Source organism: Physella acuta, unplaced genomic scaffold (genome assembly GCF_028476545.2).
Source record: "Physella acuta isolate Inbredline_101_S28 unplaced genomic scaffold, ASM2847654v3 ptg001147l, whole genome shotgun sequence".
NCBI lineage: Eukaryota > Metazoa > Mollusca > Gastropoda > Physidae > Physella > Physella acuta.
Window position 1 is genome coordinate 1 of NW_026732664.1, and position 140635 is coordinate 140635.

Sequence of the window (140635 nt, forward strand, 5' to 3'; positions counted from 1 at the left end):
CCGATAATCCAAGCCGGTGGAGAGGGCAGCAACAACAGAATTATAATTCAACACAAACAAGGATTTATTCAGCTTTAATAGCTTGTCAATTTTTTTCTGCAGTTTATATTTAAAAAAATAAAGTACACATTGAAAGACTTCAAATACACAAGAGCTATAAATATCTGATTTCTTCTTCCGTCTTTTAATCATGACATCAATATATTATGCGCCATACGGTCCGTTGACTTCTTCTTCCCGAGCTTTTCTTTCTGGATTTTCTTCTCCACCCAAGAACAATCAGCAAGCAGTACTGGTCACAGGTTGGAGTTTTCTTTCCTAGATGAGTTGCCAACCACAGTCAATGATTTTCAAATACCTGGTGGTTAGAACTAACGACTACTGTTTTGGGTTAGGAGTCATATAGTCCCACGCCCTTCCCCCCACACACACATACACAAAACACGCATGCATATACACACATAATCATACACACAGCTATGTATATATATATATATATATATATATATACCCGTGCATACCCGTGCTCCACCATCACAGAGCCCACCATCACCATCACAGAGCCCACCATCACACAGCCCACCATCACCATCACAGAGCCCACCATCACCATCCCAGAGCCCACCATCACAGAGCCCACCATCACAGAGCCCACCATCACAGAGCCCACCATCACAGAGCCCACCATCACAGAGCCCACCATCACAGAGCCCACCATCACAGAGCCCACCATCACCATCACAGAGCCCATCATCACAGAGCCCACCATCACACAGCCCACCATCACCATCACAGAGCCCACCATCACCATCACAGAGCCCACCATCACAGAGCCCACCATCACAGAGCCCACTATCACCATCACAGAGCCCATCATCACAGAGCCCACCATCACAGAGCCCACCATCACCATCACAGAGCCCACCATCACAGAGCCCACCATCACCATCACAGAGCCCACCATCACAGAGCCCACCATCACCATCACAGAGCCCACCATCACATAGCCCACCATCACCATCACAGAGCCCACCATCACAGAGCCCACCATCACAGAGCCCACCATCACAGAGCCCACCATCACAGAGCCCACCATCACAGAGCCCACCATCACCATCACATAGCCCCCCATCACAGAGCCCACCATCACCATCACAGAGCCCACCATCACAGAGCCCACCATCACAGAGCCCACCATCACAGAGCCCACCATCACAGAGCCCACTATCACCATCACAGAGCCCATCATCACAGAGCCCACCATCACAGAGCCCACCATCACCATCACAGAGCCCACCATCACAGAGCCCACCATCACCATCACAGAGCCCACCATCACAGAGCCCACCATCACCATCACAGAGCCCACCATCACATAGCCCACCATCACCATCACAGAGCCCACCATCACAGAGCCCACCATCACAGAGCCCACCATCACAGAGCCCACCATCACAGAGCCCACCATCACAGAGCCCACCATCACCATCACATAGCCCCCCATCACAGAGCCCACCATCACCATCACAGAGCCCACCATCACAGAGCCCACCATCACAGAGCCCACCATCACAGAGCCCACTATCACCATCACAGAGCCCATCATCACCATCGCAGAGCCACAATCACAGAGCCCACCATCACCATCGCAGAGCCCACCATCACATAGCCCACCATCACAGAGCCCACCATCACCATCACAGAGCCCACCATCACCATCACAGAGCCCACTATCACCATCACAGAGCCCACCATCACAGAGCCCACCATCACCATCACAGAGCCCACCATCACATAGCCCACCATCACCATCACAGAGCCCACCATCACCATCACAGAGCCCACCATCACAGAGCCCACCATCACCATCACAGAGCCCACCATCACCATCACAGAGCCCATCATCACAGAGCCCACCATCACAGAGCCCACCATCACATAGCCCACCATCACCATCACAGAGCCCACCATCACCATCACAGAGCCCACCATCACAGAGCCCACCATCACCATCACAGAGCCCACCATCACCATCACATAGCCCACCATCACAATCACAGAGCCCACCATCACCATCACAGAGCCCACCATCACAGAGCCCACCATCACCGTCACAGAGCCCACCATCACAGAGCCCACTATCACCATCACAGAGCCCACCATCACATAGCCCACCATCACCATCACAGAGCCCACCATCACCATCACAGAGCCCACCATCACATAGCCCACCATCACAGAGCCCACCATCACATAGCCCACCATCACAGAGCCCACCATCACATAGCCCACCATCACAGAGCCCACCATCACCATCACAGAGCCCACCATCACCATCACAGAGCCCACTATCACCATCACAGAGCCCACCATCACATAGCCCACCATCACAGAGCCCACCATCACCATCACAGAGCCCACCATCACCATCACAGAGCCCACCATCACATAGCCCACCATCACAGAGCCCACCATCACAGAGCCCACCATCACAATCACAGAGCCCACCATCACCATCACAGAGCCCACCATCACAGAGCCCACCATCACATAGCCCACCATCACAGAGCCCACCATCACATAGCCCACCATCACAGAGCCCACCATCAGAGCCCACCATCACCATCACAGAGCCCACCATCACCATCACAGAGCCCACCATCACATAGCCCACCATCACAGAGCCCACCATCACAGAGCCCACCATCACAGAGCCCACCATCACAGAGCCCACCATCACAGAGCCCACCATCACCATCACAGAGCCCACCATCACAGAGCCCACCATCACAGAGCCCACCATCACAGAGCCCACCATCACAGAGCCCACCATCACCATCACAGAGCCCACCATCACAGAGCCCACCATCACAGAGCCCACCATCAGAGCCCACCATCACAGAGCCCATCATCACAGAGCCCACCATCACAGAGCCCACCATCAGAGCCCACCATCACCATCACAGACCCACCATCACCATCACAGAGCCCACCATCACCATCACAGAGCCCACCATCACAGAGCCCACCATCACAGAGCCCACCATCACAGAGCCCACCATCACCATCACAGAGCCCACCATCACCATCACAGAGCCCACCATCACAGAGCCCACCATCACAGAGCCCACCATCACAGAGCCCACCATCACAGAGCCCACCATCACCATCACAGAGCCCACCATCACACAGCCCACCATCACCATCACAGAGCCCACCATCACCATCACAGAGCCCACCATCACAGAGCCCACCATCACAGAGCCCACCATCACAGAGCCCACCATCACAGAGCCCACCATCACAGAGCCCACCATCACAGAGCCCACCATCACAGAGCCCACCATCACAGAGCCCACTATCACCATCACAGAGCCCATCATCACAGAGCCCACCATCACACAGCCCACCATCACCATCACAGAGCCCACCATCACCATCACAGAGCCCACCATCACAGAGCCCACCATCACAGAGCCCACCATCACAGAGCCCACTATCACCATCACAGAGCCCATCATCACAGAGCCCACCATCACAGAGCCCACCATCACCATCACAGAGCCCACCATCACAGAGCCCACCATCACCATCACAGAGCCCACCATCACAGAGCCCACCATCACCATCACAGAGCCCACCATCACATAGCCCACCATCACCATCACAGAGCCCACCATCACAGAGCCCACCATCACAGAGCCCACCATCACAGAGCCCACCATCACAGAGCCCACCATCACAGAGCCCACCATCACCATCACATAGCCCCCCATCACAGAGCCCACCATCACCATCACAGAGCCCACCATCACAGAGCCCACCATCACAGAGCCCACCATCACAGAGCCCACCATCACATAGCCCACCATCACAGAGCCCACCATCACAGAGCCCACCATCACATAGCCCATCATCACCATCGCAGAGCCACAATCACATAGCCCACCATCACAGAGCCCACCATCACCATCACAGAGCCCACCATCACAGAGCCCACCATCACAGAGCCCACCATCACATAGCCCATCATCACCATCGCAGAGCCACAATCACATAGCCCACCATCACCATCACAGAGCCCACCATCACAGAGCCCACCATCACAGAGCCCACCATCACAGAGCCCACCATCACCATCACAGAGCCCACCATCACAGAGCCCACCATCACCATCACAGAGCCCACCATCACCATCACAGAGCCCACCATCACCATCACAGAGCCCACCATCACAGAGCCCACCATCACAGAGCCCACCATCACATAGCCCACCATCACCATCGCAGAGCCACAATCACATAGCCCACCATCACAGAGCCCACCATCACCATCACAGAGCCCACCATCACAGAGCCCACCATCACAGAGCCCACCATCACAGAGCCCACCATCACATAGCCCACCATCACATAGCCCATCATCACCATCGCAGAGCCACAATCACATAGCCCACCATCACAGAGCCCACCATCACCATCACAGAGCCCACCATCACAGAGCCCACCATCACAGAGCCCACCATCACAGAGCCCACCATCACAGAGCCCACCATCACATAGCCCACCATCACCATCGCAGAGCCACAATCACAGAGCCCACCATCACCATCGCAGAGCCCACCATTACCATCACAGAGCCCACCATCACCTTTGCTACTACTGGATTGTTTTATCCGTCGGACGTCTGTAAGACGTCATCTGGTCTACATCATCTGCTTGATGTGACCTGGTCCTGCCCACCTCGTCCCCACCCTCCCACATGACCTGGTCCTGCCCACCTCGTCCCCACCCTCCCACATGACCTGGTCCTGCCCACCTCGTCCCCACCCTCCCACATGACCTGGTCCTGCCCACCTCGTCCCCACCCTCACCCTCCCACATGACCTGGTCCTGCCCACCTCGTCCCCACCCTCCCACATGACCTGGTCCTGCCGACCTCGTCCCCACCCTCACCCTCCCACATGACCTGGTCCTGCCCACCTCGTCCCCACCCTCCCACATGACCTGGTCCTGCCCACCTCGTCCCCACCCTCCCACATGACCTGGTCCTGCCCACCTCGTCCCCACCCTCCCACATGACCTGGTCCTGCCGACCTCGTCCCCACCCTCACCCTCCCACATGACCTGGTCCTGCCCACCTCGTCCCCACCCTCCCACATGACCTGGTCCTGCCCACCTCGTCCCCACCCTCCCACATGACCTGGTCCTGCCCACCTCGTCCCCACCCTCCCACATGACCTGGTCCTGCCGACCTCGTCCCCACCCTCACCCTCCCACATGACCTGGTCCTGCCCACCTCGTCCCCACCCTCCCACATGACCTGGTCCTGCCCACCTCGTCCCCACCCTCCCACATGACCTGGTCCTGCCGACCTCGTCCCCACCCTCACCCTCCCACATGACCTGGTCCTGCCCACCTCGTCCCCACCCTCCCACATGACCTGGTCCTGCCCACCTCGTCCCCACCCTCCCACATGACCTGGTCCTGCCCACCTCGTCCCCACCCTCCCACATGACCTGGTCCTGCCCACCTCGTCCCCACCCTCACCCTCCCACATGACCTGGTCCTGCCCACCTCGTCCCCACCCTCCCACATGACCTGGTCCTGCCGACCTGGTCCCCACCCTCACCCTCCCACGTGACCTGGAGATGTGCTTAAATCGGTGTGTGAATGTTGACTCACGAACTGAAGTGGTGGAGAATGGGGGGGGGGGGGGCGACAAACAGATGCTAGATCAAGTTGTCTGTTTTACAGAAGCTAGACAGCCACACAGCTGACCACACAGCCACACAACTGACCCCACAGCCACACAACTGACCACACATCTGACCACACATCTACACAACTGACCACACAACTGACCACACAGCCACACAACTGACCACACAACTGACCACACAGCCACACAACTGACCACACAACTGACCACACATCTACACAACTGACCACACAACTGACCACACAGCCACACAACTGACCACACAACTGACCACACAGCCACATAGCTGACCACACAGCCACACAACTGACCCCACAGCCACCCACACATCCACACAACTGACCACACATCTAAACAACTGAGCACACAACTGACCACACAGCCACACAACTGACCACACAACTGACCACACATCTACACAACTGACCACACAACTGACCACACATCTACACAACTGACCACACAACTGACCACACAGCCACACAACTGACCACACAGCCACACAACTGCCCACAGCCACACAACTGCCCACACATCTGACCACACATCCACACAACTGACCACACAGTCACACAACTGCCCAACAGCAGACCACATACACGTAGACCTATTACAGACGGCCAAAGCTAACGACTTAAGGGCTCAAAGGTCTCTGATAGTTGGATTAGATGACAGACACACAAAGGTACACACGATGGTAGGTTAGACCAGCTGAATGACAGCTAGATCAGTAGCTGAATGACAGCTAGATCAGTAGCTGAATGACAGCTAGATCAGTAGCTGAATGACAGCTAGACCAGTAGCTGAATGACAGCTAGACCAGTAGCTGAATGACAGCTAGACCAGTAGCTGAATGACAGCTAGACCAGTAGCTGAATGACAGCTAGACCAGTAGCTGAATGACAGCTAGACCAGTAGCTGAATGACAGCTAGACCAGTAGCTGAATGACAGCTAGACCAGTAGCTGAATGACAGCTAGACCAGTAGCTGAATGACAGCTAGACCAGTAGCTGAATGACAGCTAGACCAGTAGCTGAATGACAGCTAGACCAGTAGCTGAATGACAGCTAGACCAGTAGCTGAATGACAGCTAGACCAGTAGCTGAATGACAGCTAGACCAGTAGCTGAATGACAGCTAGATCAGTAGTTGAATGACAGCTAGACCAGTAGCTGAATGACAGCTAGACCAGTAGCTGAATGACAGCTAGACCAGTAGCTGAATGACAGCTAGACCAGTAGATGAATGACAGCTAGATCAGTAGCTGAATGACAGCTAGACCAGTAGCTGAATGACAGCTAGACCAGTAGCTGAATGACAGCTAGACCAGTAGCTGAATGACAGCTAGACCAGTAGCTGAATGACAGCTAGACCAGTAGCTGAATGACAGCTAGACCAGTAGCTGAATGACAGCTAGACCAGTAGCTGAATGACAGCTAGACCAGTAGCTGAATGACAGCTAGACCAGTAGCTGAATGACAGCTAGACCAGTAGATGAATGACAGCTAGACCAGTAGCTGAATGACAGCTAGACCAGTAGCTGAATGACAGCTATATGACTGGATTGCTGTTTCCGCCTGTGTAAGGTGTTTTAGACATTAAATATTGTATATTTTGACCGAAAATTGTTTGTCCTCGAGATATTTTGTCTGGGACCAATTTTCATGGAGCCCATTATGCTACACTTTACTTCTTAATCCAAGACTAGCATAATCGAACCGTATCAAACTTGATCTAACATCAGCAGCTAGCATAATCGAACCGTATCAACCTTGATCTAGCATCAGCAACTAGCATAATCGAACCGTATCAACCTTGATCTAGCATCAGCAACTAGCATAATCGAACCGTATCAACCTTGATCTAGCATCAGCAACTAGCATAATCGAACCGTATCAACCTTGATCTAGCATCAGCAACTAGCATAATCGAACCGTATCAAACTTGATCTAACATCAGCAGCTAGCATAATCGAACCGTATCAAACTTGATCTAACATCACCAGCTAACATAATCGAACCGTATCAAGCTTCCAGTGTCTACGGTGCTCAATAAATCAAGATTTTTCCACGGATTGAGAATCCAACATATAGGGTTGAGTATCCTACAACTAGGGTTGAGTATCCTGCAACTAGGGTTGGGTATCCTACAACTAGGGTTGGGTATCCTACAACTAGGGTTGAGTATCCTACAACTAGCGTTGAGTATCCTGCAACTAGGGTTGCCTGAAAAAGTTTGGAGACAAAAAGCGTCCTTGATTGTGTGGACTAGGCTGACACATGACCGGTTAATGCCGGCTAATGCCGGCTAAAAGGCGGACTGCTGGCGGATGTGTCTGACATAATTTCTGCTAGGCACGAAATGCCAGAAATTAATCTTTAGCCAAGCTAGCGAATGGCAAATACTTAACAAAATGCAAACCGGTATTTGTGGACCATAAACAACAGCGAGTGATTATAAAAGAAACCAAAACAAATGATCAGCTGAACCCAAGCCTAACACAGTACACGGTGTACACAGTACACACCGGTAGTTTGATGTGTACACATGTACCTGACTCGGTCAATGAACAGATACACAGGTAAGTGATCTCATCCCTTGTAACTTGGGGACAGTGCCACAAACCGGAAGTGACGACACTAAACTAGGTCATGATGTACTTTACGCTGGATGTCAATACAACTCAAGGGGAGGGGGGGGGGGGGCATGTAAAACCACAACAACAAAAAATTATGGTTTCTCTCTTTAAAATCTCAGATGGCTTTTTAATGGTGTCTGTTGAATGTCGCAAAAGTTTCTCACGTGCATCCAAAGGCGAGTCTAGAGACATAAAAGCACTTTTTAAATAAAATTGAATTTCGGGTAGGTGGGGGTGGGGAAGGTGGGGTGGGGAATACAAACTGGAATACAAACAGTTCATGCAAACAGCCCAGCACCCAGACAACACACAAGTCATTCGATCAGCTTAAGATAGTCGACCACAGGTCATCCACTGACCGTTCAAGTCATTCGATCACGTGATTGATGGATTGTCAGGTCTCGCTTAGTATGACAGACGTCATCCATGTATTGTATGACAGACGTCATCCATGTATTGTATGACAGACGTCATTCATCGACCACAATTTTACCCGGTTAAAAACACCCAGGTGTGTGTGTGTGTGGGCGCGTGTGTGTGTGTGTGTGTGTGTGTGTTGATCCTGCTTTAAAATGTAATAAACGCTGGATCCGTTACTTCAAGTGAAACTCTGTACACGACCCCCCCCCGCACACCCCCACTCCAAGCCCCCCCCCGCACACCCCCACTCCAAGCCAGCCCCCCCCCCCGACACAGCGAGCCGCCCAATGGAGGAAGACGTATAGAAAGCGATGCCCATGCAGGATCGAGAAATCCAATAAAAGTTAGCGAATAAAAATATTTCTCCGGTTGGCAGGCAGATCTATCTAAACAAATTACCCGCATGCCCCACTGGGACGTCGGTTTTTGGGGGTGGGGATGACGTATACGTCAGCTTAACGCGGGAAATATCAGAGACGTGTGGACGTCAGATGGACCATAAGGGACGTGTGGACATCACTTGGACCATAAGAGACTATTTTGGGATGTTGTTTTCCACGAACTGTTAAATCTGGTACTCTTATCACAAATTTCGCTCGTATGTCAAAGCTAATTATTGCTGGCTCGCATAAATATAAAAATAAATATTGGGTGTACATTTTTAAACTTTTCTGCGTATAATTTTTAACAGACAGCTTTTAACAGATGATTGTGAAAACATGTAAAAAACCAATTCACTTAAAGCTCCAAACACGGCAACCAAGATAAACCCTTAACATCGACAGAAATCGATACCGAGCAATTACATCTTTTCAAATGAAGTAGTCCCGACTAGCACACAATAAAAACGGCGACAAGAGACGTAACTCTGTTCTACGGGGAAAGGGCGGCAATCATTTCCAGACTCGTAAAAATACTGAGCCGTAGAAATAGTTGAATCAAGTGTAGAGGGCGACAACTTATTATTGTAATCACTTAGAGTTATTACCTTGTTTGATCAATCTACGAATTTTGACAGAAAACATTCACAGACTTTACACTCTGACAGACTTTACACTCTGACAGACTTTACACTCTGACAGACTTTACACTCTGACAGACTTTACACTCTGACAGACTTTACCCTCTGACCAACTTCCCAACGCTAAATTCACTTCTCAAACTATTGTTTATTCCGTGTTAAAACTCTCGAAACGAGCAAATTAAACCTCGTTTTGTATCGAACGACAAAATAAATCAAACTTTCATAGTTTAAAAAAAAATTACAGTTGAGGAAAAGGGTTTAAAATTTGGTTTCTGGTTATTAAATTGACGAGTGAAGAAAAACAATTTTAAAAAATATGTTTAGATTCAAATCAGCGCAGCAGTTCCATTTTTTCAGGGAAGATTCTAGAAATTAGAGGCTGGGGAAAAAACTATAATTACAATTTTTTTTAAATGTTTGAAGCAGAAAACAAGCAACGTAAAAAAAGTTTTGAATTCTATTTTTAAATTGTTCAAGTAGAAAAATGTAAATCCAAGATGGCGACACTCTAGCACTAAGTGTGACGTTTGTTTACTGGGAAGGTTGGCTGTCAATTCAAAATACAGGGATGGTGGTGTGTAGTAGTGCAAGATGTATAGATCTACGCCAATGGTGTTGTCAAGTAGTGCAAGATGTATAGATCTACGCCAATGGTGTTGTCAAGTAGTGCAAGATGTATAGATCGACGCCAATGGTGTTGTCAATTAGTGCAAGATGTATAGATCTACGCCAATGGTGTTGTCAAGTAGAGCAAGATGTATAGATCTACGCCAATGGTGTTGTCAAGTAGTGCAAGATGTATAGATCTACGCCAATGGTGTTGTCAAGTAGAGCAAGATGTATAGATCTACGCCAATGGTGTTGTCAAGTAGTGCAAGATGTATAGATCTACGCCAATGGTGTTGTCAAGTAGTGCAAGATGTATAGATCTACGCCAATGGTGTTGTCAAGTAGAGCAAGATGTATAGATCTACGCCAATGGTGTTGTCAAGTAGTGCAAGATGTATAGATCTACGCCAATGGTGTTGTCAATTAGTGCAAGATGTATAGATCTACGCCAATGGTGTTGTCAAGTAGTGCAAGATGTATAGATCGACGCCAATGGTGTTGTCAATTAGTACAAGATGTATAGATCTACGCCAATGGTGTTGTCAAATAGTGCAAGATGTATAGATCTACGCCAATGGTGTTGTCAAGTAGTGCAAATTGTATAGATCTACGCCAATGGTGTTGTCAAGTAGTGCAAGATGTATAGATCTACGCCAATGGTGTTGTCAAGTAGTGCAAGATGTATAGATCTACGCCAATGGTGTTGTCACGTAGTGCAAGATGTATAGATCTACGCCAATGGTGTTGTCAAGTAGTGCAAGATGTATAGATCTACGCCAATGGTGTTGTCAAGTAGTGCAAGATGTATAGATCTACGCCAATGGTGTTGTGTAGTAGTGCAAGATGTATAGATCTACGCCAATGGTGTTGTCAAGTAGAGCAAGATGTATAGATCTACGCCAATGGTGTTGTCAATTAGTGCAAGATGTATAGATCTACGCCAATGGTGTTGTCAATTAGTGCAAGATGTATAGATCTACGCCAGCTAAAATCAAAGATAATTCACTGCATATCTACAGCACGTCTTATAACAGCGGAGTGATCAGCCCATGACAACCGGCACTGTGTTTGTAAGACCGGCACTGTGTTTGTAAGACCGGCACTGTGTTTGTAAGACCGGCACTGTGTTGCTAAGACCGGCACTGTGTTGCTAAGACCGGCACTGTGTTGCTAAGACCGGCAATGTGTTGCCAAGACCGGCACTGTGTCGCTAAGACCGGCACTGTGTTTGTAAGACCGGCACTGTGTTGCTAAGACCGGCACTGTGTTGCTAAGACCGGCACTGTGTTTGTAAGACCGGCACTGTGTTCCTAAGACCGGCACTGTGTTTGTAAGACCGGCACTGTGTCGCTAAGACCGGCATTGTGTTGCTAAGACCGGCACTGTGTTGCTAAGACCGGCACTGTGCTGCTAAGACCGGCACTGTGCTGCTAAGACCGGCACTGTGTAGCTAAGACCGGCACTGTGTTGCTAAGACCGGCACTGTGTTGCTAAGGCCGGCACTGTGCTGCTAAGACCGGCACTGTGTTGCTAAGGCCGGCACTGTGTTGCTAAGACCGGCACTGTGCTGCTAAGACCGGCACTGTGTTACTAGTATATCAAATGGTGCATGTGTCTTCTAAATAGACGTCGGTAGTAAGTCTGGTCGAGTTCTTAACCAGAAAAATGTTGTGTCCGGCAAATATATAGAGCCATGGAAATGTGCGTTAGGCGAATGTATTTTAACCAAACATTTGAACCTTTCTTTAAAACATTATAGCACATTATTCCCCCCCCCCCCCCACCATCCAACCCCCGCCTCTCAACTTCGCCCCTTAAATTTGGCATCTGAAACCCAGAGAAACGAGAAAGCCCACGAGGCACTTCTTGAGGTCCATAAGGCTGTCAGTAGCAGGAATATCTTCGGGGTAGGGCCCTCACAACCCCCTCACAACACCCACACAACACCCACACAACCACCTCACACCATCAGACACTGCCGCACTGCCATTAGACACCCGTCATTATCTTGTGTCAAGTTTAAAAGTCAAGTTTGGTCATCAACATCACCAGACATCATCAACATCAACAGACATCATCAGACATCACCAGACATCATCAACATCACCAGACATCATCAACATCATCAGACACCATCAACATCACCAGACATCACCAGACATCATCAGACATCATCAACATCACCAGACATCATCAACATCACCAGACATCATCAACATCACCAGACATCATCAACATCACCAGACATCACCAGACATCATCAACATGACCAGACATCACCAGACATCATCAACATCACCAGACATCATCAACATCACCAGACATCATCAACATCACCAGACATCATCAACATCACCAGACATCATCAACATCACCAGACATCACCAGACATCATCAACATCACCAGACATCAACATCATTCAACATCACCAGACATCATCAGACATCATCAGACATCATCAACACTAACAGACATCATCAACACCACCAGACATCATCAGACATCACCAGACATCATCAACATCACCAGACATCATCAATATCACCAGACATCATCAATATCACCAGACATCATCAGACATCACCAGACATCATCAGACATCATCAACATCACCAGACATCATCAATATCACCAGACATCATCAATATCACCAGACATCATCAACATCACCAGACATCATCAACATCACCAGACATCATCAACATCACCAGATATCATCAATATCACCAGACATCATCAACATCACCAGACATCATCAACATCACCAGACATCATCAACATCCCCAGACATCATCAACATGACCAGACATCATCAATATCACCAGACATCATCAACATCACCAGATATCATCAATATCACCAGACATCACCAGACATCATCAACATCACCAGACATCATCAATATCACCAGACATCATCAACACCACCAGACATCATCAACACCGCCAGACATCATCAGACATCACCAGACATCATCAGACATCATCAACATCACCAGACATCATCAACATCACCAGACATCATCAATATCACCAGACAGCATCAATATCACCAGACATCATCAACATCACCAGACATCATCAACATCACCAGACACCATCAACATCACCAGACATCATCAATATCACCAGACATCATCAACATCACCAGATATCATCAATATCACCAGACATCACCAGACATCATCAACACCGCCAGACATCAACATCATTCAACATCACCAGACATCACCAGACATCATCAACATCACCAGACATCAACATCATTCAACATCACCAGACATCATCAGACATCACCAGACATCATCAACATCAACAGACATCATCAACATCACCAGACATCATCAACATCAACAGACATCATCAATATCACCAGACATCACCAGACATCATCAACATCACCAGACACCATCAACATCACCAGACACCATCAACATCACCAGACATCATCAGACATCATCAACATCACCAGACATCATCAACATCACCAGACATCATCAACATCACCAGACATCATCAACATCAACAGACATCATCAACATCACCAGACATCATCAACATCAACAGACATCATCAATATCACCAGACATCACCAGACATCATCAACATCACCAGACACCATCAACATCACCAGACACCATCAACATCACCAGACATCATCAGACATCATCAACATCACCAGACATCATCAACATCACCAGACACCATCAACATCACCAGACATCATCAGACATCATCAACATCACCAGACATCATCAACATCACCAGACATCATCAACATCACCAGATATCATCAACATCACCAGACATCATCAGACATCATCAACATCACCAGACATCAACATCATTCAACATCACCAGACATCATCAGACATCATCAACATCACCAGACATCAACATCATTCAACATCACCAGACATCATCAGACATCAACATCACCAGACATCAACATCATTCAACATCACCAGACATCATCAGACATCATCAACACTAACAGACATCATCAACACCACCAGACATCATCAACACCACCAGACATCATCAACATCACCAGACATCACCAGACATCAACATCATTCAACATCACCAGACATCATCAGACATCATCAACATCACCAGACATCAACATCATTCAACATCACCAGACATCATCAGACATCATCAACATCACCAGACATCAACATCATTCAACATCACCAGACATCATCAGACATCATCAACACCACCAGACATCATCAACACCACCAGACATCATCAGACATCATCAACATCACCAAACATCATCAACATCACCAGACATCATCAACATCACCAGACATCATCAATATCACCAGACATCATCAACATCACCAGACATCACCAGACATCATCAACATCACCAGACATCATCAACACTAACAGACATCATCAACACCACCAGACATCATCAACATCACCAGACATCATCAACATCACCAGACATCATCAACATCACCAGACATCATCAACACCACCAGACATCATCAGACATCATCAACATCACCAGACATCATCAACATCACCAGACATCATCAACATCACCAGACATCATCAACACCACCAGACATCATCAACATGACCAGACATCACCAGACATCATCAACATCACCAGACATCATCAATATCACCAGACATCATCAACATCACCAGACATCATCAACATCACCAGACATCATCAACACTAACAGACATCATCAACATCACCAGACATCATCAACATCACCAGACATCATCAACATCACCAGACATCATCAATATCACCAGACATCATCAACATCACCAGACATCATCAACATCACCAGACATCATCAATATCACCAGACATCATCAACATCACCAGACATCATCAATATCACCAGACATCATCAACATCACCAGACATCATCAACATCACCAGACATCATCAATATCACCAGACATCATCAACATCACCAGACATCATCAACATCACCAGACATCATCAGACATCACCAGACATCATCAACACTAACAGACATCATCAATATCACCAGACATCATCAACATCACCAGACATCACCAGACATCATCAACATCACCAGACATCATCAACATCACCAGACATCATCAGACATCACCAGACATCATCAGACATCACCAGACATCATCAACATCACCAGACATCACCAGACATCATCAACATCACCAGACATCATCAACATCACCAGACATCATCAACATCACCAGACATCATCAATATCACCAGACATCATCAACATCACCAGACATCATCAACATCACCAGACATCATCAACATCACCAGACATCATCAGACATCATCAACATCACCAGACATCACCAGACATCATCAACATCACCAGACATCATCAACATCACCAGACATCATCAACATCACCAGACATCATCAGACATCACCAGACATCATCAGACATCACCAGATATCATCAACATCACCAGACATCAATATCAACAGACATCAAAGGTGATCGCCTCCCGAAATCTAGGCTGCGGACAAATGAAACCGACAAACGGCGACATCAACCAAAAGTCAAGCTAGAATAGTTAGCCAAAAACCGTGAGCATCGCTTCGTTCTTTTGGAAGGGCTGTCACATTCTGTCACATACTGTCACATTTTGTCACATTCTGTCACATTCTATCAGTCTCTCTCTCTCTCTCTCTCTCTCTCTCTCTCTCTCTCTCTCTCTCTCTCTCTGGGGCTATATGATTAGTATGTTCAGCGATATATGGAGAACTTAAAGATACGGACTTTGGTTGAAAATAATATGGTGGATGTTTTAAATGTGTAAACTAAATATTATTTAAAGAAGAAAAATAAAAATAAAGGCATATTCGAATGTAGAAACACACTATTGATTTTGCAACAAGAAAAGTGTTTATGGTTGTGACAAGAACGCAAAAAAAAAAAAAAAATGACGTCACATGTTACATGTTTAAAATAAGGAAAGTACACAAAACTAATGACGTAATCTTCAAATTTTAAAATATGAAGAAATGACCTATTTTATTCAAATTTGATTTAGATCTATAGATCTACTTATGAAGACGTACGCTATGAAATGTATACAATTATCTCGGCCAAAAGTAATACAAATTACATAAATACCATTGAATAGCCGGGTTTTTAACGGAATCTGAATCAGTGTGTGCATTTAATATGGTGTGTTGGTAGCTTGTTCTTTTAAATGTGTGTCGGATTTTCAGCTATTTGGTTATTTCTTTGCTTTGTCACTAAAATCATATAACGTGTAGTAAAGCACATTGCGTTTTGACCAAAAACTATTTATTATATAAAATATTTTTCTCAAACAAGTATAACATTAAAATATATAGGCCTTTAATTCACGTGAAACGGGTACCGACGGCTAGTACATACATATGTGTTAAAATGTAAAGGTATATCTATAATATTTTTGTAATATATCTGAGTATATTTGTATGTTTATGTGTGTGTATAAGAGTATATCTGAATATATTTGTGTATGCTATGTATAATTATATATATATATATATATATATATATATATATATATATATATATATATATATGTGTGTGTGTGTGTGTGTCTGTCTGTATGTGTGTATAATTATGTGTACGGGCCCTATTGCGAAATTGACGAATCGACTTATGTTCAGGGCGGGGAGGTTTTACCACCGATTTGGTATCGATTACACGACAATGCTATATCGATTACACGACAATGCGATATTGATTTCACTGTAGGACCATGTTTTCTTGTCACCACCAATAATCGATACACAATTGTTTCTGATTTAGACTGACCCATGCATAGATTTGTAGATTTTTTTAATTTTTCATGCCGACACGCTGGTTTACGGCAGAATTGTGATATGTTTTAACATAGTGTGACATTCTGTGACATTTTGTGACATTGTGTGACATTCTGTGACGTTTTATGACATTGTGTGACATTCTGTGACGTTTTATGACATTGTGTGACATTCTGTGACGTTTTATGACATTGTGTGACATTCTGTGACGTTTTATGACATTGTGTGACATTCTGTGACAAACTGCGACAATGGCCATCAACCGGGAGACATTTCCTGGACAGGTCAGTCCTATGTGAAAGACTGACCTTCACCCAATGAACCCCAGCTCGTCTGTGACCTTGGTTGAATACACAAGGTCATCTGAATTCAAAAGGTCTTCACAGCTTTAAGGTCTTGCAAGTTTACTCATTTCATAAAATGACCTACAACTGACAATTGAAGCAAATGGTCCATACAGATAAAATAATATGACCACGAATAACCCATACACAAGAAAGAGCTAAAAATAACCGTTTGAAGAAAAACAGCGCCGTAGAGACCAAACTTTCCGGAAATTTAATTTTTTACAGAATGTGAAACGTTTTTCAACGCCGACATTTATTGTAATCAAGATAAATACTCGCCATTTTCTTCTTTAAAAGTTGTTGATGAACTCGGGTCGAAGACATTTTGCTTCAGGTACTAATCAATGTAAACAATATTATTATAGAAAAAAAAGGACTATAGAAAAGGATTGAAATGCTTTAACCATAAAAATTGAACAAAACATACATTTAGTTGATTACATCTTTAAACTCATTAAACTTAATGTGACAATTTACAAACATTCATCGATTTATGGACAAGTATCGTTACATGCGCAAGATGGAAAACAAAGAGCTGGTTAAATCTGAACAAAGAGTTGGTAAAATCTGAACAAAGAGCTGGTTAAATCTGAACAAAGAGCTGGTTAAATCTGAACAAAGAGTTAAATCTGAACAAAGAGCTGGTTAAATCTGAACAAAGAGTTGGTTACATCTGAACAAAGAGTTGGTTAAATCTTAACAAAGAGTTAAATCTGAACAAAGAGTTGGTTAAATCTTAACAAAGAGTTAAATCTAAACAAAGAGCTGGTTAAATCTGAACAAAGAGCTGGTTAAATCTGAACAAAGAGTTGGTTAAATCTTAACAAAGAGTTAAATCTGAACAAAGAGTTGGTTAAATCTTAACAAAGAGTTAAATCTGAACAAAGAGCTGGTTAAATCTGGTGTGAACTCAAACAGCAGACGCCATCTTGCACATACCACAGTAACAAGCCATTAGAATGTGTGGCCAGACCACACCGCTGTAGAATGTGTGACCACACCGCTGTAGAATGTGTGACCAGACCACACCGCTGTACAATGTGTGGCCACACCGCTGTAGAATGTGTGACCACACCGCTGTACAATGTGTGACCACACCGCTGTACAATGTGTGACCACACCGCTGTAGAATGTGTGGCCACACCGCTGTACAATGTGTGACCACACCGCTGTAGAATGTGTGGCCACACCGCTGTACAATGTGTGACCACACCGCTGTACAATGTGTGACCACACCGCTGTAGAATGTGTGGCCACACCGCTGTACAATGTGTGACCACACCGCTGTAGAATGTGTGGCCACACCGCTGTACAATGTGTGACCAGACCACACCGCTGTACAATGTGTGGCCAGACCACACCGCTGTACAATGTGTGACCAGACCACACCGCTGTACAATGTGTGGCCACACCGCTGTACAATGTGTGGCCACACCGCTGTACAATGTGTGACCACACCGCTGTAGAATGTGTGGCCACACCACTGTACAATGTGTGACCACACCGCTGTACAAGACCACACCGCTGTACAATGTGTGGCCACACCGCTGTACAATGTGTGGCCACACCGCTGTAGATTGTGTGACCACACCGCTGTACAATGTGTGGCCACACCGCTGTACAATGTGTGACCACACCGCTGTACAATGTGTGACCACACCGCTGTACAATGTGTGACCACACCGCTGTACAATGTGTGGCCAGACCACACCGCTGTACAATGTGTGACCACACCGCTGTACAATGTGTGACCACACCGCTGTACAATGTGTGACCACACCGCTGTACAATGTGTGGCCACACCGCTGTACAAGACCACACCGCTGTACAATGTGTGGCCACACCGCTGTACAATGTGTGGCCACACCGCTGTAGAATGTGTGACCACACCGCTGTACAATGTGTGACCACACCGCTGTACAATGTGTGGCCACACCGCTGTACAATGTGTGACCACACCGCTGTACAATGTGTGACCACACCGCTGTACAATGTGTGACCACACCGCTGTACAATGTATGGCCAGACCACACCGCTGTACAATGTGTGACCACACCGCTGTACAATGTGTGACCACACCGCTGTACAATGTGTGACCACACCGCTGTACAATGTGTGGCCACACCGCTGTACAATGTGTGACCAGACCACACCGCTGTACAATGTGTGGCCAGACCACACCACTGTACAATGTGTGGCCACACCGCTGTACAATGTGTGACCACACCGCTGTACAATGTGTGACCACACCGCTGTACAATGTGTGACCACACCGCTGTACAATGTGTGGCCACACCGCTGTACAATGTGTGGCCACACCGCTGTACAATGTGTGGCCACACCGCTGTACAATGTGTGGCCACACCGCTGTACAATGTGTGGCCACACCGCTGTACAATGTGTGGCCACACCGCTGTACAATGTGTGGCCACACCGCTGTACAATGTGTGGCCAGACCACACCGCTGTACAATGTGTGACCACACCGCTGTACAATGTGTGACCACACCGCTGTACAATGTGTGACCACACCGCTGTACAATGTGTGGCCACACCGCTGTACAATGTGTGGCCACACCGCTGTACAATGTGTGGCCACACCGCTGTACAATGTGTGGCCAGACCACACCGCTGTACAATGTGTGACCACACCGCTGTACAATGTGTGACCACACCGCTGTACAATGTGTGACCACACCGCTGTACAATGTGTGGCCACACCGCTGTACAATGTGTGGCCACACCGCTGTACAATGTGTGGCCACACCGCTGTACAATGTGTGGCCAGACCACACCACTGTACAATGTGTGGCCACACCGCTGTACAATGTGTGGCCACACCGCTGTACAATGTGTGGCCAGACCACACCGCTGTACAATGTGTGGCCACACCGCTGTACAATGTGTGGCCACACCGCTGTACAATGTGTGGCCACACCGCTGTACAATGTGTGGCTATACCACACCGCTGTACAATGTGTGACTATACCACACCACTGTACAATGTGTGGTTGTCCACACCGCTGTACAATGTGTGGCTACGCCACACCGCTGTACAATGTGTGACCACACCGCTGTACAAGACCACACCGCTGTACAATGTGTGGCCACACCGCTGTACAATGTGTGGCCACACCGCTGTACAATGTGTGACCACACCGCTGTAGAATGTGTGACCAGACCACACCGCTGTACAATGTGTGGCCACACCGCTGTACAATGTGTGACCACACCGCTGTACAATGTGTGACCACACCGCTGTACAATGTGTGGCCACACCGCTGTACAATGTGTGGCTATACCACACCGCTGTACAATGTGTGACTATACCACACCACTGTACAATGTGTGGTTGTCCACACCGCTGTACAATGTGTGACCACACCGCTGTACAATGTGTGACCACACCGCTGTACAAGACCACACCGCTGTACAATGTGTGGCCACACCGCTGTACAATGTGTGGCCACACCGCTGTACAATGTGTGACCAGACCACACCGCTGTACAATGTGTGGCCACACCGCTGTACAATGTGTGACCACACCGCTGTACAATGTGTGACCACACCGCTGTACAATGTGTGGCCACACCGCTGTACAATGTGTGGCTATACCACACCGCTGTACAATGTGTGACTATACCACACCACTGTACAATGTGTGGTTGTCCACACCGCTGTACAATGTGTGGCCACACCGCTGTACAATGTGTGACCACACCGCTGTACAATGTGTGGCCACACCGCTGTACAATGTGTGACCACACCGCTGTACAATGTGTGACCAGACCACACCGCTGTACAATGTGTGGCCACACCGCTGTACAATGTGTGGCCATACCGCTGTACAATGTGTGACCAGACCACACCGCTGTACAATGTGTGGCCACACCGCTGTACAATGTGTGGCCATACCACACCGCTGTACAATGTGTGGCCAGACCACACCGCTGTACAATGTGTGGTTGTCCACACCGCTGTACAATGTGTGGCCAGACCACACCGCTGTACAATGTGTGACCACACCGCTGTACAATGTGTGGTTGTCCACACCGCTGTACAATGTGTGGCCAGACCACACCGCTGTACAATGTGTGACCACACCGCTGTACAATGTGTGACCACACCGCTGTACAATGTGTGGCCACACCGCTGTACAATGTGTGGCTATACCACACCGCTGTACAATGTGTGACTATACCACACCACTGTACAATGTGTGGTTGTCCACACCGCTGTACAATGTGTGGCCACACCGCTGTACAATGTGTGACCACACCGCTGTACAATGTGTGGCCACACCGCTGTACAATGTGTGACCACACCGCTGTACAATGTGTGACCAGACCACACCGCTGTACAATGTGTGGCCACACCGCTGTACAATGTGTGGCCATACCGCTGTACAATGTGTGACCAGACCACACCGCTGTACAATGTGTGGCCACACCGCTGTACAATGTGTGGCCATACCACACCGCTGTACAATGTGTGGCCAGACCACACCGCTGTACAATGTGTGGTTGTCCACACCGCTGTACAATGTGTGGCCAGACCACACCGCTGTACAATGTGTGACCACACCGCTGTACAATGTGTGGTTGTCCACACCGCTGTACAATGTGTGGCCAGACCACACCGCTGTACAATGTGTGGCCAGACCACACCGCTGTACAATGTGTGACCACACCGCTGTACAATGTGTGACCACACCGCTGTAGAATGTGTGGTTGTCCACACCGCTGTACAATGTGTGGCCAGACCACACCGCTGTACAATGTGTGGCCAGACCACACCGCTGTACAATGTGTGGCCAGACCACACCGCTGTACAATGTGTGGCCAGACCACACCGCTGTACAATGTGTGGCCAGACCACACCGCTGTACAATGTGTGACCACACCGCTGTACAATGTGTGGCCACACCGCTGTACAATGTGTGGTTGTCCACACCGCTGTACAATGTGTGGCCAGACCACACCGCTGTACAATGTGTGGCCACACCGCTGTACAGTAGGCTTCTGAAGACCGGCAAACACTATTATGGAGATCTAATAGAAGTAAGGTTTATTTAGTATAGAGTTTTTGATAATTTAATCAAGAAACAAAAGAAGAAAAAAAAATACTTTAAAAAGTTTTAACAACAAGCTTTTTTTTATAACAATGCACTAAAATAGTAGAAAATAAATGATTCTCCTTAAATATATAGAATAATGCACAACTATTTAAATAAACGAAAAGCATGGTCGCGTCTCAGACTAGAAAAGGTATTTAATAGATAATATAGTGAACCAGTAGGGGGGGAGGGGTGGAACTACCATCAGACCAGACCCTGGGGGAGGGGAGGGGCGGCAGTTGATGGGACCCAAAATCCGACACACACACATGTTTCTTCCAACTTGATAGACTAGTGGTTTAAAAAAAAATAAACATCTACTGCAGCAGTGATTATTCTACAGTAACTAACACACATTGTTGCGTAAAAAAATCTACATCAGTAGTAGTGTGAAATATAGGCAAATTTTCATAACAATTCCATGAGTCATTGCTCATCATTTAAATAGTCTAATAGGGGTGACCGTAAATCTCATTTAAATAGTCTAATAGGGGTGACCGTAAATCCCATTTAAATAGTTCTGTACTACGCAAATTAAAATCAATCTCTTCCCTAAATTGTCACTAAAATAAGGTATACTAAGGAATGAAATAACTATAGCGGGTGGAGTGACCTTCCCTTAACTTTCTCGTATATTCTTATAGATACTAGCCGTCCCGGCCAGGCCCTGCATTCGCCTTCGTGACAAACCCTATCTGTTAAGGATTGTGACTTCTGTGTTTAGTAAGCATCTAATACCCGGGTTTCGGAAATGTATTAAATTTCCAATCAAATATTTATATGCCATTATTTTAAGAAGGCACACACAATACAATGTCATTACTAAAAACAATGGCGCACCTAATGAACACAGTGCATATAATATCGCGGCAAATAGTACTTTGTATAGGAAACTAATTAATGCATAAAAATTTAACAAAGCATGCAATTCAAATGTGTTGTAACATCGCATTGTCATCGGAATTTGACCCACGCGCCAAGTTTCAAAGTAATTGGTAAGTTAGAAGCGGTCAAAATTTCGCTCACCAGTTTCGATCTATGAAGAAGCACAACAGAAAGACAGACAAAAGAACAAGGAAGCAAGTAAATAAAAGCTTGTAAATACACTGAAAATCAATAAAAAAGCATTTTTAGTGTATGAAGTATAGATCTAGTCTAGTCTAGTAGACCTATACCCCCTATACTTATAGTGAAGTATAAATGTAATCTAGTCTAGTAGGCCTATAGTTAAGTATAGATCTAGTCTAGTAGGCCTATAGTAACTGAATTATAGATCTAGTCTAGGGGGTCATCCATAAATGACGTCCCGCTTTTTTGGACGATTTTTACCTCTCCCCCCCCCCCCTTCCCCTCCGTCACACATAGTCACAAAAAGCCAGACCCCCCCCCCTAAAATGACGTCACACCTCAACCTACAACCCCCTTCAAAATAGCAGTTGTATTTTTAAAAACATCGATATTTTTCTAAAATCTTGTCTAAACTATTACAATTTATTAAAACAGTTATCTAAAATGCGAAATAACGTCTAAAATTCGTTTTCTAACATTGCTTTTTTATAATGCAAAAATGTGACGTCGCAACATCTGAACCCCCCCCCCCCCTCTCCCTCATCACACATCGTCACAAAATTACGGACCACCCCCCCCCCCTCTCCCCCCTACGAGTGTGACGTCATTTATGGATGACTCCCTTGTCTAGTAGGCCTATACTTCCCTATAGTTAAGTATAGATCTTGTCTAGTCTAGGCCTATAGTTAAATATAGTGTAGATCTAGTGTAGGTCAAGTGCAGTAGGCATATAGTAAAGTATAGGCCGTTCTAGATCTTGAACGGTCTAGGTCTAGTTCTAGAACGGCCGATATAGAGAACGGTCTAGATCTAGATGTCTCTATATGACAAGAAAACTGAGCTACTGATCACAAGGCTTGAATTATAGGCGTGAAATTGTAGATCTAGAATCTACATGCAAACAGATGAATGGCGCGACCCATGTCCGGTGAACAGCTTTACAATCTTTACATTTTACAATTCTAGACGAGACAGTAAATATAAATTTTCAAAGGTCTAGAGTCTAGCTAGTGACTAGTTTAGTTACTAGTTAGTTTAGTTAGATCTAGACCTTTGATTTTTACTTAGATGTTAGCAAATATCAAACCGATTCCTAAGACCAAATTTATTAAGTAAGCTAATTTATCAACTCACCGTTACGTTAGAAAGATTTTCCCGTCAGAAATCACAAGGTTATCAATGAGACGAATTCACGTTGTTTTGTTTATATTTTGAAAACTAGCACAAACCGAAATTCATTGAGCACAGAGCAGACGGTACACATGCGCAGTAGAACGCCGCGTCGCGTGCGGCGGGGAGGAGAGGATTTTCGCGGGTTTTCAAACTTCGATTTGCAGATCGAAGGTCTGCTGCGCGCAGTGGAACGGTAAAAATGTAATGTGCTTCACGCCAATTTTATTTAGATGCAAGTTGATTTTTATCAGCTTTAATTTAAGTTTTCTTTACCTTCGATGTTTTTACCAAGGCCATTCCAATGAGATGTGTAGAGCTGGGCAGTTTTTGTTGGAAATGAGCTAGCAACAACACATGCACTCAAATAAATTAGACAATTGACACACATACTATTTAGGTAGCACATACATATTCGCTCATCAAGTGTTTCAGTACATTAGGCCCCAGATCTACATGTTGGCCCTCTGAAGAAAAATAAGCCTGTTTTTTTTTTCCCCTGATATCTTCACAGGCTATCGGAGAAAGCTGGTCGGTGGTTAAAAAAAATTAACCTCTAACTTGAAAATAAAATAGAACGTTAGCAAAAAAAATAAAATTTGTGGCCCAAAAGATTTAGACCTGAAGGATGGAGTCTTAAATAAGCGCCTATACGATCTTTTAAGCTCAGATCTTTTCAATACGATTTAGCTCAGTAAAAAAAAACTTTCAATGCATTTTAGCTTAAGAAATCTTATCAATACGTTTTAGTTTTAGCCACCAAAGTTTGTACTTACAATACATATCTAAGGAAAAATTAATGTTTTTTTTTTAAAGTTATTTACAATCGTGTTATTTTAAGGATTTTATAAACATTTTATTTACTACTTTAGTGATTTTAAAATATTGTTATCAGTTATGTGACAACTGAATGTTCTCTACATCAGTTATGTGACAACTGAATGTTCTCTACATCAGTTATGTGACAACTGAATGTTCTCTACATCAGTTATGTGACAACTGAATGTTCTTTACATCAGTTATGTGACAACTGAATGTTCTCTACATCAGTTATGTGACAACTGAATGTTCTCTACATCAGTTATGTAGTTATGTGACAACTGAATGTTCTCTACATCAGATATGTGACAACTGAATGTTCTCTACATCAGTTATGTGACAACTGAATGTTCTCTACATCAGTTATGTGACAACTGAATGTTCTCTACATCAGTTATGTGACAACTGAATGTTCTCTACATCAGTTATGTGACAACTGAATGTTCTCTACATCAGCTATGTGTCAACTGAATGTTCTCTACATCAGTTATGTGACAACTGAATGTTCTCTACATCAGTTATGTGACAACTGAATGTTCTCTACATCAGCTATGTGTCAACTGAATGTTCTCTACATCAGTTATGTGTCAACTGAATGTTCTCTACATCAGTTATGTAGTTATGTGACAACTGAATGTTCTCTACATCAGTTATGTAGTTATGTGACAACTGAATGTTCTCCACATCAGTTATGTGACAACTGAATGTTCTCCACATCAGTTATGTGACAACTGAATGTTCTCTACATCAGTTATGTAGTTATGTGACAACTGAATGTTCTCCACATCAGTTATGTGACAACTGAATGTTCTCTACATCAGTTATGTGACAACTGAATGTTCTCTACATTAGATATGTGACAACTGAATGTTCTCTACATCAGTTATGTGACAACTGAATGTTCTCTACATCAGTTATGTGACAACTGAATGTTCTCTACATTAGATATGTGACAACTGAATGTTCTCCACATCAGTTATGTGACAACTGAATGTTCTCTACATCAGTTATGTAGTTATGTGACAACTGAATGTTCTCCACATCAGTTATGTGACAACTGAATGTTCTCTACATCAGTTATGTGACAACTGAATGTTCTCTACATTAGATATGTGACAACTGAATGTTCTCTACATCAGTTATGTGACAACTGAATGTTCTCTACATCAGTTATGTGACAACTGAATGTTCTCTACATCAGTTATGTGACAACTGAATGTTCTCCACATCAGTTATGTGACAACTGAATGTTCTCTACATCAGTTATGTGACAACTGAATGTTCTCTACATCAGTTATGTGACAACTGAATGTTCTCTACATTAGATATGTGACAACTGAATGTTCTCCACATCAGTTATGTGACAACTGAATGTTCTCTACATCAGTTATGTAGTTATGTGACAACTGAATGTTCTCCACATCAGTTATGTGACAACTGAATGTTCTCTACATCAGTTATGTGACAACTGAATGTTCTCTACATTAGATATGTGACAACTGAATGTTCTCTACATCAGTTATGTGACAACTGAATGTTCTCTACATCAGTTATGTGACAACTGAATGTTCTCTACATCAGTTATGTGACAACTGAATGTTCTCTACATCAGTTATGTGACAACTGAATGTTCTCTACATCAGTTATGTGACAACTGAATGTTCTCTACAGACTCTGACTGGTAATTTGCGTCAGGTGCCGCCACTGCACACACGAGCCCTAAATTATTGGAACACAACCCGAATCATTTCCTTAGAGAATTTATTTCACATGTATGGGTACGTCACAGTCATTCATGTAGACAGGAGCGACAACATACATAAACATTATCATGGTAGTCTCCCTTAGACACATCATACAGCTGAGACTCACAATGTCAACAAGTTTATACATCTCCAGCTATTGCTTTATGTATCAATGTACGGTATATATTATATATATATATATATTGCTGACTATTGACGACATCATGTACAAGTAACAGTAGTGACAGACAATAATACATGCTTATAAAACAGCTAAAGTATTCAAACATCCCAAACCACATTTTCTAAAAATTGAATTATTTGCATGTCTTTACAGTGCATTAAAGGGAACATTGCAGGGAACATGTAGGTCTTACAGTGTATTGCAGGGAACATGTAGGTCTTACAGTGTATTGCAGGGAACATGTAGGGCTTACAGTGTATTGCAGGGAACATGTAGGTCTTACAGTGTATTGCAGGGAACATGTAGGGCTTACAGTGTATTGCAGGGAACATGTAGGTCTTAGTGTATTGAAGGGAACATTGCAGGAAACATGTAGGTCTTACAGTGTATTGCAGGGAACATGTAGGTCTTAGTGTATTGAAGGGAACATTGGGGGGAACATGTAGGTCTTACAGTGTATTGCAGGGAACATGTAGGTCTTACAGTGTATTGAAGGGAACATGTAGGTGTTACAGTTTATTGAAGGGACCATGTAGGTGTTACAGTTTATTGAAGGGAACATTGAAGGGAACATAGGTCTTACAGTGTATTGGAGGGAACATTGAAGGGAACATAGGTCTTACAGTGTATTGGAGGGAACATTGAAGGGAATATGCAAATCCTACATGCAGAGAGAGCAACACAGTTGTAGTTCAGAGGTCTTTAAATAGCATTATGAAACAACATAAACATGTATATAGTTATAGGCACTATGTTGAGACATTTTAATTTCACTTGGCCTACATGTGTGCATTTGTATGTATGTAAGTTTATCAGCACTTGTGCCATCTGCATGTATGTGTGTACATGGGTACATATTGGTGTGTGTACACATGGTTATAGGTGTGAGTCGGCCTACATTGTGTCTTCTGTATAAGGTAAGTGCAACCAATAGGTGTGAGTCGGCCTACATTGTGTCTTCTGTATAAGGTAAGTGCAACCAAATCTGTCTCCAAGTTGTGACAACAAACATTTAAGTGCATATGTCATATTTGTGTAATATCATAACAACATGGCATTAGAATGTCACAAGAACATGTCATTACAACATGGCATTAGAACATGTCAAGTAACCAACAAATGTCTACACTATGTAGACAACTAAACAAATATTATGCTCAATTGGCTTTGATATTGCAAGCTGATGAATAAATGACCCAAGGTAGCTTAGGATAATGTTGTTAGGATAATGTTGTTAGGATAATGTTGGACCTCAGCACATATGGCCTTACGCCATTTTAAAAATTTCTCATCAACAAATGTTGATCAAATCTTGGATACTATGTGCACTTTTTGTGGGGCACCTCTGTCATGCTATGTGACAGTAGTACATGTCATGTGACATTTGTACATGTCATGTGACAGTTGTACATGTCATGTGACAGTTGTACATGTCATGCAACAGATGTCATGTGACATTTGTACATGTCATGTGGCAGACATCGTGTGCCAGTTGTACATGTCATGTGACAGTTGTACATGTCATGTGGGCCACTGACAGTTATGTAGGACAGTGGTGGAGATGTTAGCATAGATTTCATTACATCTGTTTTGACATGGCAAACCTACAAGAACATTTCTTCTTCAGTCAGTGCAAATCATTCACAGCCAAAAAAATATATTACCCAGATGTCAACTTGTATGTTATATTGAGGTGTGTTTCTTATATGTGGGCTTATATTGTGGTGTTTCTTGTAGCGTGGGCTTATATTGAGTTGTGTTTCTTGTAGTGTGGGCTTATATTGAGGTGTGTTTCTTGTAGTGTGGGCTTATATTGTGGTGTATGTGTTTCTTGTAGTGTGGGCTTATATTGAGTTGTGTTTCTTGTAGTGTGGGCTTATATTGAGGTGTGTTTCTTGTAGTGTGGGCTTATATTGTGGTGTATGTGTTTCTTGTAGTGTGGGCTTATATTGAGGTGTGTTTCTTGTAGTGTGGGCTTATATTGAGGTGTGTTTCTTGTAGTGTGGGCTTATATTGTGTTCTTGTAGTGTGGGCTTATATTGAGGTGTATTTCTTGTAGTGTGGGCTTATATTGTGGTGTGTTTCTTGTATTTGAGCTTATATTCAATATTGTGTTCTTGTAGTGTGGGCTTATATTGAGGTGTGTATCTTGTATGTGTTCTTATATTGTGGTGTGTTCTTGTATGTGGGCTTATATTGTGGTGTGTTTCTTGTATGTGTTCTTATATTGTGGTGTGTTCTTGTAGTGTGGGCTTATATTGAGGTGTGTTTCTTGTAGCATGGGCTTATATTGAGGTGTGTTTCTTGTAGTGTGGGCTTATATCGTGGTGTGTTTCTTGTATTGTGGGCTTATATTGAGGTGTGTTTCTTGTAGTGTGGGCTTATATTGAGGTGTGTTTCTTGTAGTGTGGGCTTATATTGAGGTGTGTTTCTTGTAGTGTGGGCTTATATTGAGGTGTGTTTCTTGTAGTGTGGGTTTATATTGTGGTGTGTTTCTTGTAGTGTGGGCTTATATTGAGGTGTTTCTTGTAGTGTGGGCTTATATTGAGGTGTGTTTCTTGTAGTGTGGGCTTATATTGTGGTGTGTTTCTTGTAGTGTGGGCTTATATTGAGGTGTGTTTCTTGTAGCGTGGGCTTATATTGAGGTGTGTTTCTTGTAGCATGGGCTTATATTGAGGTGTATGTGTTTCTTGTAGTGTGGGCTTATATTGAGGTGTGTTTCTTGTAGTGTGGGCATATTGAGGTGTGTTTCTTGTAGTGTGGGCTTATATTGAGGTGTGTTTCTTGTAGTGTGGGCTTATATTGAGGTGTGTTTCTTGTAGTGTGGGCTTATATTGAGGTGTGTTTCTTGTAGTGTGGGCTTATATTGTGGTGTGTTTCTTGTAGTGTGGGCTTATATTGAGGGGTGTTTCTTGTAGCGTGGGCTTATATTGAGGTTTGTTTCTTGTAGCATGGGCTTATATTGAGGTGTATGTGTTTCTTGTAGTGTGGGCTTATATTGAGGGGTGTTTCTTGTAGCGTGGGCTTATATTGAGGTTTGTTTCTTGTAGCATGGGCTTATATTGAGGTGTATGTGTTTCTTGTAGCGTGGGCTTATATTGAGGTGTATGTGTTTCTTGTAGTGTGGGCTTATATTGAGGTGTGTTTCTTGTAGTGTGGGCTTATATTGAGGTGTGTTTCTTGTAGTGTGGGCTTATATTGAGGTGTGTTTCTTGTAGTGTGGGCTTATATTGTGGTGTGTTTCTTGTAGTGTGGGCTTATATTGAGGGGTGTTTCTTGTAGCGTGGGCTTATATTGAGGTTTGTTTCTTGTAGCATGGGCTTATATTGAGGTGTATGTGTTTCTTGTAGTGTGGGCTTATATTGAGGTGTGTTTCTTGTAGTGTGGGCATATTGAGGTGTGTTTCTTGTAGTGTGGGCTTATATTGAGGTGTATGTGTTTCTTGTAGTGTGGGCTTATATTGAGGTGTGTTTCTTGTAGTGTGGGCTTATATTGAGGTGTGTTTCTTGTAGTGTGGGCTTATATTGAGGTGTGTATCTTGTAGCGTGGGCTTATATTGAGGTGTGTTTCTTGTAGTGTGGGCTTATATTGAGGTGTGTTTCTTGTAGTGTGGGCTTATATCGAGGTGTATGTGTTTCTAGAAGAGGACTTCCTTGACTGGTTTTTAACTGTCATCTCAATGGTCCTCAAAGCTGCTTGAAATTGCTCCCCCAAAGATCGCTTCTGGGCAAAAGAGTTCATAATCTTAAAGGCCTCCATCACCTGCCTCTGTTGTTCTGGGTCTTCATCAAGGGCAGCTGGGGAGGGGGGAGGTGGAGGGTGAGAGATGAGAGTATGCTGAGGGTGGTGAGGGTGTGAGTGTGTGGGTACCATTTGCTGCTGGAGGTGTGTGTTCCCTGACAGCTGTGGGTGAGGGTGTGTGTGGTGTTGATGTGTGGGGTGGACGGAGTGTGGCACATGGCCACTGGGGCCACCCTGAGGCATATGGCCAGCAGTTAGGCCACTTTTATCATCATTGTTATCAACTTTCATGTACTCCCGTCCCAGCATGCCTGAGTCCATGGTGACTGGGTAGCCGACAGAAGAGAAGGAGGAGTCAAACATGTTGTGGAACACAGGCTTGCTCAGCCCATCGTTGTAGGCGTAGGACATCTGCAGGCCATTTTCTTCTGGCACACCTGATGGGCTCAGGAACTCTTTGGCCCACACGCAGGAGCCAGCCTGCTGTTGAGCCAACTCCCAGGGGGCTGAGAATCTTTGGTGGATGAAGACAGGTTGCTGGGTTGGCAGGGTTGGCATGGCTGGCTCCTGTTGGTCTATCAGGGCACTGGCTGAACTGTCCTGCTGTATATCTGATTGCATGGCCTGGAGATGGAGCATGGGCTCGTCTGACCTCAGTGGCACGTTCTTCCTTGCTCGTTTCTTCTTGGCCTGCCCCCTGTCCATCTTGTCAGGATGTTTGGCAGAGCTGACGATGTTGTACCTGTGCCTCCACCTCCCCAGCCAGCCACTGGAAGCCTTGAATTCCCTGCCCATCTCAGCAGCCATCTTCCTGGCTTTTTCCTTGAGTTTAGGCCCTGAGACATGCACGCCCTCGGCCTTCTTCTCCATGTACCAGGTGTAGAGCCTGTGGGCCACCTCTGGCTCCTTACAAAACCTGATCCTCTTCTGGCTGCTGTGGTCCAGGCAGTGGTTCAGGATGCGCTCTTTGTTGGCATTAATCCTGGACATGGAGGAGACAGAGACCCCAAAGATGCGAGCCACTGAGCTGAGAGTGGCCCCCGGCTCCTCCAGGGCTTTCAGCATCTGGGCTCGTGTCTCATACGTCAGCTCGTGTCTAGGCTTCATGTCCGGGCAGCCTTTGGCATGGCGCAGACTTTTGACACGGCTGTTCTTGATCCTGCTTGACACAAAGCCACACTTCTCACACATGACTGACCGGGGGATCCGTACCTTTCTCTCCCCTGGCACAACAGCTTTTTTACTTTGTTTCATTTTATCGCCAGCTTCATCACCATCTGTCACATCTGCGGCTATTTCTTCCCCAAAGCTAACTTTAATATCATTGATATCATCAGCAACAGAGGCCTGATAAGAGCTTTCCTCTGTCTCTGGTCGCCCTTGATGAGAGTCCTCCTCTGAGTCTGCGTACAAGATGGCGTTCATGTCGGAGACGTTGTTTCTCTGCCTCCATCTGAAGACCCAGCTCTCTGATGGCCAGAAGTCTTTGCCCATGAGCCGAGCAATGTCTCTGGCCTTCTCCCGTATCATGGAGCCAGAGATGTGGACGCCCATCTCATGCTGAACTTTGAACCACTCACACAGGACCTTCTCCACCTCCGGCTCCTTGCTGCCTCTGTCTCTCTTCCTCTGGCCATTAGACAAACCACTGGCTTTCCTGGCCAGGATATCAACCCTGTTCTTGGCAATCCTGCTGATGGCTGAGGCTGAGACCCCGTACCTTTTGGCCAGGTGGATCATCTTCACCCCCGGCTCCTCTAGTGCTCGCACGACCTGAACCTTCTCCTCTAGAGTCAGATCCTTCCTGACAGCTGAGGCGGGGCAGCCAGCCTGGTGCTGGCTCTCCCTCTTCTTCTTGCTGCTGGTCAGCACGCCGCAGTGCTCACAGATGAAGAACTGCTCAGGTTTGTCCCCATGCTTGAGCTGGGCCTCAGGCTTGACCTGCTGGAGGTGGTACTGGTGCTTGCCCACCTCCTCCAGGATGTCAGCAATGTCAACAGTGTCCAGCCTCCTCAGCTCCTCCCTGTCTTGTATCATGTTAGTCTTGGACTCCAGGTTGTGTCTGTGCTTCCAGCGGATGATCCAGTTGTCGGAGGGGAAATAGTTTTTACCCATGACAATGGCTAGGTCATGAGCTTTCTGCTTGAGCAGAACATTGGAGATGGAGATTTTTTCATCCACCTGTGTCTTCTCAATAGCTCGGTACCACTTCAACAAGACTCTGTCCAACTCCGGGTCCTTGCACTCGCGTGACCTCTTGGACTTGCTGCTCAAGTCCCCACTGGTAGACTTGAGCATGATCAGCTCTTTGTTTTTGTTGATGCGACTGATGGAGGAGACAGAGACGCCAAACTTTTTGGCCATGGCATTGATCTTTGTGCCAGGCGTTTCCAGGGCTTTTATAACTTTCACTTTTTCTTCTAGGGTCAGATCTTTTCTATTTCTAAAATTAGGTTTGCGCTTTGTTGAGGGTAAGTGTGATGTCAACCAGTCATCTTCTTCATTAGGAGTTCCAGCATCTTCAGAGTCTGTCTTCTCTTGCTTGACCTCAACTGCCTGTGGTTCTTTGCATCTTTTTCTTCTCTTGGACTTGGCAGCTTCATGCTTGGCCATAATCTCATCCCTTTTTTTCAGAATCCTCCATAGAACAGTCCTAGAAACACCAAATTCTTCACTAACAGAAACAAGGGTACTGTCTGACTTCTCCATAGCCTCAACAATCTGGACTTTTTCCTCCAGGCTTAAAATTTTTCTTTTCACAGCTTCTCCCCCCACACAGTTGGATGGCTTGGTTGCTTTGGTTTTCAAGTGAGTAAATTTCCCATCAGTCAATTTGTTTTGTGTTCCAGCATGGCTACTTGCTGTTGTCTCCCAATTCTCTTGGTTAAAAACCTTTTCCTGTCTCTCCCCAGTGACTTGCTTAGGTTTGATCTGGCCAGGTGCCAGTTTCTTGTGCTTGAGCTGCTGGGCCCGTTTCAATTTGTTTCCTTTATGAAAATGCCTGAAAGCATTTTTGTATAAAACACCAAAGCTTTTCTTAGCTGTTTTTTTCTTGCAGGCTGTATTGATGTAAACATATTTAGTCAATATCTGACAAGGCACTGAGGGGGTGGAGTCTAGAGGCTTGCTGCATGTCACCAGACTGAGCACATCTTGCTGGCACTGTGTGGGAGCATCACTCACAGTTGGCTGGTCTTGATGGAGGTGAGGGGGTGGCTGGTTACATGAGGCCATGTCTGGTAAACAGCTTGAGGGAACCTCCGCAGAACAAGCTGACTTGTCTTGCTGGCTCTCCACCTGCATAGCTAGAGCACAGATACTGGGGGCGGAGCTTGCTGGTGGTGGGGCCAACTGTAGGGACGACAGACTGTCGTCAGCTTTTAATTTGTCATGGCTGTCTGCTGCGTGAAAGCCATCCATCTGATACAGGCATCCCTCTTCCTGCTTCTCATACAACTTCAGGTAGGATGGCCTCATTGTCTCTTCTCTTTCAAAGGCTACCACATTTCTCTCCACATCACCAATGGAATGGTAGAAGTTCTTCTCTTTGTCTGGCACCAAGTGTTTCCCAGGCTGGTCAGGTGTGGCACCCTCGTACTCTGCTGGGCTGTGAAAACTTTTAAAGACATGTGGCCTCTCTGGGCTCAAGCCATTGAGGGTGCTCATGTCAAAGCCCTGGTACAGCTTGGTGCAGCCACTATCACTCAGTAGATCACTGTCCATCATGGCAGGCATTACCAGGTCTATCAGCAGTCTACAGTTACCCACAGCTAACCATGGTTACATCATTATGCTCAACTAGCCAACATTACACAGCTGACCATGGTTACATCATTATGCTGGACTAGCCAATATTACACAGCTGGGGGCTGGTTTAACAGTTCCTGAAAAAAAAAAGATAAAAAGTTGAATTTCTAACATTCAACGCAAATAATAAATAAAAATAGAGGTATGAAGAACAATGCTGTACAGTAACTAAGTTAAGTATGTGTGTGTGTTTGGCTTTGTCTTTTATACATTACTACACTTTTCATCCAAGCGGCATGAAACTTTGGCGAGTTATTGAGAAAACTCCTATACATTGTATATAAAAATAAAAATCTTATGTGGTTCGAAACTGTTCATCTGAGTGCCATAACACTTTGGGGAGTTGATAAGAATAATCCTGGGAAGATTTCTGTGAAAAAAAAAATTTCTTAGGGGCTGCACCCTGGGAGGATGTGATGTTTCTCAATATACTGTATATAAATTTAACAGTAGTATGCGGTTTGGCACCCAGAGTTTCCGAGCAGCTATCTTTTAGCGCTTGGTATCCATTGATTGGCCGTCTTGCATAGGAGGACGGATACTCTAGTGTTTATTTAAATATTACACCACATATTCAGTTATTGTTGGTTTGCTATTTACGTGTTATTTTCTTTAGTGTTTCTTTAATTAGTGATTCAATCATTAGTTATACCACATTTAATTAATGACCTCATTGAACTGAGAAAAATAAAAAAATAAGAAAAGAAAACAAGGCAATAACAAAAAACTATGTAGTATTTGAATGTAACTAATAGATAAATTAAACAGCTAGGCCATAACAGATCTTCCATAATTAATGACATGATTTATAAGCTGCTTTAACCCATTCTGGACCATAACTCTTGGAAATCTTAATTGTGATGTTAATAAACTCGTAATTCTTAATTAAAACCAAAAAGTCAAAAAAATGTTCTAAGCATAGACAGAAAAAGCACCCAATTCTTTAATTAAACTTTATAGTCTCATACTAAATTTCAGAAACCAAAATAATTATATTTAGCAGATGTCAGCAAGACTTGGATTTATGTCTTTTATCCCATTGAGGATTCCCACATTTGGACAAAAGTGAAATAGAAAGCATCTAGCTTCATGACACATTCTGTTACTAGTACTATTAGGTCTTAATATTTATTTTACTTTTTAATTGCAGGTTAAGAATTTTGTTTGTTTTCAAATTTAAGCACTTCAATGTTTAGTACAACATGTGAACGTCTACAGACATCTGAATCCCCCCCCCCCCCCTCAGTCCACAAAAGTCAATTTTTGGAGCCCAACACCAGCCTCCTCCTAATGGTAGGACATCATAAATGGTAGCATGTGTTCTGACATTTTTATTATCAGTTAAAGTGACTTTCTTGGAATAAGTTTTAAAAACCTTTACCCTGTGAAAAATGGCAGTTTTTCCACATGAGATAAACTAATTATAGATGGCAGCGCTAAATATGCCTGGGAAACGCTTTAACTTGGTGCCAATATAGATTTTATTTTAAATATTCGAAGAAAAGATGTAGAATTGTGAACTCAAGTGATTCAATATTAGATTTAGCAGTCTGTGGAAAAAGAAATCCAATAATACATGCATTTATTCAAATAATAAACCCGCAAACTGGTCACTACCCCAAAAGTTAAATTCTATAACCCACGAGACCACTATTGAGAGACATTTACCCAGGAGGCGCTCTATCAACACTTTATGTTTTGTGTCATTTATTTATGTAGACGAGCATTAACTGAATATTTTCCAATTTTAATATTGCCTGATTGGGCAAATTAACTAAGCTTTTCAATCTAACCATGGGAAGAAAGGGATTCGTTGGTATTTCTGTTACTAAAAGCCAGTAACCTCTGTGATCTAGATAAACCAAGATTCAGTACAAATTATAAATTCAGCTTGGTTTGAAAATTTCTTATTACTACTAGGTCTAGATCTAGATCTGGTAAAATCTAAATTTGGTTATTAATATTATTTTTATTTGCCTTTATTTTAATATCTCATATACAGACTATAGAGGAAATATCGTAATCGTGCATAAAAATTACATGAAATTTTGACATATTTCAATGTTTTACACCTCTGTACTTCAACATATATGGAGTATAGGGAAAAATTCTAAATCCAGTTTTATCAAAATTACTGTGATTTAGGTATAATCTTGTCAGAAAAACTTGGTTTTGCAAATCTGTCAGTGTGTCTGTGTGGATGTATGTATGTATGTCAGTGAACACGATAACTTGAGTACAGTTACAGCTAGGTTGATGAAATTTCATGTATAAGTATTATATCAAATTTTAATTATGTAACATCTTTTCATCAATTTCCGATAACCGGAAGTAGATCTTATTCTGTTTTTTGTTGAGTACTGTTTCAGACAGATAAACAAAATTTCACGTGTAAGTAAAAGGTCTAATTTTCTGCCTTCTGTCAAATTTTGAGTAATTTCCATTTACCAGAAGTAGTACTTTATGCTATTTCCGATTTCTCAAAAAAAAAAGCATATGAATTTATAAAATACTAATATTCCGCACTATTATACACACATGATTTGCTGTCCATTTGGTGTGCAATTATTTTTTCTACAAGATTCTATTTAAAAAGTTTAAGTAATTAAAAATGGATTATAATCATGTCAAAATCCAGAGTTGCAACCTCCCTCCCTAGAGTTATATAGGAGTATTTGAGAAAGTTTAGGGGGGATCACTCCCGCTTTATTATTATATACCTATTTATTAAGATTTAGATCTAGATGGGTTAGCATGATAAATTAAGTATGATAATCATTTTAGCCAAGGATGGCCTACATTCACACATCTAATTAGTTAGCTTAACTAGATCTAGTTAACAAAGTACTGGGACTTGCACATGCTTGCTCACTTGACAATCAAACACAAGCAGGCTTGTGACAAATTTGCATGATTTTTCACTTACAAGTGATCAACTTTAATGTGATAGGCCTAGCCTAACATTAACAATTTTTAAATAGATCTAGATACTAGATCTGGATAAGAATCTAAAATATTAAAACTTGGACTAGTTTTTCGCAGCAATGTTTCTCTCATTGACAACGTGATTGTCGTCATTAGCGCCGTCTATGACGATGTTTGGATTGCGTACCTTGCTCGCTTAAAAGTTTAGATCTATATATTATTTTTTGGTTCATTCGTTTGGCCAAAACTAAAAATATTACAAGTGAACTCAAGGTGAACCGTGTAAGGATTTTTCTCCTGCTGACCATCACTTGATATTTAATTGGAACAGTTCTAATGCTTTTTTGTTTTGTTTTTTAACATTTTCTAATTAAAAATCACATTCATGAAAAAAGTAGATCTAGTGTTTTCCTAACGTTTTCGGTTGTGTTTATAATAAAATACGCTCAACTGGAGGTGAACGTGAAGCGGGGAATAAAATATGTTAAAATGGAGTTTTACCTAAATATTAAATAATACTATCTAGTACCATCTACTATACTACTCACTACTACTAGTCCTAGATTACTAGATCTACCTACTAGTACTACCTACTAGATCTAGTACCTACGTCAAGGTAAGAACTTAGTAAGAAGAAGACAAAGATCTGCAGTTGCACAGAATTCAACAGTTACAAAAATAATATAAGATCTAAACCTATATTAATATAGATCTATATAGGTACAAAACCATTTGCCAGATTATTTACAATTAGAGCTTTGCATTAATATTTTTTTTCTGAGCTAGACTAGATCTAATCAAATTCAATGTTAACAGAAAAACCATCCATTGTTGACAAAATGTTTTATTCTGTTGACGATTTTTTATACGCCATGTTGACTTTAAAAATAACATTATAGGTCTGAGAACGAAACAAATATAGTAAATTGATGAACATTTTTTTCGATAAGTGTTAAATTCAATTATTAAGCAATACAAAATTTATAATAAATACTTTAGATTTTGCCTAGGTGACGTTATTTATTATGCTTGAATTTTCAATGATTAACTTAGGTTATAGTATAATTATTAATATTATAATATTAGGGATAAAAGCATTTTTAATCTAAGCGAACTATTTTATAGCAAAGCCTATTTAAAACATTGCTTCGTATGGACTATAACAAAACAAATAATGAAATTGTTTTTTTAGGGGTAGGCTTGTTAAACCTTAAATAACAGTTAATGAAAAGAAAAACGCATTGGGAAAAACAGTAGGTTCGTGTTCTATATAAAGAGTAAAATGTTTAGGAAAAATTAACCCCACCCCATTCCCCAGAAAGTGCCCATGCCCAAGGAAAAAATGTTTGAAAGAAATACTTCTATCCTACTGTTTTTCTTATACTGGATCAAACATTGTTTCCACAGTAATACTTTAAGATATTTCGATTTTGTTGATCAATAAAAGGTGTCACCCCGTAAATGGTGTCACCACATAAATGCTGTCACTCCATAAATGCTGTCACCCCGTAAATGGTGTCACCACATAAATGGTGTCACCACATAAATGCTGTCACTCCATAAATGCTGTCACCCCGTAAAGAGTGTCACTTCGTGTGCCATGTTTCTTGCAGACTTTTTTCTCCAGGGGGGGGGGGGCGAAGAGATGCCCGGAAGAAACTTTGTTCGAGTGGACCACTCTAGAGATAGAACTAACACCCGGACAGATCGACACTAAAGGAACCACGACACAAGGTCAATACAAACATTGAAAACACCGGCTCACAATTTTACACAAACCACGGCTAGTCTTACCCCCCCTCCCCTCACAAACCACGGCAAGTCTTACCCCCCCCTCACAAACCACTGCTAGTCTTATCCCCCCCTCACAAACCACTGCTAGTCTTATCCCCCCCCCTCACAAACCACTGCAAGTCTTATCCCCCCCCCCTCACAAACCACTGCTAGTCTTATCCCCCCCCCTCACAAACCACTGCAAGTCTTATCCCCCCCCCCTCACAAACCACTGCTAGTCTTATCCCCCCACCCCCGGGCCCTCACAAATCGCCTCTTGTCTTACTTCCCCCCCCCCCTCTACACACACTTATACACAGGCTTCGATTGAATAGGTCGGAGATCAATATCTGATTGGTTATTGATACAATCTCAGAGTAACGACGGTGGTCTGTACCACGTGACACGAGTGTACGGGTACCACGTGACACGGGTAAATACATTCTCCCACCTTCTGGTGACACGTAAAAAACGGGGCAGCCCCCCCCCCCCCCCCCCACACACACACCATTTACCATTCAACAAAGGGGCTTAACTCATGTGTGAACAAAATGGTACACGGTTGGTTCGAACAGCGTTTCTCAATTCTTTGTCCATAAACCCAAGATTCATGTACACCATAAACCCAAGCTTTATGTACACCATAAACCCAAGCTTTATGTACACCATAAAGGCAAGCTTTATGTACACCATAAACCCAAGCTTTATGTACACCATAAACGCAAGCTTTATGTACACCATAAACCCAGTACACCATAAACCCAAGCTTTATGTACACCATAAACCCAAGCTTTATGTACACCATAAACCCAAGCTTTATGTACACCATAAACCCAAGGACTCCCCAAGCTTCATGTACACCATAAACCCAAGCTTTATGTACACCATAAACGCAAGCTTTATGTACACCATAAACCCAGTACACCATAAACCCAAGCTTTATGTACACCATAAACCCAAGCTTTATGTACACCATAAACCCAAGCTTTATGTACACCATAAACCCAAGCTTTATGTACACCATAAACCCAAGCTTTATGTACACCATAAACCCAAGCTTTATGTACACCATAAACCCAAGCTTTATGTACACCATAAACCCAAGCTTTATGTACACCATAAACCCAAGGACTCCCCAAGCTTCATGTACACCATAAACCCAAGCTTTATGTACACCATAAACGCAAGCTTTATGTACACCATAAACCCAGTACACCATAAACCCAAGCTTTATGTACACCATAAACCCAAGCTTTATGTACACCATAAACCCAAGGACCCCCCAAGCTTCATGTACACCATAAACCCAAGCTTTATGTACACCATAAACCCAAGCTTTATGTACACCATAAACCCAAGCTTTATGTACACCATAAACCCAAGCTTTATGTACACCATAAACCCAAGCTTTATGTACACCATAAACCCAAGCTTTATGTACACCATAAACCCAAGGACCCCCCCCCAAGCTTTATGTACACCATAAACCCAAGCTTTATGTACACCATAAACCCAAGGACCCCCCAAGCTTCATGTACACCATAAACCCAAGCTTTATGTACACCATAAACCCAAGCTTTATGTACACCATAAACTCAAGCTTTATGTACACCATAAACCCAAGCTTTATGTACACCATAAACTCAAGCTTTATGTACACCATAAACCCAAGCTTTATGTACACCATAAACCCAAGCTTTATGTACACCATAAACCCAAGGACCCCCCCCCCAAGCTTTATGTACACCATAAACCCAAGCTTTATGTACACTTTTTCAATTTAAAGCAATTAGCTCAACCTTCAAATAGACACATTTTAATATTAATGTTGAGATATTTTAGACAAGTTGATCATGGATAAGAGCAGAGCCAAAAATCCATGAACTCAGCTGAATTAAGTGCTGGCACTAAGGGCAGGCCTGGCATATAGGAGACATGTTTGATGCAGTTTGAGACCCTGCGGTTCACGGGCTGGTCTTTGGTGAACTGACATGAATTGACATGAATTGAACTGACATGAATTGAACTGGCCCAGGAAATAATTGGGGTGTTCCCTAGGCGGTGGATCAGCACGAGACGAGGCGCCAATCAACCGACGACATAGGACGGCTGTACACGGATTTAGGAGAGGATTTAGATCTGCCGTCATGATTTTATAAAAAGTAAGTATTGATGTCAATGACTAAAATAAAGGAATTATATGACTTTACTTTGTTTACTAGTTCACTACACTATTTATACGGTCACCGTAATTAACTTACTCGTTACACTCTTAAAGCTATGTAGAGGGGGTGGAAGCTAAACGTTATCCTTAAACTCATTGGAAGTTGAATAATCTTCACTGAATAAAATTGAACTTAAATTTAAACGCTACATGTTTGTGTTGCTTTCGCATAATTTTCCGCATTTTTTCTGTACGCTGTTTTTATACGAAATGTCAAAAGGAGATTTTTTTCTCCCCCCTTTAGAATATTTTGGAAATAAGTTAGACAGTTGTCTATAAATAGCTCTGTCCGATACATAACGAGTTAAAAAAAAATTTCTACGAACTGTAAACCTCGCTAATCCATTTTCTCGTATCTCAAATTTTGCTCTTATCTCAAATTTTGCTCTTATCTCAAACTTTGCTCTTATCTCAAATTTTGCTCGTATTTGAAAGTGAAACATTGCTATATAAGTGAAATTTCATTCAAGAAGCTAAATCTAACATACTAAATTAATCCCCTAATCCTAAAACATAACCTAGCCCTAAAACCTAACCCTAGCCCTAAAACCTAACCCTAGCCCTAATCCCTATTATCTCTTAGCAAACTCAGTCAAGTCAGCGAAGCTTATCTAGCCAGACAGATAAGTCACATGTTAATCCGACAGCTCCCCCCCCCCCTAGAATAATGGTCGAACAATAGTAGACATCTAAAACCCCAAAGGGAGATCGATATCGATTACTTTGAATTGATTGATTATTGAATAACGCGTGTAGTTTTAATACAATCAATACGTTCGGCCTGCCAGGGACGAGCACTCCGAAGTTGAAATCTGTTTACAAGTGAATGGGTGCAGCTTGCATGTCTTGATGGGCTTTACGTACTGGGTGCTCATGCAGAAATAGTTTGAAGGCAGAGTTAGTCTTGGGCGAATTATGGGTTATCCTAGGGTCAGCTTTAGGGTTTGGGCTAGGGTCAGCTTTAGGGTTTGGGCTAGGGTCAGCTTTAGGGCTTGGGCTAGGGTCAGCTTTAGGGCTTGGGTAAGGGTCAGCTTTAGGGTTTGGGCTAGGGTCAGCTTTAGGGTTTGGGCTAGGGTCAGCTTTAGGGTTTGGGCTAGGGTCAGCTTTAGGGCTTGGGTAAGGGTCAGCTTTAGGGTTTGGGCTAGGGTCAGCTTTAGGGTTTGGGCTAGGGTCAGCTTTAGGGCTTGGGTAAGGGTACCCATGCACCAAGGTCTCTTAAGGGTGGGGGGAGGAGAGCGGATTTACTGAGCTGTTTGATGACATCTGAAACCTACAACAAATGTTGACAATTACAAAGATTTACAACACAACTTTGTTACATAAAACATACTTTTTTTTTCGGTATTACAAAAATATAAAATATCTTGTATAACAAAAATATACAATATCTTGTATAACAAAAATATACAACAATCTTGTATAACAAAAATATACAACGAATTCGTAGCCGACAAGGTGCCAACGGTAGCGTGTGATTGTTATCGATTCATTGATTGATTCCTTGATCGATTCATTGATTGGCTTGATTGATTTGCTTAAGACAAGAACACATTCATTACCTAGCGTTGGCTCAATTAGAAAACATTGTGGAACTTGGTAAGTACTGGAGTAAGTTTCATTTCTATGTGCTTTCTTATAATTTGTTATACTTATATACATATATATATATATATATATATATATATATATATATATATATATATATATATATATATATATATTTAAATATATTTATATATATATATATATATACATATATATATATATATATATATATATATATATATATATATATATATATATATATATATATATATACATATATATATATATATATATATATATATATATATGTATGTATATATATATATATGTGTTATACACACATATAAAATATACACGTCAACGTGCTCATACAAATACACTTATATATATATATATATATATATATATATATATATATATATATATATATATATATATATATATATATATGTGTGTGTATGTGTGTGTATATATATGTATATATATATAGGTAGGCCTATATAACTTAAATAATCATCCGCTGTAACTACATCTTCTTTGAAATTAACAAAAGTCTACAGCCACACCTGTCCAACGGACTCTGACCATCTCTCTTTATTTGCCCCCACGTACGCCCGGCAGCTCTTGACTCGTCTTCTACTGAAGGTTTTCCTTGGCCGACCTAGTTTCCACGTCTCCTGGGGATTCTAGTCCTCTCGATGTTGTCCTCTCGTTGTTGTCTTCTCGATGTTGTCCTCTCGATATTGTCCTATAGATGTTGTCCTATAGATGTTGTCCTATAGATGTTGTCCTCTCGATGTTGTCCTCTCGATGTTGTCCTTTTGTCCTCTCGATGTTGTCCTATAGATGTTGTCCTCTCGATGTTGTCCTCTCGATGTTGTCCTCTCGATGTTGTCCTCTCGATGTTGTCCTCTCGGTGTTGTCCTCTCGATGTTGTCCTCTCGTTGTTGTCTTCTCGATGTTGTCCTCTCGATGTTGTCCTCTCGATATTGTCCTATAGATGTTGTCCTCTTGTCCTCTCGATGTTGTCCTCTTGTCCTCTCGATGTTGTCCTCTTGTCCTCTCGATGTTGTCCTCTCGTTGTTGTCTTCTCGATGTTGTCCTCTCGATATTGTCCTATAGATGTTGTCCTATAGATGTTGTCCTATAGATGTTGTCCTCTCGATGTTGTCCTCTCGATGTTGTCCTTTTGTCCTCTCGATGTTGTCCTATAGATGTTGTCCTCTCGATGTTGTCCTCTCGATGTTGTCCTCTCGATGTTGTCCTCTCGATGTTGTCCTCTCGGTGTTGTCCTCTCGATGTTGTCCTCTCGTTGTTGTCTTCTCGATGTTGTCCTTTCGATGTTGTCCTCTCGATATTGTCCTATAGATGTTGTCCTATAGATGTTGTCCTATAGATGTTGTCCTATAGATGTTGTCCTATAGATGTTGTCCTCTCGATGTTGTCCTCTCGATGTTGTCCTTTTGTCCTCTCGATGTTGTCCTCTCGATGTTGTCCTATAGATGTTGTCCTCTCGATGTTGTCCTCTCGATGTTGTCCTCTCGATGTTGTCCTCTCGATGTTGTCCTCTCGATGTTGTCCTCTGAATGTTGTACATAAATGTTACATAAGTGTTACATAAATGTTACATAAGTGTTACAGAAATGTCGACCATTTCTTTGTCTCCAGATTTCGTGAACACCAGCGGCCATTCTCCCACCAGCGGCCATCCTCCCACCAGCGGCCATCCTCCCACCAGCGGCCATTCTCCCAACTGCGGCCAGTGTAAAGAGATAACAGATATTTGCTGAGAGAGATCTAGAACATTCGCGAAAATGTCGGGAGATTCCGCTAGTTATATGTTTTCTACCAAGAAAAGGTAAGAAAAACTGACGGGTAACGAAATGGTAAGAAAAACTGACGGATAAAAATAGGGTGTAAAAAAATTGACGTATAATGAAACGATGAGAAACGTAAAGATTGAGATGGTTTCCCTACTTCTATTCATGTCAAAAGTCGGATACAAAATGTCACAGCAAACACATTAAAACTTAACAATCGTATACATTATTTTTACAATCGTCGAAGTAATTGGCATTTAAAAGTGTTTTCTTCTACATAATGTGTTCAATACGTCATTAACCAACAGATTTATTTTCAATCACAATGTTAATACGAATCAGTATAGGACTAGAGCTTTATAAACAAAAGTATGTGTGTCTGTCTTTATGCATTCCTAGATTTTTCAACCGATCGCCATCAAACTTTGGGAAGTTGATAAGAATACTGGGGAGGTGGGATCTCAGGGGTGGGGAGGTGGGATCTCAGGGGTGGGGAGGTGAGATCTCAGGGGTGGGGAGGTGGGATCTCAGGGGTGGGGTCTCAGGGGTGGGATCTCAGGGGTGGGGAGGTGAGATCTCAGGGGTGGGGAGGTGGGATCTCAGGGGAGGGGAGGTGGGATCTCAGGGGTGGGGAGGTGGGATCTCAGGGGTGGGGAGGTGGGATATCAGGGGTGGGGAGGTGGAATCCCAAAGTGGGATGGGGGGGGTGGGTGGGGAGGTAAGGTCTCAGGGGTGGGGAGGTGGGATCTCAGGGGTGGGGAGGTGGGATCTCAGGGGAGGGGAGGTGGGATCTCAGGGGTGGGGAGGTGGGATCTCAGGGGTGGGGAGGTGGGATCTCAGGGGTGGGGAGGTGGGATCTCAGGGGTGGGGAGGTGGGATATCAGGGGTGGGGAGGTGGGATCTCAGGGGTGGGGAGGTGGGATCTCAGGGGTGGGGAGGTGGGATATCAGGGGTGGGGAGGTGGAATCCCAAAGTGGGATGGGGGGGGGGTGGGGAGGTAAGGTCTCAGGGGTGGGGAGGTGGGATCTCAGGGGTGGGGAGGTGGGATCTCAGGGGTGGGGAGGTGGGATCTCGGGGGTGGGGAGGTGGGATCTCAGGGGTGGGGAGGTGGGATCTCAGGGGTGGGGAGGTGGGATCTCAGGGGTGGGGAGGTGGGATCTCGGGGGTGGGGAGGTGGGATCTCGGGGGTGGGGAGGTGGGATCTCGGGGGTGGGGAGGTGGGATCAAACACGGGTAAGACATGAACCCTGATTTGAGGAAAGGTACACGCGTATGAAAATCTTAGCTGTACAGTGCAGGCTCTACGAATACGAAAGTATATTTAAAACTGACGGGTCTGACACGATAATATCCACAAAAGTTCTTCGTTTAATGTAAGAATAGACGCAACAGCAAAAATCAATTTTGAACTAAGTTTCCTTTTCTTAACATGTCGGAAAGGTCGTCTTGTTCTATTTATATCTCCGTGACGAAACAAACATGGAGTATTGACGCGTTGCTATGTAGCAACCAAGATGGCGTCCTGGCGTCCGTAAATAGTGTGAGGGTAACACGGTTGGGGCTTATCTCCCGGCCATGGGTTCGTTCGATCGATTGCTTACTGGCCGAGTAGTGCCGTGTTCAATAGCTGTTGAATTATTTTGTTCGTTCCGTCTGACTTGCCGAGTTATAGATTTTACTGTGTGCTTTAATGTTAGTGAACTTCATAAAGGACCCAGCTAATAGTGCATAGAAATACAGACTTAGGTTGTTGAGAAACTATTTCTATTCAGAGTTAAAGTCTTTGCTTGTGTTATTGTAATTAATTAGACAGCGTTAATTAGCGGACAGGTGTGTGTAAGTTATTTGCATGTGCTCTTAATTTAACGTGCGTTATGAATACAATAGCTGTGTTCACATTGACAGTGTCACATTGACAGTGTCACACTGACAGTGTCACACTGACAGTGTCACATTGACAGTGTCAGACTGAAATATGACAGATTGTAAACGGTGACATGACATCACCAAATGTAAACCTTCAGCACGCAACCAGGGGAGGTAATACAAGTAAACAGACGTCATATCTCCGTTAAGTAAGATTAAGAGGTCATCCATATATGACATCCACATGAGAGGGAGGGGGGGTGTCTAAAAGAATCGACTTTTGTGGACGCGTGGTGACCGGGGGGAGGGGGGTTCATTGTGGACGTCCACATGTTTAATTTATTAACAACTAAATACTTATATTTAAAAAACGCACATAAAATGTAGGTTATAGATTAAACCGGCCGTTGAATGTTCCCAGCACAGAGGGTGAATAAATGTATCAGAAATGTAGGCTAACTGTGAACCACCCGAACTAAGAACAAAACGGTAGATTTTTTTATCGGCAGGGGAGGGGTTGGGGGCAATCACCGCGGCAATGATCCAAAACATATCACGGTATTTCAAGTTTATTTATAATTATTTCAAACAAAAAGCAAAAGTCCAAAAACAACTAGTTCTAGACTCCGATCGTGTAACTAAATCATTCATTTGTGTCAAAGCCTAAGACGAATCAGATCTAGATATTTTTTTTTACAAGCTTTTATTTAACTCACTTCCTCTGTCGTCAGTCTGTCTAGATCGAAACGCCGGAGTGAAAATTCGGACACTTCTACTTGACCGATACGATACAGTTGGAACGTGGGTCAAGACATGAAGACAATGCAATCTGAAATTAAATTTGAATTAATTGGATGCCTAATTACTTTTTTATGAATTAATTAAAATTTGGACCGAATTAATAGGCATGTCTATCTAATCACACCACACGCGTCATCACGTTCAATAGCTGCGCCATCACGTTCAGTAGGCGCGCAATGGTTTTTAGTCATGTAACTCTATTGTAAATAAAAACATGTAAAGTACTGAAAAAAAAATTCATAAAAAAAAACGTTTCAAAAACAAGCTTTTATGTAATAATGCACTAAAATGTAGAAAATAAATTATAGACTACTATTTAAATAGCTATAAAGAAAAGCGTGGGTATCTTCCTTAACATTAGTAAAGGTATCCAATAGATACTAAAGTGACCCACGCTTTTCTTTATAGTTATTTAAATAGTAGTCTATAATTTATTTCCTACATTTTAGTGCATTATTACATAAAAGCTTGTTTTTGAAACGTTTTTTATGAATTTTTTTTTCAAATAAAAAAAACTCAAAATAACCACGTTATAACTAGATATTTAAATAACAGCGTATGTGTAATGTGCTCGAATAGTCAGGTGTGTAGGGCTCACGGTCAGCGTGACTACACCAAAAGCTGGGGGGGGGGGGGGGTAAGGGTTGTTATAGAAACACGTGTTGCGTACAATTGAGTAAATAATGACGTCACGTTAATTAGCAGAAATTACCCTAAACCATATAGTCGTTAATAGCTATTCAGCCACAAATGACATTAAAATATTCGGTCTACGGCATCTCCAATAAATAATGTTAATAATATAAGGTAGAAAAATACTATAAAATACAAAATCAAATGTTTAATATTTAGAAGTTTTTGTTTGGTGTTGACAGAAACATTTAAAATATAGCAAGCGCTTATCTTTTTGGGCCTATTTTTTCGTTTAACTGGACATTTTGTTTAACTGGACATTTTGTTTAACTGGACATTTTGTTTAACTGGACATTTTGTTTAACTGGACATTTTGTTTAACTGGACATTTTGACATTTGTTTAACTGGACATTTTGTTTAACTGGACATTTTGTTTAACTGGACATTTTGTTTAACTGGACATTTTGTTTAACTGTACATTTTGTTTAACTGGACATTTTTAAACTGGACGTGGTCAAAACGTGAACATTGACTTGAACGTGAGAAAAATTTTGTGTTTTGTTCAGATGGAGCGGCACACTTCTGGTGTTTTATTCTCTTACGTCAGCCGAGGGTGAGTGGTCAAACACCCACACACCCACACACACCCACACACCCACACACACCCTCACACATTCACAGTTACGTCAGTCATGTCTGAGTGGTTAAACCCACACACTCACACACACCCAGACACGCACACAGTTACCTCTGTCGAGGGTCAATTCTGGTTGTCGACTAACAGCAACCCCCCCTCCCTCCCCCTTACCCCCCCCTACCCCCCCCCTTCCCAGCCAGTTAAAAGAACTTAACTAACCACACATAAGATTCTGGTCATAACTCACCGCAGTCCCGAAAAAAAACTGATAATACCCCCCACCCCTCCACCCCGACATAAAAGCACTGAGAGCTAATTAGACCTCCAGATAAAAATGTGTACACAAAAATTAGATCTAATTGAAACACTAGCCCCCCCCCCCCCCGCCCCTCCCCCCCCCCCCTTACACACACCAATTCCAGAATACTTTGCCACATTTCTGACGTCATCACGTGATTGGTTTCAGCGCCTACCATGACTCGTGCATACCCAAACCATTCGTACCCCCTCCAGAGCCGGCTAAAAACGCTAAGGACGCCGGGAAATGTGACGTCATCACACAGTCGGTCATCTGGAAGGAGAGTGTCAAGGCTGAGCAAAGGTGTCTGAAAAACTGGTGAGTTTTGGTGGTGTGTGAAAAACTGGTGAGTTTTGGTGGTGTCTGAAAAATTGGTGAGTTTTGGTGTTGTCTGAAAAATTGGTGAGTTTTGGTGGTGTCTGAAAAATTGGTGAGTTTTGGTGGTGTGTGAAAAACTGGTGAGTTTTGGTGGTGTCTGAAAAATTGGTGAATTTTGGTGGTGTCTGAAAAATTGGTGAGTTTTGGGGGTGTCTGAAAAATTGGTGAGTTTTGCTGGTGTCTGAAAAATTGGTGAGTTTTGCTGGTGTCTGAAAAAACTGGTTTCCAAGGAGTATTTGTGTTTAGAGGTTTCTTTTAAATGACAGAGATAAAACACCTGTCATAAAACACCTGTCATAAAACACATGTCATAAAACACATGTCATAAAACACATGTCATAAAACACATGTCATAAAACACATGTCATAAAACACATGTCATAAAACACATGTCATAAAACACTTGCCATTTATCAACAGGGAGGCGAACTGGGGCTTCTTGGCTGACTATGACACAAAGGTAATCAAACTTGTTTGAACGTGTATGGCATCAATCATTCAATAACATAATTAGCAATTACACCAATTAGTAGTTTTGGGCAATAAGTATTAAAATTTAACAAGCATTGTCTTATAGGGGTGTTTTCAATGTGGTCCATTGGGCATAGTGGCCCTTTAGCCCATGTGGCCTTTGTTACATAGTGGCCCAATGACCTTAATGACCCGTGTGACCTAATGACCCGTGTGACCTAATGACCCGTATGACCTATCAACGTCTGTTGATGTACATCTGTTGATGTTTACCTATGAACGTCACCCATGAAACTGACCGGAAGTTTATAAACTTCCTGAGGGTGTTTTGTCTCGTAGACATTAAATGACGTCACGTCCTATATTTGCCCGTCGTCTCTGCTCTTTCGATTTGATCTGATGACGTCATTATTCCACAGGGCAACGCCCGAGAGAAAGAAGAACTGCCTGAAAAGTCCAACATGTTCAGTGACGTCATCCCCAACACAAACTCTGGTAACTATGGCAACCGACTGGGAAAAGAAAGCGGCCAAATGGTTCAGGCACTAGAGACCAGGTTTTTCAGCGACAGCCGCAGACGGAAGTTGCCAGAAGAGATGATCTGCTACTAGTGTCATGTCGTGTCGCTCATGTCATGTCATTGAGTGACACGACTAATATGCCAAAGCTTTTCCTCATATCAAACCTGTGATATCAAAACCTATCAAAACTTATCAAAACCTATCAAAACTTATCAAAACCTATCAAAACTTATCAAAACCTATCAAAACTTATCAAAACCTATTAAAACTTATCAAAACCGATCAAAACTTATCAAAACCTATCAAAACTTATCAAAACCTACTAACTAAACCTACCTGCGAATTATTCAGACATTGATGTAAATAAAATGTATAGACAAATATTTATTGACAACTAAAGAAAATGTGCTAGCATTTACCCACACTCTAACTCTAACCCAAACTTAACTAGCGCGGCCGTCATAGAGAAGATGAAGAAGAAACATTTAGCAAGAAAGCCTGACGTAACCATGTGCAAAACTTGAAGCGGCTGCTCCTGAAGGTTTTTATACTGCTGGCGACATGGCACGCAATCCATGAGAATAATTCGTTGAAAATTTTAAAACCAAACATATCACATCGACATACTACACAACACTAAAACCAAACATTTCATATCTACATACTGCACAATTTAAAAACTGAATTGAATGTTTTCTGTTACTGTCTCATATTGTATTTTTACACACAATAAAAAAAAAACTTTTCATAGTGCTTTACAATTGTATTGTGCGGTAGGTCAAGGTCGGTGTGTAGACTAAATGGGTGAGGTCAAGGTCGATGTGTGTGTGTGTGTGTGTAGAATGAGTGGGTGAGGTCAAGGTGTGTGTGTGTGTGTGTGTGTAGAATGAGTGGGTGAGGTCAAGGTGTGTGTGTGTGTGTGTGTGTGTGTAGACTGAGTGGGTGAGGTCAAAGTCAGTGTGTGTGTGTGTGTGTGTGTGTGTGTGTGTGTGTGTGTGTAGACTGGACGTATAAAGTCATCTCAATAATATACAATGTACAAAATAATTTAGGTAAAAATTTAGTAAAATATAGAAGGAGTGAGTTCCCATAAATTTTCTCGCACATTGGAATGTTACAATAAGAGTCGCGATGGTACTTTAGTAACTTATTATATGGGTTCAAAACTGAGGGGAGGTAACCAAATTAAATCACTTGATACATTGCCATATTTAATAACAGAAGGGGAGATAACAAACTTAAATCACTCGATAGATTACTATATTCAATAACAGAAGGGGAGATAACCAAATTAAATCACTCGATACATTGTTATATTCAATAACAGAAAGGGGGATAACCAAATTAAATCACTCGATACATTGTTATATTTAATAACAGAAAGGGAGATAAACAAATTAAATCACTCGATACATTGTTATATTCAATAACAGAAGGGGAGATAAACAAATTAAATCACTCGATACAATGCTATATTCAATAACAGAAGGGGAGATAACTAGCTTGACGCTATCATCCGACCAGTCTGGTGAGCTGTGGTTCACCCCGAATGTTTACAATCGCGGAGGCGGCCGATCTAGTGAAGGCTATCAGTGGCAGGTAATCACTAAAAAGTAGAAAATGAAACAAATATTTAAAAAAACCTTTCTAGTAGCAAGCGTTTAAATGCACTGAAACAATAGCAAATAAAACCAGTTTGATTTCTGTCATAAAAGCTTTGGTTGCTAAAATATGCAAAAGATTTCATGAAAGAAAGCAAATTAGTTTGTTCTTATTTTCGGTACATTTAAAAGCTAGCTGTTAGAAAAGTTTTTTTGTTTTTTTTTTTTTTAATGGATTTTAATGCCGAATGTTTCGGGTTCGCATCTGGGTTCAAGTTAGTAGCATATCCCTGAGTCCATCCAGCTCTGATGGATACCTAATTCCATATCATCTAGGTAGTGTGAATGATGACAGAATGTAACACTACCTAGTAGTGTGAATGACAGAATGTAACACTACCTAGTAGTGTGAATTACAGAATTTAACACTACCTAGTTGTGTGAATGATGACAGAATGTAACACTACCTAGCGCGTCAAATACTCGATGCCTAACGATGCAGTAGGTGCTAGAAATGGCGACACCAAGCCGCACCAATGTTAAAAGGAAATGAATTTCTGACTTTTTATTTTGTCCACAACAAACCTCTCTGGCGGCCTCTGAAAGTGGTGAAAAGATGAGTTGGTTAACGTAAACTTTTCCAAATCTATGCGGTCAGATTATAGTAAAGTTTTCTTTACCCATGCGGTTAGGCTCATTATAGATCTACATTTAGTTAGCGGTCTTAGGCTTAGGGGGGGGGGGGCGGTAAATGGTTGTGCTATGCTTGTGGATCTGTATCTTGCATGGGGGGGGGGGGGGGGATTGGTGGGTGGGGGTGTATGGTGGGTGCCCTATCTGATGTAATGTAATGCAAGATGTCGGGTAATTTGTTTTACCTCCAGGTTGACGTCAAACATTGCCATCACAGTTGACGTCCAGATGATGTGTCGCTTGATCTCTACCGCTCTTCTATTAGCATGTGAGTTTTGGCCAAATGGTGAGGTTGTGATGTGGTGAGGTAGTGATGTAGTGATGTAGTGATGTGGTGAGGTAGTTATGTGGTGAGGTAGTTATGTGGTGAGGTAGTGAAGTGGTTATGTAGTGATGTGGTTAGGTAGTGATGTGGTTAGGTAGTGATGTGGTGAGGTAGTGATGTGGTGAGGTAGTGATGTGGTTAGGTAGTGATGTGATTAGGTAGTGATGTGGTGAGGTAGTAATATGTTGACGAAGTGATGTGGTAAGGTAGTGATGTGACGAGGTAATGATGTGGTGATTTAGTGATGTGGTGAGGTAATGATGTGGTGATTTAGTGATGTGGTGAGGTAGTGATGTGGTGAGGTAATGATGTGGTGATTTAGTGATGTGGTGAGGTAGTGATGTGGTGATTTAGTGATGTGGTGAGGTAATGATGTGGTGATTTAGTGATGTGGTGAGGTAGTGATGTGGTGAGGTAGTGATGTGGTGAGGTAATGATGTGGTGATTTAGTGATGTGGTGAGGTAGTGATGTGGTGAGGTAATGATGTGGTGATTTAGTGATGTGGTGATTTAGTGATGTGGTGAGGTAGTGATGTGGTGAGGTAGTGATGTGACGAGGTAGTGATGTGGTGAGGTAGTGATGTGGTGAGGTAGTGATGTGGTGATTTAGTGATATGGTGAGGTAGTGATGTGGTGAGGTAGTGATGTTGTGAGGTAATGTTGTGGTGATTTAGTGATGTGGTGAGGTAGTGATGTGGTGATTTAGTGATGTGGTGAGGTAATGATGTGGTGATTTAGTGATGTGGTGAGGTAGTGATGTGGTGAGGTAGTGATGTGGTGAGGTAGTGATGTGGTGAGGTAATGTTGTGGTGATTTAGTGATGTGGTGAGGTAGTGATGTGGTGATTTAGTGATGTGGTGAGGTAATGATGTGGTGATTTAGTGATGTGGTGAGGTAGTGATGTGGTGAGGTAGTGATGTGGTGATTTAGTGATGTGGTGAGGTAATGATGTGGTGATTTAGTGATGTGGTGAGGTAGTGATGTGGTGATTTAGTGATGTGGTGAGGTAATGATGTGGTGATTTAGTGATGTGGTGAGGTAGTGATGTGGTGAGGTAGTGATGTGGTGAGGTAGTGATGTGACGGGGAAGTGATGTGATTATGTGATGAGATCTGTAGTTAAAACAAAAAATGATCGATCTATATTCTACCGCACTGATTAGCTTTGGCTGCAGCTAGATACAGCTTATAGCTAGAGATGAAACATTAGAACGTTATTATAATTAGTGACAAATTCCTCCCCCCCCCCCCCCCCTCTCCCCTCCCCCAACAGGCTTTCTTCCGTCAACCTTGACCTCTAATGTCAACCTGCTCGAGACGTTGATGAACCGACTGACAGACAGCCAGGACAACGTGTGCTCTCCGTCATCGTGCAGACACCCGTACTCGGACGTGCCTGAAACCTTCTGCAAGTCAGTCTGTCATGGTCTGTTCGTCTGTCATGGTCTGTCTGTTATGGTCTGTCCGTCTGTCATGGTCTGTCTGTCATGGTCTGTCTGTCATGGTCTGTCTGTCATGGTCTGTCCGTCTGTCATGGTCTGTCATGGTCTGTCCGTCTGGCGTGGTCTGGCCGTCTGTCATGGTCTGTCTGTCATGGTCTGTCCGTCTGTCATGGTCTGTTCGTCTGTCATGGTCTGTCTGTCATGGTCTGTCCGTCTGTCATGGTCTGTCCGTCTGTCATGGTCTGTCTGTCATGGTCTGTCCGTCTGTCATGGTCTGTTCGTCTGTCATGGTCTGTCTGTCATGGTCTGTCCGTCTGGCGTGGTCTGGCCGTCTGTCATGGTCTGTCATGGTCTGTCTGTCATGGTCTGTCCGTCTGTCATGGTCTGTCTGTCATTGTCTGTCCGTCTGTCATGCTTCGTTTGGTCTGTCCGTCTGTCATGTACAGTTATGACTATTCCATGCGTCATCTTTTCGTCATGCACCACTTGGTCTGTCATGCATACTTTGGTCTGTCATGCATCATTTGATGTGTTACGCCTGCTTATGTTTGTCGGTCCGGCTTGCATCTGTCAATCAACATGACTTTTGATGGCCTTGAGTGACTTTTCAGTCAAGTTCAGTCATACATGCATTGCCTGTCTGTCAATCAACTTTTCAGTCAAGTTCAGTCATACATGCATTGCCTGTCTGTCAATCAACTTTTCAGTCAAGTTCAGTCATACATGCATTGCCTGTCTGTCAATCAACTTTTCAGTCAAGTTCAGTCATACATGCATTGCCTGTCTGTCAATCAACTTTTCAGTCAAGTTCAGTCATACATGCATTGCCTGTCTGTCAATCAACTTTTCAGTCAAGTTCAGTCATACATGCATTGCCTGTCTGGAGTCAACGAACGCAACAGGTGCCCCGAACAAATGACGCTTGACGCCATGACTCTCTTGAGGAGTCTCTCATTGGATCTGGCCGTCAAGTTCTGCGCAGGTAACCTTGACCTTCTCAACTAGTTTTAATATCCACACGGTTTAACTAGGTCATATCCAGACGTCCAAACTATGAATGTATTGGTTTCAGAAAAAGTAAGACAGGCTGAATGCTACACGCTGGAATACTGCAGCAGGAGAAACCATACCAGCAACTTCTGCAGGTGAGTCTTCTTCCACCATCCACTTCCTGTCTTCTTCCACCATCCACTTCATGTCTTCTTCCACCATCCACTTCATGTCTTCTTCCACCATCCACTTCATGTCTTCTTCCACCATCCGCTTCATGTCTTCTTCCACCATCCGCTTCATGTCTTCTTCCACCATCCACTTCATGTCTTCTTCCACCATCCACTTCATGTCTTCTTCCACCATCCGCTTCATGTCTTCTTCCACCATCCGCTTCATGTCTTCTTCCACCATCCACTTCATGTCTTTTTCCACCATCCTCTTCATGTCTTCTTCCACCATCCGCTTCATGTCTTCTTCCACCATCCGCTTCATGTCTTCTTCCACCATCCGCTTCATGTCTTCTTCCACCATCCACTTCATGTCTTCTTCCACCATCCGCTTCATGTCTTCTTCCACCATCCACTTCATGTCTTCTTCCACCATCCGCTTCATGTCTTCTTCCACCATCCACTTCATGTCTTCTTCCACCATCCGCTTCATGTCTTCTTCCACCATCCGCTTCATGTCTTCTTCCACCATCCTCTTCATGTCTTCTTCCACCATCCGCTTCATGTCTTCTTCCACCATCCGCTTCATGTCTTCTTCCACCATCCGCTTCATGTCTTCTTCCACCATCCACTTCATGTCTTCTTCCACCATCCACTTCATGTCTTCTTCCACCATCCGCTTCATGTCTTCTTCCACCATCCGCTTCATGTCTTCTTCCACCATCCACTTCATGTCTTCTTCCACCATCCGCTTCATGTCTTCTTCCACCATCCACTTCATGTCTTCTTCCACCATCCGCTTCATGTCTTCTTCCACCATCCGCTTCATGTCTTCTTCCACCATCCTCTTCATGTCTTCTTCCACCATCCGCTTCATGTCTTCTTCCACCATCCGCTTCATGTCTTCTTCCACCATCCTCTTCATGTCTTCTTCCACCATCCGCTTCATGTCTTCTTCCACCATCCTCTTCATGTCTTCTTCCACCATCCACTTCATGTCTTCTTTCACCATCCACTTCCTGTCTTCTTCCACCATCCACTTTATGTCTTCCTCCACCATCCACTTCATGTCTCACTCCACCATCCACTTCATGTCTTCTTCCACCATCCACTTCATGTCTTCTTCCACCATCCACTTCATGTCTTCTTCCACCATCCACTTCATGTCTTCTTCCACCATCCACTTCATGTCTTCTTCCACCATCCACTTCATGTCTTCCTCCGCTATTCACCGGATGTGATGTCTGCCGACTGTATCATCCACTCACGATCATGTCGCCATCCACCGGATGTGATATCCCCATCCACCGGATGTGATATCCCCATCCACCGGATGTGATATCCCCATCCACCGGATGTCATGTCCCTATCCACCGGATGTGATATCCCCATCCACCGGATGTGATATCCCCATCCACCGGATGTAATATCCCCATCCACCGGATGTCATGTCCCTATCCACCGGATGTGATATCCCCATCCACCGGATGTGATATCCCCATCCACCGGATGTCATGTCCCTATCCACCGGATGTGATATCCCCATCCACCGGATGTGATATCCCCATCCACCGGATGTCCCCAGCCAGAGCCAGAGCCAGCTGGAGTGTGTGGAGCAGATCCTGGCCAACGTCCACTGCACGAGAGAGCTGCTGGAGCGTGCCCAGCACGTCAAGGAAACAATTGGTCAGGTCATGAAGATCAGGGGCTGCATCCAAGGTAGGTCATGATGATCAGGGGCTGCATCCAAGGTAGGTCATGAAGATCAGAGGCTGCATCCAAGGTAGGTCATGATGATCAGAGGCGGCATCCAAGGTAGGTCATGATGATCAGAGGCTGCATCCAAGGTAGGTCATGAAGATCAGGGGCTGCATCCAAGGTAGGTCATGAAGATCAGAGGCTGCATCCAAGGTAGGTCATGAAGATTAGAGGCTGCATCCAAGGTAGGTCATGAAGATCAGGGGCTGCATCCAAGGTAGGTCATTTTCAGAGGCGGCATCCAAGGTAGGTCATGAAGATCAGAGGCTGCATCCAAGGTAGGTCATGAAGATCAGAGGCGGCATCCAAGGTAGGTCATGAAGATCAGTGGCTGCATCCAAGGTAGGTCATGATGATCAGAGGCTGCATCCAAGGTAGGTCATGATGATCAGAGGCTGCATCCAAGGTAGGTCATGATGATCAGAGGCTGCATCCAAGGTAGGTCATGAAGATCAGAGGCTGCATCCAAGGTAGGTCATGAAGATCAGAGGCTGCATCCAAGGTAGGTCACAGCTGTTTACACATCACTGCAGGTGTGTTGGTCTACCTGTAACTATACAAAGTTCTTCTACCTGTAACTACACAGTGTTCGTCTACCTGTAACTACACAGTGTTCTTCTACCTGCAAGTGTATCCGTGTCACAAGAGATCAGCCTAAATACCTGCCTTACCTGCCATACACTATCAAATGTCCTGAGTAAAATCACGTGTAGACAAGCACTAATTGCTTCTATATGTTGGAATATATTTGTGTGTAGGCGTAGTATAACAGCTTCAAGCACAACGTCATTCATGAGCTCACGATTTACTCCAGATCAAAGAACACAAAAGCCCACCTCATCCGACAATAACCTTGCCTGCCCGGGAAAGTTCGACTGTATATTTCCAAAACTATCATCCAGAATTTCAGCTTTTTGCGAGTGAGTGCCATCCTTCATGTGTGTTCTTTGTGTTCAGCATTGTGTTCAACATTGTGTTCAACATTGTGTTCAACATTGTGTTCAACATTGTGTTCAACATTGTGTTCAACATTGTGTTCAACATTGTGTTCAATATTTGTGTTCAGTATTGTGTTCAGTATTGTGTTCAGCATTGTATTCAACATTGTGTTCAACATTGTGTTCAACATTGTGTTCAACATTGTGTTCAACATTGTGTTCAACATTGTGTTCAGCATTGTATTCAACATTGTGTTCAACATTGTGTTCAACATTGTATTCAACATTGTGTTCAACATTGTGTTCAACATTGTGTTCAACATTGTATTCAACATTGTGTTCAACATTGTGTTCAACATTGTGTTCAACATTGTGTTCAACATTGTGTTCAACATTTGTGTTCTGGGGTTACTCACATTTCTCAAGTTTTTGATCGTACTAAACCTGGAATCTCTGAGAGAAACTTAACCTGGAATCTCTGAGAGAAACTTAACCTGGAATCTCTGAGAGAAACTTAACCTGGAATCTCTGAGAGAAACTTAACCTGGAATCTCTGAGAGAAACTTAACCTGGAATCTCTGAGAGAAACTTAACCTGGAATCTCTGAGAGAAACGACGTTGGTTTTTTGGCCCCTCCCGAATGGTAACAGCAATGTCACTCAACTTCACGCTCCAGGTTACCTCCCCACCCTCATCTAGTCATAGCCACGCCCACAACTAGTAACGGCCACGCACACATCTAGTAACACCCACTCCCACACCTAGTAACGACCACACCTAGTAACGCCCACACCTAGTAACGCCCACACCTAGTAACACCCACGCCCACACCTAGTAACGGCCACGCCCACACCTAGTAACGGCCACGGCCACACCTAGTAACGGCCACGCCCACACCTAGTAACGGCCACGCCCCATGTTGCAGGCAAGCTGGCGACTACGTCCAGTGCCTTGACCTCATCATACAGGACGACGAGTGCTCCTACACAGCCATTGGCAACGCCAGACTCTCTAAGCTGACCATAGAGGGGGCAATGGCCGCCCGGCGGTGTTCAGGTCAGCATTCACTTTAGGATTAGTTAAATAACCCTAACCCTAACGATCCACGCTAGGCTTAGTTAACTAATGACGTCAGCAAATGACGTCAATCAAGTACCCATCAGCGCTGGGTGGACTAGAGTCAGGTACCCATCAGATCCGAAATAGTGACATTACAATTGGTGGACCGTAAACGGTTGGATCATAAACGGTTGGACCATAAACGGTTGGACCATAAACTTTTGTACCATAAAGATCATTTTCTTCAACTTTTCTCTGCGCCTGATGGTTAATTTTAGCGTCCATCTTGTGTCACATTATATATGGGTAAAAATATATTTTATCATGTTATGTATGAATATATTTACATATGCATATACAACATATACCTTAAATGTGGCAAAAATAAAAACAAGTAGGATCTGTAACTGGTGAATTTATTTGCTATTGTCAGGCAAGGATGAGTTGCTGCCCTTAACAAAAGTCCGTACGTTTCTGCTGGTACTATCAGCCTACGTGCTCGCTACAGAATTCTTCACACACCGGGGTATGCAGCTTTAGCAGTCCGTGAGGGGGAAACAGAGAGAAGGTTCAAAACTCTTTCAATCACACACACATCGTTTATTTTTGCTGGAATTGTAGTAGATAAACTTCATAAAACTTTTTAAAATATTGTGTTTGTAGACATTTGTGGTTGTGTGGTCAGTAGCGTGTGGTCAGTTGCGTGTGGTTGTGTGTCCAGTTGCTTGTGGTTGTGTGGTCAGTTGCTTGTGGTTGTGTGGTCAGTTGCGTGTGGCTGTGTGGTCAGTTGCTAATGTGGTCAGTAGCGTGTGGTTGTGTGGTCAGTAGCGTGTGGTTGTGTGGTCGGTTGTGTGGTCGGTTGTGTGGTCAGTTGCTAATGTGGTCAGTAGCGTGTGGTTGTGTGGTCAGTAGCGTGTGGTTGTGTGGTCGGTTGTGTGGTCAGTTGTGGTCACTTGTCTTATGAAGAAATGAGAAACGTGTTGGTAGAACAACGGGGTGGGGTGGGAGGGGGCTGCTATCAACACCACAACTAGGATGTAACGGGATCTTTGTTTAACGGTGTACAGAGAACTTACAATGTGAAGGGCGGTTGATGATGGTGTGATGAGCTATCATCTTCTGTCGGTGTGTGTTGGGTTGGCACTCTCAAACTTTCAACTGTCAATCTTCTGTCCATGTGGACTAAGTTAGGAGCCTAACTCCACTAACCATCAGGCTCAGACCTAACGACAGCATTGCTGGTGGAGTCAGCACAACGAATCCTGTGGACAAAACGCAGCATAATTCAGTACCCAGCATTAGAGTTACATAAACACTATACTGACGTCACACATGATTGTATAAAGGATGTCACTCATCCCACAATACAGAACGTCACACATAATTTGAAACAAGACGACATAAAGCATAAGATTTTTTGGTCATATGTGACAAAATATGACGTCATATGTGACAAAATATGACGTCACATCGAACCCGACATAGGACGTCATATGTGACAAAATATGACGTCACACCTAACCCAACATAGGACGTCATATGTGACAAAATATGACGTCACACCTAACCCAACATAGGACGTCATATGTGACAAAATATGACGTCACACCTAAACCGACATGACGTCAGACTACAGGTGTGGTTGAGTACCTGAGCTACGGCAGCGCTTGTAGTAGTTGAGTGAGTAGTCGAGCTGCGCTTGGGACACGACCTTGACACTGTCCGGACATTTATAGCCGTAGGCAATTTTCTTCAGGCAGTTCATGAACGTCTCGTCCTGTCTAAAGCAAGACAAAACTTTACCAAACATGGGTATCAGAGTAACTTTACCGAACATGGGTATTAGAGAAACTTTACCAAACATGGGTATTAGAGAAACTTTACCAAACATGGGTATCAGAGAAACTTTACCAAACATGGGTATCAGAGAAACTTTACCAAACATGGGTATTAGAGAAACTTTACCAAACATGGGTATCAGAGAAACTTTACCAAACATGGGTATTAGAGAAACTTTACCAAACATGGGTATTAGAGAAACCTTACCAAACATGGGTATTAGAGAAACTTTACCAAACATGGGTATCAGAGAAACTTTACCAAACATGGGTATCAGAGAAACTTTACCAAACATGGGTATCAGAGAAACTTTACCAAACATGGGTATCAGAGAAACTTTACCAAACATGGGTATCAGAGAAACTTTACCAAACATGGGTATCAGAGAAACTTTACCAAACATGGGTATCAGAGAAACTTTACCAAACATGGGTATTAGAGAAACTTTACCAAACATGGGTATCAGAGAAACTTTACCAAACATGGGTATTAGAGAAACTTTACCAAACATGGGTATTAGAGAAACTTTACCAAACATGGGTATCAGAGAAACTTTACCAAACATGGGTATTAGAGAAACTTTACCAAACATGGGTATCAGAGAAACTTTACCAAACATGGGTATCAGAGAAACTTTACCAAACATGGGTATCAGAGAAACTTTACCAAACATGGGTATCAGAGAAACTTTACCAAACATGGGTATCAGAGAAACTTTACCAAACATGGGTATCAGAGAAACTTTACCAAACATGGGTATTAGAGAAACTTTACCAAACATGGGTATTAGAGAAACTTTACCAAACATGGGTATCAGAGAAACTTTACCAAACATGGGTATTAGAGAAACTTTACCAAACATGGGTATTAGAGAAACTTTACCAAACATGGGTATCAGAGAAACTTTACCAAACATGGGTATTAGAGAAACTTTACCAAACATGGGTATCAGAGAAACTTTACCAAACATGGGTATTAGAGAAACTTTACCAAACATGGGTATCAGAGAAACTTTACCAAACATGGGTATCAGAGAAACTTTACCAAACATGGGTATCAGAGAAACTTTACCAAACATGGTTATCAGAGAAACTTTACCAAACATGGTTATTAGAGAAACTTTACCAAACATGGGTATCAGAGAAACTTTACCAAACATAGGTATCAGAGAAACTTTACCAAACATGGGTATCAGAGAAACTTTACCAAACATGGGTATTAGAGAAACTTTACCAAACATGGGTATTAGAGAAACTTTACCAAATTTGTCCACGTGACATAGCAAGTACAAACCTGTGACAGAACAAGTACAAACATGTGACAGCAAGTACAAACCTGCAATCTTTGCCTTGTAAAATGACGTTACACCTGTGGGGGTCACATTCTGTGTCGTGGATGTCGTCAGGCTCCACATCAACTGGAGGGGGGAGACGACACGTAATTGAAATATAGGCACAAACCCCTTACCTGGTCAGACCCCCAAACCTGTACAGACCCCCCCCCACACACACACACACTCACCTGGACAGACCCCCCCCCCCCCGCACACAAACACCTGGTCAGACCCCCCCCCCGACCACGTCAGACCCCCACCTTTACAGTCCCGCTTGATCAACATGGCTATGTCCGTGTACAAAATGACAGCCAGATCCGCGTCTCTTTTCGGACAGTCCAGTCGTATGACGTAATACCTCAGACAGTTGGCATATGACAGAGCGTTACTGAGGGTTGGCATAGAACACAGATGGTTGGCATAGAACAACAGATGGTTGTCATTGGACAACAGATTGTTGTCATTAAAAGTCACCAATAATGTAAAACATGTTATAATCTATCAAACCCGAAAACTATACAATACTATTCCAAATAAACACCAATTTCCAACCAAAACACCGATATCCTACTTCCCCACATCAAAAGCACATCCCAACCCACTCCCCAACACCAAAAGCCCATCCCAACCCACTCCCCCAACACCAAAAGCCTATCCCAACCCACTCCCCCAACACCAAAAGCCCATCCCAACCCACTCCCCCAACACCAAAAGCCCATCCCAACCCACTCCCCCAACACCAAAAGCCCATCCCAACCTACTCCCCAACAAAACCCATCCCAACCCACTCCCCAACAAAGCCCATCCCAACCCACTCCCCAACAAAACCCATCCCAACCTACTCCCCAACACCAAAAGCCCATCCCAACCCACTCCCCAACAAAACCCATCCCAACCCACTCCCCCAACACCAAAAGCCTATCCCAACCCACTCCCCCAACACCAAAAGCCCATCCCAACCCACTCCCCCAACACCAAAAGCCTATCCCAACCCACTCCCCCAACACCAAAAGCCCAACCCACTCCCCCAACACCAAAAGCCTATCCCAACCCACTCCCCCAACACCAAAAGCCCATCCCAACCCACTCCCCCAACACCAAAAGCCTATCCCAACCCACTCCCCCAACACCAAAAGCCCATCCCAACCCACTCCCCCAACACCAAAAGCCCATCCCAACCCACAACCCAACACCAAAAGCCCATCCCAACCCACTCCCCCAACACCAAAAGCCCATCCCAACCCACTCCCCCAACACCAAAAGCCCATCCCAACCCACTCCCCCAACACCAAAAGCCCATCCCAACCCAATCCCCAACAAAGCCCATCCCAACCCACAACCCAACACCAAAAGCCCATCCCAACCCACTCCCCAACAAAGCCCATCCCAACCCACTCCCCAACATCAAAAGCCCATCCCAACCCACTCCCCAACAAAGCCCATCCCAACCCACTCCCCAACAAAACCCATCCCAACCCACTCCCCAACAAAGCCCATCCCAACCCACTCCCCAACAAAACCCATCCCAACCCACTCCCCAACAAAGCCCATCCCAACCCACTCCCCAACAAAACCCATCCCAACCCACTCCCCAACAAAGCCCATCCCAACCCACTCCCCAACAAAACACATCCCAACCCACTCCCCAACACCAAAAGCCCATCCCAACCCACTCCCCAACAAAGCCCATCCCAACCCACTCCCCAACAAAACCCATCCCAACCTACTCCCCAACACCAAAAGCCCATCCCAACCCACTCCCCAACAAAGCCCATCCCAACCCACTCCCCAACAAAGCCCATCCCAACCCACTCCCCCCCCCCCAACAAAGCCCATTCCAACCCACTCCCCAACAAAGCCCATCCCAACTCACTCCCCCAACAAAGCCCATCCCAACCCACTGACCTGCAGAAAGATAACTTGGATTTTCCAGTAATGAGGCGACAAGCTGACATTGGTTTACATTCTCTAGCTGCAGACATGGTCAAACATGATATTTCAATCATTGAAAAACATGATATTTCAATCATTGTAAACCATGATATTTCAATCATTGTAAAAATTCTAATGTTAACAATGGTTAATGATTATGTTTCAGCTATTTTTCGCTATCTACAAATGTGATAGTTAGTGACACAATACCTTTAGGTTTAGGGTTAGGGTTAGTTATTGACACAATACCTTTAGGTTTAGGGTTAGTTATTGACACAATACCTTTAGGTTTAGGGTTAGGGTTAGATATTGACACAATACCTTTAGGTTTAGGGTTAGGGTTAGATATTGACACAATACCTTTAGGGTTAGGGTTAGGGTTAGTTAGTGACACAATACCTTTTGACGTCATCATGTATGTCGTCACATCACTCACCTAATGGCTGCTTCATTTGACGTCACACGTACCTGGAAATTGGATGTATGACATGACGTCACACCTACCTAGGAAATGGGTGGATGACATGACGTCACACGTACCTGGCCAGTGGATGGATGACATGACGTCACAAGTACCTGGACAGTGGATGGATGACATGACGTCACACGTACCTGGACAGTGGATGGATGACATGACGTCACACGTACCTAGCGAGCGGATGGATGACATGACGTCACACGTACCTAGCGAGCGGATGGATGACATGACGTCACACGTACCTGGACAGTGGATGGATGACATGACGTCACACGTACCTGGCCAGTGGATGGATGACATGACGTCACACGTACCTGGACAGTGGATGGATGACATCAGCTTGTACGTCTTCTCCTTAAGCAGAGCCACCTCTATGGCCGTACCCTGCCCGCAGTCGCTGAGGTTTTTGTTGTTCAGACAGAAGACATAGGCAGCCGAGAGTCTGGGAGAGAGGTAGGTTTATGTGAGGTAGGTTTTGTGAGAGGTAGGTTTTATGTGTGGTAGGTTTATGTGTGGTAGGTTTTGTGTGTGGTAGGTTTTGTGAGAGGTAGGTTTATGTGTGGTAGGTTTTGTGAGAGGTAGGTTTATGTGTGGTAGGTTTTGTGAGAGGTAGGTTTATGTGTGGTAGGTTTTGTGAGAGGTAGGTTTATGTGTGGTAGATTTTATGAGAGGTAGGTTTATTTGTAGTAGGGTTTGTGAGAGGTAGGTTTTATGTGAGGTAGGTTTTGTGAGAGGTAGGTTTATGTGAGGTAGATTTTGTGAGAGGTAGGTTTATGTGAGGTAGATTTTGTGAGAGGTAGGTTTTATAAAGAGGTAGGTTTTACAAAGAGGTAGGTTTTATGTGAGGTAGGTTTTGTGAGAGGTAGGTTTATTTGTAGTAGGGTTTGTGAGAGGTAGGTTTTACAAAGAGGTAGGTTTTATAAGAGGTAGATTTTATGAGAGGTAGGTGTTAAAATAGTTCAATAAAGCAAACGGCGCTAAGATATAAGCATATGGATGTTTGTGAGTTTGTAAGTTTGTCTGTTAGTTTGTAAGCTTGTAAGCTTGTCTCTAAGTTTGTCTCTAAGTTTGACTGTAAGTTTGTAAGTTTGTCAGTAAGTCTGTCAGTAAGTTTGTCTGTAAGTTTGCGTGTGCCTATGTTTGTGTGTAAGTTTGTCTATAAGTTTGTCTATAAGTTTGTCTGTAAATTGGTCTGTATGTTTGTCTGTATGTTTGTTTCTAAGTTTGTCTGTAAGTTTGTCTGTATGTTTGTCTGTCTGTTTGTCTGTCTGTTTGTCTGTATGTTTGTCTGTATGTTTGTCTGTCTGTTTGTCTGTCTGTTTGTCTGTCTGTTTGTCTGTATGTTTGTCTGTATGTTTGTCTGTATGTTTGTCTGTAAGTGTGTCTGTAAGTTTGTCTGTAAGTTTGTCTGTGTGTCTGTATGTTTGTCTGTAAGTGTGTCTGTATGTTTGTCTGTATGTTTGTCTGTAAGTTTGTCTGTGTGTCTGTATGTTTGTCTGTATGTTTGTCTGTATGTTTGTCTGTAAGTTTGTCTGTAAGTTTGTCTGTATGTTTGTCTGTAAGTTTGTCTGTGTGTCTGTATGTTTGTCTGTAAGTGTGTCTGTAAGTTTGTCTCTAAGTTTGTCTGTATGTTTGTCTGTATGTTTGTCTGTAAGTGTGTCTGTATGTCTGTAAGTTTGTCTGTAAGTTTGTCTGTATGTTTGTCTGTAAGTTTGTCTGTGTGTCTGTAAGTTTGTCTGTATGTTTGTCTGTATGTTTTTCTGTATGTTTGTCTGTATGTTTGTCTGTAAGTGTGTCTGTATGTTTGTCTGTAAGTTTGTCTGTGTGTCTGTATGTTTGTCTGTAAGTGTGTCTGTAAGTTTGTCTCTAAGTTTGTCTGTATGTTTGTCTGTATGTTTGTCTGTAAGTGTGTCTGTATGTCTGTAAGTTTGTCTGTAAGTTTGTCTGTATGTTTGTCTGTAAGTTTGTCTGTGTGTCTGTAAGTTTGTCTGTATGTTTGTCTGTATGTTTTTCTGTATGTTTGTCTGTATGTTTGTAAGTTTGTCTGTAAGTGTGTCTGTATGTTTGTCTGTAAGTTTGTCTGTGTGTCTGTAAGTTTGTCTGTATGTTTGTCTGTAAGTGTGTCTGTAAGTTTGTCTGTATGTTTGTCTGCAAGTGTGCCTGTAAGTGTGTCTGTAAGTTTGTAAGTTTGTCTGTATGTTTGTCTCTAAGTTTGTCTGTATGTTTGTCTGTATGTTTGTCTGTAAGTGTGTCTGTAAGTTTGTCTGTAAGTTTGTCTGTATGTTTGTCTGTAAGCGATATACCTGCAGACTTCAGCATCCGAGTCCATTGGTGGCGTACAGTCGGTGATTCTATCACACGCCAACAGCACATTCAACATCATGGCTAGAAGAGAAGCAATGTACACATCTAGTTAGTGGGGTTGTAAATGTACACATCTAGCCATAGTTGGCTTCTTCATGTACACATCTAGTTAGAGTTGGCTTCTAAATGTACACATCTAGTTAGTGGGGTTCTAAATGTACACATCTAGTTAGTTGGGTTGTAAATGTACACATCTAGTTAGTTGGGTTGTAAATGTACACATCTAGTTAGTGGGGTTGTAAATGTACACATCTAGCCATGCTTGGCTTCTAAATGTACACATCTAGTTAGTTGGCTTCTAAATGTACACATCTAGTTAGTTGGCTTCTAAATGTACACATCTAGCCATGCTTGGCTTCTAAATGTACACATCTAGTTAGAGTTGGCTTCTAAATGTACACATCTAGTTAGTTGGGTTGTAAATGTACACATCTAGTTAGTTGGGTTGTAAATGTACGCATCTAGCCATAGTTGGCTTCTAAATGTACACATCTAGTTAGTTGGCTTCTAAATGTACACATCTAGTTAGTTGGGTTGTAAATGTACACATCTAGTTAGTTGGGTTGTAAATGTACACATCTAGTTAGTTGAGTTGTAAATGTACACATCTAGCCATAGTTGGGTTGTAAATGTACACATCTAGCCATAGTTGGGTTGTAAATGTACACATCTAGCCATAGTTGGGTTGTAAATGTACACATCTAGTTAGTTGGCTTCTAAATGTACACATCCAGTTAGTTGGGTTGTAAATGTACACATCTAGTTAGTTGGGTTGTAAATGTACACATCCAGTTAGTTGGCTTCTAAATGTACACATCTAGTTAGTTGGCTTCTAAATGTACACATCTAGTTAGTTGGCTTCTAAATGTACACATCCAGTTAGTTGGGTTGTAAATGTACACATCTAGTTAGTTGGGTTGTAAAAGTACACATCTAGCCATAGTTGGCTTCTAAATGTACACATCTAGTTAGTTGGCTTCTAAATGTACACATCTAGTTAGTTGGGTTGTAAATGTACACACCTAGTTAGAGTTGGCTTCTAAATGTACACATCTAGCCATAGTTGGCTTCTAAATGTACACATCTAGCCATAGTTGGCTTCTAAATGTACACATCTAGTTAGTTAGCTTCTAAATGTACACATCTAGTTAGAGTTGGCTTCTAAATGTACACATCTAGTTAGAGTTGGCTTCTAAATGTACACATCTAGTTAGTTGGCTTCTAAATGTACACATCTAGTTAGTTGGCTTCTAAATGTACACATCTAGTTAGAGTTGGCTTCTAAATGTACACATCTAGTTAGAGTTGGCTTCTAAATGTACACATCTAGTTAGTTGGCTTCTAAATGTACACATCTAGTTAGTTGGGTTGTAAATGTACACATCTAGTTAGAGTTGGCTTCTAAATGTACACATCCAGTTAGAGTTAGCTTCTAAATGTACACATCTAGTTAGAGTTGGCTTCTAAATGTACACAGCTAGTTAGTTGGCTACTAAATGTACACATCTAGTTAGTTGGGTTGTAAATGTACACATCTAGTTAGAGTTGGCTTCTAAATGTACACATCCAGTTAGAGTTAGCTTCTAAATGTACACATCTAGTTAGTTGGCTTCTAAATGTACACATCTAGTTAGTTGGCTTCTAAATGTACACATCTAGTTAGAGTTGGCTTCTAAATGTACACATCTAGTTAGTTGGCTACTAAATGTACACATCTAGTTAGTTGGGTTGTAAATGTACACATCTAGTTAGAGTTGGCTTCTAAATGTACACATCCAGTTAGAGTTAGCTTCTAAATGTACACATCTAGTTAGAGTTGGCTTCTAAATGTACACATCTAGTTAGAGTTGGCTTCTAAATGTACACATCTAGTTAGTTGGCTTCTAATTGTACACATCTAGTTAGTTGGGTTGTAAATGTACACATCTATTTAGTTGACCTGAGCTCAACAAACTTCACTCTACTCTAGATCTCGCTGGGTTTATCTGCCGGCGGTCTATCGAAACCGACACAACACGACTAAATACCACGAAACACGACACAACACGACTAAATACCACGAAACACGACACAACACGACTAAATACCACGAAACACGACACAACACGACTAAATACCACGAAACACGACAAAACACGACTAAATACAATGAAACACGACAAAACACGACAAAGCACGGCGAATACAGATTAATTAAACTTTCGACACCCGGGTTGGACTTTGACCCTTCTGTACTTACCTCCAAAAACCAATTGAACTAGTTTTAGATCTACCATAACTTTCAGGTTTGGAGAAATTCGAATGGAAAATATTGGTGTTGGACTAGAGACAACAGGATGTTGATGTCTGAATAATGCGGTCAGCTGCACTTGGTGCGCACCATGAAGCACGTGCGCATCCTTCACGCCAGCATACAGAGAATCTCTGGAACCAGTTTGATTCCAGGTAAAAACACATTAACAGCCTAATTTATTCATTATTTAAAACAAGATACGATAAGCAACTTCGTGCGGCCCTAAAGAGCCTCAAAATAAGTTTTTTTTTTATTTTCTCGTATACGGAATACAAGGGATTCAGGGAAGTTTTGTAATTTCGAGATTAGTTTTGAAATCCGGGGATTATTTTTTTAATCTCGACGTTTAACACCTTCCTGAGGTGGAAATAAAATTAGTTAAGAAATCGTGTCTGCAAGACCATCTTTTGCAAGGGGTGGGGAGGGGAGGGGGGTCATCTGGGACCTCGGGTTAGATCCCACCACTGGGTCCTAATGAAATCAACGTCCATTGAGTATTACATCAAGTATGTCACAACTATTCACAGGTGATAGTATTACATCAAGTATATCACATGTATTCACATGTGAGAGCATTACACAAATGGACTCAGTCTCTATTCACATTTTAATTTACGTGAAGTGCAAATGACAAAATCAAACTTATAATGTTTTTCCATTAACAAAAATTATAATTTTACCTTTATACCAATTACTTCCTTTGAATGTTCTGTACAATAATAATTTTAGCAATAGTTCACAAGCCGTTCCCAAATTTTCTCTATGTTCGTGTTTACATTATTGTTTGCTTGTGATTCCGTTTATGTTTGCGTTTATGTTTATGTTTGCGATTATGTTTAGGTTTCGATCTTTAAATTGAAAACTTAATACCCCGGACACGCATATATATGATGCTTAATTAGCTCCACAGGTAAGTTATCTCAATAGCCAGTGCAGGGCCTGGCCGGGGCGGCTAGTGATAAATATATACAAGTTGGTGGGGTGTCGTTTTGTGTCACTTAAAGTTGACTAGGTTCATCATTTATGGTCGACTAGGTTCATCATTTATAGTCGACTAGGTTCATCATTTATAGTCGACTAGGTTCATCATTTATGGTCGACTAGGTTCATCATTTATGGTCGACTAGGTTCATCATTTATGGTCGACTAGGTTCATCATTTATGGTCGACTAGGTTCATCATTTATGGTCGACTAGGTTCATCATTTATAGTCGACTAGGTTCATCATTTATGGTCGACTAGGTTCATCATTTATGGTCGACTAGGTTCATCATTTATGGTCGACTAGGTTCATCATTTATAGTCGACTAGGTTCATCATTTATGGTCGACTAGGTTCATCATTTATTGTTGACTAGGTTCATCATTTATAGTTGACTAGGTTCAACTCACTTAAAGTTGACTAGGTTCATCATTTATGGTCGACTAGGTTCAACTCACTTAAAGTTGACTAGGTTCATCATTTATGGTCGACTAGGTTCAACTCACTTAAAGTTGACTAGGTTCATCATTTATGGTCGACTAGGTTCAACTCACTTAAAGTTGACTAGGTTCATCATTTATGGTCGACTAGGTTCATCATTTATGGTCGACTAGGTTCATCATTTATGGTCGACTAGGTTCATCATTTATGGTCGACTAGGTTCATCATTTATAGTCGACTAGGCTCATCATTTATAGTCGACTAGGTTCAACTCACTTAAAGTTGACTAGGTTCAACTCACTTAAAGTTGACTAGGTTCATCATTTATGGTGGACTAGGTTCAACTCACTTAAAGTTGACTAGGTTCATTACATTCATCACTTATAGTTGACCAGGTTTATCATGTATAGTTGACTAGGTTCAACTCTTTACTTAAAGTTGACTAGGTTCAACTCTTTACTTAAAGTTGACTAGGTTCAACTCTTTACTTAAAGTTGACGAGGTTCAACTCTTTACTTAAAGTTGACGAGGTTCAACTCTTTACTTAAAGTTGACTAGGTTCAACTCTTTACTTAAAGTTGACTAGGTTCAACTCTTTACTTAAAGTTGACTAGGTTCAACTCTTTACTTAAAGTTGACTAGGTTCAACTCTTTACTTAAAGTTGACTAGGTTCAACTCTTTACTTAAAGTTGACTAGGTTCAACTCTTTACTTAATTTTGACTAGGTTCAACTCTTTACTTAAAGTTGACTAGGTTCAACTCTTTACTTACAGTTGACTAGGTTCAACTCTTTACTTAAAGTTGACTAGGTTCAACTCTTTACTTAAAGTTGACTAGGTTCAACTCTTTACTTACAGTTGACTAGGTTCAACTCTTTACTTAAAGTTGACTAGGTTCAACTCTTTACTTAAAGTTGACTAGGTTCAACTCTTTACTTAAAGTTGACTAGGTTCAACTCTTTACTTACAGTTGACTAGGTTCAACTCTTTACTTAAAGTTGACTAGGTTCAACTCTTTACTTAAAGTTGACTAGGTTCAACTCTTTACTTAAAGTTGACTAGGTTCAACTCACTTAATTTGATTTCACCCATTCTCATTCAATTAAAAAGAAAACTTTTTTATTTATGAAATTTTTTTCTTGAATAAAATGTAAATGAAACGAATTCTGTAACTGTACATTTGTGATGTGAGGTAACGTTACAATGGTGGAAATTTATGAACTAGAAAATATTGAAGTGAAAACATTTAATCGATTTAAACGCATGTAGGTCAACTGTGTGTTTAAACACATGTATAACAACTGTGTGTTTAAACACTTGCAGACCAACTGTGTTTAAACACTTGCAGACAAACTGTGTTTAAACACATTAGACCAACTGTGTGTTTAAACACTTGTCTTGCCGTTGAACCACGTGATCACCAGACTGAGCCAGACACAGAGCACGAGTGAGGGCAGCACAGCAACAGCACCTGGGGATGATACGGTTGGTTGGTTGGTCAGTCGAGGGTTGTCACATGGGTTGTCATGGGGATGCCACAAGAGCTGTCACATGATTGGCGTGGCAGGGTTTCCACATGCATGTGTGGAGGTGTGTGGTAGTGTGTGTGGAGATGTGTGTGGAGATGTGTGTGGAGATGTGTGTGGAGATGTGTGTGGAGATGTGTGTGGAGATGTGTGTGGAGATGTGTGTGGAGATGTGTGTGGAGATGTGTGTGGAGATGTGTGTGGAGATGTGTGTGGAGATGTGTGTGGAGATGTGTGTGGAGATGTGTGTGGAGATGTGTGTGGAGATGTGTGTGGAGATGTGTGTGGAGATGTGTGTGGAGATGTGTGTGGAGATGTGTGTGGAGATGTGTGTGGAGATGTGTGTGGAGATGTGTGTGGAGATGTGTGTGGAGATGTGTGTGGAGATGTGTGTGGAGATGTGTGTGGAGATGTGTGTGGAGATGTGTGTGGAGATGTGTGTGGAGATGTGTGTGGAGATGTGGGTGGAGATGTGGGTGGAGATGTGTGTGGAGATGTGTGTGGAGATGTGTGTGGAGATGTGTGTGGAGATGTGTGTGGAGATGTGTGTGGAGATGTGTGTGGAGGTGTGTGTGGAGGTGTGTGTGGAGGTGTGTGGTGTATGGGGGTGTATGGTGGTGTATGGTGGTGTGTGATGGTGTGTGGTGGTGTGTGGAGGTGTGTAACGTCAATCCATTAGGAATTACCTGAGCAGTCCTTAGCCTTCATGGTGACCTCAGTGCCAGTGATCAAGGTGTTGGCCGCCGTCTTGGACACGAAGTTGCAGTCGGCGTTAGATGCCACGGCTTGCAGACACGCCAGGTAAACTTTGGCCTTCCTGGAGATGGTGGTTAAATGGTTAGGTGATGGCTGGTTAAATGGTTAGGTGTGGGCTGGTTAAATGGTTAGGTGTGGGCTGGTTATATGGTTAGGTGATGGCTGGTTAAACGGTTAGTTGTGGGCTGGTTAAATGGTTTGGTGTGGGCTGGTTAAATGGTTGGCAGTGGGCTGGTTAAATGATTAGGTGTGGGCTGATTAAATGGTTAGGTGATGGCTGGTTAAATGGTTAGGTAGGGCTGGTTAAATGGTTAGGTGTGGGCTGATTAAATGGTTAGGTGATGGCTGGTTAAATGGTTAGGTGTGGGCTGGTTAAATGGTTAGGTGATGGCTGGTTAAATGGTTAGGTGATGGCTGGTTAAACGGTTAGGTGTGGGCTGGTTAAATGGTTAGGTGATGTCTGGTTAAATTTGGTGTGGGCTGGTTAAATGATTAGGTGTGGGCTGATTAAATGGTTAGGTGTGGGCTGATTAAATGGTTAGGTGTGGGCTGGTTAAATGGTTAGGTGATGGCTGGTTAAATGGTTAGGTGTGGGCTGATTAAATGGTTAGGTGATGGCTGGTTAAATGGTTAGGTGTGGGCTGGTTAAATGGTTAGGTGATGGCTGGTTAAATGGTTAGGTGATGGCTGGTTAAATGGTTAGGTGTGGGCTGATTAAATGGTTAGGTGATGGCTGGTTAAATGGTTAGGTGTGGGCTGGTTAAATGGTTAGGTGATGGCTGGTTAAATGGTTAGGTGTGGGCTGATTAAATGGTTAGGTGATGGCTGGTTAAATGGTTAGGTGTGGGCTGGTTAAATGGTTAGGTGATGGCTGGTTAAATGGTTAGGTGTGGGCTGGTTAAATGGTTAGGTGATGGCTGGTTAAATGGTTAGGTGATGGCTGGTTAAACGGTTAGGTGTGGGCTGGTTAAATGGTTAGGTGATGTCTGGTTAAATTTGATGTGGGCTGGTTAAATGGTTAGGTGTGGGCTGGTTAAATGGTTAGGTGTGGGCTGGTTAAATGGTTAGGTGTGGGCTAGTTAAACGGTTAGGTGTGGGCTGGTTAAATGGTTAGCTGTGTGTTAGCTCTCATACTGAGGTAGGTTAAATGTTCAGGTTGGTCTCTTCATGGCCAGTTTGATACTTTTTCAATTCAATTGTACCATCTACTCTGACACCATCTACTCTGACACCATCTACTCTGACACCATCTACTCTGACACCATCTACTCTCTGACACCATCTACTCTCTGACACCATCTACTCTGACACCATCTACTCTGACACCATCTACTCTGACACCATCTACTCTGACACCATCTACTCTGACACCATCTACTCTGACACCATCTACTCTGACACCATCTACTCTGACACCATCTACTCTGACACCATCTACTCTGACACCATCTACTCTGACACCATCTACTCTGACACCATCTACTCTGACACCATCTACTCTCTGACACCATCTACTCTCTGACACCATCTACTCTCTGACACCATCTACTCTCTGACACCATCTACTCTCTGACACCATCTTCTCTGACACCATCTTCTCTGACACCATCTACTCTGACACCATCTACTCTGACACCATCTACTCTCTGACACCATCTACTCTCTGACACCATCTACTCTCTGACACCATCTACTCTCTGACACCATCTACTCTCTGACACCATCTACTCTCTGACACCATCTACTCTCTGACACCATCTACTCTCTGACACCATCTACTCTCTGACACCATCTACTCTCTGACACCATCTACTCTCTGACACCATCTACTCTCTGACACCATCTACTCTCTGACACCATCTACTCTCTGACACCATCTACTCTCTGACACCATCTACTCTCTGACACCATCTACTCTGACACCATCTACTCTGACACCATCTACTCTGACACCATCTACTCTGACACCATCTACTCTGACACCATCTACTCTGACACCATCTACTCTGACACCATCTACTCTGACACCATCTACTCTGACACCATCTACTCTGACACCATCTACTCTGACACCATCTACTCTCTGACACCATCTACTCTCTGACACCATCTACTCTCTGACACCATCTACTCTGACACCATCTACTCTGACACCATCTACTCTGACACCATCTACTCTGACACCATCTACTCTGACACCATCTACTCTGACACCATCTACTCTGACACCATCTACTCTAACACCATCTACTCTGACACCATCTACTCTCTGACACCATCTACTCTCTGACACCATCTACTCTCTGACACCATCTACTCTGACACCATCTACTCTAACACCATCTACTCTGACACCATCTACTCTCTAACACCATCTACTCTCTAACACCATCTACTCTGACACCATCTACTCTGACACCATCTACTCTGACACCATCTACTCTGACACCATCTACTCTCTGACACCATCTACTCTCTGACACCATCTACTCTCTGACACCATCTACTCTCTGACACCATCTACTCTCTGACACCATCTACTCTGACACCATCTACTCTGACACCATCTACTCTCTAACACCATCTACTCTGACACCATCTACTCTGACACCATCTACTCTCTGACACCATCTACTCTGACAACATCTACTCTAACACCATCTACTCTCTGACACCATCTACTCTGACACCATCTACTCTGACACCATCTACTCTAACACCATCTACTCTGACACCATCTACTCTAACACCATCTACTCTCTAACACCATCTACTCTGACACCATCTACTCTGACACAATCTACTCTGACACAATCTACTCTGACACAATCTACTCTGTGACACCATCTACTCTGACACCATCTACTCTCTGACACCATCTACTCTGACACCATCTACTCTAACACCATCTACTCTGACACCATCTACTCTCTAACACCATCTACTCTGACACCATCTACTCTGACACCATCTACTCTGACACCATCTACTCTCTGACACCATCTACTCTCTGACACCATCTACTCTCTGACACCATCTACTCTGACACCATCTACTCTGACACCATCTACTCTGACACCATCTACTCTGACACCATCTACTCTGACACCATCTACTCTGACACCATCTACTCTCTAACACCATCTACTCTGACACCATCTACTCTCTAACACCATCTACTCTGACACCATCTACTCTGACACCATCTACTCTGACACCATCTACTCTGACACCATCTACTCTGACACCATCTACTCTGACACCATCTACTCTAACACCATCTACTCTGACACCATCTACTCTCTGACACCATCTACTCTCTGACACCATCTACTCTCTGACACCATCTACTCTGACACCATCTACTCTGACACCATCTACTCTGACACCATCTACTCTGACACCATCTACTCTGACACCATCTACTCTGACACCATCTACTCTGACACCATCTACTCTGACACCATCTACTCTAACACCATCTACTCTAACACCATCTACTCTAACACCATCTACTCTGACACCATCTACTCTGACACCATCTACTCTGACACCATCTACTCTCTAACACCATCTACTCTGACACCATCTACTCTGACACCATCTACTCTGACACCATCTACTCTGACACCATCTACTCTGACACCATCTACTCTGACACCATCTACTCTGACACCATCTACTCTCTGACACCATCTACTCTGACACCATCTACTCTGACACCATCTACTCTGACACCATCTACTCTGACACCATCTACTCTAACACCATCTACTCTGACACCATCTACTCTCTGACACCATCTACTCTCTGACACCATCTACTCTCTGACACCATCTACTCTGACACCATCTACTCTAACACCATCTACTCTGACACCATCTACTCTGACACCATCTACTCTGACACCATCTACTCTGACACCATCTACTCTGACACCATCTACTCTAACACCATCTACTCTAACACCATCTACTCTAACACCATCTACTCTGACACCATCTACTCTGACACCATCTACTCTGACACCATCTACTCTCTAACACCATCTACTCTGACACCATCTACTCTGACACCATCTACTCTGACACCATCTACTCTGACACCATCTACTCTGACACCATCTACTCTGACACCATCTACTCTGACACCATCTACTCTCTGACACCATCTACTCTGACACCATCTACTCTGACACCATCTACTCTGACACCATCTACTCTGACACCATCTACTCTGACACCATCTACTCTCTGACACCATCTACTCTCTGACACCATCTACTCTCTGACACCATCTACTCTCTGACACCATCTACTCTCTGACACCATCTACTCTCTGACACCATCTACTCTCTGACACCATCTACTCTGACGCCATCTACTCTGACACCATCTACTCTGACACCATCTACTCTCTGACACCATCTACTCTCTGACACCATCTACTTTCTGACACCATCTACTCTGACACCATCTACTCTGACACCATCTACTCTGACACCATCTACTCTGACACCATCTACTCTGACACCATCTACTCTCTAACACCATCTACTCTGACACCATCTACTCTGACACCATCTACTCTGACACCATCTACTCTGACACCATCTACTCTAACACCATCTACTCTCTGACACCATCTACTCTCTGACACCATCTACTCTGACACCATCTACTCTAACACCATCTACTCTCTGACACCATCTACTCTCTGACACCATCTACTCTCTGACACCATCTACTCTCTGACACCATCTATTCTCTGACACCATCTACTCTCTGACATCATCTACTCTCTGACACCATCTACTCTCTGACACCATCTACTCTGACACCATCTACTCTGACACCATCTACTCTAACACCATCTACTCTCTGACACCATCTACTCTCTGACACCATCTACTCTCTGACACCATCTACTCTGACACCATCTACTCTAACACCATCTACTCTGACACCATCTACTCTCTAACACCATCTACTCTGACACCATCTACTCTAACACCATCTACTCTGACACCATCTACTCTGACACCATCTACTCTGACACCATCTACTCTGACACCATCTACTCTAACACCATCTACTCTAACACCATCTACTCTGACACCATCTACTCTGACACCATCTACTCTGACACCATCTACTCTCTAACACCATCTACTCTGACACCATCTACTCTGACACCATCTACTCTGACACCATCTACTCTGACACCATCTACTCTGACACCATCTACTCTCTGACACCATCTACTCTGACACCATCTACTCTGACACCATCTACTCTGACACCATCTACTCTGACACCATCTACTCTGACACCAACTACTCTCTGACACCATCTACTTTCTGACACCATCTACTCTGACACCATCTACTCTGACACCATCTACTCTGACACCATCTACTCTCTGACACCATCTACTCTCTGACACCATCTACTCTGACACCATCTACTCTGACACCATCTACTCTCTGACACCATCTACTCTGACACCATCTACTCTCTGACACCATCTACTCTCTGACACCATCTACTCTCTGACACCATCTACTCTCTGACACCATCTACTTTCTGACACCATCTACTCTGACACCATCTACTCTGACACCATCTACTCTGACACCATCTACTCTCTGACACCATCTACTCTGACACCATCTACTCTGACACCATCTACTCTGACACCATCTACTCTAACACCATCTACTCTCTGACATCATCTACTCTCTGACACCATCTACTCTCTAACACCATCTACTCTGACACCATCTACTCTAACACCATCTACTCTGACACCATCTACTCTGACACCATCTACTCTGACACCATCTACTCTGACACCATCTACTCTGACACCATCTACTCTGACACCATCTACTCTGACACCATCTACTCTGACACCATCTACTCTGACACCATCTACTCTCTGACACCATCTACTCTCTGAGGGTGGCAAGACAACATAACATATCTGGATTGAATCAAATGCCTGAGAAACTACATCCACTCCCATAAGACCTATTATATGACCTAACATCAGGACCTATCATCAGGACCTAACATCAGGACCTTACATCAGGACCTAACATCAGGACCTAACATCAGGACCTAACATCAGGACCTAACATCAGGACCTAACATCAGGACCTAACATCAGGACCTAACATCAGGACCTAACAACAGGACCTACAACTAGCCATAGAACGTGACCTACTTACGGGCAGTATTCAGACTGTGTCAAGGTCGGTGATGGAACAGTGCACTCTGTGACCCCAGGACAGTCTGACGTCACAAGGCTGACAGCGGCTGCACATGATGCAAATATATCAAACACGTGTGTTATAAGGGTTTATACTGGTTTGTTTATACATCTCTTATAAACACTTTATTAAAGGAATACAAGGCATAAGTAAATTACGAAAATTGTCATTCTATAAATAGAACAGACTAACGACAGAGTGTCTGATTAGCCTCTAGTCTCCAGTTAACATGTCATGTGTCAATATTGTCATTTTTCTTTCCTACTTAGATATGTTCTTGTTTTTCAAACGTTAAAAAGTATTTTATATTTAATATTCTTGTTTTTGAAACGTTAAATACTATTTTATATCTACAAGACCATTTTTTATCAGACCTCCGACATAAATCGAAAACCTTTTTTTTTTGTCAATAAAATGCCAGATATAAAAAGCCGGTTAAATATAGAATACCGGCTAAAGAACGCCGACAACAAGGTTATATATTTGTATTGTAAACTTAGATAAGCAGTCTACAACATTGTACATCAAAAATCGACTCACCAATAGTCGCGGTTAAAATGAATAAATAGCTGCTCTGATACATGATCTTTGAGTACTTGATGCTGTGGGGGAAAAAATTAACACAATCACTGTCGTCAGCTGACTCAATTGTTTTGATAATCTCAGGTCAACACTTAATGGCGGGCAGCTCAATTTGTCGGGGTCAAAGTTCAGTTGCTGGCTAGTAGCAAGGTCACGGTCATGTGTTGTGGTAGAGACAGATGGTAAGTCTAATGGTAAGTCTGATGGTAAGTCTGATGGTAAGTCTGATGGTAAGTCTGATGGTAAGTCTGATGGTAAGTCTGATGGTAAGTCTGATGGTAAGTCTGATGGTAAGTCTGATGGTAAGTCTGATGGTAAGTCTGATGGTAAGTCTGATGGTAAGTCTGATGGTAAGTCTGATGGTAAGTCTGATGGTAAGTCTGGTGGTAAGTCTGGTGGTAAGTCTGGTGGTAAGTCTGGTGGTAAGTCTGGTGGTAAGTCAGGCACAAAGGTCACGTACAGAGGTCACGTACAGAGGTCACGTACAGAGGTCAGGCACAGAGGTCACGTACAGAGGTCACGTACAGAGGTCACGTAAAGAGGTCAGCTACAGAGGTCACGTACAGAGGTCACGTAAAGAGGTCAGGCACAGGGGTCAGGCACAGAGGTCAGGCACTGAACATAAAAACTTGCCACCGTCACGACGGGATGTCACCTGACAGCATAGTCACGTGACTTAGGGCAGCTCGGCTCATCGTTTGCCGAATGTTTGGTTGGGGTTTAGTATTGTTTGGTTTAGGCTTATTTTAACTTGAGCTTTGCCACGCCATAGTTACACAATATATTTTACATTTGGTTCTCTGGACATTAGAGGACATGACATTTGGTTCTCTGGACATTAGAGGACATGACATTTGATTATCTGGACATTAGAGGACATGACATTTGGTTCTCTGGACATTAGGGGACTCTAAGAGGACTTGGTGCTGTCCAGACATGACATTTGGTTGTGCCGTGACAATGTCATGTCCTGGCTAGACCACACAATGTCATGTACTGTCGAGGTTTTAGTTCAAACAGAAAAGTTTCAGGGGTCAACACAAGATGTCTTTACAACACATGCTGTGTTTACAACACATGCTGTGTTTACAACACATGGTGTGTTTACAACACATGGTGTGTTGAGTATTCCTCCATAGAGCACCATTTTAAAAACCCAAAGTTTTAAATTATGTATAACCTAAGTGTGAGACACTGGTAGACTTATTTGACCGGGAGTTGGTAGACAGCCTAGAAATCGCTCTCCTAATGACGCCCTCCTAATGACCCCCCCCCCCCCCCCCACATTACACGCATTTTTACTGTCGGTTTTAAAACTGGCAAACAATATCCCTAGCCTAAGTCTAGCCTTAACCCTAACCTCTATTTTAGCCTAGCCTTAATCCCTTAGTTAGCCTAGCCCTAATTCCTAAGTTAGTATAGCGTTATACCAGCCCCCTGAGTAAGCCTAGCCTAAGCCTAACCCCTGTTAGCCTTAAATGCGCATCTAGTCCTGAAGCTGTTGACACATTTTATTGAACAGTGCGCTCTAGGCATTGTGTGACAGTAATTAATTAGCTAAGTTTGAGTCAGTAATTATGTTGACAGAGAAAATGACTGACGTACGTGACGTCCGCTGAACACGATTAGATCTTCCAACTTTACCAATTGGTTTTTGTTGTTTTAGAGGCTCGTGATTGTGAAGTTATTTATCTACATAATTTTTTTACTGTTAGAAATTAAATATTGGACAACTTACTTTCTATTTGTACAAGAGAATCGTTTGCTTTTGTAATTCCATAGTGATGTTGTCACTCTAACGTCAACTCTACTGCCTCTGAACAAACTAGCTATTTTGATATGTCCATCCCCCACAGACCAGAAGATGTTGTAGTTTACTCACCTTTAAAGATTGGGTGACCAGAACAAACTAGTCCGCGTGAGCTGGTCGTCTGATGCTCCGTGTGATGACAAACTTCAGCAGCCGACTAGCTCGTGTTCAAACACAACACACTCAACACTGGACGATTGTGTGACTTAACGGGAGGGGGGGGCGGTTCGTGAAAATTTCAATCAGGCAACAAAACTATTACCTGTGCTGTCGGGGTGTGTTGTGGTGGAGGGGGGGGGGTGATCACGTGATCACCTCTTTGTCATTTGTAGCGTGTCGTGGTTTAAGAGTAGTCACTCGTGAGGTTTGTTGTTGTTGGGTAAATTACTCAAAAGGTGATGGTGGTGGTGGTGGTGGTGATGGTGGTGATGGTGGTGGTGGTGGTGGTGATGGTGGTGGTGATGGTGGTGGTGATGGTGGTGGTGATGGTGGTGGTGATGATGGTGGTGGTGATGGTGGTGGTGGTCGTCGATTGGTGGAGGTGATGGTGTTGGTGGTGGTGGTGGTGATGGTGGTGATGGTGGTGGTGGTCGTCGTAGTGGTGGAGGTGATGGTGGTGGTGGTGGTGGTGTTGATGGTGGAGGTGATGGTGATGGTAGTGGTGGTGGTGATGGTGTGGTGGTGGTGATGGTGGTGGTGGTGATGGTGGTGGTGGTCGTCGTAGTGGTGGAGGTGGTGGTGGTGATACTGGTGGTGGTGATGGTGATGGTGGTGGTGGTCGTCGTAGTGGTGGGGGTGATGGTGGTGGTGGTGGTGATAGTGATGGTAGTAGTAGTGTTGATGGTGGTGATGGTGGTAATGGGGTGGTGGTGGTGATGGTGATTGCAATACTAGTGTTGATGGTGGTGGTGGTGGTGGTGGTAATTTAGGAACAAGTTTATTTTATTTTCATTGCATTTAAAAGCTTGTTATTATCAAAGTTTTTATATTTGTTTTATTTTCTACTTTTTAGTAACTCTTTCTAAATGAAGCAGATCTATATAGGCTGCTACTAAAAATATTTGGGTTAAAACTAATAAAACCCCTTTACTAGTCTCTAAAAGACAGTTGTCTGCCCCTTCTTCGTGCTGTGAGAACAGTTCACCCTCCGTGGCGAGATGATCGCGCGATCTCTAGTATTTAATCTTGTTATCTCCCATTTTATTACTGAATAGAGTTAAAACCCGACCAGCAGATTGCTAGAAGACAGTTGTCTGCCCCTGCGTGATCGCCACTCGGGCAACAAAAACAGACAGACGTGAAATAAATGTAGGAAATGTTTCTTTTTTAATTGTTTAATTTAATCGAGAAATATTTGTAAAAAAAAAAATTTTATGTAGTATAAAGCATGCAAATTGTGGGATGACAAAATTTAATACTTTACAATTTTATGAACATGTAAAGATGTAGGTTTTAAATCAAATGTTTTATAAAATGTTGCTGTCTTTATGAACATGTAGACCAACTGTGTTTATACGCATGTAGACCAACTGTGTGTTTAAACACATGTAGACCAACTGTGTTTATACGCATGTAGACCAACTGTGTGTTTAAACACATGTAGACCAACTGTGTTTATACGCATGTAGACCAACTGTGTGTTTAAACACATGTAGACCAACTGTGTGTTTATACGCATGTAGACCAACTGTGTGTTTAAACACATGTAGACCAACTGTGTTTATACGCATGTAGACCAACTGTGTGTTTAAACACATGTAGACCAACTGTGTTTATACGCATGTAGACCAACTGTGTGTTTAAACACATGTAGACCAACTGTGTGTTTATACGCATGTAGACCAACTGTGTGTTTAAACACATGTAGACCAACTGTGAGTTTAAACACATGTAGACCAATTGTGTTTAAACACTTGTAGACCAACTGTGTGTTTAAACACATGTAGACCAAATGTGTGTTTAAACACGTGTAGACCAACAGTGTGTTTAAACACTTGTCTTGCCGTTGAACCACGTGATCACCAGACTGAGCCAGACACAGAGCACGAGTGAGGGCAACACAGCAACAGCACCTGGGGATGATACGGTTGGTTGGTTGGTCAGTCGAGGGTTGTCACATGGGTTGTCATGGGGATGATACGGTTGGTTGTTTGGTCAGTCGAGGGTTGTCACATGGGTTGTCACATGGGTTGTCATGGGGATGATACGGTTGGTTGTTTGGTCAGTCGAGGGTTGTCACATGGGTTGTCATGGGGATGATACGGTTGGTTGTTTGGTCAGTCGAGGGTTGTGACATAGGTTGTCACATGGGTTGTCATGGGGATGATACGGTTGGTTGTTTGGTCAGTCGAGGGTTGTCACATGGGTTGTCATGGGGATGATACGGTTGGATGTTTGGTCAGTCGAGGGTTGTCACATGGGTTGTCATGGGGAAGATACTGTTGGTTGTTTGGTCAGTCGAGGGTTGTCACATGCGTTGTCATGGGGATGATACGGTTGGTTGTTTGGTCAGTCGAGGGTTGTCACATGGGTTGTCACATGGGTTGTCATGGGGATGATACGGTTGGTTGTTTGGTCAGTCGAGGGTTGTCACATGGGTTGTCATGGGGATGATACGGTTGGATGTTTGGTCAGTCGAGGGTTGTCACATGGGTTGTCATGGGGAAGATACTGTTGGTTGTTTGGTCAGTCGAGGGTTGTCACATGCGTTGTCATGGGGATGATACGGTTGGTTGTTTGGTCAGTCGAGGGTTGTCACATGGGTTGTCACATGGGTTGTCATGGGGATGATACGGTTGGTTGTTTGGTCAGTCGAGGGTTGTCACATGGGTTGTCATGGGGATGATACGGTTGGTTGTTTGGTCAGTCGAGGGTTGTGACATAGGTTGTCACATGGGTTGTCATGGGGATGATACGGTTGGTTGTTTGGTCAGTCGAGGGTTGTCACATGGGTTGTCATGGGGATGATACGGTTGGTTGTTTGGTCAGTCGAGGGTTGTCACATGGGTTGTCATGGGGATGATACGGTTGGATGTTTGGTCAGTCGAGGGTTGTCACATGCGTTGTCATGGGGATGATACGGTTGGTTGTTTGGTCAGTCGAGGGTTGTCACATGGGTTGTCACATGGGTTGTCATGGGGATGATACGGTTGGTTGTTTGGTCAGTCGAGGGTTGTCACATGGGTTGTCATGGGGATGATACGGTTGGATGTTTGGTCAGTCGAGGGTTGTCACATGGGTTGTCATGGGGAAGATACTGTTGGTTGTTTGGTCAGTCGAGGGTTGTCACATGCGTTGTCATGGGGATGATACGGTTGGTTGTTTGGTCAGTCGAGGGTTGTCACATGGGTTGTCACATGGGTTGTCATGGGGATGATACGGTTGGTTGTTTGGTCAGTCGAGGGTTGTCACATGGGTTGTCATGGGGATGATACGGTTGGTTGTTTGGTCAGTCGAGGGTTGTGACATAGGTTGTCACATGGGTTGTCATGGGGATGATACGGTTGGTTGTTTGGTCAGTCGAGGGTTGTCACATGGGTTGTCATGGGGATGATACGGTTGGTTGTTTGGTCAGTCGAGGGTTGTCACATGGGTTGTCATGGGGATGATACGGTTGGATGTTTGGTCAGTCGAGGGTTGTCACATGGGTTGTCATGGGGAAGATACTGTTGGTTGTTTGGTCAGTCGAGGGTTGTCACATGCGTTGTCATGGGGATGATACGGTTGGTTGGTTGGTCAGTCGAGGGTTGTGACATAGGTTGTCATGGGGATGATACGGTTGGTTGGTTGGTCAGTCGAGGGTTGTCACATGGGTTGTCATGGGGATGATACGGTTGGTTGGTTGGTCATTCGAGGGTTGGCACATGGGTTGTCATGGGAATGATACGGTTGGTTGGTTTGTCAGTCGAGGGTTGTCACATGGGTTGTCATGGGGATGATACAGTTGGTTGGTTGGTCAGTCGAGGGTTGTCACACGGAGATGTGTGATGAGCTCAGCACATTTTGTCGTCGTGATGTTTCTGTCTGCTGTCGTGATGGTTTCATCAGATGTTGATAAAGGTGTAATTAGATGTTGATAAAGGTTTAATTAGATGTTGATAAATGTGTAATTAGATGTTGATAAAGGTTTAATCAGATGTTGATAAATGTGTAATTAGATGTTGATAAAGGTTTAATTAGATGTTGATAAAGGTTTAATTAGATGTTGATAAAGGTTTAATTAGATGTTGATAAAGGTTTAATTACCCGAGCAAGCCTTAGGCACCATTACGACTTTCATTGTTGTGATGAGGAAATTAGCTTGACTGGTAGTCGACGTTCCACATTCTGCGTTAGAGATGATGTTCTACAGGCAGGTCAAGTAGGCGGATGGTCACTTGTGTCAGTGTGGTGGTCACTTGTGTCAGTGTGGTGGTCGCTTGTGTCAGTGTGGTGGTCACTTGTGTGGTGGTCACTTGTGTCAGTGTGGTGGTCACTTGTGTCAGTGTGGTGGTCACTTGTGTCAGTGTGGTGGTCGCTTGTGTCAGTGTGGTGGTCACTTGTGTCAGTGTGGTGGTCACTTGTGTCAGTGTGGTGGTCGCTTGTGTCAGTGTGGTGGTCACTTGTGTCATTGTGGTGGTCACTTGTGTCATTGTGGTGGTCACTTGTGTGGTGGTCACTTGTGTCAGTGTGATGGTCACTTGTGTCAGTGTGGTGGTCACTTGTCTCAGTGTGGTGGTCACTTGTGTCAGTGTGGTGGTCACTTGTGTCAGTGTGGTGGTCACTTGTGTGGTGGTCACTTGTGTCAGTGTGGTGGTCACTTGTGTCAGTGTGGTGGTCACTTGTGTCAGTGTGGTGGTCGCTTGTGTCAGTGTGGTGGTCGCTTGTGTCAGTGTGGTGGTCACTTGTGTCAGTGTGGTGGTCACTTGTGTCAGTGTGGTGGTCGCTTGTGTCAGTGTGGTGGTCGCTTGTGTCAGTGTGGTGGTCACTTGTGTCAGTGTGGTGGTCACTTGTGTCAGTGTGGTGGTCGCTTGTGTCAGTGTGGTGGTCACTTGTGTCAGTGTGGTGGTCACTTGTGTCAGTGTGGTGGTCACTGATATCAGTGTAGTGGTCACTTGACTAGACATTGACTAGACTACATAGACAAAATAGACGACAAACTACATAGACTACATTGATTAGACAACATAGACAACTTTACGTACGGGCAATACTCAGAATTTGTCAAGGTTAAATCCGGCATACTACAGGTTGAGGTACTTGGGCAAGTTGACGTCACTTGACTGATGGTGGCTAAATTTTTAAGATTTTCGTTTCATTTATGGTATATATAGGAATATATATATATATATATATATATATATATATATATATATATATATATATATATATATATATATATATATATATATATATATATATATATATATATATATATAAACCATTTACAACCATCTAAAACCATCAACAAACATCTACAACCATCTACAACCATCTTCAACCATCTAAAACCATCTACAACCATCTACAACCATCTTCAACCATCTAAAACCATCTACAACCATCTTCAACCATCTAAAACCATCTACAACCATCTACAACCATCTACAACCATCTGCAACCATCTACAACCATCTAAAACCAACTACTCACCAACAGCCGCACACACAACGAACAGGAAGGTTGTCTTGTGCATGTTCACCTGGTTGGTTGTTTGTGTACCTGTGGAGAGAATCGGACCAATACAGTGATCTGTTGATGGACCAATCTGGTTCATTAATATCTTTGTTCAAATCTTTGATCGAATCTTTGATCCATGTCGTTTAAATGGCGCGGCACTCTTAGACATGTGCTGGAACTCATCAAGGAAATGTACCAGATGGTTATTACTTTCTCGTATATACGAAGTATAAAGTCTTGTAAAGTGAAAAAAGTAAACCGGGAGTGATCTCCCCTAAACTTTCTCGAATATTCTTGCAACAGGGAATGGCAATTTAGGATATAGACATGATTTTTATCCATTTTAAATAGGCCTACTTAAACTTTTAAAAATAGAATACAATCTCGTGGAAAAAGAATTGCACACCAGGTTAACGCCAAATAACGTTTTACACCTCACTGATACGGAAAAACATAATTTTGCAATCTTGTCCGTATGTCTGTGTGTCTGTGTGTGTGTAAACACGATAACTTGAGTACCGTTAAAGCTAGGTTGATGAAATTTCATATATAAGTATTTTATCAAAATCGTAGATCCGTATCAACTTTTGAGCGATTTCCGATAACCGGAAGTGGTACTTTTTTACTTTGAATTTTTTAAAAGCCTATAACTTGAGTACTATTTCAGATAGATAAATGAAAAAGATAAATGAAATTTCACACGTGAGTATAAGATCTAATTTTCTGCCTTCTATTAAATTTTGAGTAATTTTCACTCGTTCCAATTTCTCAAAAAACGCATATGAATTTATAAAGTACTAATAATATTCCGCACTATTATGCACATCTTTATTCGGCGTTCGCTTGGTGCGCAATTCTTTTTTCTATGAGATTCTATTCTATTTTAAAAAGTTTAAGTATTTAAAATGGATTAAAAATCATAACTATATCCCGAGTTCCCATTCCCTGTTGTCTTATATAAGAATATTCGAGAAAGCTAAGGGGAGATCACTCCCGGTTTATTTATTATTTTGCACGATTACAAGACTTTCTCTATACTTTGTATATACGAGAAAGGAAAAATCTAGATTTTTGCAAATCTCGACGTTTTACACCTCCCTGAGTCGGAAAAACATAGTTTTGCAATCTTGTCCGTATGTCTGTGTGTGTGTGTGTGTGTGTGTGTGTGTGTGTGTGTGTGTGTGTGTGTGTGTGTGTGTGTGTGTGTGTGTGTGTGTGTGTGTGTGTGTGTGTGTGTGTGTGTGTGTGTGTGTGTGTGTGTGTGTGCGTGTAAACACGATAACTTGAGTAAAGTTAAAGCTAGGTTGATGAAATTTCATATATAAGTATTATATCAAAATCGTAGATCCGTATAAGCTTTTGAACGATTTCCGATAACCGGAAAAGGAAAATTTTTCTACTTTCAATTTTTCAAAAGCCTATAACCTGAGTACTATTTCAGATATACAAATGAAATTTCACATGTAAGTATAAGATCTAATTCTCTGCCTTCTATCAAATTTTGAGTAACTTTCGTTGACCGGAATTTGCAATTTTCGCTATTTCCGATTTCTCAAAAAACGCATGTAAATTTATAAAGTACTAATAATATTCCGCACTATTATACACATTTTGTTTTTGCGTTCACTTGTTGTGCAATTTTTTTCTACGAGATTCTATTCTATTTTTAAAAGTTTAAGTAATTAAAAATGGATTAAAAATCATGTCTATATCCCGAGTTGCCATCCCCTGTTGTTTTATATAAGAATATATGAGATTAATGTAGGCCAGTTACAAACCTAAACTTATTTATCACAAGATGGTTAAAGTTGTTGTTTACTTACGTTAAATGACTGACTCTAGGTAAGCCTGATGTTGGGGAACTGACAAGAGAATTCTGGAATGTTCCCTAAATCTCAGACATGGATGACCTAAGGAGAACCGGTTTGACGGGGATGGAGGATAATAACAGCATCCATTCATGACGATGGGAACCGACCTTCTTACATTCATGGCGGTCACGGGTGGGGTGGGCGTGGCCTTATGGGTTGGGGTTGGGGTTGGCCTTGTGGGTTGGGGTTGGGGTGGCCTGGTGGGTTGGGGTTGGCCTTGTGGGTTGGGGTTGGCCTTGTGGGTTGGGGTTGGGGTTGGGGTTGGCCTTGTGGGTTGGGGTTGGGGTTGGGGTTGGCCTTGTGGGTTGGAGTTGGGGTGGCCTTGTGGGTTGGGGTGGGCGTGGCCTTGTGGGTTGGGGTTGGGGTTGGCCTTGTGGGTTGGGGTTGGGGTTGGCCTTGTGGGTTGGGGTGGCCTTTTGGGTTGGGGTTGGGGTTGGGGTTGGCCTTGTGGGTTGGGGTTGGGGTTGGGGTTGGCCTTGTGGGTTGGAGTTGGGGTGGCCTTGTGGGTTGGGGTTGGGGTTGGCCTTGTGGGTTGGGGTTGGGGTTGGCCTTGTGGGTTGGAGTTGGGGTGGCCTTGTGGGTTGGGGTTGGGGTTGGCCTTGTGGGTTGGGGTTGGGGTTGGCCTTGTGGGTTGGGGTGGCCTTTTGGGTTGGGGTTGGGGTTGGGGTTGGCCTTGTGGGTTGGGGTTGGGGTTGGCCTTGTGGGTTGGAGTTGGGGTGGCCTTGTGGGTTGGGGTTGGGGTTGGCCTTGTGGGTTGGGGTTGGGGTTGGCCTTGTGGGTTGGGGTTGGGGTTGGCCTTGTGGGTTGGGGTAGGCCTTGTGGGTTGGGGTTGGGGTTGGCCTTGTGGGTTGGGGTTGGGGTTGGCCTTGTGGGTTGGGGTGGCCTTTTGGGTTGGGGTTGGGGTTGGCCTTGAAGTACAATCATGAAATTAGTGCGGTGGATGCTGGTATGCGGGATGGGGGTGGGTCGGTATGAGAGAGAATGAGAGAGTGTGTTTGTGTGCGCGCGTGTGTGTACTGCCATCTCGAAACCACCCAAGCAATAAATGGTTGAGAAGCCGTTACCTCCCCTGGGTTTCAAGGTTGGCTGAAAACTTGTTTGGAATTCCAGACACAAAAAATGGATGTCAAGCCTACTTCAGGATAGTTATGTGTTAAGGTGATTGGTGATTGGTCAGGGGTTGTGTTGTCTGAGGTCAGGGGTCGAGATGACTGAGGTCAGGGGTCGAGTTGACAGAACTAGAGAGGTGGTAGTTGAACCAGTTTTGTTTAGGTATTGAAAGAAATTCCTTATCGAGAGAAATAACAAGACATCACTCAACGGGTTGCGACCTAGCTGCACTGTATAGGTTGGTCTATTTTTACCTCCTGCTGCTCGATTACATTTCTTGCTGTCGATAAATTATCTCACCTCACTAGTCTTCGGCCGACTCTCATAACCCCCCCCCCCCCCCCCACTTTTTTTGTATTGAGTAATATTTTAATTACTAATCGAATAGAAATTCAAGATATTCTTTATCGGAAATACAAGTTTCTGGTAAGTTTAAATTGGAAAAGGTTCCAAACTAAGTTACAAGAATTGCCATCAAGTCAAAAAAAAAAGAACAGCCATTGTGAACTAAATAAAAGCTTAAAATAATTAAAATTAGGACACCTCGATGGGATCATGTTTTACATAACTGCTATAGGGAAAATATGGAGTCAATAAGATATATCAGTTTTCGTTTACTTCAATGGATACACGCAGGTTTAACACGCTTAAAACAATGAAGTCATATGTGGCAGTGGTGTGGTAGATGTGTGGCAGAGATGTGGTAGATGTGTGGTAGATGTGTGGTAGATGTGTGGTAGATGTGTGGTAGATGTGTGGTAGATGTGTGGTACATGTTTGGTAGATGTGTGGTAGATGTGTGGGAGATGTGTGGGAGATGTGTGGTAGATGTGTGGCAGAGATGTGGTAGATGTGTGGTAGATGTGTGGTAGATGTGTGGTACATGTGTGGTACATGTGTGGTAGATGTGTGGTAGATGTGTGGTAGATGTGTGGTAGATGTGTGGTAGATGTGTGGTAGATGTGTGGTAGATGTGTGGTAGATGTGTGGTAGATGTGTGGTAGATGTGTGGTAGATGTGTGGTAGATGTGTGGGAGATGTGTGGTAGATGTGGTAGATGTGTGGTAGATGTGTGGTAGATGTGTGGTACATGTGTGGTAGATGTGTGGTAGATGTGTGGTAGATGTGTGGGAGATGTGTGGTAGATGTGTGGTAGATGTGTGGTAGATGTGTGGTAGATGTGTGGTAGATGTGTGGTAGATGTGTGGTAGATGTGTGGTAGATGTGTGGTAGATGTGTGGTAGATGTGTGGTAGATGTGTGGTAGATGTGTGGTAGATGTGTGGTAGATGTGTGGTAGATGTGTGGTAGATGTGTGGTAGATGTGTGGTAGATGTGTGACAGATGTGTGGTAGATGTGTGGTAGATGTGTGGTAGATGTGGCAGTGGTATGGTAGATGTGTGGTAGATGTGTGGTAGATGTGTGGTAGATGTGTGGTAGATGTGTGGTAGATGTGTGACAGATGTGTGGTAGATGTGTGGTAGATGTGTGGTAGATGTGGCAGTGGTATGGTAGATGTGTGGTAGATGTGTGGTAGATGTGTGGTAGATGTGTGGTAGATGTGTGGTAGATGTGTGGTAGATGTGTGGTAGATGTGTGGTAGATGTGTGGTAGATGTGTGGTAGATGTGTGGTAGATGTGTGGTAGATGTGTGGTAGATGTGTGGTAGATGTGTGGTAGATGTGTGGTAGATGTGTGGTAGATGTGTGGTAGATGTGTGGTAGATGTGTGGTAGATGTGTGGTAGATGTGTGGTAGATGTGTGGTAGATGTGTGGTAGATGTGTGGTAGATGTGTGGTAGATGTGTGGTACATGTGTGGTAGATGTGTGGTAGATGTGTGGTAGATGTGTGGTAGATGTGTGGTAGATGTGTGGTGGATGTGGTAGATGTGTGGTAGATGTGTGGTAGATGTGGTAGATGTGTGGTAGATGTGTGGTAGATGTGTGGTAGATGTGTGGTAGATGTGTGGGAGATGTGTGGTAGATGTGTCAGTGGTGTGGTAGATGTGTGGTAGATGTGTGTGGTAGATGTGTGTGGTAGATGTGTGGTAGATGTGTGGTAGATGTGTGGTAGATGTGTGGTAGATGTGTGGTGGATGTGGTAGATGTGTGGTAGATGTGTGGTAGATGTGGTAGATGTGTGGTAGATGTGTGGTAGATGTGTGGTAGATGTGTGGTAGATGTGTGGTAGATGTGTGGTAGATGTGTGGTAGATGTGTGGTAGATGTGTGGTACATGTGTGGTAGATGTGTGGTAGATGTGGTAGATGTGTGGTAGATGTGTGGTAGATGTGTGGTAGATGTGTGGTAGATGTGGGGTAGATGTGTGGTAGATGTGTGGTAGATGTGTGGTAGATGTGTGGTAGATGTGTGGGAGATGTGTGTGGTAGATGTGTGGTAGATGTGTTGTAGATGTGTGGTACATGTGTGGTACATGTGTGGTAGATGTGTGGTAGATGTGTGGTAGATGTGTGGTAGATGTGTGGTAGATGTGTGGTAGATGTGTGGTAGATATGTGGTAGATGTGGTAGATGTGTGGTAGATGTGTGGTAGATGTGTGGTAGATGTGTGGGAGATGTGGGGTAGATGTGTGGTAGATGTGTGGTAGATGTGTGGTAGATGTGTGGTAGATGTGTGGTAGATGTGTGGTAGATGTGTGGTAGATGTGTGGGAGATGTGTGTGGTAGATGTGTGGTAGATGTGTGGTAGATGTGTGGTAGATGTGTGGTACATGTGTGGTAGATGTGTGGTAGATGTGTGGTAGATGTGTGGTAGATGTGTGGTAGATGTGTAGTAGAGTGTGGTAGATGTGTGGTAGATGTGGTAGATGTGTGGTAGATGTGTGGTAGATGTGTGGTAGATGTGTGGTAGATGTGTGGGAGATGTGGGGTAGATGTGTGGTAGATGTGTGGTAGATGTGTGGTAGATGTGTGGTAGATGTGTGGTAGATGTGTGGTAGATGTGTGGTAGATGTGTGGTAGATGTGTGGTAGATGTGTGGTAGATGTGTGGTAGATGTGTGGTAGATGTGTGGTAGATGTGTGGTAGATGTGTGGGAGATGTGTGTGGTAGATGTGTGGTAGATGTGTGGTAGATGTGTGGTAGATGTGTGGTACATGTGTGGTAGATGTGTGGTAGATGTGTGGTAGATGTGTGGTAGATGTGTGGTAGATGTGTGGTAGATGTGTGGTAGATGTGTGGTAGATGTGTGGTAGATGTGTGGTAGATGTGTGGTAGATGTGGTAGATGTGTGGTAGATGTGTGGTAGATGTGTGGTAGATGTGTGGGAGATGTGGGGTAGATGTGTGGTAGATGTGTGGTAGATGTGTGGTAGATGTGTGGTAGATGTGTGGTAGATGTGTGGTAGATGTGTGGTAGATGTGTGGGAGATGTGTGGTAGATGTGTGGTAGATGTGTGGTAGATGTGTGGTAGATGTGTGGTAGATGTGTGGTAGATGTGTGGTACATGTGTGGTAGATGTGTGGGAGATGTGTGGTAGATGTGTGGTAGATGTGTGGGAGATGTGTGGTAGATGTGTGGTACATGTGTGGTACATGTGTGGTACATGTGTGGTACATGTGTGCTATATGTTAGAGGTGTTTGAAGACATGACATGAAACTATGCGATTATTTGATACTTGAGAAACAAAAAAAAATGTGGAAATTGCTGACAGAAATGGGAGACTATTCGTGTAAATACATGTATGTAGATAGTAATACCCCAGTTACCTCCCGCTGTTGTGAATAGATCACACCACATGATTCTACTTCTAAAAAATATTTGTTAGTGTAATAAAATGTTTGTTATCAAAGCATTATGTTATCTTCTATTGATTGATGGGCTAACAATCATCTTGTAGCTATTCACACACTAATATTCAACATGTATTATTCACAGGCTATTTATCAACATGTAACTAACTATTCACATACTAATATTCAACATGTATTATTCACAAGCTATTTATCAACGTGTAACTAACTATTCACATACTAATATTCAACATGTATTATTCACAAGCTATTTATCAACGTGTAACTATTCACATACTATTATTCAACATGTATTATTCACAAGCTATTTATCAACGTGTAACTAACTATTCACATGCGAATATTCAACATGTATTATTCACAAGCTATTTATCAACGTGTAACTATTCACATACTAATATTCAACATGTATTATTCACAAGCTATTTATCAACGTGTAACTAACTATTCACATGCGAATATTCAACATGTATTATTCACAAGCTATTTATCAACGTGTAACTATCTATTCACATAATAATATTCAACATATATTATTCACAAGCTATTTATCAATGTGTAACTAACTATTCACAATCAGAGTTTCTTCCAGGCATCTCTTCTGAGCCCCCTCAAAGTCTACCCCCCCCCCCGAACGAAAGGGAATTGATATAGAAAAATATATCTAACAGTGTCCACCCCCTCCACCCCCCCCCTAACATTCTATATGCTGAAAACCTGGGTCAGTAGATGTAAGACATCTAGCTTGCAATCAATTTTAAATTCGATTGATTGTCGTTAATTAAACAAAGTACCAATATCAGCCCCGTCAATCAATAACTAATCACGTGATCTGTGACGTCACAAAGATTCGCCAGACAGCTGTTTACAAATTACCCCCTTGCCCGATGAAACAATACCCTACTCACCTTATAGAAAAAGTACAATTGTTTCCTTTTGTTTTTGAATGTCTATAAATAATGATATTATTCAGCTAAATTAACCAAGTGTTTTAAGCATATTCGTTTGGGAAACAATTAAAGCATGGACATCGATATCACCTTTGGTTTGAGTATCGATATCTTCACTTTGTCTAAGTATATATATATCATCCTTGTCTGAGTATCGATATAAAAAAGTGCGATACTGTTAGACCGGAACAATGTACAGAAAAATAAAGTTAAAAATAGAAATACATCCAACATTTTGTTCAACATTGGAGAGATGTGTGGAGAGATGTGTGGAGAGATGTGTGGAGAGATGTGTGGAGAGATGTGTGGAGAGATGTGTGGAGAGATGTGTGGAGAGATGTGTGGAGAGATGTGTGGAGAGATGTGTGGAGAGATGTGTGGAGAGATGTGTGGAGAGATGTGTGGAGAGATGTGTGGAGAGATGTGTGGAGAGATGTGTGGAGAGATGTGTGGAGAGATGTGTGGAGAGATGTGTGGAGAGATGTGTGGAGAGATGTGTGGAGAGATGTGTGGAGAGATGTGTGGAGAGATGTGTGGAGAGATGTGTGGAGAGATGTGTGGAGAGATGTGTGGAGAGATGTGTGGAGAGATGTGTGGAGAGATGTGTGGAGAGATGTGTGGAGAGATGTGTGGAGAGATGTTTGGAGAGATGTGTGGAGAGATGTGTGGAGAGATGTGTGGAGAGATGTGTGGAGAAATATAGAGAGAGATGTGTTGAGAGATATGTGTGAATGATGTGTGGAGAGATGTGTGGAGAGATGTGTGCAGAGATATGTGTGAATGATGGGTGGAGAGGTGTGTGAATGATGTGTGAATGATGTGTGAATGATGTGTGGAGAGATGTGTGGAGAGATATGTGGAGAGATATGTGTGAATGATGTGTGGAGAGATGTGTGGAGAGATATGTGGAGAGATATGTGTGAATGATGTGTGGAGAGATGTGTAGAGAGATATGTGTGAATGATGTGTGGAGAGATATGTGGAGAGATATGTGGAGAGATATGTGTGAATAAAAGGCCGCTGTTGAGAACAAAAACAAAACCCTGACGAAAATATTTTTGTCACTGCGCCTTGTCACAAAATTGTCACATCAATTTGACAAAACATTCAAAAGTTTATTCAGATCTGACACACAAGAAACAAATATTTATTTGAAATAAAAATCTACTTCGCAAAAATCAATATTCCTATAATCTAATAATTTCAAATGTATTTGACAAAATTCTAATAGACAAAAATCAATAAGAGATAGGTTTGACAAAAATCTATTTTATCACCTTAGTGAATATGTCAGCCAATATTGACATAGACGGTGTCATCAGGATCTCGAACTTTCCCGTAAATACCAGCTGAGGCTAACAAAAGGAAATTGTTGTCCAAGTTCTCGTTCTTTCAACACTTGAAACGTTGGCAAATATTTTAGTATGCCCTATTGAGAGAATGACAATTTACAAGCAAACAAAAAATTGGAAAATCTGTTTTATAAGACGCGAGGCAGGATTCCACATTTGGAACTGAAAATTTTAAAACATTTCTAGAACAATCCGATCGTAGTTACAGGTCACGTATTTTTATTGGAAGAAAAATCATAAGGTAGGAAATTTATTTGCGTAGTAATACCATGTCAAGTTTTAAAGTAGTAGATTTTTAAGTAGTAGATTATGGTAGTAGTTTTTCAAGCAGTAGTTTCCAAAGTAGTATTTTTTCAAGTTGCAGTTTTAAGTTAGTAATTTTTCAAGTTGCAGTTTTAAGTAAGTAATTTTTAAAGTTGCAGTTTTAAGTTAGTAATTTTTCAAGTTGCAGTTTTAAATTAGTGTTTTTCAACACTGCTCTATCGCATCCAAGCTAATGGCGTAGTAGATCTAGTATATCAATGTTACAGGTAGATCTAGTATATCAAATGTTACAGGTAGATCTAGTATATCAAATGTTACAGGTAGATCTAGTATATCAAATGTTACAGGTAGATCTAGTATATCAAATGTTACAGGTAGATCTAGTATATCAAATGTTACAGGTACATCTAGTATATCAAAACTTCTTCTGATACGTTTCCAGATTCATCTGCAGGGAAGTGACGTCATGAACTTCATTATTTTAACTACAGGTAGGTGTGTGTGTGTGTGTTTAGGGAGGGGGTGGGAGGTATATGTGCATGCAGGACATTGTTACCCTTACATGTATCGTGTGGGTACCCACATCTGCATCGTGTGGGTACCCACACCTGTATCTTGTGAGACACCCTAGTTTTTGTAACATTTGAGCTGAGACATCGAGCAGATTGTCCCAAAATTTAGAGCCACTTTTTTCTGACCTCAGTTGTTTAACCGGTCGGCTAAAATATGTGCCGGTCGGCTAAAATATTTGCTTTAGAATCTTTGTGGCACCTCAGTCATGTAAAGATTTGATGGAAACGTTTTAAAGAAATTCAGACAAGTCTCAGACATTCACCTAACGGCCTTGACCCCCGACCTTCCCCAGGCTTGCTCTTGACGTCTGCCAGCTCTCAAGACTTGCAGACGTTCCAGCGGATGACGTCACCCACTTCCGGTCCGGTCCGCCTTGGCCCAGGCTGGACGGCCCACACGGCCACTTCCTGTTACATCAGCTGCGCGCGCATGTCGCCAAGCTGTGAGAGCTTCCTGTACAACTCGGCCACCGGCCTCTGCACCCCCGGTGCCAAGGTCTCAGCCTCCCAGCCGCCCCCAACCCAGGCCGAGGGCGCCCTGTATCAGAAGTTTAGCCCCCCGCCAGCACCCCCCGCCTGTAACACCAGCGCCGGCTTCTCTCTGCACGGCACCCAGCCGTCGTCTGCTTGTATCGGCATCTTCCCCAGTGACCTGACCTACTTCGACGCCATCCTTGCATGCGACAAGATGGCCGCCAAGGCCGTGACGGTGCCAGACCTGACCAAGATGGAGCTGCTCAAGAACATGACCTACCCCAAAGATTTCTGGATCGGGTGTGACGACTTTGACCTTGACCTTGTCTATGTCTGGACCCAGTCCTCCGTCCCCATCCCCGACATACTGATGACGTCACTGTTGGCAGAAGGGGAGCAGACGAAAACCTACTTCAACGGCAACTGCTGCAAGTTCTGTCCACACAACCACACCATCCTTGTGGCCGACTGCTTCGACCTCAACAACTTCGCTTGTGAGATGTGAGAAGTTCTTGCAACTATTGTCAAGTTTCAAATATTGGTGTCAAGTTTCAAATATTGTTGTCAAGTTTCAAATATTGTTGTCAAGTTTCAAATATTGTTGTCAAGTTTCAAATATTGTTGTCAAGTTTCAAATATTGTTGTCAAGGTTTCAAATATTGTTGTCAAGTTACAAATATTGTTGTCAAGTTTCAAATATTGTTGTCAAGTTTCAAATATTGTTGTCAAGTTTCAAATATTGTTGACAAGTTTCAAATACTGGTGTCAAGTTTCAAATATTGTTGTCAAGTTTCAAATATTGTTGTCAAGTTTTAATTATTGGTGTCAAGTTTCAAATATTGGTGTCAAGTTTCAAATATTGGTGTCAAGTTTCAAATATTGTTGTCAAGTTACAAATATTGTTGTCAAGTTTCAAACATTGTTGTCAAGTTTCAAATATTGTTGTCAAGTTTTAAATATTGTTGTCAAGTTTCAAATATTGTTGTCAAGTTTCAAATATTGTTGTCAAGTTTCAAATATTGTTGTCAAGTTTCAAATATTGGTGTCAAATTTCAAAACAAACATTGTAGTCAAGTTTCAAAATATTGTAGTCAAGTTTAAAACATTATTGTCATGTTTGAAAACTTTGTAGTCAAGTTTCGAAACATTGTAGTCACAAATTTGTACAAGATGACCAACATTAGTCACAAATATGACAAGATGACAGACAAACTGTTGACAGACAAACTGTTGGCAGACAAACTGTTGACAGACAAACTGTTGACAGACAAACTGTTGACAGACATACTGTTGACAGACAAACTGTTGACAGACAAACTGTTGACAGACAAACTGTTGACAGACAAACTGTGGACAGAGAAACAAACTGTTAACTGTTTATTGTTTAATTAATTTGAATATATCCTGTGTTGATTTAAATGTGACCCATTGTATTTTGAAATATTTTGACGGTCAAAAATAAACAGTAAACATTTCAGATGTTGTCTTAGAGCAGCTTGAGGCGAGCGGGTGGGGGGGGGGGGTAAAAAGGACAGGACTGCTGACCGTAGCAGTTTAAAAATAGTTTCCCTGGACAGACGAGAACGTTTGTTTAAAAAGGTATAAACCCTAAGCCTTTGACATATTCCACCCACCGGCCATCCTCATGTGACTGAGAACAAACTTTTGGCCACCTTGAGAAATCTTCTGGACATCGAAATGTAGATAAAAAAGTTGGCGGATGCGTGGATAGCGTAGAGAAGGTCAGCGAGGTCAAGGACAAGGAACAAATACAGGTCAGAGCGAGGGGGCGGCGGCCAGATGTAGTAGTAGAGGTAGATGGCGTAGACAGGCATGGCCACACACAGGAACACCACACACACGGCTAGCAGCATTCGAACTACTCGAAGGTCAAGGCCGGACTTGGCGCTGGAGATCTTGGCGCGCGCCACGCCTTTCTTGTGCAACCGGAAGCCGATGAGGAGAGAGCAGACGAGGACCACGCCCATCAGGATCGGCCCGCGGACGATGCTAATGATGATGTTGCGGATGAAGTTGAGCGTGGCTTTGTTCTGAGTGCTGGCACCGAGCGATTGGTGACGTCATGAGTCCAGGTCAGCTGATAGCTAAAGAAATACGGCAGAGACAACCCCAGCCAAAACATATAGGTCAGTAGGATGTAGGTCAAGGTTTTCCGCTGGGAGAAGGTGAAGGTGACGTGGAACGGGTAGTAGACGGCCATGAACCTCTCGACGGAGATCAAGGCCACGTGTGACGTCGACAAGATGGCGGTGAGCCTGTTGATGGCTGACAGGTAACAGAACTGGTACAGGTAAAACATGGCGGCAAGGTCAGGGTCGAAGAGCGAGATGACGCAGTTGGCGCGCCGGATGGGCGTGGTCAGCACGGTCAGCAGGTGCACCAAGGTCATGGACGTCAGCAGCATGTTGGTGCTGCTGGTACGGCCGTCCTTGAGCAGCACCATCAAGGTCAAGACGTTACCCAGAATTCCCAACAGACAGACGAACTGGATGAAGACGCAGTCTGTCAGGTACTGCAGTAGCCACACGCTGGGTGAGTCATATTTCCAGACGGACACATTTGATTGGTTGATAGACGGGCCAAAGCCAACCATTGATTGGTTGATAGACGGGCCAAAGCTAACAGTTGATTGGTTGATAGACGGGCCAAAGCTAAAAGTTGATTGGTTGATAGACGGGCCAAAGCTAACAGTTGATTGGTTGATAGACGGGCCAAAGCTAACAGTTGATTGGTTGATAGACGGGCCAAAGCTAACAGTTGATTGGTTGATAGACAGGCCAAAGCCAACCATTGATTGGTTAGATGGTACACACATGACTTTCAGAAATCTAAAACTTTGCTGAGTGTCAAATATAATGTGAGATTATTTGTCCTTTTTATAACACGTTATCCAATATGGCAGCTATATAATCCCAACTCTAGATTAAGGTCAGTTTGACAAATCCCCAGCTTAACTTAACACCGGATGTCAGTCGGCTCTAGCTTTACAAGGGCGGGTTTGTTTCGAGTGACGGTCAAGATGATGTTGGGTCAAGTCAATGTGTGGACACACCACTGACTCTAGAGTGACGGTCAAGATGATGTTGGGTCAAGTCAACGTGTGGACACACCACTGACTCTAGAGTGACGGTCAAGAGTTCGTTGGGTCAAGTCAAAGTTTAGACACATCACTGACCTGCGCCTGCACTACTTGATGTAGACAAATGTGAATCTCAAACAGAACAGTGAGTAAATCTAGCCAATTTTTGCTGGCAATCAAAATTGACATATATTTTTAGATATAAACGGGAAATTTAGTTGTAAATCACATTAAGCTATAAAGTGTGAATGTTTGTGTAGATCACATTAAGCTATAAAGTGTGAATGTTGCTGTCACATTAAACAACGTGTATGCTCGTGTGTGTACAGATCACGTGACTTGTGATGTCCGGTAACCCGTGGACACATTGAATCGTCTGGTCACTTTTTAAAACGTTGCTAGGCAACAAAGTGAATGTAAACATCAGATTAATGGGTGCTACATAACACGTCCACTCACGAGCAGGCTGTGACGTCAGATTCTACCCACGTCACTTCGTTCAAGACATCAAAACATCAAGTTTTCTTGATGTCGTTTTGATGTTTTATACATCCATTTCTCTTGCTACTTTATCTGATTACAGTCATAATTTTTGGATTGTCGCAATTAACCCGTTACTCTATTTATTACCCCAACCCTCCCCTCCACCCACTGCCCCTCCCTCTCTGCCCCTCCCCCTAACTGTCTTGTTACTGACTATCGACCTAACCACAACAAAGTATTTTAACGGTTCTAACAGTCTAGCATCACATGACACAGTCTACCATCACGTGACCTAGCCTGTAGTTAAGTGCCACACAAATACAGGAATTACCTCCCTTGGTTCTACTGAGACAATGCTGTCTACTCAATTAATCTAAAAACGGTTTATTTACAAATTACAACTTTTCCCCAATCTAACAACGGTTAATTTACAAATTACAACTTTTCCCCAATCTAACAACGCTTTAATTACACTTTACAAGTTGTCTTCAATTTATCCTCGTCAATTAAAGTAGGATCGTCACGAGAACATGACAACAACTGGTACGTTTTATTTATAACTTGACCTCATTTCCCCCAATGATATGTTACGTAGCTCGCTGGTTTATTCCGTCATCTAAGTGAGTCACTCTGACGTTTGATCTGGCCAATGATTGGACACACAGTTCCCCATCGGTGGCACTCTATACACAGATGTACAGAGGCCTGGCAATTTCTCACAGGTATTCGAACCACCGACCCTTAGCTGTTCCACAATGTTCATCCATTAATAGTGTGACGTCATAGTTGTGTGATTGTCCTGAATCAAATCACGTCAAATGCCATGCCAAGATCTAGGTATGTATAAATGTTGAATAAAAATTGTATAATAAAATAACAAGCTTTTAAAAAAGAGAAGAAAATAAATTATTTCCCCAAATATATACTGTTGCATTAGTATGTAAATCACTGTAAAGAAATGTGCCGGTGGCTATTTAATGTGTCGAATACAACGACTCAAGTGTTTTATGAGCGACAGTGGCGACAGGGGAAATCTTACAATTCTTTGATCACTAGACAGGGATGGGGGAGAGGGGGGGGTCTCCGATGAAGTAGAGTTTATTTGTTTCTGTGTACAAGACATGAAGGGGTGGTGCGGTCCAATCCACAGAGAGCTGACGTTTTACAGACGCCATCCTAGATCCGAACTCCAAAACGTTCATTTAAGCAGTCGAACACTATCTGCTGACCACGCCGTCCTATGTGTCAGCCCTACATCTGGTTGATGAGCATCGCACGTGCCTCTTTAACTTCCCACATGCGACCTTCAACTTCCTGTCAGTGTCGTTCGAACATTTGAATAGGTTGTTGCTAAACATTTCTATAAACCTCTAGGTTGTCGCTATGACAACAGTAAACATTTCTATAAACCTCTAGAACATTCTGTGTCAGATTTCTGCCGAGCAGCTCATTTCTGTCAGCTAATGCGGGACCCCAGACTAAGTATGTGGCCGTCAAGAATCAGCCCCCCCCCCCCCCCCCCACAATTCAACACCAATCAATCGACCACTAGGACCCCGTATTCAGTGTACACAAGTTATAGTTCGACCTTTATTTCCTGCCAAACGTATGGGTCAGTTCTTCTGCCCAGCTTTCAAAACTCAACCAGAGCCAATGATTTAGCTGTGGAACTCAACCAATGTTGAACAAAGCCACCAACTCAGACAACCAATGTTGAACAAAGCCACCAACTCAGACAACCAATGTTGAACAAAACCACCAACTCAGACAACCAATGTTGAACAAAGCCACCAACTCAGACAACCAATGTTGAACAAAACCACCAACTCAGACAACCAATGTTGTACAAAACCACCAACTCAGACAACAAATGTTGAACAAAACCACCAACTCAGACAACCAATGTTGAACAAAAACACCAACTCAGACAACCAATGTTGAACAAAACCACCAACTCAGACAACCAATGTTGAACAAAACCACCAACTCAGACAACCAATGTTGTACAAAACCACCAACTCAGACAACAAATGTTGAACAAAACCACCAACTCAGACAACCAATGTTGAACAAAAACACCAACTCAGACAATGTTGAACAAAACCACCAACTCAGACAACAAATGTTGAACAAAACCACCAACTCAGACAAATGTTGAACAAAACCACCAACTCAGACAACCAATGTTGAACAAAACCACCAACTCAGACAACCAATGTTGAACAAAACCACCAACTCAGACAACCAATGTTGAACAAAACCACCAACTCAGACAACCAATGTTGTACAAAACCACCAACTCAGACAACAAATGTTGAACAAAACCACCAACTCAGACAACCAATGTTGAACAAAAACACCAACTCAGACAACCAATGTTGAACAAAACCACCAACTCAGACAACCAATGTTGAACAAAACCACCAATTCAGACAACCAATGTTGAACAAAACCACCAACTCAGACAACCAATGTTGAACAAAACCATTCCAATCATCAGTTTGGTGTGAAAAGATTTTAATAGAGCATCGAATTTTTTCAAGCATTCTGTAATTAATTCTGTAATTAATTCTGTAATAAATTCTGTAATTAATTCTGTTATTAATTCTGTAATAAATTCTGTAATTAATTTTGTAATTAATTCTGTAACTGATTGACATCATCTTGTTTCCAGAGACAGCAGTACAGTCTTGAGAAATATTGAAACCTTGCCATAGGGGAGAGCTTTAGATTCTAGAGTTGTGTCCTTCACTGAACCAAAGTGAACTCTGTTCGTGAGAGATTTAAAGGTATTTTAACAAGAAAATTACATTAGATTTAAATGTATTTTAAAAAGAAAATTACATTAGATTTAAAGGTATTTTAACAAGAAAATTACATTAGATTTAAATGTATTTTAAAAACAAAATTACATTAGATTTAAAGGTATTTTAAAAAGAAAATTATATTAGATTTAAATGTATTTTAAAAACAAAATTACATTAGATTTAAAGGTATTTTAAAAAGAAAATATCAGTAGATTTAAAGTAGATTTAAAGGTATTTTAAAAAGAAAATTACATTAGATTTAAAAGTATATAACAAGAAAATTACATTAGATTTAAACGTATTTTAACAAGAAAATTACATTAGAAATTTTAGTCCGCCTCCCCCCCCCCCCCCCCTCCCTGGAAGAAACACTGCAGCTGACCTTCACACAGTTTTTAATTGGTCGGACAATTCGATTGGTTTATACATCCACCTGCTTTCATCTGCTTGGCCTATTTCTAAATATGTCTTTGTTAGCGGCCCCTCCCCCCACTCACACACACGTGCCACACACACGTGCCACACACACGTGCCACACACACATGCCACACACACGCGTCACACACTAACCTTAGCCACAGTTTGTCAGTTTGTAGATGCCGACGACAGCAACTTCCAAGATGGCGGTACCCTGCTCGTACCACGTGCAGCTCAAATTGTCCAGAACGTTCTCCTGTAGACAGCTGATGAACGCATCCGCTAGACTGCAAAACACGGCGTGGTCATCGTCATACACTCTGTCATCATACAAAACCAGTCTGTCATCATACAAAGCCAGTCTGTCATCATACAAGCCAGTCTGTCATCATACAAAGTCAGTCTGTCATCATACAAAGCCAGTCTGTCATCATACAAGCCAGTCTGTCATCATACAAAGTCAGTCTGTCATCATACAAAGCCAGTCTGTCATCATACAAGCCAGTCTGTCATCATACAAAGTCAGTCTGTCATCATACAAAGCCAGCCTGTCATCATATATATTTTTCATCGCACAAATACATTATGTCATTAGTGTCATATGTCATGTGTTATGTCATTAGTGTCATATGTCATGTGTTATGTCATTAGTGTCATATGTCGGGTGTTATGTCATGTGTTATGTCATTAGTGTCATATGTCATGTGTTATGTCATTAGTGTCATATGTCATGTGTTATGTCATGAATAATCAAACTCACGAGCATTGATCGTCGGGGTCGTTTTCTATCAGGCCGGTGCAGGTGCTGTACATACAGGTCGAGTTGACATTACCTGGGGAAAGGTGTGACAGATGACAGATGACAGACACGGGTAGATGGACGTGTGACAGATGACAGACACGGGTAGATGGACGTGTGACAGACACGGGTAGATGGACGTGTGACAGATGACAGACACGGGTAGATGGACGTGTGACAGACACGGGTAGATGGACGTGTGACAGACACGGGTAGATGGACGTGTGACAGATGACAGACACGGGTAGATGGACGTGTGACAGATGACAGACACGGGTAGATGGACGTGTGACGGATGACAGACACGGGTAGATGGACGTGTGACAGACACGGGTAGATGGACGTGTGACAGATGACAGACACGGATAGATGGACGTGTGACAGATGACAGACACGGGTAGATGGACGTGTGACAGACACGAGTAGATGGACGTGTGACAGACACGGGTAGATGGACGTGTGACAGACACGGGTAGATGGACGTGTGACAGATGACAGACACGGGTAGATGGACGTGTGACAGATGACAGACACGGGTAGATGGACGTGTGACAGACACGGGTAGATGGACGTGTGACAGATGACAGACACGGGTAGATGGACGTGTGACAGATGACAGACACGGGTAGATGGACGTGTGACAGACACGGGTAGATGGACGTGTGACAGATGACAGACACGGGTAGATGGACGTGTGACAGATGACAGACACGGGTAGATGGACGTGTGACAGATGACAGACACGGGTAGATGGACGTGTGACAGACACGGGTAGATGGACGTGTGACAGACACGGGTAGATGGACGTGTGACAGATGACAGACACGGGTAGATGGACGTGTGACAGATGACAGACACGGGTAGATGGACGTGTGACAGATGACAGACACGGGTAGATGGACGTGTGACAGATGACAGACACGGGTAGATGGACGTGTGACAGATGACAGACACGGGTAGATGGACGTGTGACAGATGACAGACACGGGTAGATGGACGTGTGACAGATGACAGACACGGGTAGATGGACGTGTGACAGACACGGGTAGATGGACGTGTGACAGACACGGGTAGATGGACGTGTGACAGATGACAGACACGCCTTACCCTCGAGGTTTGAGCAGTTTCGTGACGCCACCAATCGTTCAGCTAGAAAGACGAGAATTCTTCCAAATTGTTGCTCAAATTCCTGGGTGTCGGGCGATGACGTCAGACTCTGGACACAGTTCACATACATCTCAGTTTTGCTGCAAATTGCAAAGTTAAACATCATAAAAGTTAAACATCACAGTAGTTAATATAATGTGTTTAATGAAAATGCAAAATGAAATAATTAAGGCATGTAGCCTAAAGTTTAAAGGTAGCAATTATCTAACAAGCAAGAGCTAAGATGAAACAGACTAGCAGAGCTAAGATAAAACAGACCAGCAGAGCTAAGATAAAACAGACTAGCAGAGCTAAGATAAAACAGACCAGCAGAGCTAAGATAAAACAGACTAGCAGAGCTAAGATAAAACAGACCAGCAGAGCTAAGATAAAACAGACCAGCAGAGCTAAGATAAAACAGACTAGCAGAGCTAAGATAAAACAGACTAGCAGAGCTAAGATAAAACAGACTAGCAGAGCTAAGATAAAACAGACCATCAGAGCTAAGATAAAACAGACTAGCAGAGCTAAGATAAAACAGACTAGCAGAGCTAAGATAAAACAGACTAGCAGAGCTAAGATAAAACAGACTAGCAGAGCTAAGATAAAACAGACCAGCAGAGCTAAGATAAAACAGACCAGCAGAGCTAAGATAAAACAGACCAGCAGAGCTAAGGTAAAACAGACCAGCAGAGCTAAGATAAAACAGACCAGCAGAGCTAAGATAAAACAGACTAGCAGAGCTAAGATAAAACAGACCAGCAGAGCTTAGATAAAATAAACCAGCGAGAGCTAAGGTAAAACAGACTAGCAGAGCTAAGATAAAACAGACCAGCAGAGCTAAGATAAAACAGACCAGCAGAGCTAAGATAAAACAGACTAGCAGAGCTAAGATAAAACAGACCAGCAGAGCTAAGATAAAACAGACCAGCAGAGCTAAGATAAAACAGACTAGCAGAGCTAAGATAAAACAGACCAGCAGAGCTAAGATAAAACAGACCAGCAGAGCTAAGATAAAACAGACTAGCAGAGCTAAGATGAAACAGACTAGCAGAGCTAAGATGAAACAGACCAGCAGAGCTAAGATAAAACAGACCAGCAGAGCTAAGATAAAACAGACTAGCAGAGCTAAGATAAAACAGACCAGCAGAGCTAAGATAAAACAGACTAGCAGAGCTAAGATAAAACAGACTAGCAGAGCTAAGATAAAACAGACCAGCAGAGCTAAGATAAAACAGACTAGCAGAGCTAAGATAAAACAGACTAGCAGAGCTAAGATGTAACGACCAATCAACATGAAGTGACAAGAAAACTCACTGGCAAATGTCGAAGTCGCTCAAAGTAGGTGGCTGGCAGTAATCAAGAATTTTCTTGACGTCCATAAAATCTGTCACAAAGTTGGAAAAGATTTCATCTGACCAGTTAAGTGAAGCGTTGTTTACTGAACCCCTTACACACAATCAACTGAACCCCTCACATAAAATCAACTGAACCCCTCACATAAAACCCACTGAACCACACACATGAAACCCACTGAACCCCTCACAGAAAACCTACTGAACCCCTAACATGAAATCCACTGAACCCCTCACGTAAAACCCACTGAACACAAATGACCTTGACACCATGACCTGTACAAAGTTTGACCGTGACCCTGACCTTGGCAAAACTTGATCCTGAGCATGAGGTTGATGAAAAACGAGCGAGCGCGAGCAGACTCCTGAGTTCCTGTACTACAGTCCTGGTTGTTCAAGATGTGCTCATCCAAACACGTCAGGTATAGTGAGGCTTCACTGGCATGCATTCAGTAGACAATTCATTAAACAATTTATTTCATCTGCTTCTTATCGGCTGGAATACACGTCTCTACCCAACCCTAGCTAAGGACATGGTGATGCCTTACTCTCTTGTCTGGGTCGTACCCCCCCCCCGCCCCCAACCCTAGCTAAGGACACGGTGCTGCCTTACTCTCTTGTCTGGGTCGTACCCCCCCGCCCCCAACCCTAGCCAAGGACATAGTGATGCCTTACTCTCTTGTCTGGGTCGTACCCCCCCCCCGCCCCCAACCCTAGCTAAGGACACGGTGCTGCCTTACTCTCTTGTCTGGGTCGTACCCCCCCGCCCCCAACCCTAGCTAACAACATGGTGCTGCCTTACTCTCTTGTCTGGGTCGTACCCCCCCCCCCCGCCCCCAACCCTAGCTAACAACATGGTGATGCCTTACTCTCTTGTCTGGGTCGTACCCCCCCCGCCCCCAACCCTAGCTAAGGACACGGTGCTGCCTTACTCTCTTGTCTGGGTCGTACCCCCCCCCCCCCGCCCCCTACCCTAGCTAACAACATGGTGATGCCTTACTCTCTTGCGTGGGTCATATCTCGCCCCCAACCCTAGCTACGACCTTGACACCTATGTACACACGTGCACACATCCTGATGTACTCACGTGCAGAATCCCGGGCTCTCAAGGTCCGGCGTTTTACAAACTTTGTCATTGCAAGCTTTGGCGATCATCTGTGGGCCGGAGTAGGTGAAGTAGTCGTTTAAACCTGCGTTAAAAATAGGTGAAATGGTCGTTTAAACCTGCGTTAAAAATAAGTGAAATGGTCGTTTAAACCTGCGTTAAAATAGGTGAAATAGTCGTTTAAACCTGCGTTAAAAATAGGTGAAATGGTCGTTTAAACCTGCGTTAAAAATAGGTGAAATGGTCGTTTAAACCTGCGTTAAAAATAGGTGAAATGGTCGTTTAAACCTGCGTTAAAAATAGGTGAAATGGTCGTTTAAACCTGCGTTAAAAATAGGTGAAATGGTCGTTTAAATATGCGTTAAAAATAGGTGAAATGGTTGTATAAACCTGCGTTAAAATAGGTGAAATGGTCGTTTAAACCTGCGTTAAAAATAGGTGAAATGGTCGTTTAAACCTGCGTTAAAAATAGGTAAAATGGTCGTTTAAACCTGCGTTAAAAATAGGTGAAATGGCCGTTTAAACCTGCGTTAAAAATAGGTGAAATGGTCGTTTAAACCTGCGTTAAAAATAGTTGAAATGGTCGTTTAAACCTGCGTTAAAATAGGTGAAATGGTCGTTTAAACCTGCGTTAAAAATAGGTGAAATGGTCGTTTAAACCTGCGTTAAAAATAGGTGAAATGGTCGTTTAAACCTGCTTTAAAAATGCATGCCTAATGTTATATGTATGATTAACACAGAGCATGCCTAATGTATGATGCACATAGACACTCACCAGACTGTGTTGCATATGATCGCTCTTCAAGACATAATGTACGTGTAGCGAGGTGAAGTAGAAGTGAGATAATGTGAGATTAAGGATATAAAGGTGGATAAAGTGGGATATATGAGATAAAGAGAGAAAAACTGAGATAAACTTAGACAAAGTGGGGGGGGGGGGGGGGTGAATGTGAAATACTCACTGGCGCATGTTGGGGATATAAAGATCAAGGCTATCAGGAAAAGTGAAACTTTAGTTAGTCCTCTCATTTTTAATCTGTTTCTTCTGAAACACAACCAGACGTCATTAAGTTAGTCCTCTCATTTTTAATCTGTTTCTTCTGAAACACACACGTCATTAAGTGTAGACAACTAAACGTCATTAAGTAAAGACAACCACACGTCATTAAGTGTAGACAACTAAACGTCATTAAGTGTAGACAACCACACGTCATTAAGTGTAGACAACCACTCGTCATTAAGTGTAGACAACCACTCGTCATTAAGTGACGTCATTAAGTGTAGACAACCACACGTCATTAAGTGTTGACAACCACATGTCATTAAGTGACGTCATTAAATGTAGACAACCACACGTCATTAAGTGTTGACAACCACATGTCATTAAGTGACGTCATTAAATGTAGACAACCACACGTCATTAAGTGTAGACAACCACACTTCATTATACACAACCCCACGTCATTAAATGTAGACAACCACACGTCATTAAGTGCAGATAACCACACGTCATTAAGTGTAGACAACCACACTTCATTATACACAACCCCACGTCATTAAATGTAGACAACCACACGTCATTAAGTGTAGACAACCACACGTCATTAAGTGTAGACAACCACACGTCATTAAGTGTAGACAACCACACTTCATTATACACAACCCCACGTCATTAAATGTAGACAACCACACGTCATTAAGTGCAGATAACCACACGTCATTAAGTGTAGACAACCACACTTCATTATACACAACCCCACGTCATTAAATGTAGACAACCACACGTCATTAAGTGTAGACAACCACACGTCATTAAGTGTAGACAACCACACGTCATTAAGTGTAGACAACCACACTTCACTATACACAACCCCACGTCATTAAATGTAGACAACCACACGTCATTAAGTGTAGACAACCACACGTCATTAAGTGTGGACAACCACACGTCATTAAGTGTAGACAACCACACGTCATTAAGTCTATATTATTGTAATTATTTAATCAATGAAAAAAAAAATAATTAACAACCGGGGTAAAAATTAAAATATACGCAAAATGTATTACCATTTCAATCCGAATAGACAAATGAGGTAAACGATGCCCCTTTACCTCTCGCTGAATACCCAAAATGAGATCATTTTAACATTGTTAGGTTTTAACATTGTTATATACACTTTTGATAAAAACACTTCATAAATATGTCTTCAGCACCTTTTGAACAATGCCTTATGTTTGTATGTTTATAAATTCTATGAGACTCATAGAACAACCTAGAACATCCAAGAACAGCCAAGAACACCCTAGAACACCGTTCTAGATCTAGTATCCTCATGTGTGTGTCTGTCGTGGTTTGAGTTACTGTGCTGCACGGGACGCTCTGTACACTGTGCCGGTGTTTGTTTGTTTGTTTGTTTGTTTGTTTATTTACACGGACTCAATGGGTCAGCGAAAACCTAACAAAATCACGTGACAGCTCTGTCTACAATCTAGGCAGACACGTAAATCAACATAGCGAAACCAATATGTGACGTCACTTTTAAGGTTAAAGGTTGAAGTTGAACCTTAAGGTCCCGCACATAATATAGGCCTATAACACGAAGGGGTTGAGAGTGGCTAATTATTGTGTTCTGATATATTACGCTGGAGAGGAATAGAACAATGTTATATAAGACTGCCTGCGATGTTCTAGTTAGTGCAAGTATATGCCGTGCTTAATGTTGGGTGTGTTTAACGTATCGAATGTGTCAGACAATGTGTCTTGGTGTGTCAGACACTGTGTCTTGGTGTGTCAGACACTGTGTCTTGGTGTGTCAGACATTGTGTCTTGGTGTGTCAGACACTGTGTCTTGGTGTGTCAGACACTGTGTCTTGGTGTGTCAGACACTGTGTCTTGGTGTGTCAGACACTGTGTCTTGGTGTGTCAGACACTGTGTCTTGGTGTGTCAGACACTGTGTCTTGGTGTGTCTAATGAAGGTCTGATGTTCCATGTTATCTGATTGCTAGAACTCTCACGTTTTCTGTGAGTCCTATAGGCTATAGAGAGCATTCAGAATGTCTGCAATCATTAAAATAATTTTCTAGGACCAAATGGATCTTGCACAAATCATTCGACAATTTACGGAAATTGTTCACACACTTTCTTAATCTTTAGAACATGACATCAAATGTCCATAGAACATGACATCAAATTTCTATAGAACACCAACCCTGAAATTGTATACAACATTGTTGCCCCCCCCCCCCCTCCCATATACTAACACCCGACACCATTGTTTAGTGTACAATTACTATAAAATCGTTAAAGAAGTTCGTGGAAACGTATTAATTAATTTCGTATTTTATAAAAACCAATTTTAAAATGCAAGCTTATAAAATGATCTACATGTTAGCCAGATTTAGACTAAGCCAGATGTGACTAACTCATTGGAGCCATTCGGAAATTAGAACGCAAACAAAATCTAAGAATAGATTGCAACATGTGTTATATGATCTCTGCCTAGCACCACCCCATACACTTACACTACACAGATCTAGATCTAACACAATACATGTTGGCTAAACTAGAAATCACCTGCCTTAATTGAAGCCTTAAATTCCGTCTGATAAAAGATGTATGTTGTCAAATTTCTTGAATTAGACAAGCAAGCTTCGGTTACTTAAGCCATTTGTAACGATCTTTTAAGCAGGGGCGTAGCGAGGGGGGGGGGTGTGGGGGACCGCACCGGGTGACACCATTTAGGGGGGTGACACCAAGGCAAAAAATAGCAAAATATATAAGGAAAAACTTGAGGGGGGTGCAAATCGAAAGTTTGAGGGGGGTGCAAATCGAAAACTTGAGGGGGGGGGGGTTGCAAATCGAAAGTTTGAGGGGGGGGTGCAAATCGAAAATTTGAAAGTTTGTCCCCGGGAAGGGTCGCTACGCCTCATGGGGTGACACCATTAAGTGCCGCACCGGGTGACACCCGACCTCGCTACGCCACTGCTTTTAAGTGTCTTTTCATTGACCATACTAGATCTACAGAGATTAGTGACAATACTTTGTATCTCTCTGTTAACTACACAACTTACCTTCGTCTTGCTGTACTGGTGGCAGCTGAAGGACGCGCTGAATAGCTCACAGTTGGGCCACACGAGAGAAGGGCCACACGAGAGAAGGGCCACACGAGAGAAGAACCACTATTAAAAAGAGAGGACGATTTTAGTGAGCTTTCTTATTCAGCGCCGCCATGCCCTTCAGAGATTTCCAACTGACTACCGATGTTGCTAAGCCGGCGCAAAAGGTGCGCGCCCAACAGTGTCTTTGGGAATTACCGATTTAAAAATAGACACATGAACTGAATCATGAATCTTTTTTATACAATAAAACTAGCAACGTTTCTCTTTAATATTTAAAACATATATATATATATATATATATATATATATATATATATATATATATATATATATATATATATATATATATATGTCTATTGAAAATTTACATTTTCGGGGGGGGGGGGGGGGTCGGACTAAAATTTTCGGAGGGGGGGGGGGGAAGGGCCGGACACTTTTAAAAGTATACATTGTATTTCGTTCGGGGGTGCGGTAGACTTTCTTCGAAAAGATGCCTGAAAGAAACTCTGATCGTTATTGTTACCATTAACATACATCTGATAATTTGTAAAGAAATAGATCTAGTAATTTAGAGAATACCATGCTTTTATCTAGTACAAGAATTTCGCTTTTAGAGAATGCATCTAAGCATTAAATGTAGATTATTTTAAATATGTGACCTTTAATTCATTTAATAAAATTAAATTTTGTGTATGGCTTTTCCTACGGGTTCATGCTTGATTATAGCCCAACTGGCATAATATTACTTCTATACTGCTAGAGACTGGTACGTCTCATAAAAAGCATGTCATGTATCAAATTTGATGGCTTATGCCTAGTGGAATTATCTGCTACTTAATACTTATTACTAGATTTAGATTTCTAGATCTACTTAGTCTACTATCAATTAAAATAAACTTTTTCGATCTGGATTCTATGTATAAAACGTGAGTCAGAATAATAAGATTTTGGTTATTTGCATTTTAGCAAATAGTAGTTAGTCTCATAAAAATTCAATTTTCTTCAAATTATAAAAAGAATAGCATATAATTTAGTCGATCTCCTTACCAAAACCGGAAGTCAGAACCTGACCCTGAAACGTCATGCTCTTTTAGTTTTCGCATTTTAAGTGTTTTTGGGGGGTCCTATATACAAAAAATGAAAAAACTGCTAATCTAGCAATATCTCATCACTATTTTAATGCGAAATGCTAAGGAAATGGATACTATGGCTTAAATGCCAGAAACATTTGCGAGATATGTAGTAATAATTAATACAAGCATTTCTTATGGAGCACTCTCATTAGGAACTGAACTGCAACGAAAAACGACCGACCACCGGGCATCAGCGCTCGACAGCTCCTAGATAAATATATATTTGAGATATTTACCATGATTAATTACAATGATGCTGCTTCCCTTCTTCCAAAATCCAATTCCCCATAGAAATACCATGCCGCTGCTATTTTTAGCAACGTTACGCCATTGTTACGCTAGTTGTCAGATAGAAACAACTAATTTTTGTTTTTTGCGGAATGCACTGTTAAGTCTAGTATTTTAATTATAATTCAGTTTTAGCATGTGCAGAAATTGTGGGCATTATTATTGTATTAAAGTATTAGTAATTTTATAAGTATATTGATTTTTTTTCTTCACTGCAAGCCAAGTAGGCCGACTGCACTGTTAGTTTCATTGAACATAATTCGTGACCGGTCATTAACCTTGTTAATATTAATACTTCGAGGCCTACCCGACTGTATAATTTATATGAAATTATATGTAGTTTTTAATTAGGCCATAGTATTGTATTTTAAACAATGCTCATTCCGAGCATTTTTGTGCTAAATCTAATTAGGCCTACTGGCAATTTTTTTTTTTTTAGACTTGGTCAACCTCGTTAATGCTGTTGTGTTAGTTAAAAATATAGGAATTGTGTGTAAAATTTACGCAGTTACTCAGTTACTACGTAGAATGATATCAATAAATGAAGTAGTAATTATTTCCTTTTAGTTTTAGCAATCTTTTGATACAAAATGTCTAATATTTTATTTTCCAATACATCGTGGTGTGTGGCAGAGTAAACAGAACGGTGCGGTAGGTGACCTAGAATCTCCGAGTTCGAATCCGACGTAAATCAGTTGTGCTTTATTTTATTGTTTCACATGGGAAATGCCACGAGCGGTTTTATTTTCTTTCTTTTTCAAAAAAAATTTTTTTGAACGAAATATTTTATAAAATAATTATTCAAAATTTTCAAAACATCGTCGCTCGCATCGCTCGCGAGATCGACTGCTTACATTTTCTTGTCTGCGGGAGAAAAATGTTGACACGGTCGAGGGTTCACCGTGAGTTCAGCAGGCCTACCATACATACGTCACAGCATTAACTATTGCTGTTAGAGATCGTCGGTGGGCAATCCCATCCCTCCCCTCATAAACCAAGCAAATTGTAAATCAACTTAGGGTCATTTTAAGTTCACGCAAGCTTACAGGACTGTAGATTTACTACGCATAGCTGGTAAAAAAAAAAAAAAAAGAAAACTTCGCCTAACCTAATGCTACTACAGAAGAGAATATTAATTATACTTTTATAGAGTATTTAATTTTAAAGTTAAAAAAAAGTTCATTTATTATCTTACCTAATAATACTGTATTGTCGTTACAGTTAGAAGGACTAGATCTAGATTTCTGTCAGATCTATTTTTAGTTTTGGATATTAATTTTATTGTCATCTTCATGGGTATTGATTGTTCAATTCATCATGGAATGCCTAATGTCTTAAATTGTACATTGTACATAGAATTTATAATAAATATGTCTGATATTTCCTTAATAAACATAGTGAATATAAAGTTTTATTTCTAACAAAATGTTTTGGTTTTTTTTGGTAACTAAAATACCCAATGTTGTCGTAATTGCTATGACATCATGCTACGAATGGAAAACACAAACCAACGTAACTTTTGGATATCTTTTGATGGCGAAAAAGAGTTTCGCATTTTAAGATGTTAATAGGTCATTTTGTTTTTGTTTGTTTTCTCGGCCCCTAATTAAGCTAGACCATTAAATTTGGTCTCAAATTAACCAGTAAGTGATATGGTTTGTAATGATATATGATAAGTGACAGAAAATTTTAATTAAAAAATTGTAATAAGACAACCTAATATAATTGTAGAGCTTTAAAAATGCAATCCAACAGTACCAATTTTATTAATTTAGCATAATCGGTTGATTAAATATAATTTTTTTAGTGTCGCAAATAAAATATATAGAAACGCGACCAAAAACGCAGGTAAAAAGTCAAATTCACTTGTTTTAAAGCTAGTAAGCAAGAAAAGACATGATTCTTTCTTACTATTGAAATCAGTTTGCTTATACCTACATTTTGTTACACCAAGGTGAAAGTAAATAGTTTATATAAATTTATAAAATGCCATTTATATAATTTATTGTATGTTTTGTGATGAATTTTCAATTGGAAAATACCGCATTTGGAAGCAGAAAGGTAAATTCTACAGAACAGATGTTGTTTGGAATGTTATAGATTATAGATCTAAGCCTATATCAAAATGTTTGTTTAATAAAATTCAATTAGAGTCCACCCATTTCTGATGGGTACCTGATATACATTGGGGAAATTAAAGGTAAAAAGTAAAGGCGGCTGTGAATATCGCTGACCACACGGACAATCACTTCATATGCCGAGGTCAAGAAACATGAACTCTACTTCATCTGCCAAATAGATTGCTTTGTCTACAGAGGAATCTTAATTAATGTTTACAGGGGCCTAACAGAATTGAGTTATGTTTGTAAAAACAGTAGGCCTAAGCTTTAAAAACTTTTTTTGGTCAATATCGGAAAAAATAAAAATCTTTTCGACTAAATGGGTTGAAAAAAGCTTTGAATTTGTTTCATTGTTTGTTATTATATCTTGTAGTATTTAGAATTGAAGCTTTCTTTCTTAATTACAAGTTGTATTAATTTCAAACCTTAATGTAATTTCTTTTTAATTCAGTATTAGCCTAAATGTAAGGTAGGCTACATAATTCAGATATTACCTATGGTTTTGTGATTTTTATATGTTTATAACATTTGTGTTTATGAAATGACCTAATGAAGTTATCAAGCAAACTGTTTTATTATTATTTTAATAGGCCTGCAAGTTATAAGTACAAAATATAGATATCTAATCACTAGATCTAGGTCTAAGTTTAAGAAAAAACTACCAAAAGGGTTTGAAATACTTGAATATAGTACTAAAAGTAGCTATGTTTTGAAAAAAAAATATCTTAAACTGGAGACATTCAATTTAAAAGTCATTATAAAAACTCCACGATCTAGATTTATTTCTAGATCTCTAGTAGGAATACAGATTTAGAGGCTTTCCCATCAGTATCAATGTACTATCTTAGCTATGTGGGAGGTCAGTACGAGTTCACTGTGAAAAAAATCGGATCTGCCGTAGGGGGGTGGGTTTAGTGCGCAAATGCTCCTGACCGATTGCCAAAAGGTACAGAAATTCTAAAGATACATTTTAAAAGAAAAATGGACGGCTGAACTGCAGTTATCAAAATATCTGTGTAAGTAGAAGTATAAATAATAAAATTTTACACAAATATAGCTGTCTTTTGCTAAATCTAGCTCAATTTCCACGAAAATCGCATCCGGTCGCAATAATTTTTATATCAGCTTGTCGGCCATTCAACGATCTATCACGTGGTGCAGACGCCAAACAGATTTATCCGTATGGTATTGCGCGAATGCTATTTTTAGCAACAGTGCCGAGACGCGATCGAAAAAAACGAACTAGAAAGTGGCCATAAAAAAGCGGGTCAGGGGAGGTAATTCAACTCGCGTTATGAGACTAGCTACAAATAGGTTCCCGAAACAGTCATCGAAACACAAACAGTTGAAACAGTCCATTGTTTCGTTAGGAAAGTTTAAGTTTTGTTAAAGAAGCAAAAATAATTTTTATTAGATATCTTATCTTGAACTAGAGATCTAGTGCTAGAAGCTAGACTAGATCTTAAGTTAGTTGAGTAGCTTAAGGCCTACATCAGAGCGAACATATATAATAGCGATACTCACTAATTTTAAATTTCGTTATTTTTCGATTTAAACATTACCAATGAAAACTTAAACTAGAGATTAGAGATCAATCTCTAATCAATCAAATACTTAATTTGTTGATAATAAACTATAAACTCATTTGGAGCTTAATTAGGCCTACTGATTTTTATTAATTGGCCACTCCCAGCATTGCAAGCCAAAAAATCCGTGACAACCATATGCCTATCTGAAGAGAAGAACTCTGCAGGGTTGACCTTGCAGCTGATTTGATTTTAGCAGAATATGCACAGTACATTTGATTTTATTACCACATTTCTATTCGTATGGACACTGTCTTTGTCAGAATAAAAATCACAAGATGGAATTACATCTAGATCTAGATCTATATTTTTTTTTTGTAATATTTGATTTCCTTTTTTTTTAATGGAAGGATGTTTAAAAAGGAAAACTAAACCCAGATTAATGATTTTGATGACAAATATGCGTCAATAAAATATGTTTAAGAATATAGAATAGATCTAAACTTTTTAAAGATATTCTATCCCATGCCCATGCATGTTTCATTAACTAGTGTTAGTGTTTTAGCAATGCTTAATCAGGGCAATTTATAAAATTCTAGCGATGTCATTGTAAAATGAATCTAACTCTCCTCTCTCACTGGACTTGGGAAAGGTGTGTTATTCACAAAGTTTCGCCGATGCTCAGTTTAAAATATTGTTAAGATTTGTAAGTATTTGATTTATTTTTTTTTAAATCTGCAATAGCATTAAAATTGATAAAGTTAGCGAGAAATGCATTCTAAACAGCGTCACGGGCAGTGTGCGTGGCGGACATCTCGCTCGCGTAGTTTTGTCAACCAGAAAAGTTAGCCTATCAAATACAATTAATCAGGCCTATAAAATAAAAAGAGGCCAATCGCATTAAAATGATCGCACGTGCGCGAAGATATATGCAAATTACAAACATCGCCAGCCCGCCTGCGTTCTTTTGTCAACCAGCGAGAGAAAACCCACAGCACAGTGTGAGCATGCGCTAAATCTAGTCCAAGTACTTTGTTTTCTCAAGTTATAATTAGTATTGTAGGTCTAGATTAATATACAGTTCACATTAAATGTATTTAATTAAGATGTGTGTCTATTTGATTTTTCAAATGTCAGCGCATAAAAATTGATTACCCGAGAGCGAGAATTAGGCCTATGCCTATGCATTCCAAACATCGACACAGACCAAGTGTGACACACGACTCGCTCGCTCGCGCTGGTTTGTCAGCGAGAGAGGCATCGCCCGCCACAGCGTGGGCACAGCACACACATGTCCTAGTCCATGCGTACTTGGTTTACTAAGTAATAATTAGTAATGTAAACTTAGACCCAACGCTAAAATTATTTAATTTATCAGGCCTCTAAAATCGTAATAATATTAACATTATTAAGCCTAATAAATGTATCAACGAAGACCAGTGAAAATAATATTATAATTAGCCTAATTAAAATTTATGAAATCAATAAGAATTAAGACAAATTAATTAAGCTATAGGGGCCTAACAAATTTGAAAACAAATAATTAGACCTAAATAAGCACACAAAGACCAACGCTCACTACTAGATCTAATTCCAGTGATCAACAAAAAAAAACAACAGATCGTCGTGGTTTAAGGGCTTTTAGAGTCATAGTATAATCCAAAAGCCAGGTGAAATATCCATAATTAGGCTTAATTAGTCTAATTGCGCTAGCAAAATAAGCTGAAAAAGAGTGTCAAGTGAAAAGAGAACACAATTATATAAGCAGCGAGGATACTACTGTACAGCTTCCGTAACAATAGCGATGACGTCACAATAAAAAATCACGTGCTTTCAGTGACCTTTTTAGGAGGCCGATTTCTTAAAATCGGCACATAATAATTGCATTTTTTTTTCACTAAACGATTAATCTAATAATACCCTACCTTACAGTGCCATTTAGACACCTAACAGTCCTTTATTTAAAGTTTTTAAACAACACAAACTATACCCATGTTTACGTTTGACCTCCATGGTCGGAAGCAAATTTCGCGTGATAATTATTTTTAAACTTAATGTTAAGGTGGTCTCTCGAACATAGCAGAAAAAATTGCCCAATCGTAGGCTAAGGTGAGGTAGCCATGTTCTCGTTAGCAACCAAGTACGCTTTCAAGTTAGTGAGTCTGAGTCTCGCTAATATATAATATTGTAGATTTTCTTATAAAATCTAAAATTTACCCGGTAAAACCTTAGTTTAGCGTCGGAAATTATCGGGTACTGTTTGTTGAGTTTCGGTAACTAGAGTTACGGTAAACCATGGTTTATTTGACATAAATAAATTGAAAGTCAATTGTAGTAAATTAATGTTTTAATTTTTAAAGTTTAATCGACAAAAGGAAACAAGAATAAATATAATATTAGATTTAAATTAGTAGATCTAAAAATTAAAAAAAAACACATATATTAATATAAATATAAATAATGAAGTCAAATGTAATAATTTAATGTTTTTGGCTTGCAGCGGATTTGCGACCATTAATTAATTAGATCTAGATCTAGCTAGCGCTAGGCCAAGTAAAAAAAATCTAGATTACGAAAATAGTAAAAATTATTACAAAAATGTAAAAAATGATTACAAAAAGAGTAAAAGTGACTAGAAACAGAGTTCGTACACTATTTTGAAAATGAAACAAGACCTTTGTAACCACACCATTATTTGTGCTTATAGCTGAGAAACTTTTGTCTGCTATTAAAAAATACCGGTCTCTCTCTTCCCCCCCCCCCCCCCACACACACACACACACAACAAGAGACGGTGGAGGGGTCACTGTAGCCCAGTCTAATACGTCATATCATGAACAGTACCGTAACTTTTATTTCCCCTCCTCCCTCACCTAGCCAAACAGCTCAATCTACGTACTTGGGGTCACGGTGTTCATACAAGTTTAGATATCAGTGACCTTAGTTACTAGGAGGGGCGGGTTAGTCCAGCCCTAAACGTTTTCACGGTCAGTCAAGCAACAACAAAAAAAAAGACAGGTCTTACACTCTTCCCCCCTCCCCCAATGACGTAGTAACTGAGAAATCAGGTTTCATCTGCGATACCCAGCGAAAAACGTCATACCACAGTGTAGACCCGTCCAGACTTTTTAAATTCAAGACTTTTTCCAGACTGCGCACGAACCCTGTTAAACAATGTTTAGTAGCAGAAATATTTAGCTGAAACACTTAAAAATAACAAGTTATACAAAATGAGTAATAAAGCAGTATTTAACACGCAATTAAAATAAATCTATCCAAATTTTAAACGTTCTGTATTAAAAATAAAAGATGACGCCAAATAAAGTATGGTTTACAGTACTTCGGTGGATACTGGAACTGTGTGACAGACTTTGCCATTATTTTACTGTTTTTTACTGCTATACGATTCCGTAATAATAACCGACGCTAAACTAAGGTTTTACCATTTACCCAATGGAGGCGAGTGAGTTGATGAGAATCCTTCCATCATGTTGTTGACTTGGAATAAGTTTTAAAAAATGTGCTTTTTAGATTTAGACCGTAAAAATAATAAAAAATGCAAATTTAAGCCTGCAATTAATTTAGAATTTTTATATTTTTAGAATAGGCCCCTAAATGCTTTAAAAGTAGCATATCCAGAGAACTTAAAAAATAATTTGTCGAATTTAAAATTTAAGGCTACATTTCTATTTATTTTCATCAAGCCTAAGTTATAACTGGATGTTTCACTTACGTAAGACACATATTGATTGGCAGTACAGGAACTCAGTGATTGATAATTATTTGTTTACAAAACTTTGCAGATAAAGTTTTTAAATAACAATGCAAATTTAAACCCCATGAGCTAGTTTTTCTTTTTTTAGCTTACAATGTGTACAATAAAATTTATGGCAGCCTATCGAATAGCAGGATGCCATTGTTTATGTCGCCATTACAAATGAAAACAAAATTGTTTTTGCTTTTTTTTTTTTTTTTTAGTTACCGAAAATATTAAAAACAAAAGTCGGAATAAAACCAGACAGACAGGATTTTATAGGCTAACCATATTAATTGTAATTATGCTGTGCATGATTTAATTAATTAATGGGCCTCTCGAATACTTTCTCGCTCAAGTCCATTCTCAATTTTAATTTAAACATGACCACTGAATGACAGACATCCATATTTAATCCATTTGGCACTAATTTTGAAGTTTTTAGTTCATTTTAAACTAAATTACTTAATTTAATATTTATTGTCACTCACTGCCATGCACGACACACCTCTCCATGACAACCACTCTTACGTTTGAAGCTAAAGAAAATCACAAATTGTAGCCATTTAATAACAAACAATTTTTTTTCAAACAGCATTTTCTATGCTACTGATTTATTGTGATAATTGAAATAAGTTTCAAATCAAAGGTCAATTTATTAAGTTTTTAATTGTTCAAGTCATCTTAAACTTAAACTATAATGAAGTTTAAAATCTTAGGTGACATGTTATTTGGTTTAAAACTTGTCAACAATATCTCATCCCCCCCCCCCCTGCCGGGTACATCCACCATCCCTGAGAATGTATACTTAAACCAGTGCCCCCCTTTCCCCTTGTTTTAAGCAACAACAAAAAATGGTCAACTTCTGTCTGTCAGTCCAACTTCTGTCTGTTAGTCCAACTTCTGTCTGTCAGTCCAACTTCTGTCTGTCAGTCCAACTTCTGTCTGTCAGTCCAACTTCTGTCTGTCAGTCCATCTTCTGTCTGTCAGTCCAACTTCTGTCTGTCAGTCCAACTTCTGTCTGTCAGTCCAACTTCATTATGTTGAGATGTCCCCCCAATGATGTGACCATTCAATCTATTTTTGTTGACAGTGAGCATGATGACATCTGGACATGATTACTTCAGCAGTTACTGCGATTTAGGGGTGCATCAACTGATGTTGAAAGATAGGCCAAGAACATTGGCCTACAGGAACTTTTTTGAGAAGAACAGAGAGTATGTCAAGGATAAAGTTGTTATGGACGTTGGGGCAGGAACTGGCATTCTGTCGCTGTTTGCCGCAGCAGGTGAGTGGAGGTGTTGTACCCACCTGTGGTTGTCTTGTCGCAGTCGTCTCTTTCCCTCATCCCCAGAATAGCTTGTCTGGTTTCTGGATCCATTGGTTACTGGCTTTAATAGGCATTTTAAGCTTTGTTGCACCAAGTCTTTGTCTTATTTTAGCATTTACATATTCTCATCTCCAGTTTAAGGTCTTTAGACCTAACGATCCATTAAGCTGATGAAGCAGAATTCATGTTTCTTATAAATAGGGAAGGTGTGGTCAGCAATTAGCCCAACCCCCTTTACTTTCCCTAACATAAGTTAGGTACCCTTTGGAGCTGGGTGGACTCAGGGACATTTTACTGACTTGGACCTGGATTCGAACACAAGACTTTAGGGTTAGCAGCCTAGCACTCTACAGCTTAGGCCACGCTGTCCCATCATCCCCCGTTTACTCCACTGCTCTAGTTGTGTTTAGGTAATGTTGACTAAATGTGTTAGGATCAATATGTTTGGTGTGCTTGTTGTTGAAAATGTCGGGTGAGTGTACAGTCTAAATAATGATGTTAGAAGTAGCTTCTCTCTTCTGGTGTTTTTTAGTTATAATATTAGAGGGCATTTCCTCCAGCTTAATTAACTTAATTAATTGAGTATTATGTGTCAACATTTTATTCTCCAAATGGCTAATTGACTGCTAGGCAGCAGTTGTTATTACCTCCCCTACATGGGTTACTGTCCTTAGATAATGAGCTTCTTCTGCCCAGGAGTCAGAACTTGGGTTAGCAGTCATGTACTTTCCCACTTAGCCATGCCATCTAGATGTTAAGTTTAATGTGCTTGTGACATATGTCAATAACATTAGTAAACAAGCACTGTCTGGCATAGCCATGCCATCTAGATGTTAAGATTGATGTGCTTGTGACATATGTCAACAACACAAGCTGGACACTTTGATTGCTCATACCATACATGCTTTATATATGTTGTTTGATTCAAAATTGGAGCGGCTATTCTATGTGTGTATTCAAATGTCAATATGGTCTTTATTATGCCATAATAACAGTAAGTGTGGCATGTTATTTTCATTTGAAGATCAATCTGTATGCTACCTCTCTTTCTTATTTTGTAATGCATCAATTGTGTATGTTTAAAGGCTCTCTTTTATGTCAGTTGTATAGCTTTCTCTGGCCCAACTAATTCAAATGCATGCATCTCGCTAGTTGTTTGATTAGTGTCATCTTTTGCTGTGCCATTTTTTTTTCTTTAGTATATCTTTTGATTAAAGCTTCCGTCATTTTCCCATAATGTTGTGTTGTGATGTTTATTTTTAGAAATGTAATAATTTTTTGTCGTACACACTGGGGGGTCAAGTGTTGTATGTGTACACATGTGGTGGTCAAGTGTTGTATGTGTACACTGGATAGTGTCAAGTGTTGTATGTGTACACATGAGATGGTCAAGTGTTGTATGTGTACATTGGGTGAGGTCAAGTGTTGTATGTGTACACACTAGGTGGTCAAGTGTTGTATGTGTACACTGGGTGGGGTCAAGTGTTGTATGTGTACACTGGGTGAGGTCAAGTGTTGTATGTGTACACTGGGTGGGGTCAAGTGTTGTATGTGTACACTGGGTGAGGTCAAGTGTTGTATGTGTACACTGGGTGGGGTCAAGTGTTGTATGTGTACACTGGGTGGGGTCAAGTGTTGTATGTGTACACATGAGGTGGTCAAGTGTTGTATGTGTACACTGGGTGAGGTCAAGTGTTGTATGTGTACACTGGGTGAGGTCAAGTGTTGTATGTGTACACTGGATAGTGTCAAGTGTTGTATGTGTACACATGAGGTGGTCAAGTGTTGTATGTGTACACTGGGTGAGGTCAAGTGTTGTATGTGTACACTGGGTGGGGTCAAGTGTTGTATGTGTACACTGGGTGGGGTCAAGTGTTGTATGTGTACACATGAGGTGGTCAAGTGTTGTATGTGTACACTGGGTGAGGTCAAGTGTTGTATGTGTACACTGGGTGAGGTCAAGTGTTGTATGTGTACACTGGATAGTGTCAAGTGTTGTATGTGTACACATGAGGTGGTCAAGTGTTGTATGTGTACACTGGGTGGGGTCAAGTGTTGTATGTGTACACTGGGTGGGGTCAAGTGTTGTATGTGTACACATGAGGTGGTCAAGTGTTGTATGTGTACACTGGATAGTGTCAAGTGTTGTATGTGTACACTGGGTGGGATAGGACTAGCGCTGTATTTGTGCTCTGGCATTTGACTATGTTACTTTAAGATTGTGTACACAAGACTTGTACAGTTGTCCCTGGGTATTATAATAAAAAAGACTTGAGATTTCTTCCCAAGTTTATTGGTTACAAGATTTGTCTCTGGCACAAGGCTATGATGTGTTGGCTGAGTTCATTGTCAGCTGATCTACATTTACATGATCCCATATTGAGATGATACAATCTCTATGTAAATCTATCTCAAGTGCTGGCCTGTAAATTGGATTGCAAATAGAGCGTGATTGTTGCAGGGGAACTAAGTCCTCACAGGAGTGGGGGGGGGGGGGGGGGGGAGTCTTGGGGATAAAATTTGGTGTTTTAGAAATAAACAGAACACACCTCATGTACTGTATTTGCCATAGTACAATGTAGCCAATAAAAAGTGATGCAGTCACTGATTTAAACAGAGTAAATTCATTTTCCCTCTGTTTTCTGTGGTTTAAAATCGTGTCTCGACTGACTAGCAAATAGACTTTTCTTGTCTACCACTGTAGCTATCTCAGGTCATTCTGGTGATGGTTGGCCTTCCCCATTAGGGCTACATGACTTGTGGCTAGACAGCCCATTAGAGCTAAATGATCTCTAGCTCCAAATTTGAAAGTTTTAGTATTGTTTAGCCATCTCAGCTAATGACTGAGTTCTTTACACTTATATTTTAACATAGCGTTTCTCTCGGGCTCAGCAAAATATTCCTCATTTTCAGCCGGCGCCAAGAAAGTTTTTGCTGTGGAGGCGAGTGGTGTAGCAAGCTTGTGTGAGGAGGTGGTGAGCGAGAACTCGCTGGCTGATGTCATAGAGGTCATCCACGGCGCCGTTGAGGAGATTTCCCTGCCCCAGGGTTTCACACATGTTGACATTATCGTATCGGAGTGGATGGGCTTTTATTTACTCCACGAGTCCATGCTTGACTCTGTCATCGTGGCCAGAGACCGGTTCCTGGCTCCTGGGGGTATTCTGGCCCCCTCCCATGCCACGCTGTACTTTGCCCCTGTTGACCTAAGTGAGCACTTCCAGGAGAGGGCTGAGGAGTGGAGCAACATCTACGGTTTCGACTTCTCCCCCGTGGCCTCCAGGATCAACATGGACGAGGTCTCCAAACCCCTGGTTCAGTGCCTCAGTCCCAGCGTGCTCAGGGCTGACCCCCAGGAGGTCCTGGCCTTGAACCTGCAGACAGTGACCCTGCAGGATGTTGCGGAGTTCAGCAAATTGCTGCAGTTCCCCCTGAAACATGATTCCAAGATCTTTGGCTTTGCCGCTTGGTTTGATGTGGACTTTGTTGTTGGGGGGACAGTTGACGGCCAGATGGAGGACATGTCAGGTCCTAAGGTCCTACCAAAGTCTTGTGTCAATGAGATGGGTGATGCGTGTTCAGGTGAAGCTGTACACACACCGTGTACCCAGGGCTTGACACCAGACCCTTCAGACATGTCACACACCCAAGCAAAGCAGAGCTCCCTAAATCCTCCCACAAGACTGAGGACTGGGCCACTGGACCCTCCCACCCACTGGAAGCAGACTATCATTTTCCTGCCGCAGACCATCTTTGTTGAAGGTGGTGTCTCACTGGGGTGTCATGTCACCATGTCGCAGGATGCCAGCAACAAGCGTCACTACAACATCACGGTGGAGCTGGTGGAGGAGGAGGACAGTGACGCTGACTCCATCTCCTCCACCGACCACCCCGTACCCTGCCCGTGTGGCTCCAGCAGGTGCCGTCTGATCTCAGCTCTGGTTGACAAGTTTGACACGGAGCAGCAGGATATGTGTGATGAGGCCAGCGCTGCTGATGTGCAGGCTGAGGTGAGGCTACACACAATCTTTGACATCACACAGTCTTTGATGGCACACAATCTTTGATAACACAATCTTTGACATGATACAATCTTTGATAACACAATCTTTAACACCACACAATCTTTAACACCACACAATCTTTGATAACACAATCTTTGATGACACACGATCTTTGACATCACACAATATTTGACATCACACAGTCTTTGATGACACACAATCTTTGACATCACACAATCTTTGACAACACACAATCTTTAACATCATACAATCTTTGATAACACAATCTTTGACAACACACAATCTTTGACCAAAAAATCTTTGACATCACACAATCTTTGACATCACACAGTCTTTGATGACACACAATCTTTGACAACACAACCTTTGACATCACACAATATTTGACATCACACAATCTTTGACAACACAACCTTTGACATCACACAATCTTTGACAACACGCAATCTTTAACATCATACAATCTTTGACATCACACAATCTTTAACATCATACAATCTTTGATAACACAATCTTTGACAACACACAATCTTTGACCAAAAAATCTTTGACATCACACAATCTTTGACATCACACAATCTTTGACATCACACACTCTTTGACATCACACAATCTTTGACAACACACACTCTTTGACATCACACAATCTTTGACATCACACAATCTTTGACATCACACAATCTTTGACAAAAATCTTTGACATCACACAATCTTTGACAACACACAATCTTTGACAACACACAATATTTGACATCACACAATCTTTGACAAAAAATCTTTGACATCACACAATCTTTGACATCACACAATCTTTGACATCACACAATCTTTGACATCACACAATCTTTGACATCACACAATCTTTGACATCACACAATCTTTGACATCACACAATCTTTGACATCACACAATCTTTGACAAAAAATCTTTGACATCACACAATCTTTGACATCACACAATCTTTGACATCACACAATCTTTGACAACACACAATTTTTGACAACACACAATCTTTGACCAAAAATATCTTTGACATCACACAATCTTGGTCCCAGTCTTGACATCTGTGAAACATCACCTAGGTACCTGGCTGAGACCACTCAGCTCTTGTGGGTACCTGGCACAATTTGTGTCAGTTGCTGGGTAAACTAGACATTACCTTCATACACTGGTGAAAATCTGTAACCATATGACAGGTGGGGGGGGGGGTCATACTGTGTGTGGTACAGCCAGTGGAAAGAAAACAATTCTAGGTTTGTACATAAGGTCTGACCTCACCCCCATTGTACATTAGGTCTGACCTCACCCCCATTGTACATTAGGTCTGACCTCACCCCCATTGTACATTAGGTCTGACCTCACCCCTATTGTACATAAGGTCTGACCTCACCCCCATTGTACATTAGGTCTAATATGGTCTCTCTCCCCCTCCCCACCCCCATTATACGTTACGTCTAATATGGTCTCACTCCCCCTCCCCCCACCCCCAGGACGAGGCCACGCGGCAGCTGGATGACGACATAGAGAGGGGTGGATGGCCAGTTGACCCCAACTCTTCTGGTCACTCACTGGACGAGACGGGTAGCTCCTGAGGGTATGACCAACCTCTGGCCAACATGGACGACATGGACAACCTCTGGCCAACCCTGCAGAGGTTGACAGGATGCTCTTCATTTCAGCCAGTCACCCCAATGTGTGGGTCTCTATATCACGTATCAATGTGGGGGTGAGCCTTTGTGATGGTCGTGTGTGGGGGATGCAATGGACAAGAGTGGGGGGGGGGCTGTTTCTGGTAAATCTGTGGACGTGGTCGGTCCCAGAACTCATCACGTGACGTGTGGAACCTGTTTCACGTGCTTTCCCTGGACAGATCCGGACCACACTTGGTGACGTCACTTTCTGTTCGTGTTTCCACGATCTCGCTACCTTGGTGTTGACGCATCTCCGTTGTTACCGTTGTTTAGAAACTACCTGATGTTGCTAATTATGTTACCATGAAACTTCCTTCAGTAAACCACGTGTTAACCGCCATCTTTGTTATTTGTCGGATTTTTTTCCCGCATTTGCTGTTTCTGCTTTACTTTGTTGCATTTGGTGTTTTCTTTGTTTGTGCTTTGTTCGTATTTTGTTTTTGCATTAAGGTCTCTCACTTCTTGTGGAGCCAGGCCGCACCCACCCACCCCTACTCATAGAAACACATGCCCCCACCCACCCACCACATAGAAACACATGACCCACCACGCCCCTACACATACATGTTTGATGACGATTCTAGACGCATGTGTTCGTGTATATTCTTGTTGTTGCCAGCACCGTGTGGTTTCCTCGGGTCTGGCATCTCTTACACCCCAGCAGATAACATCTTAACCTAGACAGAACATTGTTCTCAACTTATACCTTTTGCTAATTGGAAGGTTGCATCATAGGTTGGCTTGCAGCAGTGGCGGAACTAGAAAAAAAAGGCCCCCCCGCAGAATTTTTTTTGGGCCCCTATATATATATATATATATATATATATATATATATATATATATATATATATATATATATATAAATGGAAAACAAAGGTCGCTCTAAATTTTTAAAAAAAATCGATCTGGTACACGAATAAATCAGAGGTTTTCCAACACGCGAGCTGGCCCCCCTTCAGTTTTCCATGTGAGAAACACGGACTCTCTAAATCCAGTCCAACACACCAAACTGACGCCGATTTTTATGAGGCTTTCATCAAAACGTTACCAACCGTGTGCCCTGTTTTCCAGAAGTTGAATTAAATGTTAACAATGTCGGCAGTTCATTTCTTTGATCTTAGGGCGCGGGTTTGTCCACACTACCAACTAGACACGCCAAGGCATGCTGTAAGTCCCTCGGCGACGGCCCAGGTGTCAGGGGAGTCACGGGGCTCTTGGAGCTACCGGCTACATTACTGCACGTGTGATGGGTGCAACACATTGTTTCTTCCGGCAGAGCTCCCCCCTCCCCTCCCCCGAAAACAGTCTACCCTGGAAGAAACATTGGTGCGACACCTAATTAGATTTAGTCATCGAGTGTTGTAGCGAGACTTATTCCTAGTGTTGTGGGAACTTTTAAACGACTGTCTGTGGGGGCCAACTTGCTCATATGTGATGCGTTCAGGATGACACTGCCGCCGGTTGTATTCAAGTAGTAACCTCATCCGCTTATGCAGGATCACGGGGTGCTAAATCACATATTTCCGTTAGGAGTCCCCACTCCAATATGTACAAATGTTAGGCCTATGACAGAAACCTTTGCGGGGCTGTACTCAACAGCTTCACAAGTTTTCATGGCGATTGGGTGAATGATGCAGTAATGCATAATAGACAGAAAAATGTTTTTCACATGTACAACTGTATGTGGCCAGGTCACGCGTTGGATAACCTTCTGATTTAGGGGAGGGGGGGGGGACTAACAAAAAGCCAGACCCTCACACACCCCACCTCAATGACATCATTTATAAATAGTAATTGACTATTAATAATGTTCAATTAATTCTAAACGTTGTAATTAATTTCTAAATAATTATATAAAAAATAATCTTACCTGCCCTGTTTTGTGAATTAGATGTGCCTAATACTATGAAAGTAAATTAATATCTGTTGACTAGATCTAGTGCTGTCTAGTGTCTGACAAAATGTGCTGAAGTGGTGAATCGTACGGTTAGGAAGTAGTTCATAAACGATACATTTATCTCCTCGATACTTGTGAGGTTGAGAAATAGGGATGGGATAGGGGTCGGCTCGGGAAAAACTTGAAAGACACAAGAAAACGCCTTGATCTATGTACGTCAGCATCGCCCATTGTAAAACTTTCTCAGGGGAGATAATTCCAAGTATAGGCCTTAAAAGTTTACTATGATATTTCTTGTAAAAGCAAAAACAAGTAAACGTATATATAACTGAAGTTTCTAGTATTATATTATTTTTTTATTATTTGTAGGATGCAAGATAGTACAGGATACAAATTCAACCACTATCACAAACACATATTAACATTGAAAAATGTACAATGGATTTCGGGTCCCTTACCAATGCCGCAAAGAAGAACCGCGCATCATGAAAGCCCACTTCATATGTAGCGGCTTTTCGTGCTATGGACTGTTGTTTTTTAAAAAGAATTTTGCCGGCGACAGCATGTGCTTGATTGTGGGGAAATAGAACTCGGCCTTGACGATGTTTAAAAAATACAACTATAAATAACTGTTTTAAATATGTAAAAAATTTGTCGACAATTTTTGAACCCCCTTTTTGGTCCCCATCCCCTGCCCCATCCGCCACAGTACACTTTGGAGGATCGGTCAAACAGAAACGTGTCCTCTATTTAGCTATTAAAGGGGGGGGGGGCAACGAGTCAAAGAAGTCATTCAAATTTGAAGAGTTGCCTATATTTTACACTGTAGTTTGTGTAATGGATTTTATCTTTTGCGGAAGAGCGTGGTATAGTGACTATAAAATAAAGATAATCGTACGGCAGCTACAGTGTTTTTCTTTATCAAACCAAATATTAAGGCAAAAATGCACAAAAATTAAAATCAAAATTTTTAAAAATATTAAATTTGGTCAGCCTCCCCCCCCCCCCCCCCGCATTGTGGGGTCTGGCGGGACTGTAGTTCCGCCCCTGTTCAACAGGTAAATGAACAACTACTGACTAGTGTCTTTAACAAAATGTGCAGAAGTGGTCAGTTTACAGTTCAGTAGTTCAGTAGTTCATAGACGGTTCGTTCAGAGTTTCTTCCAGGCATCTCTTCGGGGGGGGGGGGGGGGCTTTGCCCCCCCCCCCCCCTCGAAAAATCCCCCCCCCCCTCCCCCGAACGAAATGAAATTTATATAATTTATATAGAAAATATATACTTTTAACAGTGTCCGCCCCCCCCCCCCCCCCGAAGAAAGTTTACCGCCCCTCCGAAGATTTCAAGTGCCCCCCCGGAGAAAAAAGTCTGGAAGAAACACTGGGTTCGTTATTCTATGCATTACATCTTATTGTAAGGGTGTGGTGGGGTGAGGGGTAGAGGTGAGGGGTAGGGGTGAGAGGGGGCGAGGGGAGAGAGTTAGGAAGGTTCATTGGAAGGGGACAAGAAAGCGCCGATAAACATCTACATCAATAGTGCCGACTTTTTCCGGTCGTCTAGAAAACCAGGATAGTCGCCGCAACATATCCCCAGCCCGATTTCAAAGCGTGCCGGCACAGTCAAATTTCAGATGCTTCGCTGAAGGGAGATAATTTAAACTTTTACAAGTTTATTGATACAGTTGTTAAAGTAAAAATGAACGCAATTATAAATGTATGAGATCGAAATAAATAATTATATTTTTTGTAGAATTCAGGCCAGTAGTTTAAACACACAGTCATAGATATGTATTTTAATAATGTAAACAATATAACAATGTTTTTTGTTCTCCTAATCGACGCCACTAAAAAAGGAACGGTAGGCTACGTCTTTAAAGTTGTCTATATGTCTGGCGGTCTCTCGAGCTAAGCTCTGTGCATTTTCTCAAAGACGTTTGCCGACTATCGTGTTTGTTTGTAACTGTAGAAGAAAAATAACTCGACCTCCACCTATTTTTTTTTTTTTATAATTTAACCAGGATTTTTGGGCCCCCAATTGGTCTGGGCCCCCCCGCATTGCGGGTCTGGCGGCACTGTAGTTCCGCCCCTGGCTTGCAGATGTTTACAGTAAGGCCTACTATCCCGGCATATCTATAAGTTGACTTGTTAATGGTTTACAGTATCATTCGGGGGGGGGGGGAGACCCTGATAAAAGTATGTTTTCTATATAAATTCAATTTCGTTTGGAAGGGGATGGGTTAGACTTTCTCTTTCCCCACCCACCCACTCGAACATATGCCTGGAAGAAACTGGTATCATTCGCGGCATATCTACAGGTTGAGCAGCAGATGGTTTACACTTTACACTAATACAGCGGCGTGGGACTGGATGAACTTAAGAGAAGCCTCCAGGACTACCCCCCACCCCTTTTGTTCTGACTGACTTGCATTAGATCGATTCGCTGATTTTAAATTTGTCGGTCCTTTTACGGGGGGGGGGGGGGGGGCAATCTACACCGATCTAAAAATCAGACACTAGCCTACACTAACTGGAGGTCACCTCACGTGACTGGGGGGGGGGGTGACCAGAGGCTGTGCACCACCCCAGCTGACTGGTGCACTAAGGTCAACACCACGGTATGACGTCACGACCCTGGGTGACCAGCCGTTCGACAATTTGTCCTGGCAATCTGGAGGCTATTTAAATGAGCTGCTGACAGCTGAGCGGAAAGTTCCGATTGAGATGTGTGTAACTGGCATTTTGATCGGAGTGAATTCTGTGTCCTGTGTGTTTAATTCGTGCTGTGGCTGTTACAAGCGTATTTTCTGGCATGTACACGAGATTTGACACGTACTGTGGTGTGTACACGAGATTTGACACGTACTGTGGTGTGTACACTTGACACGCACTGTGGTGTGTACACACTTGACACGCACTGTGGTGTATACACGACACCTACTGTGATATGTAACTGATAGAGATCGGAGGCTATCAGGACGTAAGTTGGTAAAAAAAAGTGTGTATTTGTATGTGTGTATAATTGTCTAGTTTGATCGTGTGTGTGTGTATGATTGTTCGATCATGTGTGTGTGTTTATGATTGTTTGATCATGTGTGTGTATATGATTGTTTGATCATGTGTGTGTGTGTGTATATGATTGATCATGTGTGTGTATGATTGTTTGATCATGTGTGTGTGTGTGTATATGATTGATCATGTGTGTGTATGATTGTTCGATCATGTGTGTGTGTTTATGATTGTTTGATCATGTGTGTGTGTATATGATTGATCATGTGTGTGTATGATTGTTTGATCATGTGTGTGTATGATTGTTTGATCATATGTGTGTATGATTGTTTGATCATATGTGTGTATGATTGTTTGATCATGTGTGTGTGTGTATGATTGTTTGATCATGTGTGTGTATGATTGTTTGATCATGTGTGTGTATGGCTGTTTGATCATGTGTGTGTATGATTGTTTGATCATGTGTGTGTGTATGATTGTTTGATCATGTGTGTGTGTGTATGATTGTTTGATCATGTGTGTGTGTATGATTGTTTGATCATGTGTGTATGATTGTTTGATCATGTGTGTGTATGATTGTTTGATCATGTGTGTGTATGATTGTTTGATCATGTGTGTATGATTGTTTGATCATGTGTGTGTATGATTGTTTGATCATGTGTGTGTATGATTGTTTGATCATGTGTGTGTGTATGATTGTTTGATCATGTGTGTGTGTATGATTGTTTGATCATGTGTGTGTATGATTGTTTGATCATGTGTGTGTGTATGATTGTTTGATACATTTTGATCCAACATTTGAACTTTGCCAGCTTGGTGCCGATATTAAGTAACTTGGCTAACAACAACATGTTAACATTGTCGATAAATGCTAAAAACAACATGTTAACATTGTCGATAAATGCTAACAACATGTTAACATTGTCGATAAATGCTAAAAACAACATGTTAACATTGTCGATAAATGCTAACAACAACATGTTAACATTGTCGATAAATGCTAACTTGACCAAGCAAATGCTAACAACAACATGTTAACTTTGTCACTCACCAGCTCGACTCATGTGTGATGCAATCATTTACGTGCTTGTTTTTGTTTCATTTAGTGCTCTTCTTTTGATTGGTCAGTTGGATAGATACTCGCATTTTGATTGGAGCATTTTTCTAGCATGTATTAATAGCAGTGCTTACGTGTTGTCTGTAATGGACTTGTTATAAGTGGCCCACCCACAGAATCTGGTACAGTGTACACACACTGGTACAGTGTACACACACTGGTACAGTGTACACACACTGGTACAGTGTACACACCCTCATCCTTTCAGTGTAGATCACGTGACTCACTCATATCACAACAACAAAAGCAAGATATCTAACGTCAATACAACCGTAGCTCTATTGTAGGGGTCAGGATGAAATCGTCGCTCCTATAGGTTAAGATTATGGTCTAGACAATTGGCCATCAACTGAGCTAGATGCAAAGCGTGCTTTTAACTTCTCTCCGCCAGTTAAGATTCCTCTGGTCTGTTACGTCATGCCAACACCTGGGTCTCACGTCAGCGCCTGGAATAATTGTCTAGCACGGCAGTTTATGGCCAGGTTAAGAAAGACTCGGCTGGCGCAAGCTACCTTGTAGCTACTGAAACTTTGGATCACAGAACACAAAGACAAGCAAAGATCGATCGGTTTTGTACTCTTTCTTTTGGATCACAAATCATGACATTCATGTTAAACTAATTTGCTGAGCTTGGCTTCAACTTAATTCCTCAGCCTACTGTCAGGTGTGGGGGGTCCTACAGATGGCCCCCACCCCTAGCGCTTGGCCACCTTCAGACGGTTGGCCTAGTCTCGCAGGCCAACACACATCCAGAGTGGCCTGCTGTGTCATGGCCAAGGATCTCTACTGCTTCATAGTAGTGCTCATCTTTTGTTTTGGAGGTAAGTTTTGGTCTACCTGACTACGTCAAGCTGTTTCTGCTACCTTCTACTTCGGGAGGGGGGTGTAAAAAATATTTTTTCTACATAAACTATTTTTTTTATTTCGTCCGGGTGGTGGGAGGGGTGCACTGCCTGGACGAAATGTTTAAAATATTTAGTTTTACCTCCTTTGCAAATGTCAAGTGATGTTTGACTGTAGCCCATCCCATATTGACTTTTTAAATGCCAGAAATATTTATGGACAAAGGGATACAACCAAGATAATATTTTTTGCAAAATAATCTAAGCTTAATTATCTTTCAAAGGATTTGGGGACTTAAAAACGCAGAAACCTTCCCATTGGTATTTTTATGCCTTAAAACAGACACACAGAAATATTTTCATTTACTTACCTAGATTTTCACAGCGAATTAATGTTTGATTTTCTCTGTCAGCTAGCTCGGCTTTGTGTGACAGCAAGAACTTGGCGGCTCCCTGCCCCAATCCAGCGACAAGAGTGTTAGGCTCCACCCACCTGCCACCAAGCTCCACCCACCTGCCACCAAGCTCCACCCATCTGCCACCAAGCTCCACCCACCTGCCACCAAGCTCCACCCATGCACATTCAGCCACTGACATGCTGGTTTTTCACACAGATGAAACAAGTAAGTCGAGAAATATTGAACTAATTTGTATCAACAAATGAAACAAGTAAGTCGAGAAATATTGAACTAATTTGTATCAACAAATGAAACAAGTAAGTCGAGAAATATTGAACTAATTTGTATCAACAAATGAAACAAGTAAGTCGAGAAATATTGAACTAATTTGTATCAACAAATGAAACAAGTAAGTCGAGAAATATTGAACTAATTTGTATCAACAAATGAAACAAGTAAGTCGAGAAATATTGAACTAATTTGTATCAACAAATGAAACAAGTAAGTCGAGAAATATTGAACTAATTTGTATCAACAAATGAAACAAGTAAGTCGAGAAATATTGAACTAATTTGTATCAACAAATGAAACAAGTAAGTCGAGAAATATTGAACTAATTTGTATCAACAAATGAAACAAGTAAGTCGAGAAATATTGAACTAATTTGTATCAACAAAAGTAAAATGAACAGAAAGATCTGAAGAAAAAATGGTTAAAACAAAAAACTGGATATTTGTTGTATCCCCAGCACCTGCCAGTAGCCAAGACGACCCCCTGACGACCGGCCAGCTGACCAGCATCGTGGTCCCCTTCTGTAGCCTTCTGGCTGTCGCCGTCCTGCTGGTCGTGGTCTACAGGCTGTGTCGCAGGTATCAGTGCTGCTACAGCCAGCAGTGTCTCCTCACCTGCTCACAGGCATGTGACGCCTGCGTCTCCACGCCTTACCTCTACCAGGTGCCGCCTCATCAGCAAGCAGGGGACGGTGCTAAAGGGAAGGTCATAGGTCATCAGTCACTGACACTTCAAGGTCAAGCCGTTCAAGGTGTGGTAGTTCAAGGTCAGCCAGCTCAACATCCTGACAGGCGTAGCATGCAGGTGACAGAAACATCCATGCAGGTGACGGAAACATCCATGCAGGTGCCAGAAACATCCATGCAACATCACCTGGCAAACTTGCAAGAGCTGTCAAAAGGTCATCAGATAAACAGGACAGTCTACAGATAGCAACACATCCAACATCAAATGTTGTGACACATCCAACATCAAATGTTGTGACACATCCAACATCAAATGTTGTGACACATCCAACATCAAATGTTGTGACACATCCAACATCAAATGTTGTGACACATCCAACATCAAATTTTGTGACACATCCAACAACACATCCAACATCAAATGTTGTGACACATCCAACAACACATCCAACATCAAATGTTGTGACACATCCAACAACACATCCAACATCAAATGTGACACATCCAATAACACATCCAACATCAAATGTGACACATCCATCAACAAATGCTGTGACAGATCCAAAAAATGCTGTGACACATCCGGTCCTGAAACTGACATCAACAAAGAAAGCTGAAGATGTATAGCAGTGCTATGATTGATTTGAAAAACTGCTGGGAGAAGCAAATAGTTTCACAATCACCCAGTAGTACAACCCAGTAGTACGCTGACAACCCAGTAGTACCCTGATGATAACCCGGTAGTACCCTGACAACCATGTAGTACCCTGACAAGCAATACTTGAGCCTAGTCTAAAATGGACAGAAATCTGACGTCTATTACCTATTAGTCAACGATTAACAAATGTCAAGTCTACTTATTGTCATATGGTAATTATGCTGAGCAATACTCAATCAAATTACGCTCATTAACAATTTGTATGACTAATCCATCTCAACATTGAGCCTGTTTTGTAAACACCTTTTCTGTTTATCTTTAGTCAATTATGTAAGGCCTACAGCTGTTTTCAACTTTTGACTGCAATGCAAAATGTTACTTCAGAGTTTAAATGAGCACTTTAGGCTGATGGTCATAGCTTCAGGTCAACTTGACCTTTCATTGGCTGATTAACATAGAAAGCCTTAATTCTAAAGACTGTTTGTTCTATTTCTTAATGCCTTGAATGTTGAAATGACTGTCTACCTACGGCAAAGTTTTATTTGCTATTTAAAATTTGAAGCAACATCAACAGGGCTGAGAATTTGTCCCATTTTTCAGGAACTATCTGTGAAAAGATTTTCTGCTGAACCTTGCTCAACATTCTATTTTTAGAACTAACATCTTTTATGGTTGCATTCAGGGAGAGATTGGAAATGTTGACATCTGTGTAAAGGTCGGCGTGACATTCATTGAAATATGTTGTTTACCTCAGGCAAGACTTGTGTCACTCTGTTAACTGAGATTTGTTCCTATTTTAATTCTGAAACTGATAAAAGCTTATTTTTTATAATGTAAGATCTATGTCAAAGTATTTAGATCTCGCTGTTTAGATTGATCTGGGTTATTTTTTCATTGATCACAACACAACTTCTTGATGTATGAAGCGATTTATCAGAACATTTTCAAAACTTTCTCTCTCCTACCATCGGCCAGATGTGTCTTTCTTTGACTTAATTTGTTCTCACATCAACTAAAGATAACCAACATTGCTACCCTCCCTGTCTTGATGTGGCAGGTCCTATAGCACCATTGCTACCCTCCCTGTCTTGATGTGGCAGGTCCTATAGCACCATTGCTACCCTCCCTGTCTGTTTGACAGGTCCTATAGCACCATTGCTACCCTCCCTGTCTGTTTGACAGGTCCTATAGCACCATTGCTACCCTCCCTGTCTTGATGTGGCAGGTCCTATAGCACCATTGCTACCCTCCCTGTCTTGATGTGGCAGGTCCTATAGCACCATTGCTACCCTCCCTGTCTTGATGTGGCAGGTCCTATAGCACCATTGCTACCCTCCCTGTGCGGCTGACATAGCAGTCCTATAGCACCAGCTACTGTAGACTATCCATTTCCCCCACCACATTTTTGTGTTTCTCTTTGCTAGCCAGTTTGAGTCACCAGCTTTCATCACTTGCAAGCAGTACATGGCTGAGTTTTTGCTCGCCACTAGTCATTATCTGAGGTTTTAGTAAAAAAATATATTGTAATTTTAAGACTAAATAAAATAGCACTTAGTGACATATCAGTATAATTTAAAACTTTATATGCACTGGTTTTTTCCCCATATAACATTTATCATCTGGTATTAATATATCAAATGATTAAATTATTTACTTGAATTCTATGCAAGTTTAATGTTTTCTCATCATTGGCTAAAAATTTAAATTTGACTTGTCCTATTCCTCTTTGTGTAAATAATTTTTTTTTCACAGTAACATTATCTCATTGGCCAGAAATAAACGTGTTGAATTTTACCAAGATTCTTAATTACTTTGTTCCAATGTTCTTT

At 42.3% G+C, this 140635-nt stretch overlaps 8 protein-coding genes across 16 annotated transcripts; 3 read left to right on the forward strand and 5 right to left on the reverse strand.

The window, feature by feature from the left end:
• Nucleotides 1–31219: 31219 nt before the first annotated feature.
• LOC131956403 (uncharacterized) lies at nt 31220–39014 on the reverse strand. The gene is made up of 2 exons (XM_059320820.1): nt 38889–39014; nt 31220–35292 (listed from the first exon to the last, which is right to left on the reverse strand). The coding sequence occupies exon 2, from the start codon at nt 35141–35143 to the stop codon at nt 31283–31285; it is 3861 nt and encodes a 1286-aa protein (XP_059176803.1). The 5' UTR covers nt 35144–35292; nt 38889–39014; the 3' UTR covers nt 31220–31282.
• Nucleotides 39015–41937: 2923 nt separating this feature from the next.
• LOC131956407 (uncharacterized protein C2orf50) lies at nt 41938–51854 on the forward strand. 4 transcript variants are annotated; one of them, XM_059320830.1, is made up of 5 exons: nt 41938–42075; nt 45351–45540; nt 49907–50056; nt 50537–50576; nt 51007–51854. In XM_059320830.1, exons 2-5 carry the CDS (start codon nt 45497–45499, stop codon nt 51196–51198), a joined length of 426 nt encoding a protein of 141 aa, XP_059176813.1. In that variant the 5' UTR covers nt 41938–42075; nt 45351–45496; the 3' UTR covers nt 51199–51854. The 4 variants fall into 4 exon arrangements, with proteins under 4 accessions (XP_059176813.1, XP_059176812.1, XP_059176810.1 ...); XM_059320829.1 differs by lacking the exons at nt 41938–42075; nt 45351–45540 and adding exons at nt 47062–47338; nt 49370–49416; XM_059320827.1 differs by lacking the exons at nt 41938–42075; nt 45351–45540 and adding exons at nt 47062–47332; nt 49370–49416.
• Nucleotides 51855–53265: 1411 nt separating this feature from the next.
• Nucleotides 53266–60692, forward strand: LOC131956404 (uncharacterized). 2 transcript variants are annotated; one of them, XM_059320823.1, is made up of 10 exons: nt 53266–53362; nt 53594–53670; nt 55000–55138; nt 56020–56150; nt 56241–56313; nt 57914–58019; nt 58084–58111; nt 58901–59006; nt 59950–60080; nt 60517–60692. In XM_059320823.1, the coding sequence occupies exons 1-10, from the start codon at nt 53358–53360 to the stop codon at nt 60621–60623; spliced, it is 903 nt and encodes a 300-aa protein (XP_059176806.1). In that variant the 5' UTR covers nt 53266–53357; the 3' UTR covers nt 60624–60692. The 2 variants fall into 2 exon arrangements, with proteins under 2 accessions (XP_059176806.1, XP_059176804.1); XM_059320821.1 differs by lacking the exon at nt 58084–58111 and having other exon boundaries at nt 53275–53339; nt 57914–58047.
• Nucleotides 60693–61159: 467 nt separating this feature from the next.
• On the reverse strand, nt 61160–70365 carry LOC131956405 (uncharacterized). Its single transcript, XM_059320824.1, has 8 exons — nt 70269–70365; nt 67969–68050; nt 65980–66107; nt 65161–65227; nt 63516–63643; nt 63258–63339; nt 61734–61864; nt 61160–61345 (listed from the first exon to the last, which is right to left on the reverse strand). Exons 1-8 carry the CDS (start codon nt 70303–70305, stop codon nt 61266–61268), a joined length of 735 nt encoding a protein of 244 aa, XP_059176807.1. The 5' UTR covers nt 70306–70365; the 3' UTR covers nt 61160–61265.
• A 2500-nt stretch (nt 70366–72865) lies between these two features.
• LOC131956394 (uncharacterized) lies at nt 72866–90251 on the reverse strand. 2 transcript variants are annotated; one of them, XR_009388957.1, is made up of 6 exons: nt 90174–90251; nt 82765–82897; nt 80841–80902; nt 80255–80346; nt 73957–74083; nt 72866–73215 (listed from the first exon to the last, which is right to left on the reverse strand). XR_009388957.1 is itself a non-coding variant. In XM_059320799.1 (6 exons), exons 3-6 carry the CDS (start codon nt 80881–80883, stop codon nt 73130–73132), a joined length of 348 nt encoding a protein of 115 aa, XP_059176782.1. In that variant the 5' UTR covers nt 80884–80902; nt 82765–82897; nt 90174–90251; the 3' UTR covers nt 72866–73129. The 2 variants fall into 2 exon arrangements, 1 of the variants encoding a protein (XP_059176782.1); XM_059320799.1 differs by having other exon boundaries at nt 73957–74087; nt 80259–80346.
• Nucleotides 90252–100702: 10451 nt separating this feature from the next.
• Nucleotides 100703–101527, reverse strand: LOC131956408 (neuromedin-U receptor 2-like). The gene has a single exon (XM_059320831.1). The coding sequence runs from the start codon at nt 101525–101527 to the stop codon at nt 100703–100705; it is 825 nt and encodes a 274-aa protein (XP_059176814.1).
• A 3270-nt stretch (nt 101528–104797) lies between these two features.
• On the reverse strand, nt 104798–114206 carry LOC131956393 (uncharacterized). Of its 3 annotated transcripts, none has more exons than XM_059320796.1 (9): nt 114000–114206; nt 110890–110972; nt 109910–110012; nt 109127–109260; nt 108785–108854; nt 107429–107568; nt 106283–106355; nt 105676–105842; nt 104798–105066 (listed from the first exon to the last, which is right to left on the reverse strand). In XM_059320796.1, the coding sequence occupies exons 2-8, from the start codon at nt 110954–110956 to the stop codon at nt 105677–105679; spliced, it is 753 nt and encodes a 250-aa protein (XP_059176779.1). In that variant the 5' UTR covers nt 110957–110972; nt 114000–114206; the 3' UTR covers nt 104798–105066; nt 105676. The 3 variants fall into 3 exon arrangements, with proteins under 3 accessions (XP_059176779.1, XP_059176781.1, XP_059176780.1); XM_059320798.1 differs by having other exon boundaries at nt 105676–105809; nt 114000–114205; XM_059320797.1 differs by lacking the exon at nt 114000–114206 and adding an exon at nt 111995–112170.
• Nucleotides 114207–114811: 605 nt separating this feature from the next.
• LOC131956406 (uncharacterized) lies at nt 114812–130248 on the forward strand. 2 transcript variants are annotated; one of them, XM_059320825.1, is made up of 5 exons: nt 114812–114973; nt 123962–124156; nt 127112–128208; nt 129714–129817; nt 129903–130248. In XM_059320825.1, the coding sequence occupies exons 2-4, from the start codon at nt 123967–123969 to the stop codon at nt 129813–129815; spliced, it is 1389 nt and encodes a 462-aa protein (XP_059176808.1). In that variant the 5' UTR covers nt 114812–114973; nt 123962–123966; the 3' UTR covers nt 129816–129817; nt 129903–130248. The 2 variants fall into 2 exon arrangements, with proteins under 2 accessions (XP_059176808.1, XP_059176809.1); XM_059320826.1 differs by lacking the exon at nt 114812–114973 and adding exons at nt 119269–119383; nt 119714–119820 and having other exon boundaries at nt 129714–130248.
• The last annotated feature ends 10387 nt before the right edge of the window (nt 130249–140635 follow it).

What these genes read in the sequence shown, in the direction of transcription:
- LOC131956408 (XM_059320831.1), bottom strand. Translation starts at nt 101,527, where the DNA reads ATGGTTGGCTTTGGCCTGTCTATCAACCAATCAACTGTTAGCTTTGGC.
- LOC131956394 (XM_059320799.1), bottom strand. Translation starts at nt 80,883, where the DNA reads ATGTATCAGAGCAGCTATTTATTCATTTTAACCGCGACTATTG. An exon ending in ACACAGTCTGAATACTGCCC is followed by an intron (nt 74,088 to 80,258) that starts GTAAGTAGGTCA and finishes CACCATCTCCAG; the next exon opens with GAAGGCCAAAGTTTACCTGG. An exon ending in GAAGGCTAAGGACTGCTCAG is followed by an intron (nt 73,216 to 73,956) that starts GTAATTCCTAAT and finishes TATCATCCCCAG; the next exon opens with GTGCTGTTGCTGTGCTGCCC.
- LOC131956407 (XM_059320829.1), top strand. Translation starts at nt 49,370, where the DNA reads ATGGAGCGGCACACTTCTGGTGTTTTATTCTCTTACGTCAGCCGAGG. An exon ending in TTCTCTTACGTCAGCCGAGG is followed by an intron (nt 49,417 to 49,906) that starts GTGAGTGGTCAA and finishes GATTGGTTTCAG; the next exon opens with CGCCTACCATGACTCGTGCA. An exon ending in TGGCTGACTATGACACAAAG is followed by an intron (nt 50,577 to 51,006) that starts GTAATCAAACTT and finishes ATTATTCCACAG; the next exon opens with GGCAACGCCCGAGAGAAAGA.
- LOC131956403 (XM_059320820.1), bottom strand. Translation starts at nt 35,143, where the DNA reads ATGCCTGCCATGATGGACAGTGATCTACTGAGTGATAGTGGCTGCACC.
- LOC131956393 (XM_059320796.1), bottom strand. Translation starts at nt 110,956, where the DNA reads ATGAGAGGACTAACTAAAGTTTCACTTTTCCTGATAGCCTTGATCTTT. An exon ending in GAGAGCCCGGGATTCTGCAC is followed by an intron (nt 109,261 to 109,909) that starts GTGAGTACATCA and finishes AATGCATGCCAG; the next exon opens with TGAAGCCTCACTATACCTGA. An exon ending in CAGGATCAAGTTTTGCCAAG is followed by an intron (nt 108,855 to 109,126) that starts GTCAGGGTCACG and finishes ACTTTGTGACAG; the next exon opens with ATTTTATGGACGTCAAGAAA.
- LOC131956406 (XM_059320825.1), top strand. Translation starts at nt 123,967, where the DNA reads ATGATGACATCTGGACATGATTACTTCAGCAGTTACTGCGATTTAGGG. An exon ending in GTCGCTGTTTGCCGCAGCAG is followed by an intron (nt 124,157 to 127,111) that starts GTGAGTGGAGGT and finishes CCTCATTTTCAG; the next exon opens with CCGGCGCCAAGAAAGTTTTT. An exon ending in CTGCTGATGTGCAGGCTGAG is followed by an intron (nt 128,209 to 129,713) that starts GTGAGGCTACAC and finishes CCCCACCCCCAG; the next exon opens with GACGAGGCCACGCGGCAGCT.
- LOC131956405 (XM_059320824.1), bottom strand. Translation starts at nt 70,305, where the DNA reads ATGGTAGATCTAAAACTAGTTCAATTGGTTTTTGGAG. An exon ending in TCGGATGCTGAAGTCTGCAG is followed by an intron (nt 66,108 to 67,968) that starts GTATATCGCTTA and finishes CCTCTCTCCCAG; the next exon opens with ACTCTCGGCTGCCTATGTCT. An exon ending in GATCAAGCGGGACTGTAAAG is followed by an intron (nt 63,340 to 63,515) that starts GTGGGGGTCTGA and finishes TCCCCCCTCCAG; the next exon opens with TTGATGTGGAGCCTGACGAC.
- LOC131956404 (XM_059320821.1), top strand. An exon ending in AGAATTTCAGCTTTTTGCGA is followed by an intron (nt 59,007 to 59,949) that starts GTGAGTGCCATC and finishes CCCATGTTGCAG; the next exon opens with GCAAGCTGGCGACTACGTCC. An exon ending in GGCCGCCCGGCGGTGTTCAG is followed by an intron (nt 60,081 to 60,516) that starts GTCAGCATTCAC and finishes TGCTATTGTCAG; the next exon opens with GCAAGGATGAGTTGCTGCCC.